The sequence below is a fragment of the Stigmatopora nigra genome, chromosome 3, assembly GCF_051989575.1.
Source record: "Stigmatopora nigra isolate UIUO_SnigA chromosome 3, RoL_Snig_1.1, whole genome shotgun sequence".
In the NCBI taxonomy this organism is placed as follows: Eukaryota; Metazoa; Chordata; class Actinopteri; order Syngnathiformes; family Syngnathidae; genus Stigmatopora; species Stigmatopora nigra.
This window is the reverse complement of record NC_135510.1, coordinates 4,202,330-4,346,508: the sequence shown is the minus strand read 5'-3', so window position 1 is coordinate 4,346,508 and position 144,179 is coordinate 4,202,330. Positions and strand designations below refer to the sequence as shown.

Sequence of the window (144,179 nt, the reverse complement as noted above, 5' to 3'; positions counted from 1 at the left end):
TTGCATAAATACATTGTTCCCAGCCAGAAACAGAGTTTGAGGTGTTTGGTTAGGTCGGAGATAATTTAAATTTTTAGGGGGGAAGTAATTATTTCTGCTGATTGAAGAAAAAAAATCCCCAAATAGGTGGGGGTTGAATTGTGGGTCATGTAGGCTAAAATAGTAACATTTTGTTGGCCTTAATGATACAAAATGTCCAAAAATGATCTAAATATAGATTCTACATTATGAATCTGAATTGTATTCCTTTTACCTTACATTTATATTTATGAATACAGGAAAAGATTAAATAAAATAAATGTTTTCACTGACTGCCATTGACAATGACAAATGTCCAATTCATTTAAATAAATGCCCTTGTATCAGTGCCAATCAGTCAAATGTATGGGTTATAAAAAATATAATTCAATGATATTCCCACAGTTGAAAGTATCCATGCCTCACAATTGTACGAGTATATTTTTTCTTGCATTTCCCTCAAACTTCTGAACTTCTTGTGCATCATTTCCACAATCTCAGTATAAAAGAGCCTCCATGTTGTTTACAGTTTTTTTTCTTAGGCTTATCTGACAAGTCTGCAAGTGTGTGACTTGATTTCTCCAAGCAAGATGTCGTCCCGGTGAGAGAGAGGTTAGTAAGCGGTCCACGCACAGGTAGAGCCAAATTGGATATGTCACCGCTCCCTACAATCCAGATGGTGAGTTGCTCCCCTTGAGAGCTTGATTTTTTTCTTTCTTCTTGCCCTCTCTGCTGTGATCTTAGCCACTGGTGGAAAATGTTCATCACCCACACACTGCTTCGCAGCATAGTCGCCATATGTCTCCAACTTTTCTCATTCTGTTCTACCCTATTCTACACACTCGCAAATTCCTCCAAGGACTAGGTTAGTTTCAGAATACCGTAGAGAAGGTTACTTTTCACATTATATTTGTATTGAGACGGGCATTGAAAAAGAAGACTTAAATTAACCAAAACAAAATCCTACATAATGCTAATATTCCATCTAATGTAGGTTTTTTTCAACTTATAATACCCTCTATAGAGTTATTTCATGGCTAAAATGGCTAATTGGCAGCTAACACTTACACATCCATCGATGACATAGTAGACAAAGCAACATGGCATTTGTTATCTTATTTATTTGCTTTTAAGTTATGGTTTCTTTCCCCATTGTCAGCCCCACCAACCTAACCCATAATCCATGTAAACAATTTTGGCATTATGGGAGTGATGCGCTCATTTACGGGACTCTCACAGCAGCCTCATGTTGCCTCCAGCCACTCACTGTTACAAAGTAAATAGACTGTGCTTTGAATGTGATTAGGGAGCCCGCTGACTTGGTTAAATCGCATGAGCAACAACAGATCCCTCGGAACTCCGAGGCTCCATGAGATAACCCTCATCCGATTAGCAAAATCCATTTTTCTATTACATGCAGACTTTTAAAAAATACATGACTTTGCCAAGAGAAAACGACCAGCTATCTGCTTTATTTCTATCCACTTTATATATTTTGGTTTGCATCATAGGTACGAATTACACTGTGCTAATCTTTATGAAAACATCACACAGGTGGTCTCTCTTTTTCTAAGATGAACAAATTCTACTCCTCCATCTTCATCCATTTAAATTACAATAGTGCATCCATTTTTCTGTAAATTTTGATGTAAACTGAACAGATTTGGTGATTTATCAATCATTTATTCTCATTTATCTTGCCAGTGTGATTGAGTTTATCCCCAATTATTAACTGTTCACAATAAAATTGATTGCAATTGACATTAACAGTGGGAGGTGTATTTATATCCCTTTAATCTACAAACAATACCATCATGAATGGGATTTAATCAGCACTTTAATAAATATATTGAAGCTCTGTGATGTGATAAACTAACTTATATTCGCTTGATTTCCTTTTTCAAGCCAAAAAAAGGTTCTAAATAATGAATCAATCAGACAACTTGATCGACAAGAGCCGTCAATAATTTTGTATGAAGGCCAGGTTGTGAGAAGCACAAGACCTTGGAGCACTCCAGGTAATGAACTGTCTGCGTGATATATGTGTGGTGGTGGTGGTGCTGATGGTGGGGGGCTCTGTAGTGCTTTAACACGGTAGTGCGACGGCAGCATTTCTGCCAGTTCACTTGAATCAAACTTACTTGTGGCTCACTTACTTTACAAGATGAAGTTTGTCGTTATAATCACTTACCACGCGATAGTGACCTGTTGACTTGCCACTCAGAAATGGGATTTGTTTATCCAGCAACCGATGATGTGTAGAATTCTTCCTCCGAGTGCGAGCTCTCTTCAATGCGTTCCTGCATTCCGAAAACAGGCACGGTAGGTTAATTGGTCACTGGAGCCTATCCAGCTGACATTGAGTGAAGGCAACCTTCATGAAGGGTTTGTCGTTAGTCAATCACAAAGCACATAATAGAGATTGACGAGAAGTAACACTAGATGGCCTGGTGGGCGAGTGGTTAACACAGTTCACTGTGTTGAGATTGCATGTTCTCTGGGTACTCTGGTTTCCTTCCGCATACCAAAAACATGCATGGTAGGCGATTCAGAATCTGAATAAATGAAAACAAGAAGTTATACTCACATTTACACTGTCACTCAATGGAAATTGAAGCCACAAAAACTTGTACAAAAGTCAGTTAAATGTGTAGTGCTACTGCACTACAACATAGAAAATGAATTTGAAATAGATTACTGTTAAAATAGATGTCAAATGAAGTATAGTAAAAATATGAAACACTATTTTTAATTACAGGTTATTCACAATATTACATCATTGAAGCACTTTTACAAGAGTTGTTTTAAAGCTATATATATATATATATATATATATATATATATATATATATATATATATATATATATATATATATATATATATATATATATATATATATATATATATATATATATATATATATATATATATATATATATATATATATATATATATATATATATATATATATATATATATATATATATATATATATATATATATATATATATATATATATATATATATATATAAATATATATATAGTATTTTTTAATATAAATATTTTTAAACACAAAACATCTTATCAAAATGCTGAATTCATCTTTATCAAACCTTGAAGACAATTAGTAGAATGAAATAGGAAATGATCAGGTTCACTTTACAATAAAATTAGTGAGTGGTCTCTAATGAAATACCCTACCAAAACTCCTTTTTGGTTAAAAAAAAAGTTATTAAAATAATGTCTTGGGCTGCATAGCGAAGACCTACACGCACGATGAAGTTGTACTTAGTTAAGAAATGCCACTAAATAGTGTGTGTGCACTACGTAGAATGGGCTCCCCAGTCTAAATTGAAGCTGGGCAGGTCTTGGAGGCTCACAATCCGAATGAGACGCCTCAAGAGCGGACACGCTGACTGCAGCGAGAGCCCCCCTCCTGGATGGACTGATAAATGATCACACATTGAAGTATATACTTGGAATCTTTTTACAAGATATTTTTGTCTTCTGTTAGTCTAGAACGCCTTCCTTTCTCACACTTTTTGGGCTGACCACTTTTTATTTTTTTATTTTTTTTATACCGATATGAACTCGATGCTGGCTCCGTACCGGGGCGCGCCGACCCGACTGCGGCTTAGCCGTCAAAAGTAGCGCTCCACTGGGGCTTCACCGGCTCACTCGTCCCGCTGAGCTCATGGTGCAAAAATGACACCAACTGTCACTATCGTCGCTTGCCTCCTCTCTTTATTCCAAGGTAAGAAAAACAAATCATTGCAATAGTTCTTTGTGTAGTGACTAATGTTACATCGCTTACAAAATAATACCTTTAGTATAATAGTAACTTGTACAAGAGTTTAACTGTGCAATGTTCTGTTTACTATCCTGATGACCAAAATGGTCTATAGAAATGAAAATCTCAATATATATGTTTTCATTCCAGTTTTCCCAACCTTTACTAAGCTGAGGCACATGTTTTACAATAATAGTAATGATAAGAGATGCCAAAAAAGTCACAAAAAGTGGATAAAGGTGAATTATTCTTTTGCCATATTATGAGTATAAACATAAAATATTTTCATATTAATTAAGTGAAAAGGCATATACTGCTAAATTGAGTCCCTGAATTAGAAATTAAGGGAAAACATTAGTGACACTTATCATCACTGTTTTTGGAACTTTTTGAGTAAAATGATGAATACGAAGCAAGAAAAAATTAGTACATTTATGTGAAAGTTGATTACTGTTAATATACATCCATAATCTTTGCTGTTAATCCCCATGAGTGTCACAAGGGTGCTGGAGCATATGGTCAGAAGGCTGGATAGAAATCTAGTTGCAAATAAATTGCAGGCCACAAATAGGAAAACAACTATTAACACTTAAAATCCCAACTATGGACAATTTAGCGTGTTTAATCAACCTACCTACCGACCTTTAGCGTGACCTTTTCATGTATACATGGGTGCAAGCCAACAAGTTATTAACACGCCTGACCACACTTTCCATCAAACCTATAAAATGTACCCCCCAAAAAATGACACAATAAATATTCACAGCGGGTAAAATTGCAAGTTTGGGAGGGTTTTGCCCATCACCTTGTTTGACAGACACCCCCTGAGGTCTTTGACAACACCATCTGCTAACCAAAGCAGCGGGGTTGGTAGTGGGAGGTGCAGAGTCATGGTGGGCGTCACAGCTAGAATCAGAAGGTTCAGATGCCGTAGCATGCATGAGGCCATTAGACAGACGGCGATGTTTGGCCCGCTAATGACTTGTCTTAACAACAAGAAAGCCATTATAAACTTTGCGAGCGGAACAACATTGGGATCGTTGGTGCGTCAAGCCATATTTTCCATCCCAAAGGGCACACTTGACAACTTCCTCAAGTTCTCCATAGTAGCAAATCTACTTGAACAGGAGCCTCCAATTAAAAAGCTTGTCAGTGAATAAATGAATAGGCAACAGGCATAATTCATATCGGGTTGAGAAAAACACTTTGGTAAACTACACAGTGCACGTATGGATGTAAAGTAAACATTCTACATACAACGGCAATACACATATGATCGATGTTAAACCATTTTAGGTTGCAGTGGTGCCGATTCAGAGGAACGCCTCATCAACTGGCTGCTTGGCAAGCATCGATACAATCCGCTGATTCGGCCGGCGATAAACAGGACTGAGAGGGTCACAGTGAAGCTTCAAGTGTCCTTGGCGCAGCTCATCAGCGTAGTACGTAGTGCTTGGATGATATTGTGTAACTTGCAAATAAGCAGAATCTGTTCATGTCTTTGTTGTGTTTCTCTGTTACCATTTCTAGAATGAAAGGGATCAGATCATGACGACAAATGTATGGCTCACTCAGGTAAACACAAGGCAAATCTATAATTAATCCATGTCCATTCATACCCTTTGAAAGGGAGCCTGCTGTTTCTACACAATATTCTTCTTATTAACTGATAATTGGCAGGATTGACTTACTCCTTATCCATTGCAGCACTGGGTGGATTACAGGTTATCGTGGAACCCCGCCACATATGAAGGAATTGACAAACTGCGTATTCCTTCCAGACACGTCTGGCTGCCTGATATCGTCCTCTATAACAAGTTAGTAGCACGCAAATTAGCCTGAGTCTTAATTTTTTTGTTTATCAACTGCCATATGTAGCTTTGTTGTCGCTGAACCTTCCAAATAATATCAGTCACAATTCTGAAATGGAATCTAGATTTGGTTATTTCTTTGTCTTCCTACAGTGCTGATGGAACCTACGAGGTCACAGTATTCACCAATGTCATTGTGCTCTCCAATGGCAGCATTAACTGGCTCCCCCCCGCCATCTACAAGAGCGCTTGCAAGATCGAGGTCAAGCATTTCCCCTTTGACCAACAAAACTGCACCCTAAAGTTTCGCTCATGGACCTACGACCATACTGAGATTGACCTGATTTTGAAAACAGAGGTGGCTAGCATGGATGACTTCACACCCAGCGGCGAGTGGGACATCCTGGCGCTCCCCGGCCGGCGGACGGTCAACCCACTGGACGCCACTTACGTAGACGTCACGTATGACTTCATCATAAAAAGAAAGCCTCTTTTCTACACTATCAACTTGATCATTCCGTGTGTACTGATTACTTCCCTGGCTATCCTGGTCTTCTACCTGCCTTCGGACTGCGGCGAGAAAATGACCCTGTGCATTTCTGTCCTGTTGGCCCTCACGGTTTTCCTGCTCCTGATCTCCAAGATTGTGCCGCCAACTTCCCTGGATGTGCCGCTGATCGGCAAGTACCTAATGTTCACCATGGTTCTGGTGACCTTCTCCATCATCACGAGTGTGTGCGTACTCAATGTCCACCACCGCTCCCCGAGCACTCACACCATGCCCTCGTGGGTCAAGATCGTTTTCTTGGTCAAACTGCCTGCCTTGTTGTTTATGAGACGCCCTAACGATAAAGGCATGCGTCAGAAAATGCAACAAGGGCGGTACTTTCGATCGGAACGGACAATTCTGGGCTGGAACTCAAAAGATGGGTGTCCCAAGATTAATTCCTTGCTGCCTTCAGACTTCTGCACTCCTGGACTAAGTACAATTCCTCCTCTGGGTTTGAAGCGCTCAAAGAGAAAAGTTGATCTGCAATCCACAGACTTCCTTCCTGGTGCGTTTACTTGCCCGCAGGACCTCCGCTCTAGAAGCAATTCGGACTTAGGTACTGAGATCCACGAGGCAGTGAATGGGGTGCGCTATGTTGCGGAGCACATGATGGCGGATGATGATGATCAAAGTGTATGTATGAGGCTTTCAGTCATTGTGTTTCTCTCATAAAATGTCCTGAATTACCTGAGCTGTCTCATATGTGTCACGGAAAATATGTGTAACATCTTAAAGCTTTCGGGTTGACAAAACATCGACTCTGGTGCGCTACACCATAAAATCGTAATGAACAAAACATTGCCATTGAGCAACAGCCAAATATAGGATAGAAGAAGGGACAACAGCGTTTATGACTGTGATGATCAGTCTGTGTGATTTTCTGTTTTTAGACAACTGGTATGAAATCCATCTCAAAATCCAACACTTACCCCTTAGATGGCTTCTTCTTTATGCTTACAGGTCATAGAAGACTGGAAGTACGTGGCCATGGTGGTAGATCGCATGTTCCTGTGGATCTTTGTCATCGTGTGCGTGGTGGGAACGTTGGGTCTATTCCTCCAACCTCTTTTCCAGACTCATGTGGTTCAGCATCACCAGAAACCCACCTCTGAGATGCCTCGCATTTGATCAGCATTTTGTTTAAACATCTCTGCTTAGAAGGCAAATCTGCAGGGCAACATATATTAAGTATTACTCTGCACTGTTCACCTAATTTGATTAATATTGTGAGGTAACATTATATCAATGTCTTTGTACAAATAAATACTTCAACTAAACTAATACCAGCCTAAGTTTTTGAGTTATGTGTTTCGGTTCAATCGTGGTGTGATGGTTTGATTCTTTTATGCAAAACAATGCTAAACAATTTCTTTTCAGTTTCTCCATTAGCAACCATTGACAGTGCTACAAGTCGGTTCCTTTATAAAAGTTTAGAGCCGTCAATGTGTTTTTAAAATACTACATAATTCATTTAACTGTGACAACACATACCTAAGCTGAAAGTGAATGAACTTTTTGATCTTAGTGTTTCAAAACTAGCTTTTTAGTGAGTACTCCATTTTAAGTCGAGAAGCCGCCAAAAATTTAACTGGGCAATAACCTCGAAAGAATGGATAAAATCAATTTATCTTTAAGCCCAATTCAAAAGTGATCTTTTAACACAGCTATAGTCTTCTTGTTCCAATACTGCATCCAAACACATTCACTGCTCATTAAACGATGCTGAGTGGGCTCATTAAGAGATTTTGCAGACTGGCATCCATTTTGCTAAAACCCCATCAGGAGATAGCCATCAGCCTCCATGTTAACTACTTCCTCCTCTAATTTTTATTTTCCTCGTTAGCTGCTATGGTGCGAAGCATTTTATTAAACACTTTAATAGACAGTGACTTTTAGATTAGCTTTTTAAAAATAAGTATACGTACAATGATCTGTATCTTCCCTATGTGCTCTCAAAGCATTTATGGGATGGAGCAATATGTTTTAAAGGGTCAGCAGCGTAAGGCAGCTCCCTGTTTTATGTCAGTGGACACCTCTAAATTTATTTAACTGACTGCTCGTTCGTCTCACTGAAGGACACGGTGGAAAATCATTCTGGCAGGAGGAAAAGTGAAGCATTAGTTCAGGAAAACAAGATGAAGAAAAGCACAATAACAGACATATTCTTTTGAAAGAACGCTCACAAAACGTTGACAGGGTACATTTAAAATCACATTGCTTTCATTGTCCTTTTCTCATCTGTTTTTATGTGCTGCTGGCTATTAGCTTTTTACTTTTTTTTTTAACGTTGGGTTTTAATATGAAGTCCTGCAAGTGTGTTTTGTGCAAAAAACACAGATGTGTCAAATTCAAGGACGGTGGGAAAGATTTAGTTTGGCCTGTGGAAGAAAACAAATTGGTTTTACTATACTGTTCAAGCCAAAATATATATTTTTTCCAGGTTGTAACCTTTGTGTACATTGCCTTTTCTTGTGACCGGACATTTGGTGACTGGTCTTTTGGTCGCCGGTCTTTTGGTCGCCGGTCTTTTGGTCGCCGGTCTTTTGGTCGCCTGTCTTTTGGTCCCTTTTGGTCGCCGGTCAAATGTACTTAGTTATTAAACATTACTTAGATATTAAACTCTCTCTCTCAGATATTAAATTCTCTCATGAATATAATTTTGAGAGCTGGTTTCAGTAGTAAACTCTCTGTCACCATTTGACCCGGCGACCAAAATACCGGCCACCAAAAGACGGGCGACCAAACGTCCAAGCACCCATTTTATTTTTAATAATAGTTTTTAATAATACGACTAGGTTGTTATCTGAAAATAATTTTAGTTCATTTTAGTTTACTTTTTTTAGGCAATTTCTTCAAATATTGACTTCAGCTCCAGTAGAACCTGTGCAATTTAAATTCATTCATTTAAAAAAAAAAAAAAAATTTAAAATATTTGTATAACGATATATAGTGGTGCTCTGTTAAAAATGCATTAACACTGAAGTCAATGGGAGAGATAAGGTTATACTGTAGTCTACAGTACAGCCCTCTCAGGCATATACCATGATCCCTACATCTGCAATTTACAAAAAAAATAGTATTCTAATTACATCATGTATCAATTAATTTTAAAAAACTATCCCAGTCGACCTTAGCCGAACGGTGTACTACATCTTAACGTGGTTACTGATCCGTACTACCAGAATCATTGAAGTGAAAGACAAATTCATTCAATTGTCCAGGTGAAATGAAAAGCTTATCATTTCTGTAAAAAAAATACACGGACGGTGACTTTGCATGTTAATAAAAGTCAATACTGACTTTTCTATCTATGATTGAATCCAATCAGCTTGCCATAGGTTGCCGTGGTGATCAAGCTCCTGACAGAGGTTGGCTCAGAAGTGCCTCCCTCTCTTGTGCTCGCTCCCCTTTCCTCTCAGCATCCTTTCACTCTTTGTCTTCTTCACTTTTTCCAAGCCCGGAGCCCCCACACTCTACGCCCAGCAGCAGACAAAATGAAAGGCAGTTTTTTCTATCCTTTTATAGCCACCTGTTCCTTCTTTTTGTTGCATCTACAAGGTGAGTTAAAGCACTTCTGTCAATTATCCTGTGACTTCACAAGTTATGAGGCACGTGAGTTAAATATGGGTGGGACGGAATTGAAAATCGGAATGTATTTGCTTGTAACTGAAGATCGCACTCTTTTTCCAATAATGTAATACTGCCTTTTTTCAATCATATTCCCAAAAATCATTAAAAAATCAATTTGAAAGTTGCCTTTCAGAACTCTACTTTAAAAAACAACCACATGAAAACTGTTTCTCTTTTTTAGAAAATTGATGATTACTATGTATTTCATTTTTCTTTCATATCATGTAATGAATATTGTTTTTTAGGTCATTTTGAGTGGCATATTACACACAACATTTCCAGATGAATTGATAGATTTATCCATTGATATTTCTGTCAGGAGGAGCATGTTCAGAGGGCGAGCACAAGCTCTTCTCCGTCATCTTCTCCAAGTACAACCAGTTTATCCGACCAGTTGAAAATGTGTCTGAGCCAGTCATTGTTCAGTTTGAGGTGTCCATGTCTCAGCTGGTCAAAGTGGTGAGTAGTTTGTCCACCTAAACTGTATGTCTGTACCCACACACAAATTTTAACCCAAAGATGAACACAGCACGAGGCAGGGAGACAATTTTGTCATCGAACTGCGTATTGATCTGAAAAAGACAGATGGTGGTGAAAAGATAGTCAGGAAAAGGGTTGGGATGTCAGTGCTGGATTACCCAAGTCATTTTTAACCAAGTGAAGTATGTCTATGAACAAACATTGGACTTTTAAAGGGTGTAGAGCAAGGGTGTCAGACTCGGGTTGGTTTGCGGGTCACTTTAACGTCAACTTGATTTTACGTGGGCCGGACTGGCCGGATTTTTTTAACTAAAAACTGAAAAAATATATGAAAAAATTACAATTATTGATTTAAAAGGGGGGAAATCAGGAACTTTAACATACATCTATAGTCTTCATTTTAATTCGATCCTAAAATAGAAAGTTGGCACTCATGATTTACTTTCCCGGGCCACACAAAATGATGTAGCGGGCCAGATTTGGCCCCCGGGCCGCCACTTTGACACATGTGGTGTATTGTTTTAAAAACTCGTGCAGTTGAGATGCGAGATGCATTACGTCAAGGTGTTTCCTTGGATTAACTATACGTACTATTTTCCTACGTAGAGGGAGCTTTGGTACCCTATTGTGACACGTAATTTAAAATTCAGTCCCCAAAATGAAATGAGTTATTTTTCAAAAAGAAATAAGGAGAGCATTTATAGAAATGTGCAAATAGGTCAAATTTGTGGAACAATGAAATGCAACTGTTTGGGAACGTCAAGGGATGTTTTTTGCAAGTTAGCCTTGTCCTTAAATACCTTCTGATCCTCTTAGGATGAAGTCAACCAAATCATGGAGACCAACTTGTGGCTGCGACATGTAAGTCATGATCATAACAGTTTAATGACTCTATTGTGAAAAGTATTTGCATCTATTTCAATTCTATTTCCATATATAATGTAACTTTTGATCAGTATAATCATTAAGAGCACATTTTCAAATGGATTAAATTTAGCGCAAAGGATAAACTGCCCTAAAACACTTTATAGACTCACTTAAATAAATAAGAACTTTAATTTTCATTTATTTAGGAAATGGAATTGAAATTTAATTGACTGGAATTTAACTGTTTTTTTTTATTGTCGTCTTAAGGCTATCACAAGAACTGCCGATAGCTAAAAGGGCCTTTAAGCAAAATTTCCTTTCTTTGGTGCAATGTGAATAACTTTTTTTCCCCCCTCATGTTCCTATAGGCAGGGGATGTGTTTAAAATCAAAGCGTGTGAATTATATGTCGTTCCGTTTCATGTTCAACGGTGCGATTTATGCCTTCTTTCCTTATTAACTTTTATCATGTGCCAGGCACTAAAATCTTAATGTTTCTATCGACCACTGAGGCAACAATTGGACGTGATTTGTCACCTGTTCAGAATGTAAATTTCCATAAAAAGTACATTTGCATGCACCATAGAATAACTCCTTATACCTTATACACTCTGATAAGTCCTGTTAGTATTATTATCCTAAATGTATGTGACTATTTGCTGTTTATTATAAGTATTGAAAGTGATGTAATTTGTAATGACGGATTGTTTCAGATCTGGAATGACTACAAACTCAAGTGGAATCCCAAAGAATTTGGAGGCGTTGAGTTTATAAGGGTCCCGTCAAATAGGATATGGAAGCCTGATATTGTACTGTACAATAAGTGAGTGTTTTTCCTCGCCTATTTGGTGAAAAAAAACAACAACTGGGAAACCGCATTTTGCATAGGTTCACTTTTTGAATAAGAACTTAAATTCTGTACCACAGCGCAGTTGGAGACTTCCAGGTGGACGACAAGACCAAGGCTCTGCTTCGATACAACGGCGAAGTCACCTGGATTCCTCCTGCTATCTTCAAGAGCTCGTGTAAGATCGACGTCACCTACTTCCCCTTTGACTACCAGAACTGCACCATGAAGTTCGGCTCGTGGACCTACGACAAGGCCAAGATTGACCTGGTCCTGATCGGCTCCACCATCAACCTCAAGGATTTCTGGGAAAGCGGCGAATGGATGATCATTGACGCCCCCGGCTACAAACACGACATCAAATACAACTGTTGCGAGGAGATCTACACCGACATCACATACTCCCTGTACATCCGCCGTCTGCCGCTCTTCTACACCGTCAACATGATCATCCCATGCTTGCTTATCTCCTTCCTCACCGTGCTGGTCTTCTACCTACCTTCCGATTGCGGCGAGAAGGTCACGTTGTGCATCTCTGTACTGCTCTCCCTGACCGTCTTCCTCCTGGTCATAACAGAGACCATTCCCTCCACGTCATTGGTCATCCCGCTGATTGGCGAGTACCTGCTTTTCACCATGATTTTCGTCACCCTGTCCATCGTCATCACCGTCTTTGTGTTGAATGTCCACTACCGCACGCCCAAGACGCACACCATGCCACGGTGGGTGCGTGGCATTTTCCTAGGCCTTCTGCCCAAAGTCATGTTCATGACCCGACCAGGGAGGTCGATGGAGAAGACGAGCGAGGCCGTTCGGATGATCCGTTCCAGACCATGCGACCTTCATGTGTCCCATCACGAGACTCGGGCTCTGGCATCCGGCCTGACCGACCGCCACCGGCTCCCCAATTCCACTGAGCTCTCCAATCTCAACAATTTGAACACGAGCGAGTTGTCGGGTTCGCTGTGCTGCGAGGGACGTTGCGACGATTGCTGGCACCGCAGAACTGGAAAACTCCCGGCGGACTCTGGAGGAGGTGCGGGCTTGGGGAACCTGAGGGCCCTGAATGCAAGTGGCGTGACCAGTCCGGGTAGCCAGTGCTCCAGTTCAGAGTCTTTGGATGTGGGGGTACTGACCATGCTGCCGTTCTCCCCTGAGATCAAGGAGGCTATCGAGAGTGTCAAATACATCGCAGAAAACATGAGAATGCAGAATGAGGCAAAGGAGGTGAGATATGATTAATGTGAGTGTTGTTTTTTTTCTGTTCTCTGCCCCGTGACCCACATTCCCATCTCGGCAGTCGGGCGTGCTGACTAACGAGCTACCGAAGACTAGTTGGAATGGAAGGTTAAGAAAGCCTCGTACATGAGAATTTATCATATCAAAGTTGTGTCAATTTTTTGCTACCACAACTTTTTCTGATATCATTCAAGTTCAGTGATTAAACTGCACGTGTCAAAACGGCGGCCCGAGTGCCAACTCTGGCCCGCTGGATCATTTTGTGTGGCCCGGGAACGTAAATGATGAGTGCCGACTTTCTGTTTTAGGATCAAATTCACATGAAGAGTATAGATGTATACTAAATTTCCCTTTTAAATTAATAATTGTAATTCTTTAATCATTCTTTTCTATGTTTTGAGTTCAAAATTCATTTTGTAACATCTAAAAATATATAAAAAAAGATAGAATTAACATTGTTTTAGATCTATAAAAAATGAATATTCAGGGCTTTTAATCCAGTTCTTTTAATCCATTTATAGATTGACATTTTTGAGCTCGGTGATTGTAAAATGGTTGAATTTTGTAGGACAAAGAATCAAAATGAGTGTTAGATATGGCTGACTGTCTGGCCATAGAATCTTTCTTTACAATGTCTACCTTGCTTTCATTCTCTGCTTTGTCCTTGTTGCTTTCCTCTCAGGTTCAGGACGATTGGAAATATGTCGCCATGGTGATCGACCGCATCTTCCTATGGGTGTTTGTCCTGGTGTGCATCCTGGGAACCGCCGGTCTTTTCCTCCAGCCACTTCTAGTTGGGGAAGACATATGAATACATGTTTTCTCTTGTTAGTATTTTTATATTAATTAAGACTGTCAGAAAATGTAGTTTTAAGACCTTAAAACAGTCATTGAAAATGTGAAACACAAAAAAGTGATAAAAGTGCGGCACCTACCGGTCATATAGGGCAACAAAAAAAGCGGCATGCTATTTTTTGTAGCCCTATATTTTATGTGGATAAGACTCTAAATTGGAAAAGTGGTTAGCACGTCGCCCTTACACTTCTGGGGTCGAGGGGTCGATCCCGGGAGGATACTTTGGTTTCCTCTATGGCTCCAGCACCCCCGTGACCTTTGTAATGATAAACAGTAGGGAAAATGAATGGACATCCCTAGTCAGATGACTTTAGAAGCACTAAACTCTACTAAAATCACTCGACGTGGAAGATATCAGACTTAAGATGCTTGCCAGTAAAAAAAATAAAAAATTGGAGTCTGCACTGTAAACAGTAGTTAAATGTGAATGCATTCAACATATGCAACTTTGAAGTGATTATTTTGCCTCATTTTAGTGTGGGAAGTGTGGATTCCATTACCACTCGGTGGTTTGTGAGTCTCAATGTGTGCAGTCCGCCTTTTGGCAAGGTCCGCTGGAATGAGCTTCAGCACCCCTGACTAGGATAAGCCATGTTGAAAATGAATGAAACCCAACATATTCTGGTTTCAGTACCAGCAAGGCCAAAATAACCAAAACACAACAAATCCTGTTGGAACCTCTGGTTCTGTGATTGGCCAAGGAGATAGCTAAGGATTTTTTTTTTTTTGGTCTAACTACATTCCTGACAGGTCTCTCCTTGGACAGGCAGGTATTCACAAGGTCTGGGGTTGCAGGAACCATGAACACGTCAGCTGCCATAAACATACATGATGAAATGGGAAGGATGGCATCCAATGGTCACGTTTCAGTGGGAAGAAATACTAAGGAGTGTGACTGCTCCTATCAAAGTCAAATAAAAAGCTCCTTAAAAAAATTGAGAAAATACACAACATGACTGCCATCATTGTGAAGAAACAAGTATTTTATTGACTCATTATTATTTTGTCTTTTGCAGTATATAGAAAGAGGTCACTCATTGTACATATTGTAACATTTGAAACAATACAACTTCTCTAGTCACGTTTCAATTTCCTCTTACAAGTTGAGCACAACAATCTGATCATCATAAAAACTGTTAACAACAAAACCGTCACGACTCCAGATAGGGAAATATATACATCCAATGAGTGGTAGACATACCAGGGCATTTTGTAGGGCTCGGTCCTGGGCTGAGGCGCACCCTTGCGCCGCACGACAGACTCAGTCCCGAATGCTGCAATGTCTAATGGAGGGATGAGTTGGTCTTTGTGACGCTCGGAGAGCCCCTGAATGTTCTTCCTGTAGGAAGGCTCGGTAAGAACTTCCTGGAGGGCCTTCAGGAAGTTATTATCTTTGTCAACTGATGACAATGTGACTATCACGCCCGCTCCTCTCTCCGTAAGACGCACCAGGTTGTCGTACTGGTCGAAAAACAACGGTATTCCAACCACCGGGACGGCGTGGTAAATTGCTTCCATGACGCCGCTCGTTCCACCGTGAGATACGAAGAGTTTCGTCTTCGGGTGGCCAAGCACATCGTTCTGTGGCATCCAGTCCACAAGGAGGGTGTTGTTGCCCAAAGTGGAAGGTTTAGACCCTCTGTAGCTCCAAATGACCTTTTGCGGGAGCTTGGCAAAAGCAGCCGCGATCTCGTCGGCGAGATCTTCTGGGAGTTGGCTCACTATCGTCCCTAGAGACATGACAATGACGCCATGTTCTCCAGAACTCTGGACAAAATCTTCCAGGTGGTCAGGTAGAGTTTCTGCTGGTTTACATTGGAGGCCTCCTATGTATATGATGTTGGGCATGGTGGGGCGACGAAACTCAAAAACAAAATCTGTTCTCATAAGCCACAGTTCCGCCTTCAGGATAAGTTCATCAAATCTTACCTCTGGGCCAAAGAACTGATCGCAGACAGCTTGATATTGCGGTATGAATGAAAACCTATACGGAATATCCCAGGTGACGAAATATATAAGGTTCTTAATCATTTGAAAGTAAGTCATCTTATCAGAAAGTCCAGAGCCAGTCATAGGAACATAAGAAAGAGGAGAAGGCGCCAGGAGCAGATGCGCCTCTTTATTCATCACCCAGCGCACATTATAGACGAAAGGCAGCTGCAGAGCATGAGCCAGCAAGATACCCGCCCCCAATTCCGGGTCAGTGAGAACCAGATCGTACCGACTCTCCCTTAGATGCGCCATTAAATTGTCGTCTTTTAAAATCTCGGTAGCCATTTTGCACATGACTTCGACAGTACGAGACATAGCCTTGAACAAATGAAAGTGCACCTCCAGAAAGGTCATCAAGGAGCTTTCCTGTCTCCCAATGGCAAAAGTCTTCTCCAGTAGGGGTTGGACAAAATCCGAGTCAAACACTTCATTCACGGATACCGTGATGGAGTTGTAGTGTGGCGTGTCGGCCTTGATATACCAGCTGTTAATGGTCCGTATTACATCGATGGTATGACCGCGTGAGTGGAGTGCTTTAATCAGAACCTCCATGTTCAACCAATGGCTGCCCTCGAAGGGTACTACGAGAAACTTATAACAGAAACAAACTCTCCAAATTGACAACCACACAAAGAGTGCCAAGGAGAAATGTTGGTATCCATGCACAGGCATCTTTAATCTGAAGGAGTAAACAACAACAAACTCAGTCAAGTGCATGGCATATAATGCACTTTATTTTTAAGAATGGGATGGCAAACATACCTCATTGTAGCAGCTGAGTTTACACACACACAAACAATTGTGTTCCTTCATTGGACAAAGACGAAAAAATCCCTTTCATAAGAGAGCTACAGCTCTTATATTCCTCCTCCTCCTCTGGAATTTTGAACTTTTGATATGTTTGAGCCAGTTTCACATCTGTTTCTGCTTATTTTTTTATGGCACTTGGAGTTGTAGTGGTATTTCAGGTTGGATTATGTATGGGTTTTTTTGTAGTTGGGACATAATGCTTGACTTTTCTACCCTTTTAAAGGGATTTCAACATTTCCTATTCTTTAATCCTTGAATGGATTGAGGTTAAGTGACTAACAGACATTTTTGTTGCTCAATGATTTTTTGATCATTCCACTATTGTGTTGTTTAGTTTTTACACGTGGTTTAAAATGCTCTCGCACTTCCGTTGTGGGTTTATCCACAGTGTTCATGTTCATACAAATCTGTCATACCACATAGCAGCAATGACATATTTTTTTTAGACATTTTCACAGCATGTTATTTTCCACATTTTCCAAAATCTTAGTTTATCTGGATATTAACCATGGATGTGCCTCACCTCCATGTCTCCAGCTAACCTTCAGAGGTAACTGCCGATATGTTTGGGGACAATTATGCTGGCCCATTTGTAGATGACAGGAATGAAGAGGAGAGCCGAACCCAGGACGGACACAAGCAGGAAAGCCCAAAGAAACATTCGGTCCAGAACTTGGGCAACAAACTTCCATTTCTGTACTACCTTGGGCCCCCAAAAAAGGACACATATCAGATTTAGTTTCATCTAGGAAACAACATTAAAATTTGTCATAAACGTGTAGCTTTTATGTCCCAAAATGTGAAGCCAGATGTCAATTATAATTCTACTTTTATTTGTTGTTATGAAACATTTGAAAAAGTATTTATTTTTTAATATTTTTTGTATTATTATTTATATATATTTTTACATTTTCATATAAAAAAGGCAATCATACATGATTAAATTAATTGTTAATAAAAACCTAATTAACATAAATATAAACAATAATACTCTAATTAAAATCCCCGATAACACGCTATTTTGAGATGTAAGTAGATTTAGAAAATATTTTATGTAAGAAATTCATATTTTAGAAATTAAAATGAATACATATTTTAAATTAATACAGAGAATTATTGCCATGTTTAGGCTATAAAAGTTATTTCAAAATTAAAATATCCACACATAAGTGTTTCTAACCAAATGTAACAAAGAAACAAAATTTCACAATGTATGAATAAATAAAATAATATTTACTCTTACATCATTCTCTACCATCGACCACGATAGACATCCAATTCACTGGGAATTGAATTAAGTAAGAGGAGTCGCAATAGTAAAGACTTTTAGCTTCATGGCAATTTCAAACGTATAAACGACAACACTCACCTCTCTGAGCTCATTTTCTTTCACCACATGCATGGTTATGTAGCGGATAGAATCCAGCGCAGCTTGAATGTTATGCCTGGCGTGCGAAAGGCCCAGCTTGGTCGGAGAAGCCTCCATCGTTCCCAACCCTAGCACCCGTCCCGTCGTGGGCGCTCCTGCCGTGCCGTAGCGGTCCACGTGGCCTCGCATGCAGAGCAGCTTGGGCAGCCGATGCAAGAAGATCTTGCGCACCCACGGCGCCATGCCGTGGTGGGTAGAGGACGAGCGGTGGTGGACGTTAATGGCGAAGACGGTGATGACAATGGAGAGAGTGACGAAGATCATGGTGAAGACCAGGTACTCGCCAATTAGCGGAATGGCCTTGGACGAGGACGGGATGATCTCTTCAATGACCAAGAGGAAGACGGTGAGCGAGACCAGCACCGACGTGCAGAGGGAGATCTTCTCGCCGCAATTGGAGGGCAGGTAGAAGACGAGGACGGTGAGGACGGATAGGCCGATGCAGGGGATGATGAGGAACAGCGTGTAGAAGAGAGGTAGCCGTCGAATGATGAAGAAGTAGGTGATGGTGGGATATGAAGCACCGCTGTCCAACCTCAGACCACGGCTACCCGTGGCCTTCACAATCTCCCACTCGCCATTGTCGAAATAATCTTGCCTGTCCACGTGGAAGTCCTCCAAAAGGACATCGACCTGCAGAATAAAGAGCGCGTAAAAATGGCAACCATTCCCAGGCTAACATTAGTTTTTGGTCATTGAGAAAGTGCAATTACCGTATTTCCCGGACTGTAGATCACACTTTTTTCAGTGTTTGGCGTGGGTGTGCGACTATATTCAAGTGTGACTTATATAGGTGGGCCGCGGGTCATACTTTGGACACCATGGTTTACAGCACTGGTGTCAAAGTGGCGGCCCCGGGGCCAAATCTGGCCCTCCGCATCATTTTGTGTGGCCCGGGAAAGTAAATCACGAGTGTCGACTTTCTGTTTTAGGATCAAATTCAAATGAAGAGTATTGATGTATATTAAATGTTCTGATTTTTCCCTTTTAAATCAATAATTGTCATTTTTTAATCAATTCTTTGTGTTTTTAGAAGATAAAGCAATGTTTTATTTTGCATTTAAACGGGGGTAATCACTTTACATTCACCTGTGAGCCGTCGTAAGTCCACGAGCCAAATTTCATGGAGCAGTTCTGCAGGTCAAATGGGAAGTAGGTGACGTCAATAGTACAAGCAGACTTATAATTAGCCGGTGGCGTCCATGTTATGGTTCCGTCATATCTGACAACCGCCTTGGTGACCGTTCCTTCAAAACGACCATCTGAACTGTAGACCAAAACGTAGGGTTACACATCTATATTTGCATGCCTCATATACACAAAAAAAATCATTCCTTTTTATTCTCCAGCTTTATGTAGTAATCGGTCTATTCTACGGTTTTATTATACCTACTTATCATACAGCACTACATCTGGAAGCCAGAGCCTGTCAGAAGGCACTCGTATGCTGGTAATGCCCAAGTAGTCCTCAGGGTTCCATCTTAGCTTCATATCAGTCCATTCCTGTCAAACAGTCAATATTACTTTGTTTGTCAGACCCATAGACGCTCTGGGCGTGGGAAAAAAAGGATTTACTCATACTTCCTTCTTTCCACTTGCCTGTTTCATCCAAACGTTGGTGGTCATCAACTGGTTCTTCTCGTCCTTGATGGTGAAAACACAACATTGATATTAAAATGAAAGACAAATGGAAAACAAAGACATTTTTAGATCGTACCACATCAACTAGCTGGGAGATGGCCAGTCCAAATTTGACGCATATAGTCTGGTTGAGATATTCCACTGGGCGGACCCATTTCTGATATGTGCCGAAGAGGTATTTGAAGAGTTTGTCTTCGGCTTTTGCACAAGACGTGAGATTAGGAACACCTGAAAATCAAGAGCATTTCATTTGTCATTAAAATCCATCTGTCTTTGTCTTAATGTTTTTCCCCTTGTTGCTACTTCAGTGAGAGGAAGTTATTGTCGTGGATCAACAAGACAGGCCTAAAGCCATCAATTTCGGTCTGAATGATGCGCTTTGTCTTTCAGATTCTATTCATGGCCTGCGGGTCTCGCATTTGTAGCATCTGCTATAGAAGGAGACAAGCGATCCCCAATTAATGAGCGTGTTATCCTCCTATTTATCATTTCTTTTTCAAGATCCACTTCTATTAACGTTATTCCGCCTAAGTGCAATTTTCAAATGGATGCACTTTATTTAAATCATATTGATCTGAATTCATGAAAAAAACAAAACAAAAACGTAAATCAACTGATTATACTGTAACACTGATTCAGCCAGTGAAATGCATGATTTGAAATATGAGAGAAAACTGTGTGGAGAAATAAATTAAATAACATTAAATAAGAAAATCTGAATTTTGTACATGTGGATCAATGTTGGGATAGGCTGGAAATGGAGACTCATATGTTCAGAAATATATTCCTAGTGCAATATGTTTAACCTTTTATAGGGCAATTGACTAGTGGTAATTAAAATAAACCACAATAGTTCAATATTGTAGGCCAGAATATTTCATTTGGTAAGCAAATGTGGCCGATATGAGCCAAAATCTCGTGTCCACATACAATCAGATAACAACTATAATAGAGGGTTTAATTTGTGGTTCTTCTTCATAGTGAAGACACTACTTTTCTATTATTAGTTGACAGATCACAGTGGGATTTGGTAAATATATTCTCAGGTGTATGTGAGTTGATCTTTGGAGCTTGATTTTTATTTATTTTCTGTCTCAAGGTTGATTAATTAATCAATTGCCGTTGTATTGTGGCTTTTATATTTGGGCGAGCTGAACTGTTGTAGTTCATTTTTATTATTCTTAGATTAATAATCCAATAATCTTAAAGCTATATTATTTTCACATGAAAAATCATAATTGTGACATATTTAATAAAGATTACTGGTGCCAACTTTGGGACCTATTTACAATGAACACAACATTTACAATCATTTTAACAATTACATGCTGTTTTTTTTATATTAACGGAGGTTTCAGTCCCTCTCAATGCAAAGATATGTAATAACATCAATATGGGGCTTCTTTTGGGTCCTGATATTGTTGGGTTATCTGACATGGGGTTTTTTATGGGGGTATTAAAAGCGTCGGCCGGCAACTTACGTAGTGAGTGGCACAGGTGGCAACAGGGCAGCAGCAGCAGCGGCAACAGTAGCAGCAATGCGAGAGAGGAGGCAGCCGCCCCCCCTGCTCTCGGCAGCATCTCAGAGGAGGCGCCCGGCCATTGTTTTCCTGGAAGCTGCATTAAGGGTTGCATTTACATCAGAAAAAAACAACAGAAAACTTCATTATGGCAAAATAAAAGCAGTATGAATGGATGTACACCTGTCACCGAGTGGCGTCAGGAAATAGAGTAGCGATGATGCTCACTGCCTCTCTCTCCTCTTCGTTCCTTCTTCGTTTTCGCATCTGGGAAGCACTACCCCTTTAAATCCCAACAGACACACACACTCATCTTTGGTTCCTTGCAGTTGTTGAGGTCACTTAATTATTGTCTTGACACAACCAAACTCCTCCCTGTAGTAACATAAAATAACAATTTCCCCAATTTGAAGCACACCTTGATCAGACGTATGTTTGAAAAGATAATACTCCATCTTAAGATGTGAAAATATTTATTATATTGACAGTGATCTAAATGGTGGCTAAGGTTATTTTTAATACATATTTTTGGAACCAGATTTGTTATATTTTTGGTTTTGTTTTTCCTATAGGGTTTAGTTTTCATGCAATTGGCATTTTTTTGTTTTATATTGTTATCATTATTTTGACCCAAAACCTACGTTTTGCATTCACTTAAAAAAAAATAATGAAAAAAAATCAAATTGATTTTTTTTGGGGTTTGTTTTGTGAATATATATTTTTAAAACTGTTTTTCTAAATAATTAGCCATTTTTTTCTGAAATATTGTATATTTTGTTTCCAACTGTGTTTTTTTTAGTTAATTAATTATGAGGGTTTGAGAGTAATTTCTTTTCAGGACTGTTTTTTTTAATAATTATTTCCAGCAAGTTGCTAAGACACTGGGATATAGCACAGTCATGGTATTGTTATTACAGTTTGTTGACCTTACGCAGGGAACTTGTGCTCATGCATTGCATTAGGACAAAAGGCCATTCAGTGTAGCAATGTTTGCCTAATAATAGTGAAACAGGTCTCGCGCGACTCTTCCAAGTATCTTGATAACTGCTGCTTGTTTTTCTTTTTAATGTATAAAATCATTAAAAGAAACAGCCGCTAAAATAAACAATTTAGAAAAACACATCTTAAGAAAATAATTCAAAAAACAACTCAAAAGTATATTAACTATAAAAACGGTCAGGTGAATGCAATACGCTTCCATTCAACAAGACTAAATAAAATGAGGGCGAGAGGGAGGGAGGAAAAGAGAGAGGGAGAATTAGAGGAAGAGGGAAAAGGAGTGAGAGAGGGCCAGGGAGAGGGAAAAGGAGTGAGAGAGGGCCAGGGAGAGGGAAAGACAAAAACAACCCATGTAGCTGACTGAATACGACTGAGAAAAACAACAAGGAGTGCACAGTAAGTGTATAACATTTCCAAACATGCAACTGCAAGCTTTGCAACTCGCCTATGTAAATCCGGTTTAACTTTGCTTGACTTTGAAAACTTTCACAATCAAAATTTGATCACCTCCGCTTCCATTGAAAGAGCTTCAGATTTGACAACACCCTTTAAAAACAAGGAAACTCAAATGAACTGCTTTTTTAACAATGGTGGCTATGGCATAGCCTATATATAAGCCTATATCGTGTGGATATGTTTATAATGCTGGTACTGCATACAAAGATTGATAAATATAGTAAGTTAGCCATCAGATTTATCATTTGAGCAATTGGTTGCAAAATTCAATGATATAAGTTCTTGGCCTCTCTCCACACCAACCCATGACAGACAGACGAAGGAGAGGTCGATCCGGCGGGGGTCCGTGCTAGCCTGAAACAAGACGAGGCAGTAGTCCAGGGGTGGCCAATCAGTCAGAGACCAAGAGCCACATTTTTTACTGTGTTACCGCAAAGAGCCACATCACACACATACCTTTGCTCAGCCAGATGTATTGTATGTCACACACCAGCATAGTAATGACATCAATTGACTCCTACAGTACTAACAGCACAGGCCAGTCATTATCAACAATGAACATTGTGTGCACTCATACAAACTCTCAGTTCAACCAAATCCACAAACAAAAATATAATAATTTACAATAGCGTTTTTCTTTTACTATGCATGTTACTTAGTGGCATAAAACTTCTGGCATAAAATCAGAGCCTATTTTTGTGCAACATTCGCTCCTTGTGAGCTGTCATTTATTATTAATGGCTTTGAACTAGCTCGCCCTCCACGTGGGTGTACACCTCGCTTTCCTATCGGCGGCTCCCGACTGAGCACTCTCGCCATTGGTCCGCCTCGCAGGGGGTGTGGCTTTTTCAGCCGACGCTCAATCTTTGGGATACTTTTTGTGTGCGCGACGCCGTTCATTGTCGCTTCTGGTTCACGGGAGCTCTCCCGCTCTGTTAAAAACGTTTACTCAAATGACCTTGCTCCTACTTGGAAACTTTGAGGTATTTTCATCCCAAGCACTTGCGCATTGGACGAAAATACTGTATTGAACTCAAGCGAAGCGCACACGCAAATAAAAATAAAACACATACAAATAAAACACAAATACAAACTTTGATATGGACGTAAGAGCCGCGTGAAGCCGGGCAAAGAGCCACATGCGCCTCGGGAGCCGCGGGTTGGCCACCCCTGGATTATTAGATTAGATTTTATTATATTATATTTTATGTATTAGATTACTTTATATTAGATTGTATTAGATTAGATTAGATTATATGTATTAGACTACCTTAGTTTAGATCAGTGCTTCTCAATTATTTTCTGTTAGGCCCCCCCTAGCAAGAAGAAAACTATTCGCACCCCCCCCCCCACTTCCCACCGTGACTATAAATAAAATCATTTTATAAAAGTGTTATAGGTATAACATGTGAAATGTTGCACTCTCACAAACATGACAGAAGTAACAATGAGAGCGCCACTGCCAGCTACTGTTGTGGATGCGCAATTACACTTTATACTAGTACGGCCAAATAAAATCCTGTTCCGATCTGTAACTAAACAGCCCTAATGGAAAAAGGGAGGCTGAATGGTCGCACAAAAATACAAATCTAATTTCTGCATTTAAAAAATGATCAGAATTGAGCCTTGACTCCTAAAACTATGTTTTAAAAAACACTATAAATTTGCATTCTCACCTTTCAATCACATCTTTGGTGACAAGTTGGCAATTTAGTATCAGACTTGACTTTTTTTCTACTGTTAAGAGACAAATATGATAATGTTCCCATGTAAAATCTAGCTAGCAGGTTGCATTTCGCTTGCAAAGCAATTTTCTGAGCAGTTGTAGTGACAGCTTGGTCAGTCAAACACGAGAAGATTTAACGAGATTATGGCTTTCAGTGAGAAAAAAAAATTGAGGTGAGAGGGCGAGCATTTAAACTTATGTGCGACATAATCATTGACTAAAGACCAGGGATAGATGTTGTAATGATTGTGAGTTCTCAGTAACGGCTGAATATTGGTAGGGACATGTTCTTCCATTTTACTCCCTTGTCTTCTGTGGATCGAGTCCTTTAAGGCCCATTCTGTAAGTTCATCTATAATACTTCCAGGGAATTAATCGTATATATTGTAATTTATTTAAGGAAATGTGACAAATGCTGCTTTTTCAAATAGGTGACTGTAGTTTTACTGAGATAAATTAAATGACGACATAGCAGGGGATGTCTTGGAGCAGGGTATATTTATATTCTGATTATGAGGCATTACATTGCTCTATTAAGCAATCAAATAGTATGATTAAGATGATTTATACCCTTCAGGTTATTGTATGTGAAAATGGTTGTTAAACGTAATTTCCGAATCTCAAAGCTTTCTTATCTGAAGTCAAAGCAAGCATGTTCAGTCCCCGATATGAATGGAAGATAGTCAAACATCCCCTTTGAACTTCGTAACAGGCACCACAGCATGACAGTGTAAATCATAACTGTCAAACATACGGCCAGTGGGCTGAACAGAGCCCACTAGTGAGTCCGTTTCGGCCATAGGCAATTTGTATTTCATTTATACAGTACAAACAGAATCAAATGCTTTTATTTTTTTCATTTTCTTTTTCTATCCCCACTTACATTATTTTTTGGTCATTGTCATTAATTAATTGAATTGAATGCCTTTATTGTCAGGGAAAAAGGGGGGGGGTGACACAAAATGAACTCATTGCCTGCCCCTGACACTGATAGATGTCCCTTTCCCTTAAACTGGCAGTGGATGGTCGTTTTTCTGTGCCATTAAGTGCATTCCAACGGTTCACTTTTTTTGATATGATTTGCCCTTCTCCCAACTGTAGAGTGAAGATGTTTTGGTCCTGGGTCGGCTTCCTGTTTTCCACTCTGTGTGCAACTTCAGCGTATGGTGGCAAAGTGCTTGTTTTTCCATTGGATGGAAGTCACTGGGTCAACATGAGAGTAATTATCGAGGGACTTCACTCCAGAGGCCACCAGGTTGACGTCGTGCGAGCCAATGACAGCTGGTACATCAAGGAGAAGTCCCCCATCTACACCTCTATTACGCTCGACATTGAGTCGGGCTTTAGCGAAGATTTTATTGTGAAGTTTGTGGATGAGATGCTGAAAATACGGCGAGCGGGAAATTCCATCTGGAGCCGTTATAAATTGGAAAAAGAACAATTGGAAAGATCTTCACTGATGTATAAAAAAATATGGGAGTTCCTGGAGTGGATGTTTGAGAATAAGACCTTAATGGAGTCTCTGCAAAGTGCCAAATATGACCTGGTTCTGACGGACCCAGTAACGCCAACTGGTGTCATTTTTGCGCATTACCTGAAGCTACCACTCGTTTATAACGTGAGATGGACGAGTCATGGCGAGGGCCATTTTACAATTGCGCCATCACCCTTGTCGTACATCCCTATGACGGGAACTGTATTTTCCGAACACATGACCTTTTTTCAAAGAGTTGTGAATATTTTTTTCTATCTTTTTATGAAATATCGGGTTTCAAAGTACATGACACCTTATTCTGAAAGCTTCATCAAAAAGTATTTGGACCCCGATGAAAACTACTACAGGCTGCTGCAATCTGCAGATCTGTGGCTGATGAGAGTGGACTTTGTCTTTGAGTTTGCCCGACCAACCATGCCCAATGTCATCTACATCGGAGGTTTCCAGTGTAAACCATCCAAGGCGCTGCCGGACCACCTGGAGGAGTTCGTCCAGAGTTCTGGAGACCATGGAGTCATCATCATGTCTCTGGGAACTCTGATTGGGGAATTTCCTAGTGACTTAACCAATGAGATCGCAGCTGCTTTCGCCAATCTCCCCCAGAAGGTCATCTGGAGGTATAAAGGTCCTAAACCATCCACTCTAGGCAATAACACTCTCCTGGTTGATTGGATGCCGCAGAATGACTTGCTGGGACATCCCAAAATAAAACTCTTTGTGACTCACTGTGGGACGAATGGTATCCTGGAAGCCATTTACCATGGCGTTCCAATCCTCGGGCTACCGCTCATTTTCGACCAGCGAGATAATATGCTCAGGATCGAAGTGAGGGGTGCAGGGAAAAACCTGGATATCTTCTCCTTAGATCAGAATGTGTTCTTTGAAGGTGTACAGGAAGTCTTGACTAATCAGTCGTATCAAAGCAACATGCAGAGACTGTCCAGGTTACACAAAGATAAGCCCATCTCACCACTTAACAACGCCATATTCTGGATTGAGTTTGTAATGAGACACAAAGGCGCAGCTCACCTTAGGACCGATTCCTATAAAATGCCCTGGTACATCTACTATTCTTTCGACGTGTATCTGTTCCTAACAGGAGCTGTGCTGGCTCTGTTTTCAGTTATTTTTTTTATGACCAGGTGTATGTGCTCTGCCTTTTGCAGGGGGAAAATAAAACGTGACTAGATGTGGTGTAGCACATCTGCGTTCTGAGTCATACAATCTGGCGTGGTATGCTTATTTTTCTTTGGATGTGTACTATCTGTTCCTGACTGGAGCTTTGGTGGTTCTATTGTTAACATTTTTTATCGCAATCAGATGCTTGTCTTCCTTTTTATGGGAAATGAAAGTCAAACGTGAATAGGCCTGCCAATTACAAACAATTTTGTTTGTACTTTGCTCCTAATTATTTCTGCAAAGTTATGATAAGAGGATTGAGCGTGGTTAGAATCAGCTTAACCAAGTAACTATTTCTGCTCATTAAAAATAACAAGAAAAAAATAACTCCTGGTGTCCACAAACGTGAACATTTTACATCATGTAATTCACAATATTTGGTATACAAACACGGTGTATAACTATGAATCATTTTAATACTAAAAAGATATATCGTATTAATGAATAAAGTTAATAAAATCGTATCATAATACAAAATAGAGAATTTTAAGATAAACAAAAACTGAAAAATTCTCATCTTTTGAAACCTTTCCCAATAACTATAGGAAAAAATATATAGTTTTTAACTCAGTTTCCAGATTCAGGGATTAAAAATTCTGATTAAATTATAAAAATATGTTAATTTACTATGATTGTTTCTATTTATGTATCAATATAGAGTATGTATCAATATAGAGTATGTATCAATATAGAGTATGTATCAATATAGAGTATGTATCAGATATGTACGATGAATGCTTTTTGACATTGATGCTTTACTTTGTACAGAATAAAAAAAATAATAAAATCCACTCACCAATGTTTACTTTTCCTTTGCTTCATTGTATTTTCATATCCATTTTCTATTTCAATATGATGAAGACGCTAGTCTCATGTCCTAGTCCTGAATCAATAAAAATATTCAAATATTATCCAATTTCAAGCAAAGAGGACAACCCTAACCAGTACGACATTTTATGAATGAATCATTACCTTTAAATTTAGCTTTGTTTAATTTGCACAAAGTGGTAACAAATGTGCTATTTGATGCAAACAGCCTAAAGTAAAGTTGTAAATGACAAAATATTTTTTTAAAAGCATTGCAGATGGAACATTTTAAAGATGCAAAGTGAATACAAGTTGGTGGTACAGAACCAAAAGACATTAAAATGCATGTGTCTTCTTAAACCCGTCTTTAAAACGAAATTGCACAGGGACTTTGTTTTACAACATCTGTCACATTCCTATCTGATAGCATTCCACATGACAACACCTTAAGGCTGTGCCAAATAATACTCAATATACATTGTTCAACTTTACCAGCATATTTTCCCCTTTGACCTACTGTTATCTCAAGCGGAGTGTTTAAGAGCATAAAACAACGACGCCAAAGTCCAGCCTGCGAAGGAACTGCAAGGACGGACAAACAGATCCATTTAGTAGGGAGGGAATCTATTGACTGAAAAACGACGCTGGATGTCAAATAAGGTAATATTGACTTCTTTTTTATATCAGCTGAAATTATGCTTGTGTGTGTGTGTTAACCCACTCAATGTTCTATTATATTGACTCAGTTGATGATGATAACATTCAAGTGTAAATAGTGTTCCAAATTCATCAGGATTTAAGTAAAATAAACAATTGTGGATGAGCTTTTATTTGGAAGTTTTTGCATGTACTTTCTTCTGCATTAAAATCAATTACCAACTACTGTAATGTTATTTATCCCTAACTTAATGCAATGTATATTTTTAAATGTAACCTACAATTAAAATGCTCCCATACGAAATGAAACAAGTTCAATTTCTACCTAAATTCTTTCCATGGTGCTATTTATATTGTTTCACATTTTAAAAATGTTATTTTGTTTCTCATTACATAAAGGAAAAACAGCTAAATTATATATATATTATATGTATGATTTAAAAAGTGGCAAAAGCAATGAAATGTTGATATTTTTGTAGGATGTGAATTACAACTGAAATATGTTAAATTGAGATTTTTTAGTATGTGATACTAAAATGAAATGACTGTGTTTGGTAGCATATAAAAACACTCCTAAAGACATGGCGTCAACATAAGACAACCATATTAACATTTGCTCTACAAGTACAAGTTTGGCTTACATGTGAAATGACACCAGTTATCAAATGTATTACTAATCAACTCTTCCTAATTTTAGAGTGAAGATGTTTTGGTTCTACCTCTTGTTTTCCACCCTGTGTGTGAGTGCAGCGTATGGCGGCAAGGTGCTTGTTTTTCCATTGGATGGAAGCCACTGGGTCAACATGAAAGTCATTATCGAGGGACTGCATTCTAGAGGTCACCACATCGATGTCGTTCGCACTGACGACAGCTGGTACATCAAGGAGAAGTCCCCCATCTACACCTCCATTACGCTCGACGTGGAGTCGGGCTTCAGCAAAGATTTCCTGGTGACGTTCGTGGAGCAGCTGCTGCAAATCCAGCGAGAGGGTAAATCCTTCTGGACTCGTTTGAAACTAGAAATGGAGCAAAGTGAAAAAGCCTCGCTGATGCATGAAAAAACCAGCAAGTTGCTAGCATGGGTTTTTGAGAACAAAACCTTGGTGGAGTCTCTCCAGAGGGCAAAGTACGATCTCTTTCTCACAGACCCTGGATTGCCGGCTGGTGTCATTCTCGCCCGTTTCTTGAAGTTGCCTCTCGTTTTCAACGTGAGATGGACCAGCCACGGAGAAGGCCATTTTGCCATCGCACCATCCCCTTTGTCCTATGTGCCCATAACGGGAACAGAACATTCGGACAAGATGAGTTTTTTTCAAAGAGTTCTCAATGTTTTTGTGTTTCTTTTTGGCAATTATCAGATAGCAAATTATATTAAGGCACCTTATGAAGGCATCCTCCACAAGTATTTAGGTCCTGAAGAAGACTACCACGCACTGTTTCAAGCTGCAGACCTGTGGCTGATGAGAGTGGACTTTGTCTTTGAGTTTCCCCGACCAACCATGCCCAATGTCATCTACATGGCAGGCTTCCAGTGTAAACCATCCCAGCCGCTGCCGGAAGACCTGGAGGTGTTTGTCCAAAGTTCTGGAGACCACGGAGTCATCATCATGTCTCTGGGGACTCTAATCGGGAAACTTCCAAGGGATTTAGCCGACGAGATAGCCGCTACTTTCGCTAAGCTCCCCCAAAAGGTCATCTGGAGGTATAAAGGTCCTAAACCATCAACCTTGGGCAACAACACTCTCTTGGTGGATTGGATGCCCCAGAATGACTTGCTGGGACATCCCAAGGTAAAACTCTTTGTGGCTCACGGTGGGACGAACGGCGTCCAAGAAGCCATTTACCATGGCGTTCCAATCCTCGGACTACCGCTCATTTTTGATCAGCGAGATAATCTTCTCAGGATCGAAATGAGGGGAGCGGGAAAAGTCTTAGATATATTTTCCATGGATCAAGATATATTCTTTCGAGGAATCCAGGAAGTCTTGACGGATTCCAACTATAAGGACAACATGCAGAAGCTTTGCATGGTCCACCGTGATCAGCCCATCCCGCCGCTCGACAACGCTCTCTTCTGGATCGAGTTTGTCATGAGGCACAAGGGCGCAGCTCACCTCAGGACTGAGTCGTATAAAATGCCGTGGTACATCTATCATTCCTTAGATGTCCTCCTTTGCCTAGCTGCTCTAGTGTTGCTGATCCTGGGCATTCTTGGTGCCTGTCTTGGCTGTCTGTGCTCCAAAGTGTGTGTTACAAAAAAATGTAAACATGAATAAAGTTATCTTAAAGTTTCTTGAGACCTGATGTAGACGTTATTGGTTCAGGAATACCAAAAGTCTTTCTGAAATTGTTTTCAACTTCAAATTCATTCATTTTTTATACCGCTTATCCTCTCAAGGATCGCGGAGGGGGTACTGGAGCCCATCCCAGCCAATTACAGGCTGTAGGGGAACGATACACTGAATTGGTTGCCAGCCCATTGCAGGGAACAATGAAACAAACAACCACTCACGCTCTCAATCATACTACCACTGACTGGGAATCAAACCCAAACTGCCCGCTCGAAAGTCAGGTGGAAGAACCACTACACCATCAGGTAGCTAATCTTCAAACATGCCGCCGCCCAGGCAAGCCTATTCTATATACCGAATGTATAGTAAACTAAATACTGAAACTAACTTACGATAAAGTATACAATCTCTGCAACTATTACAAAAATAACTTCATTTATTTTAAAAAATCGATATAAAAACACATTTAAATACTGGAACAGGCAATATCCCTATGACACTTATACTTACAAGTCACCAGGTACGGCACTACAAAATGTGGAGAAATGTACTGCTATTTCCACATAAATATTGTTCTTGTTTTTACCTGTTATTCTATTACAGGTTTGTGTCTTTGGTTTGTGCAGCATTCCGAATGCACTCAAATAACCAAGAGTTCTCTCTTCAGCTGAATGACACCAAATTATTGAGCTATAGTAGTTGAGTTCCTGGACAGGAATGTTTAATTTAGGTCTTGGGAGTAAAACAGCCTCGGGAGCTTTGCTTGGGAAAAACTGTTAACTGACATTCCACGTTTGGTCTTTAAGAAACAGCTTTTGAAGGGAGCAGTTAATCATAAAGCATCTCACGAGGTTCTGGTCCGCAGAGAGCTCATCCTGAGGACGGTGAGCTCCGCGACGTCGGCCTCTTGCAGCGCCTCCTCTTCTTGTCGGCAACTTTGTCTGACCACGTATACGACGAGGCCCACGCAGATGACAATGAGGAGGATTATGCCTAGAACCTATACACAAGAAAATATAATGGCTGGTGGGTCTCCGTATGGTTGGAACACAGGAAGCACTAAGAATCACCACAAAACCTTATTGGTTACTTTTTTTTTGCCGAATTGGTTGGAACAAAAATCAGCAACCACAGCGGCCTTTAAGGACCAGTTAACTCCCGGCCAATCGGATTGCCCGATTCTCTATGGGCCGGACTATTTTATATATCATATTTAGATTTTTTTTTTATTGGATTATAAGAACTGGATCAAAAGCCCCAAATATTCAGGTTTTGTTTATAGATATAAAACTGTTTATTTGAACTTTTTTTCTTAGTAAGGGAAAACATTTAATAACCATTTGTTTTTCATTTCAAATAGAAACATTTTTTTAAATTATATGTAATATAAAAGTGGAAAACCGAAAATATTTTTATATATTTATTTTTAGATTTTACAAAATGCTTTTAACCTAAAAACACCCAAAACTAATGGATACAAATTGCAATTATTGATTTAAAAAGGGGAAAATCAGGAAATATAATATACATCTATTATCTTCATTTAAATTTGATCCTAAAACAAAAAGTTGGCACTCATGATTTATTTACTCGGGCCGCACAAAAGTGATGCGACGGGCCAGATTTGACCCTAGGGCTGCCACTTTGACACCTGTGATCTAGACAAAAAGAGTAAAAAATGTCCACTCACCTGAGAGAAAACAAAGAGCTGCTGTGAACGCAGCATGAGTTCTTGCCGAGAGACGGCTCCATCACTTATTGGCTCGCACCACTTTTGAGGAGGCGCCCTGTCCACAAGTACAAACCTGCCCCCCCAGTCTGTCATAGCGCAAGCAAAATACTGTCCATCTAGGAAGAGCAAAATGAGCCACACTATGGCGGGGACTACGCTAGACAGCAACACCCTGCAGCGGCAACCCTGGATGATGAGCATCAAAGTGAAAGCCATGACGGCCGGGATGATGAAGAAGGCGGACGAAAACATGCCATTCCAGGTCGGAATGCAAGGACACTCAAACTCCAGCTCAACCAGCTTCTCTAGTCCCATGAGAATAAACCCAAAGGCTACATTGGAGACAAGGGGACTGTTGCTAAGTTCATTTTTAAGCCTGGTAAGCCATTGCTGTCGACTTTCCATAATAGACAGGCCCAAGAAATGACGACGGTTGCTGTGGAAAGTACAAACGGGGGTCTTTGCGTTGTGGAAAAATTGCCAACAACTAAGTGATGCGTGATTAATACGGGCAGCCCTAAATTCTCCCCCTCGGGCAACATGCCACACTTCCACTCTGATTGGCTTCGAACAAAGGAGGGGCTCACAATTCCGCAGGCAATTGGCCAGGACCAGGTTTCAGGTGGGGTTATTCTTTTAAACAAACTAAAACGGGGCTGTAGAGTCAAGCACAAAGACATGTGAGGATTACATTTCTTGAAGCATGGAGACTGTGGTCCACTCTTTACTGGCGTTAGTAGTTTTCCAAACTATTCCATGAAGTGGGGTAATAGGAGCAGGATTTTATCCCAACTGATCTTGGCGGACAGTTTGACCAATGAAACTTCTCCAGGTCCTAAATGCAAAAAACTGATCGCACTTTTGAGATACGAGATTGGTAAAAATCTTCTTTGTCGGTTGGAATAAAGATTTTAAACCATGATTTTCTTCAGTGACCAAGCAAGTAACTTTATCTACAGACAATGTAAATGAACTTTCACCAGGGAATTAAAATACCAATGGTCCATTACAGTCCAAGGGGTTAGGCCAGGGGTGGCCAACCAGTCAGAGACCAAGAGCCACATTTTTTACTTTGTTACCGCAAAGAGCCACATCACACACATACCTTTGCTCAGCCAGATTTATTGTAAATGTCACACACCAGCATAGTAATGACATAAATTGACTCCTACAGTACTAACAGCACAGGCCAGTCATTATCAAAAATGAACATTGTGTGCACTCATACAAACTCTCAGTTCAACCAAGTCCACAAACAAAAATATAATAATTTACAATAGCGTTTTTCTTTTACTATGCATGTTACTTAGTGGCATAAAACTTCTGGCATAAAATCAGAGCCTATTTTTGCGCAACATTCGCTCCTTGTGAGCCGTCATTTATTATGACTGGCTTTGAACTAGTTCGCCCTCCACGTAGGTGTACACCTCGCTCTCCTATTGGCTGCTGCCGACTGAGTACTCTCGCCATTGGTCCGCCTCGCAGGGGGTGTGGCTTTTTCAGCCGACGCTGGATCTTTGGGATACTTTTTGTGTGCGAGAAGCCGTTCATTGTCGCTTCTGGTTCACGGGAGCTCTCCCACTCTGTTAAAAACGTCTTGTGTTCATCTTCATATTTTCGTTTTGCTGTGCATTTTTTCCCTTCCATTTTGAGAGCGAGCTTGACACAAATTGTTTACTCAAATGACCGTGCTCCTACTGGGAAACTTTGAGGTATTTTCATCCCAAGCACATGCGCATTGGACGGAAATACTGTATTGAACTCAAGCGAAGCGCACACGCAAATAAAAATAAAACACAAATACAAACTTTGATATGGATGTAAGAGCCGCATGAAACCGGGCAAAGAGCCACATGCGGCTCGGGAGCCGTGGGTTGGCCACCCCTGGGTTAGGCTAATAAGTAAGACATGTTATAGGTTCTACAGTAAAGTTTTTTTTTGTTTTAAAGGTGCACTTAGCCTTGATAACCGCACGAGGGCGCCAATATAGCGGCCAAGATTTAATAAGGGCAGGGAGGGGATTAAACAGGAGGCCATGTTGATTTTTTTCCCAAGGAGATATGCTTGCACAAGCAGCTACAGAACACCTTTAGCGATTACATTCAACGAATAACCGTACAAAAATGCCAGAGTGTTTCTGCCTATCACAGTTATAACTGAGATGGACGTGAGTGCCTTGGAGATAGCCATCCTCATCATCTCTGTCGACCGGATTGCAGCATTAATATTGCACGAGAGAGAGTAGAGCCATAAGTAGAGGAAGTCACGTGGCCACTAACCCGCACGCCCTTCAAAATACAACATGAGGAAGATGATGGAGGAGGAAGAGGGACACCTGGCACCACTCTCTGTGAAATAAACAACAAGCTCGACGGTGCTTGAAAATGGAATGGTGGCTATCCATGCGCAATTACGCAGACTTTTAAAGTCCTGAGACGAGGAGCGCTAATGCGCATGGACGTGCGCATCTTTGAATCTTCTCAACTACACTCTGACACCCCCATCCCTCCCTCCCTCCCTCCCTGCGTCCCTCCCTCTCTCTATCCATCCTCCTCTGCAATCCGACGAGGCTTCTCCGCCGCCGATGGCCGCACATCGGCATCCCTGAGAGCCGCCGGCCGCTTCCACACCATTCATCGCCTTCCTTTTCCAAAGAAGGGAACCACCCATCGGCTACCCTCCTCCCTCTCCAATCCTGCAACCATAAATCAAGGAATCTGCTGCCATGCTGCGCGCATTTTTTGACCTCCTCCTCCTCCACCACCACCAACATCATTATTATTATCATCATTAGTCGGGCTGGTGATTGACATAAGATTATCCATTTCCCACCTCCTTCCCTTTACCCTCCCTTTGCATTTTTTGGGGGGGCCGAGAGAGAGACCACGACGGGATGCGTCCTGGTGCAGTGATGTTGCTCCTGGTGCTTTTGGGCAACTTGATGTCGCCTTTCGTCACGGCTCAAAAGGGTAAGAAGATAGAAAAAAATTATAATCTGATGAACAAGGCGGGGGAAAAAACAGATGTGACCTATGGCGTGACTGATGCATACACACTATAATTAATAGGAGGGGGCAAAGTGACTTTAAGAGGATTTGGGCTCTACCGCACTGCATTAGACCCGAAGACGCAGGTTAAACATCTCCAACATTTCAAAATGACTATTAACAGTTATTTCTCCAGGCTGTTCTTTAATGCATTTTCTTAGCGCTCTACCTAAGCTGTCTTCTACGTTATATCACATGACCGCGTCTATTCCACCCCCCCACCTCCCAGTGTTTGGACATACAGTTCCTAACAAGGTTTGCTATGTTTTCACACCCAAGATTGAAAGACTCGCCCCATGTGTTTGTGAAACCTACTTTAATTACCGGTACTGCAGTTCAAGTAGTTCCCAGATTAACTGGCTTCCCGATGATTCCAGATGTGGCCTTTGGGGCAATGTTGGATCAATAATTGCGTGCATCTTTTTAGAACATTTCTCACAATTTCACATTGCTAATTGGTAAACTGGATGCTCAAGTTTTCAATGAACATGTTTTTGTAGGCCTACTTGAACCTATTAAGATAAAAAAAAACAAGCTCGACGGTGCAGTCACTCTAGCTGTTAGTTCATGACGCTACCATACTTTTACAACCATGTTAACGGGTTTACTCATTCTAAATAGGTGACCTGGCAGCAGACTGAATAATCTCGTACTAAATGGAAACGCCCATGTTAACTAGTAACTGTGAAACAACTAGACATGGTTGCTATTGTGTCCCTGAATTAAAGTTTATACTTGAAATACCATAGTGTGCTTAAAAGAATAATGAAATGTACAAGTACGACTGTCATCCATTGACTTTTTAATTTTCTCATTCACTGTTATTGGATGGCAAGCAGTTCAACTACCGCTCACAGTCATTTGAGGTATGCTCGGGTACCCCCGCGAACATCCTGAGAGTAAGCAGTATGGATAATGAATTCATTTGAAAACAATATTCACAATTTCTTACAAATGATCGAAACTAGCAAACGTTTTGCCTCATTTTTTTGGTGTGAAATGGTATTGGAGCCAGTTCATTTAAAAAACTATAGAACTGTAAAACGTGGGTCTCACCACCATTGCGAATCCAAACATGATCTCTACAGCGGTGGTACCCAACCACCGGCCCGTGGACCGGTACCGGTCCGCGAGCTACCTAGTGCCGGTCCGTCGGAGTAGAAAAATATTGTTTTTAATCTCGCCCTTCTACTTGAAACCTCAACACGTTAATGGATAGGCATATGCAGGTTTGCGGATTTATTTATTTTAAAAAAATTAATAATAAATAGCAATATATTCAGGAAACAACAACAAATTTACGTATTTTCTTTTTTGTACAGGGGCAAAGCAATTCAAGGATTGTTTTGGCACCATACTGTAAACTAGTGGTTTTGTGGTTACGTTTAATCCATTGATGGCATTTTAAAATCTACATTTGAAATACTGTGTGGATGTTGAATGCACCTTGTTCATTCAAAGTAACGGTCAGTTTAGTCTTCTTGGCTTAAATAAACATTTATACTTGTACATCCGCACTAAAGTGATTTTAATTATTTAGAGTATACTACAGTGTGTTTTCAAATGCACTTTTTTAAAAACCCAAGTAGAATAGAGTGTAGTTTAGGATAGTATGCTAGATAAGGCTATGATATGCATCATGGCTATGTGGTTAAGAATATACACTAAGTATATTTACACTTTGTAACATACAAGAAGATATATCGATGAGAATATTATAGGTATGACTACTGTAAATTAATCCAAGCAAAATAGCCATTCTTCACTTTAATTGTTTTGGGTCAATCTATTACCATCAACAAGGAATTAAATTACTGTTTATTGGGAGCCACAATAATTTGCGGATATTTCCTATTTGAGGCAGGGAGCCAAATAATTAGGATGAAAATCACAAGCATACAGATTATGTAGTAGATTTGTGTAAGGGTGTCACCAGGAGATGCAGCTAGCTCGTTCAGTGTAGTGTTTTTGCTAGCCTCCAATGTCAGAATTCTCATTTAGTACAATATTAAGTCTGCACTTTCTAATAAATGTGTTTCCCTTTTCTTTACTCCAATCAGGTGGCAATTAACCACAGCTCTGAACTTGAGGTTAAACAGATCTTTAGGATAGATCTCATTTAAAAGATATATATAGGTTATTTGCCAATCACACACTTTGGCATTTAAAACAGACTTTTTCTAAGGTTATTAGTTGAGCAACCTTAAATCTCCACATCACTCATCATGGAATTAACCAGATGCCTTTTTTTGGAAAATACGTAATATGTTTTGTGGCATCTGTTAAAGTAATGGAACTAAAGTGAAGTGTGGTCGATTAATAATATCTTTAACTGGAAAAAAAGAACCCGAAAACGACCAGTTTTCTCAAAAATAAATGATCCTACCATAGAATTTTTTAAGTCTTACATGTATGCAAAACACAACAATAAAAACCCAGAGGAGGGAGTTAATGTGGATGCTTAAATGTAATGCCTAATACCCCATCTTGGGTTTTCTGTGGGATAATCAGACACCCACCATGCAATTGTTATAAAAATGGTACATTTTTAGGGTGGTGCAACAAGGGCTGACATACACCTATATTGTCCTATTTAAAAGAGGATTTAATTTGACCCACTTGAACAAACACGGCACTAAAGAAAATACCATGTTGATGTTAAGTGTATCCGAGTGGATAAACAAGAAAATCAGCGCAAAACCACAACAGAAAAAAAAAAAAAAATTCTTATCTCAGAAAAACAGTTTTTTTTTTCATCCTAGGAGAGCTTTTAGGATTGTGTGAGACATTTAACCAATCATTGATACATGAAAACTATTCTAACCCATTTGTTTATTTTGGACAGGAAACTGAAAGAGATCTGGGTAAAGGATTTTTAATTTTTTTTAATTTAAATTCAATTCACTGAATGATGCAATAATCGTATAGTCATCTCTTTATTTTGAAGTATTCATCCGAAAGGCACTAAATTATTTGACACCGTCCAAGTTTGGGGCTAATTGGGGCATTAATTTTTATTTAATGATAGGTTTCCTTCAATAACGCAGCCTGGAGGTAGACTAATAATGACTACTGCATCGGATGTAAGGGAGGAGGATGGGTGGTAGAGCGCAGGGAGAACCCGTGGCTCTTTTTCACCTCACGTTTGTCCGGATAAAGGTGGCCGCTCGAGTTCCTGCACAAGATATGAGTGCGAAAAGTGTTCCCTCTGTGCAACCCCTCCTGGCCATTCTGCCCCATTTCTATTTTTACCGCTACGACACGGCGGCGTGGGTTTAAGGTCCTTTTGTGAAAGTGAATCCATTAACGCTTAATGGATGGTCTCCTTGTGCACAGCTGCAGCCGCCTCGCCAAGATCTGTGATGTCGCTGCCAGCTACGAAGGCTATGAGACAACACTTTGGCAAAAAAAAAAAAAGAGAAAACTGACAGAAAAAGAAAAAAAAATGCGCGCTGTATAGTTAAAAATAAAACAAAAGAATAAGACAGCGTCAAAGTGCCAATAAAAGTAACAAAAAAGAAGAATGAAATTGACATAAAGCCTAAAATATTCCGAAATATTATTCTCTTTTGTAATATTTTAAAGCAGTAGATATACCATAAATTAAAAGCGTATAGTGTAGCACCAGATTGTGGGTAGAGCTAAAGCTACTGTGATGACATCCACTCGGATGCTTCCAACATGACATCCCGCTAAGACTGATAAATCTCACCTATTATAATAGCTTCATTTCTTATTTCACAAACACAGTGTGAACCAGAGTACTAATGGCACACACAACCCATTCTTGCAGCGTTTAGTACTACCGTTAAGTAATAAAGGCAACCATGGTTCTGACTATTTGTGTACGAAGAAAGGTGTAAAAAAGGATGCGCCCACGGGAACATGATAAGAAGCAATTTGTCAATAAGTAACACTTTTTGGTATTTTTTTCAGCCAAGCTTTGCAATCAAGTAAGGTGGAGTTTGCCATTTTAAGAGTAGCATAATAAAGCTGCATTCGATCCAATCAATAAGGCTATGAGACGAAGAAGCAACTTGTCCATTATCGTGTTTCTTGCATACGCTCTGGACAAAGGGTCCATTTGTGAATCTGGAAAATATGCTGTGGGCCTCGAGCCAGTCCTTCGACCAAGTCATTCTTGCTCATTGTGAAACCTGATATGGACTCACATTGAACGCAAATACACCTAACAGGCAGACACCAACACACAACTGTGTAAAGTGAGCTATGATGAAATATTATACTATATATGTGCTTTGTTGTTTTTACATCTAGATCAATATCGACTGTATATACATAGAGATAGAAATCCAAAATGTTAAAAGCAATAAAAACGCAAGTTTTAGAATAATATATGGTGGCTCAAAGAATCTAAATATGCAGATCACGCAAAGAAAGGTCAAGTCTGTCTTTGGTAGTGATGGAAATTAGTAGCTAACCAGTTGTTTAACGATGGCTGTTCATACGTACGGTTCAGACAACATTTTTGTACAATAACCACCATTGGCTACATAGCTACCGTACTTAATGATCATGACAACGACACATCCGCTAAAGCTAACTCACAAGGTTAACACGTTTGACATTCAAGGCATGTCCAGCCTCATCTTGTGCTACTACAGTGCTTGTTAGACATAATGCCAATGGTGTAAGAACAGAGACTAAATGCTACATATGTGATTACAATCTCAAGTTTAGTAACAGAATCACGTTTTTTAAAATGCTATTGGCAAAAGATACAAATTTGGGCTCAAGGAAAATCCAACAGTACTACTCCAAATTTGACCTTCCCAAAGACAATAAAGGACACGTTTAGCGGTTGTGATTACAGGGCCAGATTAGAGCGTGCCTACCCAGCAAGGGTTACTGGGATTTAAATCTCATTACACTGTTACTTCGGCTCTGTGCGATTCAAATGACAACATACGGGCAGAGTATTATTTGAATTTGTAAATAACCGTGAAACTGTCACTTGGCTCCCCCACTGTGCCATTAAATAAGGTGTGCTGTAATGCCACAAAGTGTAGAAAGGCAAAAAAAAAAAAACACTCTGGCGGTATCGGGGTGAAAAAGCCAAGTCAGTTCTGCCTTTTCAATGATACCAATGTCTTCTTTTTGACTAATATTTTAATTTTTCAATACTTATTATTATGCTTGTTGTTAGTAGAAGTGCACAAGTATTCTGTCTCCTTGTAAAGATAAAAAATGCATGTACTGTAATACCATCTACCAAATTGTGGTACCAAGTAAAGGCACTTTGGTGGATTATACCAAAAATATGACATATGTACGGTACAGGCGTCTGTCCTGGCTACTCGATACAATAAGGTTAAAAATAATCTTATCTCACATCACATAAGATCAGTGTGCATCGAAAGGATTAAATTTAAAAATGTACTTGCATTCTCCTCTGGCTTTTAATTTTTTTCCACAATGCTACCATGCTGGTTAAATTGTGATTATGACTATAAAACTGTACTAGGGATTTCCAGATCACATGTTTGGACCCAAATCCAAGTGGCCTGATTTGGAGGATTTGCCATCCAAGTCTAAGTATTAGGAAAAAAAACATGAAAATATATTTTTTAGTTGAATAAAACTATCCTTTTGTGTTAGATATATTAAGCAATAGTGGTTTTAACACACAAAGAGAGAAATCCTAACAATTTTGGTTAGCATGAAACGTATATATTTTTGTGTCTTGTTGCAAAATCGCTGTACTTTGGGATTTTTTTTTCTTTGTATCCTTTAAAATTTAAAGTAAATGAGTACATTTTTAAAACCCAATCTTTTTCACCCGATTTGGCTCCTCTGAAAATTACATGACAATTATTGGGCCCGATTTTTGGTCATGGTGCATCCTCATACTGTAGTACTAACTAGAACGTAGTTTTAACCTAATCATTGCTCCATTCTCCAATCTACATACAAGTATATAATAACTATGTTGACAATAACAGTACGAGTAAAAAAAGACTCATAAAACAGCTGATCAGTTGTGACATAGAAAAATAATCCCTGACATTTTGAAAGAGCTTTAAACTGCTCACAGTATGACATTGATGTGTGATGTCCCTTCAGTAAGCCTCTAATGTTTTGGGCAGTACCATCATAAAAGGTTGGCACAAACATTTATGATGACTATACAAATAGAAATAGTTGCTCATTCTGACAGTTTGGTATCTTAGTGATGAAAGCGACAAGCTCTCCTGAATACTCATTACAATAAGGCCAATGGACTATAATAGCACAATGAAAAAAATAATATACCAATCAATACATGAGAAAGAGTTCTGTTGATATAGATGATACATTGTCCTATACGATGTCCTAGCTGGGCAGTACATGACATCCAATATGGGTTATACATTCTAAATATTGATATTTTTCACATTTAAAACCTAAAAAATCATGTCACTAAGTAGCGACAGATTTCATATCTTAAAAGTGCTAAATCTATCACCGCACCATGCAGGTACGATACAGATGTACCCGGCTACACTATCCTGCACATGCTTACATACGCAGGCACACGCTGCTTCCTTGCATGTGACCAGTTCAGTGGTCCTTAGGGGGTTTTCCTACTCGCTGCTCTCTCTGTCTGCCTTGTGGGAGTGCAGATGGGGATCCAGGTTGTAGGCAGGCAGCTGACTCATTCTGGCTGCACGGCACTAGTGTGCTGCTTGATGCAGCCTCTCGGGGGACATCTCTTTTATATCGACATGAGTGGAGTAACGTTTTAACGCTTAACGACTCCTCTCTTTTTGCGCTTCTACTTCTTTAGCTTCGACTCGCATTGTGATCCCCTTCTTATATTCCTTGTAAGATGATAGTTTAACTCAAATACAGTATTAGCTCTAGTGGGGTCCTGAACTATACACACTCAAGATGATGAAGTCTGCGTGTACTAAAGTCTTGCAAAAAAAAAAAAAAAAAAAAATTAAGTTTGGTTCTTTCAATGTTACGTTTAACATTTTTTTTCCTTCACAAATAAAATGGTAGTTTAGTAAAAGAGTTTGTTTACAGTAGTAGTAGCTGTACACTCCAGTGATGCTTTGACATGAATGAGTACCACCTGCTCTTGGTCAGTACCTTGAAAACAGCATCAGTTGTACTCATTTGATGATTGTTGTCTGTAGTTAGTTCTGTGTGTTAATTCTCCTCTGCTGAATACCAATTATGACCGGCAATCTTTTTTCCTCGGGCCGTCACCTTGAACCACATTTAATTAACTTTTTTATTCCCTCATTTTATGATATTATGCGTTCTAAGAATTGATGGCTACCTTTCAAATCACCACTATTGCTTAGTATCTGATGTATACATGCTATTTTAGTTAAAAAAAAGGAATAATAAATGTGTCAAATTGAAATTCAGCTTTTACAAATGTAGGCTGTATTAGACTTGGTTTCACCCTAGGGAATTCGGTTGTGAGTTTGATGGAAGCAGATGTTTGCAGAGAAAAGAGACAAATGGTAATTACTATGCATAACTGGAGGCATCACACATAGAAGCTTGGATTGTAGCGGCAAATATTCTCCGACAGTTTTTTTTTTTATTCCAGCTAAATTATCTTCACAATTTCATCCTCTTTTCTATCCAATTCATTTCCATCTGGCTATGAGTCATGAGCATGTTTTAGGCAACTGAACTGTTACTATGGCTACCAAGTAAAAAGTCATGTATTGTTAACTATGTTAAAATTTTGGCTGGGCTGTTTACATTCTGTTCTAGTCAACTAACCAGATGACAGATTTCACAAGTTTGGGGGAGGGAGACTGCTTTTCCAAATCAACTGAAGCCAAATGACAAAAAAATAAAAATAGAACAAATAAAATGAAAACTATATAGCACAAGTAGAGTACCTGTGCCTTACAGATAGGACCAATCTCTGCTGGAGTTGGCATTTGCTTGGTAGAGTTTTTTCTTTGGCTGAGAGGAAGTGGCCATCAACTGAGAACTCAAGCAGTCCTTTGACAAGTAGTAGAGAGAAAGAATGGAGGGGTGGAAATCTAAGATGTAAGTAAAAATGAACAATTACCCCCATTATCTGGGGGAAGCATACTTTGGGAGGTGTACAAGGCTGAAGTGAAATGAGAGCATCAGGAGGTGTTATTGCAGCTTTTCCTTCAAGTCAGCAAAAGGGGAACCAATGAGCCCCAAAGGGGCAAGAAATCCATATTACACAAGACCTTTGACTTTGTGAAGTTATGTTGGTGAAGTTCTGTATGACATAAGTCAATAAAATGTGCAACAATGATCCCCTACCACTATAATGCTATTAGATAAATTGGTTTGGACATTGTTGACATGTCAATCATTTGTAGTGCAGTTCTAGAATCTAGAGTAGTGGGTTTGAACCTCTGATAAGCTAGTTTTAAAAAAAAATATGTGTAAGATTAGCAATTTGATCATGATTTTAGGACACATGACTATCACTGATTAACACAGCAAAGGTTTGTTGGAAAAGGAACTCGGAAACTTCTAAAAGTACTACAAATGTCTCATTAGAATTTTTTATTACTGGTTGTCTTTTATAGGAGCCATTTTTAAGGTAGAAGTCGAAATTTTGGGACTATGTAATGATTGGAAAACCATAAAAATGCTAAAAACAGCATTCAGTAAAAATCATGTTTTAGTTAAATATAGTTGACAACTTCACTTAGCTGGTTCAGCATAGCAGTGTAATTGCATCTTTGGTCCAATTTCCTTTACTGATCAAGGATAAAGTTATGGCTGTTTCTTTTTTTTAATTTAGAGTTTTCAGGCTTCAGGAGAGGCTGAGAAGAGTATCTGTGATCCATGTGATTTGTCATTAGATTAGGGTAATGAGGGCTGTCACTGTGTTGTTGGGCTGACTACTGTTGTGGAACTAGAGTGTAAAGAATATTAGCACATAGGCACATTTGAAATTTTGACAATCTCACTGGGGGTCTCTTTATTCTAAATTGCTATAGTATTTCCCATTGACCAGATAAGGAGGTGGTACTTAAGGTAAAGATGAATACCACCGACTGATTGAATTCCAAAAGGCCAGTCATTCACTGACGGTATAGATGGAGAACGTCATTGTTTTACTGTTCTTCAAATGAATTTTTGAAGGAAATATGTTCAGCTATTTCAACTGAATCATGATTGACCTCATTTTTGCTGTCACAGCAATATCAGTTTGGGATTAAAGAAGATTAACATCATGCTGTTTCCCCTTCACCAATGTGTGGCATTTTCTGTGAAATGCTGTTAGTATGTGACTGATTTTCAATTTCATTGTACAAAGAAAGTAATTCAATATATAAAAAAATATATAGACTGTTTATATCACTCCCAAAAACAACAAAATTAAGTTTTAGATGTGCCTTAGATGTTCCCTGTTATTGAGGTCAAGTGAAAGTGGTGCCAGTGATTGCCACAACAACACGTCAAAGACTCAGAATGATTGTTGACAAGTGCAGTCAACAAGGGCCTCTGACGAACAGACTTCAGGGAACCTGACAAGACTGATGAAATGAAGTTATGCTCCTTTTTTCCATTCTGGTATATATTTAGAGTAAACACTTAAAAGTCAATGTGCTCTTTTTGTATTGCAGTCTGTGTATTGAAAGTGTATCGACCACATTGTCAAGCGTGTTTAAAACGAGACTGACATTTTCTAAGATGTGCTCTAATCACCTTGAATTTATTTCTCTATCCCCTGGCCTCATCTTTTCTAACTCTTCTCAACCTTTTCTCTTCAGCTGGGTTTGTGAAGTCCCCGATGTCTGAGACCAAGCTTACGGGGGACACCTTTGAGCTCTACTGTGACGTGTTGGGTAACCCCACCCCCGAAATCCAATGGTGGTATTCCGAGATCAACCGAGCAGACTCCTTCAAGCAGCTGTGGGATGGAGCCCGCAAGCACAGAGTGTCCATCAACACGGCCTATGGTGCCAATGGTGTTAGTGTGCTAGGTATCACACGCCTCACGCTGGAGGACTCTGGAACTTACGAGTGCCGAGCGAGCAATGACCCCAAGCGAAATTCCCTGCGACAAAACCCTGCTATAACCTGGATTCGGGCCCAGGCCACTATTTCGGTGCTACAGAGTAAGTACAGCATGCTTTGAAAAATGACAATGTGATAAATTGTTGATTTTTTTGTTTTGTTTATGAGGAGGAGCATTTGGAATTAGTGACTACTGCACAGTTACAAAATGGAGTTGTGTTTTTGTTGGTGCCACTTTGAAGGTACTTAAAAGACTTTGATTCATTTTTTTATTTTATTTGGTGGCGATCCAATAAAAAGATCAGAGCCCATTGGGTGTCTGATTTTGCTTTTCCTTCGGAGATGTATTTCATTTCCATGAATCAGTCTCGCTGGATTTGTCTAAGCATAGAGAAACTGTCTCAGGCAGTAAGTGTGTGACTTTGAATCAGTAATGACATTATGGGCCTTTACACCATCTGCTCTGTGCACACATACAGTCAAACAAACTAAAAGGCGAGTGGACCTTTTTTAATCTATGCATACTTAGCTGCTCATCCCACTGGAGCACAGAGAGGCATGGAATGCTGTAGTCACCATGAGCCTCTCCCTGAGAGGCTTCAAAAGTGTTAGAACTACGTTTAGCCTTCGGACAAATAAGGGCAATTGCCATGGTACTAGTTGATATGCTACTATTACTACTACTTGTTTGGCTTGTCTCGTAAGGGGTCGTCGATACAACAAAATCATCCTTTTCCACTCAACACTCTCCTTTGCGAAGTCGTCTCGCTGGCTTTGTCTCCAAAATGCCTAACCTGGACTGTCCCCCTTTTTGTGTCATTTCTACATTTCAAACAAAAAGTCACTTAATAAAAAATGTTTAGTTGAGAGGTATTAGTTGAGGTCATTAAATAATTTTTCCTATGCACACACAAGCTAATTCCAGAAAAAATCGTAATTGTAGCACCATTGACAAAGATACAGGATGGAAAGGTGGGGCTACTGCGTGACATTACACTAAAGGCCTTTTACAACCTTTTTTCATCAAAAGTGGATGAGCGTTATATACGAGAACACGGTCTGACATTTCTTGAGTGAAGGGCCTCTTCAATTAACTTCCGTGAGGCACATTCTGTGCTTCACATCACTTTAGTGTCATATACACAAAGTAGGATCCGCTAATATGGTTTAATAATCTTGTAATGGGCCTGGATTCTAAATACTAAAAATACGAAACCACAATCCTATGAAAGGCAAGTCATTCACAGTACTGTAGCATAATGGCCTCAAACATTTTGTTGAATTGATGTAGTTGTAACCATCGCGCTGAAATCGTATTGTTTCGTCTACATGTGACCTCTGATTCCCGACTAGTCCAGGTTGTACCTTTCCTTTTGGCCAATCAACGTGAAAAGGTTCCAATGCACCAAGGGGGGACAAGCATTATGTAAAATAGATTTGTGAAGCTTTTCACTGACATAAAATCTTCAACATGCTGGCTAGTGAGATTGACAGGGCGTCCTTATAACAACCTTCTGTGTGAATTGCCTGTGGACCACTGTGCCGAGTTAGCCAAATGTTAATTTATGTACCTCATGTTGTGTCTGTGCGCATGTCTTCAACATGCTATTAATAGAACAAGCTTGGTGGGGGGAGAAGCGTGGGAGGAAGAAGAGTGCGTTCCCTATAACTGTGCACGAAGACCGTGCCATAAATGCTAATAGAAGTCACTAGCTAGTCATCTTTTGCCTACTGGCTCGTGGAATCAGTAGCATCATGACACAAAGGTCCTTACTCCTCCCCCATGGATCTTCCATGCCCTCTGAGGCTGGTCCTCTCTGAAAACAAGCAGCCCACTCAAGTCTTAGCAGAGGACACGTTGCCCTGAATGTCCTTGAAAAATGATTTGTCTCGTGATGACCAGTGATCTGTCATTTAGAGGGCCGCGCATGAGTCATGTTGAATGTCAGTCTAGTCTCAATATTATTTGCTATGTATATTTGGCGTTGTTTCTTAAAATTGTTTGAGACTGGGCATTTACACCGCAGCTAGCCTTCCATAAATATGTCATTCCAACAGTGGACTTTCTTTATTAAGCCTGGGCCATCTCTTTCTTGCAGAACCAAAGATCAATGCCTCTGATCAAATCATCCTGACATTGGACTCCCCTGTGGTACCTGTTAGTATACATTGCAACCTTACCACTGCCCATAACCCCCACACAGAGAGTTTCTGGGTGAAGAATGGACGCGAGATTGCTAATACACGAAGCGAACAGCGGAGCACAACATACAGGTAAGGATCGGTACAAAACATATCGGAAGTCTTGGCTTTCTAGCAGGAGACCTAAAGTTTTGATATGGCTTTGTAAACCCCCACAACAATTTTACTGCATACGTATGTCACATGTTGGCCGCACCCCCCAAAAATGTAACCGCCCTAAAGCAATATCTGGACTGATATTGAACTTTTCTCACAAAGTGAAAAAAAATGTGTCGTGTATTTATTCTAATTCATTGTAACTTTGGAGTAACACCAAGGTTCTCCAGTGAAGCACAAAGCCACCATTACCCCTTTAGACAAACCACAGATTCTCCCTCGCCACAAGAATAAACCAATTGGTCACTTCCTTGTCACATTGTATCACTGATACAAGGAAGATTACAGCTAATATGCCTATGGTTCCCCTCTGCGTAGAATCCTGCTGCGGCGCTACTATATCTCAGTATCATGCCAACACTCTGTTGACTACGTGCTCTTCAGTCCTATGGGCCTAACTGTTGAAGTCTGAACAAATTAGCAGTTCTGTTTGATAGTTTGAGTGACTAATAGCTTTTAAATATGGAATCGTATCCTCTCGTTTCAGAATTGTTAAACCAAGGGCTGATGATTCTGGGGAATACATGTGTGTATACACATTTGAAATGGCTCCAAATGCAAATGCTACGATTGAAGTAAAAGGTAAGATTCTTGTGGTACATCAGTGAAACTGTCAGCTAAATGACACAAATGCCTCTCAGGCCAATCAAGTATAAATATCACTGGCGTTGATATTGTGGCTATTCATTTACAGTGCACAAATACATACAAATAAACGTTAAACGATGAAGGATCCTTCTTTTCCGACAGTAGTAACATAACCCGAACGGGTAATCAAGGCAGAACACTCCAGTTGTCACGAACCTATGCTAATGTAGTAAAAAAGTTGTAACTTAAAGTTACAACTTGTGCTATTAAAAAAAAAATCCCAAAACACATCAGGACTTGTAAGGTATTATTACTGCACCCCAAGAGATAACGATGTAATACATTTATCCTTTCTTTCCTACTAGCCATTCACACTCTGTGACCTATTGAACAACAGCCAAACACCTTGGCTTCAATTGCTGCCTTTGACATGCTGCCATATGATTAAATTGTGATAAGTCATTAAACGTTACTCTAATGAAAACGATATGGCAAATGAATGGTTGAATGGATAGGTCATTGATGGTTCACTACTAAGCTTTGGTAGGATAAAAGATGTTCTAGAAAAGTTAGCAATCTGAGGCTATGTGAAGTGACTCTTTGTTGAGAAAGATGTTGGACACATCCTGTGCAACGGTTATGACATGAAAGCCTCCCAAGGCTGTTGTCACTGTTGCCTTTTCGCTCAGATGACAGTCTTCACAAATTGGACAGGAAAACTACATGGCAGTTCTAGGGCCACTACAAGAGAACCTTGTGTGATTTTACAATTGTAAAACTGCCTATTCAAAGGGCTGATTAAAACAGTATATAATTATGACAACAGTGTCTAGAAAATCAAACCACTCAAGAGAACTTGTGTTGTTTCACACAAGCTAACAGCGAAGCCGTCACCTTGAATAAGGATTCTTACTAGAGAAATGGCAAGTGAAGACCCTGTTCAAGAGAAGCTTGCCTGTGTGTGGTACATAAGCCAATTTGCTGTGGCATGGCTGGATTGCATACTGAGCATGCCCTGCCTCTTTTTTTTCTGCGGTTGTCTTAGAGCGCTGCCTGATTGTGTAATGCGGGTGATGAGCATGTGTGTGTGTGTGTGTTCCACTTTTTACTGGCTTGAGAGCTGACGGGACTCGTGTCCGTTCAAGTGAAGTCTCCTGGCCGACACCAGGGCTGCAGGCCAGTGACTATTGAAGTTCGCTATGTTTCCTTGCCCCCCAAAAAATAGTCAGCCTTTTAACTGGACACAGATTCTATGCGTTTGTCCTATGTTAGGATCACAATAGATAAAGCTAGTGCCTGAGTATTAATAGGATTTTTTCGTTTATTTTTTTTACATTTCAAAAAATGGTCTTTTTAAATATCGCAAGGTGTTTGCAATTATTTGTGACCTAGGTAGTCAGCCTGCTGTTATGCTCGGCAGCTTTGCACTATGCTTCTTGGCAGCCACTTGCTGAGATCCCTCGCCTACAGTGTCCTTGGCACACTCATCCTTGCAGGATTCAGCTCTCGAGGCAACAGATGGAGGCTTCTGTGATGTTGTAGGATTAAGGCTGTGAATCCTGTCCCAGCCATCTCTGTTGCAGCATGGGAGTATATTGTCTGCGATCCTAAGCTCACCACTACCGCACACTTGGTATCTCAAAAAACTCTACCGCTGCTGAATGCTAATGATATTTACTCTTTTATAAAGCCGATGTTGATCATAACTACGTAAGGAATTGAAAGTTCCTCTGGTTAGTTTGTAAGGCTATATGCAACCTGGGTCATAATAAATATATTCTAACTAATAACAAACATTAGAGACATGGTGGGGCTCAACAGATGAATGGTAATGTCTATTAGGATGGCATTTCTAATGCCAACATATTGCAAGCTGGAAAAATATGTGACAAAATGTACTATTTTAGTAGGCTAATAAGTGTAAGTTAAATGATCTAATACGTATGGGATTTTAAACATGCACCGATAGCATAGTGTATTTGTTCAGAAGCCACTTCCAGGTTTATAACGGAAGAGCCCTTGTAATTCATTAATGCCATTAAATTATTATTTCTGCTGGAAACAAGCTAATTGAAATAACAACACAAGTGCTGATCAGAAACATTTGGACAATCGGACAAACCTGCATATATTTACAAGCAGAACAGATTGCATGGTGCCAACAGCGGATTTAATTAAACTGTGTCTCAATCGCCCAATGCATATCTTGTTGTCTAAATACTTTATCCCGTCTACATTTTTGTCTGGCAAACCCTATTAATCGGAGGAGTGTAACATGGAAGATTTTGCTGCTCTGGCACAATTTCACACAGTTGTCTGCGTGCTATCACTTGTTGACATAATACAGGCCAGGGATAAGTCGCAAATGAGCTTGGCCACTCCCCTGCCAAGGCACCACGTGGGCTCCATAATTAGAGTGGGGGTGATGTCCACGATCCAGTTTGGTACCCCCCACCCCACCCTCAATGCATCTGAAAAAAAAGATCACTCTGGGTCTTATCCCGCTTAATTGCATGGAAGGAATTATTGTAATTTTGGCGGATTAGCACCACAGCCTTCAATGCACAGAGTCAAATGAAGTGTCTAACCTGTTCTATTGGCAGATATTTGTGACTTTGCCCTTTGTGATACTGCTGGTCTTGAATAGACATTTTTCTAGTGCTCATGAATTTTAACATTTTTTTTTCTCTTTCAATTTGCATTGTCCTTTGTGGAATTTACTATAGTTTTTCCAATTGGAACATCTGGAAGCTTTAATACCTCACTCATCCCTTACCTCTCATCATGACAGTATGGTGTTAAGAAAATGTCTGATTTGATGTAGCTAAGTAAGACTTCAATAATTTCGCGTATCCAATCCAATCCAAGTTGTGTACTGACCGCAGATTAAGATGAAAGAATGGCTACTGAACTATTCATATTGTATGCTGTGGATTATAATGTCATCTATGATGTCTTTAAACTTTGTGGAAACATAGAAACATAACGGGCGATAATATCGGTAACTCTTGATCTTGTTAATACTTCATGCTATACTTTTCCTCGCTTAGCTAACCAGACACTTTTCTTTCTTGTCACAGCAAAACCTGTTATCACTGGCCACAAACGAAGTGAAAATAAAAATGAGGTGGAAAATGCAACAATGTACTGTAAGTCAGTTGGGTATCCACATCCCACCTGGACATGGAGGAAAATGGATGGGACGTCTTCTATAGTATGACATTTGGATATATTTTTTAAATACATAATGTTGAGCAAAAAGTACTTCTGATATTAACTCAGCAATTTAAACCTTTCAGGAAATCGACAATTCCACTGGGCGCTTCTTCATCACCAATCGAGACAACTACACTGAGTTGAATGTCATCAATTTGGATTTAAATACAGATCCTGGGAAGTATGAGTGCAATGCGACCAACACCATTGGTACCACTGCCGAAATTACCATCCTACGGGTGCGAAGCCATCTTGCACCTCTTTGGCCATTCCTGGGCGTGCTTGCGGAAATTATCATTCTCGTAGTTATTATCGTTGTGTACGAGAAACGCAAGAGGCCGGATGACATTATTGATGGTAAGCGAATACAAGCCTTTACTAACTGAAAGTTTTATTTCTGACTGTAGTTTTTGCTTTTTGGTGCATATTCAATAAGAAATCACAAATTAATCTGTGGAGTTATCACAAAGGATATGAAGAGTTCATTCAAATGACTGAAAAGCAAATTTTAAACTAATAATTATATGTTTTCATTGTTCCCCAAAGGTACACAACATTGACCCAATGCAGGTTATTCATATACCGCTTTTACTGTCTTTTTTCAGGATTGGTCATTGTAAATATTGAAAACGTTAAACATTTGGATTGTTCGTCCATATGTTCACCAAACATATTGAATCGTAAAAATCACTTTAAAAACACCTCAATCGATAGACAAATTAAGTATTTGTTTCTGATGAATTACGACATAAAAAGGAGAAAATGCTCGATGTTTTACCTATTGTTGGTATGTGTCTACCCTGCTTAGTTAAACTCAAATGTGGACAGCCATTTTGCCTCAAAACGGGAACAGCGATTACTACCTCATGGAAAATGCTAATATGACATTTCGGGATTCACATTAGCTAAAAAATAGAAGAACAAACCTTTTTGAGCAGTTACTAACCTTTTTGAATGACAGCAATAGTAACAATGGTGTTGATCATTTACTGTACATGATGCAGATGTGTAACTGAATCGGTTACTATTCTTCCCTCCCTACTCCTTTCCAAATGGCGCCATTTTCTAAATGGGTGGTAAGTGAGAAATTCTGCATGGTCCTAGAAATGTTTATTTATTTTTAATTTTAAATTAGTTGTTTTAAGATGCCTACAGTCCATTGCCCCAAAAACGGTGAATATGGCCCTACCCCACTGAGTTAGAATTTCACCATTCTTCTCACAATGTAAAATTAGGTTTTTTCAAAAGCTCTGGTGGGTAAACAAAACAAAAAAAGCTTTAGATGGCTCGCCTTTGAAGCCTTTTGTATTGCTGCATCGCACAAAATGGGTTTCATCGTGGGCAGATATACTGTAAACAGGCAGGTAAACACCGCCTGCGAAAACAACTTTGTATCAACACGCTCATCCTTGCACCAAATGCTTGAGGCAACCAAGATTGCACAGTTTTATTCATCCACCACCAAATGATTCCTATTCAAACATAAAAGAACAGAACTGATTTTTACTTGCTATCGTTTCTCAATATATTACTGACCAGTTAATTTGATATTAATATTGAACTGTGGTTCTTTCTGGTGGAACACAAATCACCTGGAAGAGGTGGCCACTTGTCTCTAAACTCCAAACGCATCACCGTCTCAACAAAGGTTGCATCATACCTTATCTCATGTGACTTCATTGCCTTCAAAATTCAACATACAACTATGGCCTCATTATACTAAAACACAACCGTGACAGGCCTTGCTGTCATTATGGATCACAGCGGGGCAACCAAACACTCTAATACAGCGCAAACAAGAGCTTCTTGGTACATCTTGCATTTGTTGTTTTAAAGGAAACAAAGACTTACTCAGGCAAATGTGAAAGGAATATTAAATAGCTATGTTTTATCTCAATTTCAGAAGTTCCTCTTTTCCTAATGCACTCAATCGCAGTTAGTAAAAGAATATGCATGTGGTCGTATTGCAATGTTATGATGAATATTAACAGTAATATAAGTAGACCACATCTACAAATGTGTCATATTAATCTTTAAAATATGTGCTTGGCAGCCAACAAAAAGACAGGTTGCCAGATTATATCATGTTATACTAAAGTAGGCGGATCCCTATCCTACATTATCAATTCTGTTTTGGGATGTCGATAGTTGACAAGTGTGTTTCCTCTTTTAATTGAATGTATTCATATTATGCAATGCAAAATAATCATAAAATGCTTTAGTTGAATTTAAAAATAAATGCCGGCATAAATCCATTCGCAGCTTAAGCGCAGTATGTGGATGGCCTCCAGTTGGTTTCATCCACTGGAAAAAAAATGAAATGATTAAGGTGGATTATATTTGCCATGTTTATGCCATTCAAATCAGCAGTGAGGACTCTCAGTTCACCAGGCACAGCCTCTCTAAAATCTCTTTTTAGCATCCCTGATTCCTGCTGGTTTTGGCCCCCTATCTGTGTGCTTTATGACATGCTGTATTTGAACACTTCTCATGCACCATGGCCAAGGGCTCTGAGGCAGAGACTTGCATTTCTATCCTGTGTTACAAATCTAGATGCTTGAGATTTTTACTGTGTGATCACTTTTTTAAAATTAAAACAAAATTCTCTTGGAGATATGATTTCAAACTAAAATGCTTGTGGTCATGACTGTCACACAGTAAAAATCGGTTGTCATGTGCTTGCAGAGGCAGTATAGTAAATACAGCTTGTGTGGCGTATGCATAGGAGGTGAGAAAATGGTGGCATATGCAAAAATATGTACTACCATAATTGATTGCAGTACTGTGTTCGATGACTAACGACATCACTGCTGTTCTATGCTGCTTCATATTAACGCCATGGAATGCTGCTGTAGCACTGCCAATCTGAGACTTGGTAACTGCATGTGGCTGCCAGGTGACACATTTGCACCCGTTCGCCAAACGCCAACCACCTTTTGAATGCCACCACATGGACCGATGCCCACTTTTAAGGATCCATTTCTACCATATTCAATTCAGTTGACTAGTGTGTGCTGGGAGGTTAGGTCGCTGGTCTTTTGGTCGCCGGTCTAATGGTGACAGAGAGTTTACTGTTGAAGCCAGCTCTCAAAAGTATATTCTGAGAGAGAGTTTAATATCTAAGAGAGAGAGTTTAATATCTAAGAGAGAGAGTTTAATATCTAAGAGAGAGTTTAGTATCTAAGAGAGAGAGTTTAGTATCTAAGAGAGAGAGTTTAGTATCTAAGAGAGAGAGTTTAATATCTAAGAGAGAGAGTTTAAAGCTAAGAGAGAGTTTAATATCTAAGTGCTGTTTAATATCTAAGTATTGTTTAATATGTAAGTATTGTTTAATATCTAAGTACTGTTTAATATCTAAGTATTGTTTAATATGTAAGTATTGTTTAATATCTAAGTACTGTTTAATATCTAAGTACATTTGACCGGCGACCAAAAGACCGGCGACCAAGAGACCAGCGACCAAACATCCGGTCACGGAATTGTGTACTAGGGATTTGCTTGAATTTTGTTGGTTGTCTATGTATAAAATAAACAATTAGTTCAGCGATGTAAATTCAGGAGTGACGGAGTACATGAAGCAACAACCTCACAATCAGGCGAAATTAAATTAAATTTAGTTGCAATGCACTGATGGATGTCTTATTTTGTGTTGGCTCAATGATTGAGTCACAATCTAGCAACTTTATAATAATTGTATAGTGTCTACCACTTTTAACCCATCTGGCTTGCACTCTTGGTCTGAAAGATGAGTTATTTCCTTTAACAATCGTTAAAATACACCCTTCAATCTAAATAATGCACTGATAATTGAAAATAAAATGTATGACTACTCAGACACATGATACTATATTCTCAATCAGCAGTAAATACAGAGACTCTCTGTCAGGCAGTAGGGAAATCATAAAAGCATGATGGTGCGACAGGAAGCTAAAACAAAAATTCTTTGTTAACGTGCCAAATCGGTCACAATAGCTCATCTGTGTATTTTTGGGTGGGGGCTTTTCAAAAATTCTCTGTGATATTGCCGGTTATAATTAAAAGGCGGTTTCAAATGAAGCATCTGTAAGCCTCCTTCAAATAGACCAAGTCTGAAATTGAATCGCAAAACCCCAAGGGTTAAAATTAGATTTGTGGTAGCTTTAAGGGTCTATTGAAGTAATGTCAAATTCCACTACTTAGACAATATGTTACTGCTGGCCTTTTTAACCATGCTAATGTAGACGTGTAGCTCTACTCTAGACCTTCCAAGAAATCTCACTCTCAAATGTTTCCTTTTAATTTGACACAGTTTGTGCATAGAACGCCTCTTGACTGGTGTGATTTGAGTGCACGGCTGTGTCACACCACCATTTAAAGCAATCTGTTCTCTCAGAAAAACGTTCACGCTTGACTGATTCGGTGGCCCATATTGACCAACTTTAGAGTGTCTCTAAGTCGATTTTTCTCATCTTTTTTTATGCCTCTGTGAAATAGCTACCTGTGAAAAGTTGGTGTTCTAGATTTGGAATAATCAATATATTCATTTAGCAATTTTATCTAACGTTTGTGTCCTTTTGTTCTCTTTTCATTCCTTCATTTCAAAGATGATGAGCCAGTTGGACCAATGTAAGTCAGACTTTTTTTAAACCCTTTTTAAGGCATATTACAATTTGTCTTTGTTAATTTAAAAAGCTTAACCTCATAAAAACATAATATATTTTAAATATTGGGGGTCATTATTTGTGGAAACGCCGCAAATACAATTTCACGTGTTTTTTTGCTTTCATGTTTACTAAACCGTTCCCGCTTCTTTTCTAGGAAAACCAATTCAACGAACAACCACAAAGACAAAAATGTTCGCCAAAGGAACACAAAATAGGCAACCAACTCAAGTAAGACTGTGCAGACAGTGATGGTGGGAGCTAAATATAGAACGCTCTGCTGAGGATTATCCATGGTCATGGCTTCTCTTTTTTTTTCTCTTCACAGATGAGATGGTTAAACTGCAGTTTTTTGTTTTTTTTGGCTACGTGGCTGCATCGGAGTTGCGGTTTGTCTTGAGGGAGGAAAAATTAAGTAAAATATCTTGTGTCTTTTTCAAGAAACAATATCAGCATAACACTGGCAACAAAGAGCAAGCGGAGTGGAAAGTTTTAAAGCATGCCTTGTCGCGTGGGGATGTCAAGATGACAAATAGTGACTACAAATCATCACAGAGGTGTACATGTTTTTTTTTTCTCCTGATGTGATGTCGATGTCTCCATAATTGATTTGAATCCTGGCCCTCAGATGACGCAACCCTCCCTTTTGTATGACATCATGTAAATGCATGCAGAATAATTACGCAATAGGATACTCAGAATAGACATCTTCTGTTGTTATACCTCATGTGGGTTTTGTATTGCATCCCCCAATCAATATTTTTGCCATACATATATAAATAAATAAATAAATTATATATATATATATATATATATATATATATATATATATATATATATATATATATATATATATATATATATATATATATATATATATATATATATATATATATATATATATATATATATATATATATATATATATATATATATATATATATATATATATATATATATATATATATATATATATATATATTAGTCTTCTTCCTCTTGAACATTTGTACAGCATATCATGGTCATTTAATGTTTGATTTCGTGACGATGAGTCCACTTTTAATAGATCTTTTATGGTGAAGCACAGGCTTCAGTGACTGGCAGTATTGAAAATTTAATGAAGAGTGAATACAGAAATGTAATGTGTTAAAATGAACTAAATATCAATGGTATGTGTATTATTTGGATTTCCTTTTGAGAGTAACTTAGTGTCTTGTATATGTTGCAGTATGAGTGTTAAAATGATAGAAAATCTTCTGTGTGGAAAAAAAAAGATATTTTTTTTAAACATTTCCTAATTTAATGAATATTTTTATTTTGTATTTTTCTTTGACTATATAGCATGGCTATAATCCTATGCAAAATGTATTCTTGAATAGATTAAATGGAGGGCAGTTTGTTTTCATCTGCCAAGCTTTAATATGGTGGGATCCCTTGGAAGCTGGCATAGCGACATTAACTGCTGTAGCTGCATGACTCCTCCTCCTTTCAATACAATGTACCGACGATGTGTGTTGCGATGGGAAATGGACCTGCGTTGTTGTGTGATCAGAGGGACCAGAGTATATAGCCACGATCAAATATGAATAAGACCAATATTTTTTTTCTGAATAAAAAAATTCAAAAACAATCTTTTTGGAATGCCTTGTTGAAGTTGAGTGTTAATCCAATCAAGAATCTGATATGTTCTAAATACTAATGCACAAATACAAAGCGGGTGACATTGGCAGCGCAAAGCGAGCAAAACTCCTACGTAGGGTAACAGCGTGGGAAAAAAACAGCAAACAAACACAAAAGCGCAGCTCTAACTTGACCTCTTCTATGCCTTCAGTTGTTAATGATGACTCACTCTTCGAGTATTTTCTTTAGCTCACCCTCCACCTGATCCACAAAAGCCGGGAAGCTGGGATCCAGCAGACAAATGCGAACGAAGGCGTCCAGGTCTCGGGGTTGTGGAAGCGCGTGACGGTACAGCCCAGGCAACGTCAGTGGCGCAATTCCCAAGAGGTTCTGGTGAAATTTAAAAGCTAATGTTGGCACAACAAAATTCTCAAAGGACCGAAACATTTTGCTTTATACTATGTCCCAAGTTCCAAACTTAATTAAAATTCGGGTTTAAATTTTATTTTCCTTTCATGTTGTCTATCACTCCCACCTGTACTTGTCAGTCTGGCCCCCTTGTCTTAGCTTCCTCTAGTCATTTGTGTCTTGTCCAGATGAGCCCTTTGTGTCTCGTTAGTTTGCATGGTCAGTTTTAATGTTTTTTAATATTATGATCATTTAAAATGTTAATTCATTAACCCTTTATTGGGCAAGTTACCATTGAAATTTAATCACATCAAATTTTGGGTTATGTAGGCCACTATATTAATATTTGTGACCATAAAATGTCCCCATACTGGTGTATGTATTTTGCCAGATTCCAATTATGATTAGAATATTTTAAAATGTGTAATTATTATTTTTATATAATTATTTATACATGAAATACAAATTAACACATATTTTCATAAAAAACAATATTAAGTGTTTGATTTTTTTAAATTAAAAAATATATTATATATTAGTTATTTAAAATTTAAATTAAATGTATTAATTTTGTAAATTAACTTAATGGCTCCCATTGATGATGAAAGATGGATAAACTAGTACTTTGGTTTTGGAAATGTTTGATTTACAAATGTTACTATGTATTTATTTTAAATGAGTCATTGGTTACAAATGAGTTAATGTAATGCTTCATAAAGGGTTAAAAAAAACATGTTTACATAAGTATATTTTTGAATGTGTTTTTGTTTTTTTACCAATATCTGTAAACGATTTTATTTTTTCTGTTGTAGTAAAATATGGATTGTTTGATGTCAATTAAAATAAAGTAAATCCCCCATTGGAGAAAAAAAAACAGCATAACTTTTGAATAGTTGGTCATTTACTTTTTGATTAGTGGGAAGAACCCATTGAATTGGAATCCAGATTTTTGTGGAGGGGGTACAATTGATTTTTTTTAGGCTCAAACGCTCTTGGCCACCTTGTTTTTGAGTTATTATTGGCTAAAAATGACTTGAATCAAATACCTCAGCAAGGCGCTTGATTGACAGCGATCCTTCCACAACCTCTGGTTCAGCCCCGGCTGCCTCACCCTGCTGTGGACACGGCTTCACACACAAAATTAAATGAGAAAACTGTGACCAGAAACAGCACGACATCATAGAGTGGAGAGCCTAATCAATTGGCTTCATTACTAATTGAAAAATATCCAGCTCCCCCCTTCCCCTCTCTTTTGCTCTTTTATCTTTACTGGGAACCCCTTCAGTCTGTCTCTTTTCTAAAAAGGCCACATTCCACCCTATTGGCACGGTGACCACCTTTTTTTTTTATCTCATTCGCTTCCTCTGTCACACATGAACTAATCTCACAACCTATTATTAGATGAAAATACCCAAATAAAACATCCTCAAGGAATTAGAGTAGAGATGTTCCAAAATAGAACCACTACCACCCAATAGTCTTCTGTGTAATTGTGATTTACAGTAGCAATATTACGGTATTTATTTTTAGCACTGGGTTGTTATGCGAATTATCATCAGATTGAGAAGTTGGTTACACGTAATCAATACAGGATATTTTCAAATAGAAGCTAATGGTTATATTTTTGATATCCAGATATTAATATAAAGGTATTAAACTGACGAAATAGTCAAGAACATAGTGACTGCATCAGTGCATCATAGTCCCTCAAGCTGCTGCAGCAGCAATGTGACCTCTAAAGATGACAGTGTTGTAAACAGCCCCATCTAGTGCCCAAGTCTGTGAAGCTGACCTAGTTGAGACAATCCAAATATATCAGCTGTCATCAACAGTCTTTGTCATTATCACTGCAGCGAGATAGCAGTTCGCTTTACTATTATAGGATCACATATGAATTTTAAAACAAATGATTAAAGAAACTAATCACTTACATTATATAACCAGTAATGCAAATACAATGTGTGAAAAATCCAACCCCCCTCAAGACAGTCCATACATTATAACTGATTTCCCATTACTAGTATGTAGGATTAAGTTATCAGTAACCAAAGCTAACACAGTAATATATTTGTAATTTTAGCAATTTATTAGGATTTTTTAGTGGTATCATCTATTCAATAAAACGTGCATAAAAACAGAAATAAAACGAATTTCAACCCAATGCTTCCAACGTCCTTCCCACCTTTATTTCATATCTTACATGGGCAATCACTTCTGTGATTGCTAAGAAAAATATTACCACTCTCCCTCCCCAAATGGTGACTCTAAATAGATTCTCAACGTTCACTTATAGGGAGGGGGTAGTGTATAATTAAAGTAAAAAAAAAAATCTTATAGAATTTTAAGTCAAAATGAATTGTAAAATGGGTCACCTGCGTCACAGCCACAGGGACTTCAGCAGGGGGCTGATTATTTGGCGGCAGGGCGTCTTCTAGAGTGTTGACGGGCACATACTCCCGGAGTCTTTCTGCGGCACTCAAGCACTCTTTGATGGCTTGTGCCTTGTTACTGCCGTCAAACTGCATCCTGATCATGTAGCCCGATCCCTGAGGAAACACGTTCAATTTCGTTGCTGTCACTCCAAGTCACGACTTGAAAAATCATTTTTATTTCTTTTGTTATCTTTATGAAATCACCATCTCATTATAACATAAGCAAGATTGTGAAGAATGCTTTTTTATGGAACACAAAGCAAAAAAAAAAAGCCAATGGACAATAACTGACAGGCACCAAAAAAATAAATAGCTTACTTTTACGGAATTGCGAAGCAGCAGGTTGTCTGATTTCTGATGAGCTTTGAGAATATTTCCAGCACCAATTAATGGAATTGTCTCCTGTAAAAGCAAAAATGGAAAAGTATGTACATTTTTGTATTGTATCATTTTCATTGGAAATACATGAGACGGACAGCATTACACAAAGCCATTTGATATTCGACCCATTACTATAACTCAAATCTGTCAGCAGGGGTCTCTATTTTCTCAGTTACTTTTGAGGTCCTGCTAGGCTATGGAAAGTCCTTCATTTTGACGCAAGGATTAAAACAGAAAAGTGAGTAGTGGTGTGATGGGGAGCAACCTGGTCAAATGATTATGCAATTATGGATGCTGTTTGAAGTGCATGCTTGTAGAAGCTACTTCTGGTATTCTGGGTTTCTCCCACATTCCATAACAAACATGGAGTTCATAAAGACCCTACATTAGGGGTCAGTAACCTTTTTTGACGAAGACAGCCATAAACAATTCATATTTTCAAATATTATTTGTTGAGAGCCATACTCAGAATTTAAAAGTAAAAGTACATGAAAATGTGAGCATTAATTATTCATTTCACCATTTTGAAAGGAACAGAAAAATCTGAATTCTTTTGAGAACATTATTTCACTGTTGCTAATCAATGAGTAACAATGAGAGAATGCATGCAGAAGAGCCTAATAATGAAAAATTATGATTTAAAAAGTTGGAGAGCCATATACACCTATCAAAAGAGCCACATATGGCTTCCGAGCCATATATCTTTAATTTGTTGTTTTAAATAAAACATGTTTTCCTTTACAAAAGAGGTATTGTGATTTGCATACTCAAGTTTGAGTAACCTATAAAAAAACACCACCCAATTAATAGGTCAAATGATCTAACATTTCTTGCTATGGTGACTCAGCAGCTATGTTGAAAAGAAGCAACTTTATTTTTAAATTGACATCTGTTTGCAGTCAAACCACTGTTAAAACTGCTGAAGGTCTTAGCTAAAGTCACACTATTCTTTCAAGCAAAAAATAAATAAAAAATACAGTTCACAGCATCCACTGAGCCTTATCATGTGGCTTGTAGGCCTCCTAAGCTGACACAATTTGAAACTTCCTTGAGCGTTTACAGCTGAAATCTTTAATAGAGTCTTCTATCATTTTTGGTCAAAAGCTAGTTGCAATTTGACCTGAATTCCAGACTGACTGTTCCACACATGCTATTTGAGATTAAAGACATTCATGATTTAAAAAAAAATGTATGTTTATATATACCTATATACATTTTTTTTAAAGCATGGTCAGATACATACAGGTTGAAACTTTGCAGTCTGGAAATGGCAAGGTTAAAATATTTTCCCAAGTTAAAGCAATAATATACTAATAATAGCAATAATTAGGTAAAGGGTAAAACTATGTAATACTTCAAAAGTAACCAGCATGTATGACAACTTTAACACATGAATTATTATTCCTTTTTTATCTATAATATTGTTGTATATGATAAACCCACCTAGCATCCGACGAGCATCGTCATTTGGAAAGCGGCATCACTAATTAATTGCAATGTTATTAAATCTTGCAATCTATAATGCAGGCAATCTACAATATAATAACAAGTGTGACACACTATAAATTGCCAACACCGCGAGCATGACATTTGCAGATCCAGCCAAGCCGTAATTTATTTTGTGAATTACATAGTAGCTAGTAGAGGTATGTGGCAACCAGTTTCATGGAATGAGCATATTGACGAGTCCAATGTGTGCATGTGGAACATCAAAATTAATTGCTGCATTGCGCAAGATGTACGGGCGGCAATTTGACGATGGCAAAGTCAATGTATTCGGTAGACTGAGATTATCGTCCAACGTTGTGTGATGAGCAGCTGGAAACTTTCACCTCTGGGAGTTTCTCCCTTAAGGCACAGGAGGGATTTAAGACTCTTTTTGTCCCTCCTGACACAGCAGCAATCTTAAAACAATTAAACAAACCAAACAAAGCCGGCATGGGCTTATAACCTCGTTAGCCTTTGAGAAATGTGTTATCGATGGCATGATAAACAAGTAATCTGCAAATGCATGTTGGTGTGCGCAAAGTTTGCACAAAATGACTACAGTGGAAACAAGTCCGGAAGCCACAATGGACTGACTATAGGTCGTAAATGTGCACTTTCATTTGGAGATGGGGGCTTATACCTGGGAAGTTTCTGTATTTTTACTTTTCTGTCTATGATTTAAATTCTAGCAGTATGTTTCTAAAATAATGCATCACAACAGAAAATACTGTCAAAGAAATTCATCCTTGCATTAGTGAGTTAAACAACAACAAACATCCAAGAGTTGAATGACTCTCTTACCAGACATTCCTGTCCCTGTACAACTATCAAGTATCCTGGCTCCGAGATCGTGAAGATAATTTCAGGTCCCCCTCTTTTTGCTTCAAAAATCTGTTGGTGTTAGAAAAAAATGTTTTTTAAAAATAGGATATCATTTAAAAATGGCATTGTACACAAATAACACAGATGAACTGGCAACCATTCACACACTAAATCAGCGATAGGGAACCTATGGCTTGGGAGCCACATGTGGCTCTTTTGATGGGTGCCTATGGGTCTCCGCTAAACTCTGAGCTAAAATTTGGACACTACGTCTAGAGTCACTTTAATCTTCCAGTTTTTAATTAAACTTTTCTGCATGCATGCATCCCATTGATTAGCATCAGGGTAACACTTTTTTCAACATAATTCTGAGACTTTTTCTACTTTAAAGGCAGTGAAATGACTAAAAATGCATATGTTATCATATATTTTTACTTCTAGTAAATTCTGAGTATGGCTCTGAATGAATAACAATTGAAAATATGAATTGTTTATAGCTCTCTCGCTGTCAAAAAGGATCCCGACCCATGCACTAAATGTTTCACTCTATAAAATGAATTTATGTGTTAGCGAAAAGCCAGACTACACCATAGACTGGTCGCCAGTCAGTCATAGGGTGCACAGAGAGACAAACAACCATCTGCACCCCCAATCATACCACCACCAGCTGGGAATTGAGCCCACGCCTGCCCAGACCAAAGTTAGGCAGGTGAACCACTACACCATGAGGCGGTCTTAATATTCAAATTAAACCATATAAAACAGAACAAAACAAAAGGTAAGATTGGGTTTAGTTCCCCTTTTAAACATGTAGTGAACAGGGTTAAATGTATTTACAATAAATTGAGCCCAACATCTGTTTGTCAAGTACAAAACAAATAAATACATCCATGGAAATTTGTCTCACTGAGAATGGGAAGTGAGTCAGTGAGTAATTGTGCTAGTATACTATCCTTTTTTGGGGCTCCTGTTATTATGGTGCATTTTGGCTCACTGTCACTCTGTGATAGCTTGCCAGGTGGTTCAGTAAAAAAACACAGTCACTGTAATTGCTTCTATTGACAGATAAAACAAGGGGGAATCTTAAGGCACAAAGCAGGAAATAAACCATATTTCTTTGGACTGATTCTGTATATTTACGCACGCGATGAACAAAAAGAGAAATTATCACATTATCACACTATCACATTTGAAAATAAACATGAAGATCCAGTGGTCCAGACAACACATTTCAAAGCATATTATGATAGTTAAGTACAACTAGTATGAGTAAGTTTTGAGGACACACTTCGAGGCTAGTCAATGCAATAATTATTGTGATATGTGGACATTTACCTTCCAGGATTCCCTCTTGTCAGTCTCACCAGTGGCTAGAATGAGCCGTCCATAACGTTTTAAACACCACTTCATACAGCTAGCCATTTTAAATGATTGGTTATTATTCGAATCTGATGTATTCCTCGTGTATTCCTTTCGGGGAAATGTTTATAGGTATTTCGCTAAACAGATGTTCCCACTATCTAGTTGTCCTGGGGGGGTTTGGCGTTTACAACTTTACGCTAGGAAAATTTCGCACATTTGTTTCCGACGAAGCGTTTTATTTACAGTTTATATTGTTGCATAGTTACACTACTACAAGGAAATTATTAAGTTTCTTGACGAACTTTTATCTAACTAGAAAGATAAACAGGTAGATGACCCCGATTCATTTTTGGTCATTGAAGGTTTCTTGTTGCTAGGCAGAATATGCCAAGCATCTCTCTGCTAAAAAATATTTTTATTAATTAGATATCATTAATATTGCCCAAAACTAGCATTTTGAGGGGAGGAGATAATTACTTTTGTTTTTCAATACTCTTCTACCAACGAGAATTATTTTTCAGAGTTTAGTTGTTGTTTTTTGGTCAAGTTTGAGTTTCGGAAATGTCGGTTGGCTTTAAAAATGGCGCCTGCATAGCTAGACAACTTTCCTTGAATTCTTTCGTGAGTATATATTATTATTATTTTTGTTAAACTTGCAACGATGTTGCTATTATAAAAAATTAAATATGAAAAAATAATACTCAAAACTCTGTTCGCTGCTTTCCCCTGTGAGCAATTTGAATATTCAACTTCCTTTGGCTAAATCAAAACATCCCCATAAGGAAATATGTGACCTACATGGAATAAGCTTTATTCACAATTGGGTAGATACATGACAAACACTATAGAAAACCGAGATCGGCTGTATTGTACTGTGTTAGTTTAAATGCTTGGAAAAGTATGATACATAGTATAGATGCCTGGGTTAACATACCATTTTGAGATCACACACACGAACGCACACAAACACACACAATGTGTTTTATTTTATCATTCTTGGTTATTCTCCTGTCATGTTTTGTGTTTTGGTCTGGTTTTAATCTGGTCGATTTGTCTGTATGTATTGTCATTTTGATCATCAATTGATGTCAGCTATTGTCGCCTGTTTTCATTGAATGTGTCAAGGCATGAACTTGTATCTTGATCTTGCAAGAGGAACTCTTGATTACAGTATATATCAATAACTAGGCATTTCTATTAATATACTGGGAATCATCTGAGAGCTTCGTCTCTATTATAAAAGTAGATTATTTCCAAATGAAATTTTGAAACAGCGCCACCTGGGGTCGAATCACCCCAAACGTGACAACAAACCCCACTCTCCCTTCCGGTATAACTTACTGGCAACAAGTAGTAAGTAGTATGTGCAAAAAACGTGTTTCAATCCAACCTTGACCCAATTGTAATCATCTTAACTCGCAGATGATTGATCCATAATTACTCGCAATGATTGCAATTACTCCCAATTAGAGAAACCAGCATTTATTTCATATGTATCCCTTATGAATACGTGTATTGTTATCCTTTTTTGGAGGCCGCTCGGGGTTTGAACCTGGGTACCTGTAGCCTGCTCAGAGAGAGCATCATTTTAAGAATGGGAAGCACATTTCGCCTTTCAACAAGGTGGGCTGAGCTTGAGCCCCCTTCGCTCCTATGGCAACCCAACCCGATCATGCATATTCACACGTTCACCTAAACTCGCCTCGGCCTCTCCGGATGGATGGAATGGGGGTGATGTCAGCGCGTGAGCCCCGTGGAACGCCGCGTGCGTGTTCCCCACCATGATTGTGGTCTCGACGACGTCTCGGTGAGAAAAGCCAGCCTCGCTTCGGACCCCTCCGTACCGCCTGCCCACCTCTCCCCTCCCTCACATGTCAGGCAAAGGTGACTTTCAGGCAGTTTGTTGGAGAGGCGCAAGGATGTGCGCCGTGGCCGAGCGGACCGCCCAGGCTGTGCGTGAGGAGGACGCACGCGAGCTGCCAGGTAGCCGAATTGTCATTTAAAAAAAAGGAGCCCCCCAAATGTGCCGTTCGTTTTATTAGGAGCCACCGCCACCACCACGACCACAATCCCCACCATCCCCACTATCCTCATCCCCATCCCCAGGAGCAGCAAGGCGAGCGTGTCATGTGTTGCAGGCTTTCGGGGAGCGCTCACAAGCAGATCAGAAGCACCACCCGGGGCTGCTCTTTTTGCCCAAGCGATCTGGATTGCTTCCATTTTCGCTCCGTGGCATAATGGACAGGTTGCATTCGTCCATGCGTAAACGCCTCTATAGTTTACCCCAGCATATCGGACACAAACCGTCCATCATGGGCGAAGGAGAAGACGCGGACAAGGACACGCGAAGGAAGAGCATCCGGATGAAACCCCTGCCGTCGCCCACCTCCGGGGGCAGCTGTAGATGCTTGGGGGAAACCAGGAGCGGCGAGTCGCTCATTATGGAGACCGACATCGGGAGACCGATCAAGACCAGTTCCAATGGAGACTGTCGGAGGTTCAGGGGCAGCCTCTCGTCCATCACCAGTCGCCATGTGCACGACTCGGACTCGGCGGAGGAGAGGCGTCTCATCGCCGAGGGGGACGTCACCCCGAGCGAGGAGAGCCCCCCGAGGGTAATCGGTGAGGGCGCCACGGAGCAAGGCGGCGCGCAAGGGGCCGGCGGGGGGGACGCTTCTTCCAGCGGCGGTGGAGGTGGCGGTGGAGATGGAGGTGGCGGTGGAGGTGGTGCACCCCCGAGCGAGTCCCAAGCGGACAGCCGGCCCGGCTTCATAAAGTTGGATGGGATTGATCAGATATTGCCCGACGACGAGCGCTTGTACCAAGCCGGCTTCATGCACCGGCAATTCGGGGCCATGCTCCAGCCGGGGGTCAACAAGTTCTCCCTGAGGATGTTTGGAAGCGAGAAGGCGGTGGAGCGAGAACAGGAGCGGGTTAAATCGGCAGGATTTTGGATTATTCACCCTTACAGTGATTTCAGGTAAGTAGAACGCACTCTGTCACTTTGCAATGTGGATGTCTTTTGATCACTTCGACCCCTATTTTTGGGGGGTGATAAGAATATATTCAAGAAACATAATGGGAAAAATCAAGCTCAGGATAGTATAGAATATTATTTTTATATGTAGTTGTGGCTGTATAACTCCACTGGTTGCAGCCTTCCAGTGTAGAGTTTGTATGTTGCTTTGTTTTCTTCGAGTACACTGGTTTCCTCCTCTATTCCAAGAGATTAATTCAGGTTTAAATTGTCCTCACGTTAACTATAGAGTCAATATTTATTGCACATGCTGTGCAGGTGGTTACAACCTGTCGATTTTAAACTCCTTGCATAAACTCTTGTGAGCCGTAATAGGCCCACTCACCTTAGGTTTTCTACCTGAGCCTATTACAATGAACACTGATTCTCCCCAGTTCATTTTTCCCCATTTAATGTTAGGAAATATATTTAAAATAAGCAAAGGTCTCTCCGTCATGCGGAACCTAGGTTTGCTTAAAATGCATGTTATTCTTGAGAAATCTACATTTAATGCATTCTTTCCCAAGCAGGAAATTTAGTCAGTTCAAAACAATTGAAACCTATTGGCTAATTTCTCCCTAGACTTTACGAAGCATGCGGAATTTGTACGAGGAGTACACTTTATATTTTATATTGAAAGTTATTACACATATTTAAATTTAAAAACCTCAACTGTAAGATTAACAGCAGCAGTATTTTTGCCATTATGCAGATCCCTTAGTGCCCTTGAGATTGTTATTGGCCATATGCATCTTGATTGATAACCACATGAACAGCTTGGCCTTTTATTTTGGCTGGGTACACTTTTGTAAGGCAACCCAATACTTTTGAACACCATCTGTGTGATTTGTGCATATATATTGTCAAAAAGAAAAATATTATGAATATGAAAAAATAATAACATTTGAAAAATGTCCATATAGCTTGTTAGGAAGTAATGAAAATGCCCCACCTCCTTCTACTTGCTCATTTCCTGTAGCTCGGTAATTAAGGAGGGAAATATTTAATTACAGCCAGTGTCAGATTTAGTTCACCGGTGCAGCAATTCACTGAAGCTACAATGTGATTCTGGCAAATTTCCTTTTTTTCACATTAAATCTTGTTTCATTAGCATATGATTGGCCATGAATGAATCTCATCATAGTATTCTTACTGTATAGTACTTATTAAAGTGTTTCTAACAAGATTTGTTACTGTGAGAGATATGCATACACTTTATATAGTGAACATATGCTTGGTTTATGGAAAAAAAGGCTAAATCAGATTATCATCTTCTCCAGTAAATGAATATTTATCATAATGTCAGACATCAGTGTTGGGTTTAATTTTGATTTAAGTGCAATTTGTCTTCTCAGTGAGTGAAAAATAATAGCATGAAATTGGACTAAATGTGGGACAGGTGTATAGAGAGTGTAAGAAGTCTAGTCATCCGTTATTGCCACTGCTGATCCTTGTGTGGGGGGTCATTGGGGGGGATACGTATTGAGTTTGGTCCAGGATATATCCTGGATATGTCACCACTCCAGTCCATCCAAAAGAATGGCATGAAGATCAGCTACCATTACCTACATGGTTTGTTGTTTTCACTCAACCATTTAATGTCAGCCTTTCTGATACTGGAACTAATATTTAAGCATTTTTTATACAGCTCTTTACTTGAAAATCCATGGCAGGAAAATAATAACAAGGTATGTGAAGGTTATGTTGCTGCAAGTTTTCATTTAACTTTCAGACATGCTAGAAGTTTCCCGCACTCTTTGATTTTTGATAAAAATATTTCTAAAGTGCTAAAAAGTTTTTGAGAAAAGTGTTAGATTTTGTACGTATGTTTCTTAAAGTATCATCACAGACAGACCATTTTAGTACCGAGTAAATATTATATGAATACCAGACTTGGTCTATGGGACACTGAATAGCAGGGTGCCACTGTAGTTTGAACCAATTAAAGTTACACAGATGGCCATTTTGGTCATGCTCCTTCCTTACTGTTTGACCCTCTTGCTCTGCCGATTTCTTTTGCTCTCTTACTCACCGTGTTAAATGTCACCAGAGAGGCTCATTTGGGGCTCGGGGAGAGCGTCCTCATACCAAAAGGTCAGAGGTTTGGCTCTGGCCCTCGGTTTTGAAATGTCTTTTTGAGGGGGGATGCAGAAACAGGCTGTGGTACTGCTCTTGCTGCATGCAGATGATGCTTTATGTGTTTAAAGCTCTGTGAACAAAATCTAGAAATAAAAACATACTGATAGGCTCCTCCAAAAAGGAGGAAAAAAAACAAAGTTAACTTGGTACCCAAAGTTGGTATGTTCTTTCCGACTAGTAACAGGGAAAAGGCAAGGAACACCACTTTTAATGCACCATTTCACAAGTAAATGAAACTATAATGGATCATTACTGAGCTACCTCTCCGAGGAAATCCATGTCATTAGTCGTTTGTCATTAAAGTAAAAGAAAAGTTTTTTTTCCTGAAATAATGGGAAAGTTAGATGCAAGTAGCAATGGCGTGCCATGTCAGAGAAATGACACTTACACGTCAAGATGACTTTCAGCTTGTATTTGAGTTTTAATGCGCTGAGGGGGAAATGCTACTTTGGACACCTACATTCTCCAAAATCAGGATGAACATGAGACAAGATGAGCTTAATTAAACTACACAGGGATCTGAGTGGGACCTTTTTAATGGGGCCGGCAAAGAGAAGGGTCGCTGTGACGAAAAGTTTTATTCCCATGTCTGCATCAAAGCTTTAGTGCTATAAGCTCAAATTAGAGTGTCACAAGGAATCTCGTAGTCGTCACCGCGCCAGAATTCGGCAGAAATCTTCCCTTGTCAAGTATTGTGTAACACTAAGAAGCGGGGAGGAGCGGTATCCAGCCATGGAAAAAGACGGATTAAAAATGGCATCATAATCCAATCTACAGCTTCATTTTCCACATCCAAAGCCCAGCAGTCGCCTTCCGCGAGATGCGGTCAACGACATGGTGACACTGAGCACCCTAAAAAAGATTCTTTTAAACGAGAAAGCCTTTTAAGACCACTTGAACCAAAAATATCTGCTGATAAGAGTTGTTATTCCTGTTACTCCACATTGTGTCGCATTAATACTTATCAATGCTACTCTAAATATCCGTGGTCAATCTGTGAGGGTCCAAATTGTGATCTGGAATTTGATTTCTTAAAATTTGTACCGATTTCTACGAGCCAAGTTCTTGCTAGATACACAGCCTTCCATTTTAAAATATTTGAACAAGAAAATGGGTTTATTTGGGAAATTGTTTCAACTTTAAAATGAACATTTAGTTTTGTTGTTTTCTCCTTCATCCACTGTTGTAACCTAATTCTAGTTGAGCTCCCCAAGTGGCTTTAAAATCAGTAATGTCTCATTGACTTTTAATTACTTGAATTGCACGCCATTTATTTTAGAGTAGTACCTCCGAGCTGTCTGCCTGTATATAAATAAAAGACGGAAACAAAGTGGTTTCAAAGAACCGCTGAGAGGTTGGAGGGATTCACTTGCAGACTCCTGCAAAAGGGATTTCACTGATTGACAGAAAGTGGAGGACGACCAAGGCACATTTCCCATATTAGGGCCAGGGGGCTTAACACAATCTTGGCTGTAAATGAAGGGAGGAAAAAGTTAGAATGTGTAACACTTTCCTTTCTCTTGGGGAAAATGTGAAAGACTTTCCAACAGGTGTGTTTTGAAAACTCCAAATCATTAGATATTTAAAAAGCACTCTCTCATTGGAAGGCTACATCCTAATATTGTGCCTCGTTGTTTGTCTGGAGCCCAGCACACAGGGCTGTGGCATTGATAGAATACATCCGGATATTTCTCTGAGCAAAGAGAAAAAACAGCTGGTTTTCATCTAGAGGGCTCATTGTCTGAGCAGGGAAACATTTGTCCACTCGGCATTGAACATTGGATCTACTACTGCTGAAGATCTAAATAATAGTAATGATCATAATATTGTCATGAGATTCTTCCATAGCATTTTAGTATCTCTTTGAGGCCATCATAGTCCTTCTGGAAAATGTTCGGCTAGCTCAAGCATTTGTATAAGACAAGAAGCGAGTGCTGTGTGTCTACCTCGGGAAGGAACGACAACCTTGGATATTTCACAGCGGTTGATCATTGCTGATTTGAGTGTGTTTTGGTATTGATTTGTTTGGCTCTGAAGGATGGCAGTGAGCATGCCATTGTCGAGTGTATTGAAAAATGAGATGTGTGGACACGCACTGTCGTGATGAAGGGTGCTGTGGCTCTCTTTCGATGGTGGTTACCTTACAAAAAGGTTAAAGGTAGATTGTAAAAGCCTCTCGGTGTAGCTATATTATGCATCAACCTTCCGTGTAATGACACCTTTTGATGTTTATGAGACTTGCTAGCAAGATTTAAATGTTTTAATGAGTAACCTCATGACTCTGCCGACTAACAAAGTAGAGCGGATCCTCAGTTATTAATGACATACTGGTCCTTTGGTGGTGGCATAGCCCAAATGTGCCAATAAATTGAAAGGCATCACACATTAGTAAGACATAATCATAGTAAATATTTGTCCCTCCAAGCCCGAGTGGTGGCTCAGTGGTTTGAGCGCCCTGCTGCCGTTGTGGTGGCCTAGGTTCTTTACACACCTGTGTGGATTGTGTCAGGAAGAGCATCTGGTGTAAAACTTGTGCCAAATCTATCATGCGGATGGACAGTTTTGCTGTGGCGACCCCTGAAAGATAAAATGAAAGTCAGTCATTTGTATGACCTCTGTAATATATCAACATTTACAAGTATATAAGCAGCGGAAATTATTGGTGAGGCTCCAGGCATGAGACCACATCCTGTAGCACAAGCCTTAAAGTGGCACACATAAAAAAGTACATGTGTAGATTTAAATATTGCGTCATTTATTTACTGTATGCTTGGTATGGCTTAGTTAAGAACCAGAAAGTGGCCAACTCGCGATAAGCTTGAGCTTGCTTGCATCCTCAACGCTCCCCATATTAGTGGATGTGGAGAGAGAACAATAAGTATACTAGTCACATTAGTAATGTCACACTGTGACCAATTTTAAAACCTATCGTTTGCAGAAATAATTCTTTTCTCAAAGCGATTGCAATCAAAATATGACATACGTCACCCACTTCAACCTTTCACACACTCCGATTGCTATCTTTCCTATGCATGAAACTGTGACAAATATTGAGAAGGACTTTAGTGCCTCTTCAATAGTAGTAGGACACAAAAGAGTAAGTATATTAAAACGATATCAAAAAACCCAGGCTAATGAAAGCAGAACTAGTTCACGGTAATGAAACCCTTTGGATTTAAGACGCATGAATGAACTGAACTACATCATGTCAGCTTTTGCCTTTTAATGGAACAATCTCTCATAGTGCTAATCTGCAAAGAGGTGCAACACACTCAGGTTATACAGCTCCTGAATAGCCGGCCACCGCCCCTTCCCCCTAACCAGTTTATGTTGAATAACTCCCTCGTTTAATTTAGCAACAGTTAAACGTAGGGATTACAGAGAGTTCTGGCCCAGTCCCGAAAGTATGCTAGTCGAAATAGGCTGCCCACTCTCATCCACAAATATTGAGCCAAGAGATTATTATGGCCCAATTTATTTAATGGAGGGAGCCCATACAGAGTGTGTTTGGCTGCAGGGTGGAAGAAGGTTGCCCGTCACTATGGTGGAATGATTGAACGCTACCGTGTGACCTCCCTCACTTTGAACGAAGCAGTGCGAACGAAAGGCTGAACGACTCTAAAAAATTATTTTTTTCATTTTGCATATCAGACATTCGGATTCCCCCACCACCACCACCTTTCCATGCTGATGTCATTTAATGCTGCTTCCCGCATTAAAAGAGTTTAACCTTGTGACGGTAATCTGGAGGCGAGATTATATTGATTGATTGGACATCATATACATTTTGAAAATGGGCAAGCCAGCTGCTGTGGTTGATGTATTTGACTTGCCTAACAAATGTAATGTTGTGTGTCCTTCCCACTCCGTCATCTTCTGCACTGCCACATCAATTTATAATCTCCCCAGGTGTATACACACTCGCCTGCCAAGACCACTTTTAACACCTTCAATACCACAGTTACTTTATATCCAAAAACCCTGAGTTGGGAAAGTTGACGCTCTGAGCAGAATCTGCCATCACTTTAATTTCACTCAATGGTTTGGTTGGGGTCGATTGAGGCAACATTTCTTATGCTTCCATGACAGCAACATTCAATAAGAAATGATTACATTCCCTTTTTTTGCGAGACTTCTGAACTGACAAAAAGATCCAATTTAAACATTTTTCTTCTATCTGCAGACTCCTAAAATCAATTGTATTTTACTAGTGGGTATAACGTTTAAAGGGGGCTTATTAGAAAATGTAATACACTCTTTAAATATTTATATGGAATTGTTCCAGTCAGATCACTTGTGTTTCCAAAAACTCGAAATGTAAAGACTATTATTACCTTGCTATTCAAATCATGATTTGGTAGGCTGAGTCAAAATTCACCAATTTTCTTGTGTTAAAGCCAAAAGCAAAGTCTGAGTACAAAGGTTTATCTTCTACTTGTCGAGATCATGTTTTAGAAGCCAACCAAAGATGTAAAATTTGATGGAAGTGACCTTCAAAAGTCATAACATTTTATTTGCCAATACATAATTTTAACGTGTGTCCGTGTTGGGGTATTTTTAACATATTCAAGTTTGAGTATTACAATTTAAGCAATTGTAACTCAGAGGTTGAAAGATGGATTCTGTCTTGCATGTGGCATGGAAGTGACCTCCGTGGACCTTTTATTTTTTTTTCCTTCTGAATTTCTATTGACACGCTCTATTTCTAGCTGTATGCCATGCATTTATTTCACTGCCACACATGCCATTGATGGTGCAAGGGGAGAAAGAGTTGGGGAAAAGGCAAACCAAACTGGAATTTTTGAGGCTGCTTCCACTTAACATATGAATTGGGCAACATGTGTCGCGGCTTACTGTTATGAAACTGACACCTCACGCTGACTATGACAGCGAACCCCGCAGTATTCTGAGAAATATGACTAATTATTGGTCGTTTTTAAGCCTATTCAAATGTGTGATTATAATTGTTTCAGTAGCTTAGCGGAACACATGATTAATAAGGGAAGGAAATATTCTACATGGAAGTTTTATAACATAATGTACTTGATAGACTTAATGGAGCACCTTCATCTTTGGTAATATTTAATCTATTAAGGCAACACAATGTCCATCTACCCATTGCCTATTCTCTATCTGCTTAAAGTGTAGTTTGTCTAGCACTGTGTAAATGACATCTTTCCTTGCTGTTGACCTCTTCATGTACACGTGCACACCTCAGCCTCTGCTATATCTCGCACACACAGGTTAACCTTTTCAGCTAAGGTCTGTGTCCCAGGTGCATACTCACACCCCTTGTCTCTCTGAAATTGATTTCTTTCTCCCCCTCAACCCACCATCACATACCTCTCCCACTAGACCTGATGAGAAATGGTCGAGATGTGATATGTCGCTTGAGGGGGCTCTCTGCGTCCAAGGAACAGTGCATTAGAAAGCACTTAAAATTAAAAAAAAATATGCTCCCACTGGGAATGGAAACAGTTTGTTAAACCTTAGAAGCAATTAGCAGAATGTGTCCAAAGGCTAAGTAGGTGCTACTTATATGTCAGTAGTCTATTTATATGTCAGTAGTTTATTTATACGTTGACTGTTTACCATAATACCCATGAAAAGTTTGACTAATTTTGATATGAATTGCAAAGTGGTTTCTCTATAAAAAGGCATTTATCAGTTTTAGACAATCTCAATGACACCAGTCAAAGTAGCCTACTAAATAACTAAATACCTCACGGCTGGTATCTAGTTGGCATTCAAGGTTAAAATGGAACCTTTTTTTCTTACATTTGAGTATTTGCACATGGAATTCTACAAAAACAGACAACAATAAGTGTTTTCTGTAAAATTTGGTTCCACTCTCATTCGATGATTCTACGTCAGAATGAAACATTTCTCCCTGGCCCGAAATGATTACTTTTTTTCAATGTATTTCACCTTCCTCTTTGAACTAGCAATCATCCTTCTCATTGACAATAAAACAAAAAAAAAAAACTTGGAAATTCTTTGACTAGGCAATGTATTAATTTTCCCCAAGAAAGCTAATGGAAAAGTATGACTTGCAGAATACTAAGTAGGGGAAATTGGCATTGTAGCTAATAAAGAAATAAAAATACTACATGTTGATTCATTTTGAACCCCAATGAAAATAGATCACCTTGTTGAATGTCTGCACTCAACATGTTAAGCTTTTTTTTTTTTTTTAAAGAAGCTCTGCCAATGTCAACATTGGTACCCAAGTAAAAGAATGCTTGTATCAAATGGAACCAACAGGGTGTCCACTCATGGACCTCTAGAGTCCAATATGCTGGATAAAGAAGTTGACGTGTGTATTTGTGTGACTCATAGATATACTTCCCTGGATCAATTGTGTTTGACTCAGGCCCACCACACGCTGGCTGTCTGCTGCACTCAAACATATGGCCATATTACCGCACACACGCGGCAGTGGTAGACGGCGGCTATTTTTCGTTCTCTTCTGCTATGTGGGCGGACTGCTGATTTATCTTCAACATCATTGTCATCATTGTTTGGAACATGTCCTAGTTTTTCTTCCCCTTTTCTTTCTACACACAAGGACAGACCCAGACACACCACGCATTGGATTGGGATGTAACTGAAGGATAGTGAAGAAATAAAATAATTATCCAGCAGTAATTTAGCATAGTATTGTAATAAGTTACGGTTACATGTACAATATATTGGATGAATTTGGTTTTAATTATATTTAGGTATTTAGGTCCTTGTTGTTGTACATGAATGTGGATTTATCTTGTGGTCACTACAATGGACAGCTATTTAAATGCTGGTTCATTATATTGAAATTCAACAAAAAAAATCAATGTGCACATATATTTTGGGCAATATGAAATATTGGAGCGTCATAGTAACCCAGTTTTCTCATTGCTAGTCGTCAGTTTTAGTAACTTAAGTATCTTCCATGTGCACTTTGGCTTGCAAACACTATTTTGAAGATAGACAAAAAAAAGGCTTTCGTCATTCCCACTCTATTTGGCTGATTACGGTCGCTGGAGTGCTGAAGATAATGACACAGCCCAGAACAAGGGCACGGGGTGACATAGACAGTGTGATCAAATTCCTGCTGTTACTGAGTCTCTACATTATCTTTGCACGTCATTGGTGATCTGAAAAAGGCAGCAAAGCTTGCTGCAATGAAGTACAGTGGAGGTAGATTTTCTTACCTAAAACACATTACGGTTCAGTTCATCATTTAACAAATCATATTTTGAATTGTGTTGAACTATGACCATAAAAAGACAATATATTGAAATTTAGATGAGAAGTTTGTATGCATGGCTATTTCAAAAATGCATTCTTCTGACAAAGCCTTTTGCCTTTCTAGTGAAATTGGTCTAAGAACACCACTCTTTTAAGCCCTGGCTTGTGTTTCCTTCTCCACACTTGTCACCATCTGAACTTTGTGACTTAACCCTAAGGACCTTCTTGGAGATAACAAGGCATCGTGATAAAAGACAGGCACAATTACCAGCAGCCGTACCACAAAACCAGAGAGGTATATGTGGGATAAGTTTAACCAAAAAAAAAAAAAATAGAACTGGTGATAACCTATGATAGTTTTACCTCTGATATCAGCTATAAATCACATTTTTACAGTATTTTTGATTAATTGCCCAACTCTATTAGTGGCACAGGCACTATATGGTGAACTGCACCTCTAGTCTTGGGCAATAAACAGCAATTATCATGGAAAAATCATTACTTATATTGCAGTTACTGTAAACGACTCCTTTCAGAGAACTGCCAACACAGTTTTCTTGGTGTTCCTTGAAAAAACCCTAAACTACCCCAAGACAGTAGAAGATTGAAATTTGAGGGAACCTAATTGATATTTAAATTGAAATATTTGTAGTACCATATTGTGGGAAGCATCTGTGCTTAAGGTGTTGGCAACTACGTTATCTTTTAATGCTCCACGTGTAGGTTATGAAATTAGTTGCAAGCCAGCATTGATGTAAAATAGGTTTAAACTGATGTGTTTCAATCTTCAGTTTTTAAACGACTGGTAAACTACAATTTTAACTGTACATGAACATGTATGCGGTTCAATAACGTTTAAACGTTTTTGACAGATGTGAATGCAAGCATGGCTGCTTGTTTTTCTACTACTAACTCTACACTCTATTGAGCTCAGGAAATTTTCGAATCATCATCTGCATGTGTGAAACCCACTTAATGTTTAAACAGTCTTCCTTCGCATACTCTCTCTCTAGGCTGTATTGACTGACTTGAAGAAATAGCTTCAGACAACAGCAAAGAAAAAAAAAAAAGAAAAAGTGATGTCCTACAACGGAATGACTTATTGATGGGGTTATTTTAGCCTCTTTGGGGAAGGTTCGTTTTACTTTCCCTAGTCTCCCTGCGGCTTTTTAACAAATCCCACTCTTCCCCCACCCTTCCACCGCAGCCTCAGGTTGGGGAGATTTGCCTCAACTTCTGATGAAATCTTCTTAGCGTAGGCTTGATAAAAAACGGCACGCCTCACCTAAATATAGCCACTTGCAACCGCACAGCCCCAGTGTCAGTGATGTGCTCACATTGTGTCTGCTGGCGGTGCTTAGCAAAGAGACACTGGCGTTATGACAGTTCATTGGAGCGGGTGATAACAAAAATAGGATTAACCCTTTTAACCTGCATTCTCTTCCTTGCCCGATGCTTAAACCTTACTGTTTACTAAAAAGCCTGTTTTAAAAAGCAACTGGGTGTTCTTTTATGGGCACTATTTTTGTTGTTGTTCTTACAGATGTTCCTTTTTCAAGTGTGACAGCCTTTTGATAGATTTACTCTGCCCACGGCTAGAAGTTAGTGTGTGTAAAAATGAAGTAATTTTGATTCCCCACCCCAACCCACTTTCTCTATGCTCACGAGAGCCTGACATGCCTCATTGTTATTCATTCCTGCTAATTCATTCTTTCAAACATGGCCGCTGACTTAATGGGGCTGCTGCCCTGTCCTTTTTATTTAACCTTAACGGCAATTAACCATTGTTAAGGTTCTACGTCAGCAATATTGCAAAAAAATAAAGGCCATGGAATAAGAATTTGGCGCCTTACTCGCCTCCTCATCATTGATATTTTGAGCATTTATTCATTCATTTTTCAGCTTTCATTATATGCATTTGAAATTAAAATAAAAAAACATTAATATGAATTTAAATCACTTAGACTTTTTTATTATTACCATTTTTCTTTATTCTTGATCTGAAAAAGTGTTAACTTGAATTGTCTGCTAATCTTATGTACATAGAGGTCATTACTGCTTTGGTCAAAGACCCCAAATCATAAAACAACCCTGGAATGGTGGGCCAAAAATGGATCCTGACACAATCCAACATTAATTAATCTGTAATTATTCCTATGTCCAGTAGCAAAGCCGAACCAAATGTAACATTGCTTGGCTGCCATTAAAGGTGATGCAAAAATAATCTGACTTGCAGCCTTAGGCTACATTACTGATGAGATTTGTGTCATGCTTATGCTAACTGTGCAGGATAAACCCCTAAATGTAACCTTTAAATTGAAAGTACTATGGTGTTGCTATTTGATTGTTGCTCATGGATATTGCTAAACTCAATTAACAATGATATTATTGTGGAAAGCAAAATTTTAATCCAAATCACCCATTGGTAATTGAATTTTAATACAGGACTGGTTATTGTTTGCACGCCTTCTTTATCTAGCCCAAAAAAATAAACTGATATTGTGGATTGAATTTTCTTCCCTTTAAAGAAAAGATATCCCACTTTGCAGTTATGTTTGTCAATGTTAAACATAACAAGAAGCCTCATTTGTCTGGATATAATGTGACGCAACCAACAAAGCTCCGCTTGGGTAGAAAAATGTGGGCAAATAAGTACACATTTTGAGCAAACAAATTAATCATTCATTATGCAAAGTCAGATCAGTTTCAGTCACATTTGCAAAGCACAATAGTTTTCCAGAGAAGCTTGTGGAAGCTGACAAATTACTGCCCCATGTAAGATGCCAATAGTTAGAGTATGGTTTGGTATAAAGCTTGAGAGAATGTACACCGCCCAAATATCTGTTTATATTCTGTATATTTAGATGTTTATTCCTGGTTAAAAATAAAGGTAATGATTGACATGTACATTGGTCACTAAAAGCAATCAAACAATCAATACTAGTTTAAGGAAATATAGTGATAACAGAATGGAGACTATAGAGAAGGTATGGGCAAACTACAGCCCGCGGGCCACATCCGGGCCGCTAGGCCTTTTAATCCGGCCCGCCGACGTTGTCCAAATAGTATTTTACAGCCCCTCATCTTTTTAAAATTACATTTTAATATTTCTTAATACATTTCTTTTCAATTGACTTTGTACTTTAAGACTTTTGACTTTAATGATGGGTGATGAGTATGTTAATATTTTAGTCATTTTTTTCTTCTTATGTTTCATATGTACTCTTAACGGATACACTTTTTTATATGTATCGTATCTTGTGCTGACCCGGCCCATCTGTCAAATTTTTAAAGTCAATGTGGCCCCCAGGCCAAAAAAGTTTTCCCACCCCTGCTATAAACTATATGCCCTTGCCTTTGGAGACTGCATACTCGAATGTAGAGAGTCCGTGCAACTGTCCCTCGCGCCTCCATTTCAATATAGGCTGGCCACAAAGGAAAATTGCGTGTCCATTTTGGGCTCTTTGTGCCAGTCCTCGCAGGTAAACGTGGCCGGCAGGGTGAGGAGAAAGAGAGAGGCTTATCGTGTAGTCCGCGGCACTCTCACGGTGACAACACGTTTCCGTCGGAGAGTCTGGCCCGGCTGCTACCTCGTCTCTCCAGAGAAGGGGAAAATGTCAGTGAGCCCTTCATCACAACTTCGACCTCCCTGTACCGTAACAAGCCAGGCGGGAGGAAGTCAGACACTTCATCTTCTCAGCCCTTATTCTAAGTTAGATTGTCCCAATAATGTCGACCATATGACTAAGGATTGTTTCTTTCTCCTTAAAGGCAAAAAATTTAGGCTCAAGAACCTCCCGCAACCCTTGTGAATGAATGAATGAGTGAATGATCAAAATTACAATCAGGAATTGAAAAATTAGCAATTTTCACCTCAAAACACATGCCAGAATCTGATATTTTAACTTAAACCAGTATTTTTCCAATTTAATTCATGTGTTCATGCTTCCTTTTTCATGTGATACATTTTATACTGCAATTTTCTATATAAAAAGCCCCAAATCTTCTCATCTTTAATAGATTTTAATTATATTTTAACGACTTATATTTCATATGTCACTTACATTATAAAAATATATATTAATGAAATAAACTCACTTTTTTAAAAGGACATTTGTTCTGCCCTCACTGCTAAATTAATTCATTTTTATCACACCACTCGCAAAGGTGTTATGCCTTTTAAATGTCTGTTGTTTGTATTTATCGAACAATCTTCGATGTGAGGAGTCAACAGTGCATAAGAAAACACTGTAAACGGATCTTGGCTAAATTTAGGTGGTCTGACCTCCATTAGAAGGCAGGAACATGAGTGGCAAAAAAAAAAATCCAACAGAGCCATGAGTTTTTACGGTACACGTGGGATTTTTTTGAACACATGCACGCAGATGCTCAAGTAACACCATTGAAGGACACCTTTCTGCCTGTGATAGTTGTAGGGGACACAAAGTCTTTTAAAATGGCGCATGAGTCCTCTGGGGGAGAGGTCATTATCACCCTTGTATGGATGTACAGATGTACTGGACCTAAACTTGTAGTTTTAAGATGGAGGACTCTTAGTAAAGTTTGTGGTGTATAGTATGTAACAGCCATGGTAATATTAAATATACTATTTTTAAAATATCTACCAACATTGGAACACTTTAGTTTAACTTAATCAAGAGGGTTAAGTGAATGAAATTTTGTTAAACACAAACACTGTTCATTGTCAGGGATTTTTTTTTTTGTATATAACCAAAATTAAGTGAGGCACCATTGGCTAGATGAAGCTGATTCGTTGAGAAGTGGAGACAAAATACTAATGAGGAGACATGACAGGACTAAGGGGACACAACAACAACAGCAATTAACATGAAAGAAAACTAAATGCTTAAGACAAAGTTGTGCACGTCCAAAACATTATCATAGTTTGATTAAATATGAGCAGAGCAACCTAAAAAAAAAAAAAACGAACAACAACAACCAATCATAACCATAGTTTTAGGCCTAGCACGATTGTAGAAGTCTAATAAATATTCATGCCTTGTAGTATATGCACTACAAGTACAAATGTCATTACCTGTGTATGCATTTCCTCTTTTGAAGATTTTCTTCTTCTCCGGGGGCTTCCCGTCCCAGCGCGAGAAAATTTGGTGGTGGTGAGGTCTGTCTAAATATAACGCCACTTGACAACAAGCTGAAACACCAGATACCCTTTTTACTTTGAAGAATTCCAATTACTGTCACTGTTTTCTCTCATGTGTGTTGTGTGTACGTGTGACATAGGGGTTTATGTACATGAGGACTTGGATTCTCTTGTAAAATATCATCTATGCGCAGTGTAACTCTATTCAGCAGTCTGTGCAGCTTTGTATGCATCGTTTTTTGTTTCATAAAGACAGGAAACATAAACAAGTTATGTGTTTGGACCAGCAGAAAGTTTGCATTTCTCTGAATTTGCTTATTTTGGTTGTCACGGTGTCAAAAGCAATGGAAACTCTATTGCACCACTATTGTCCACTAAAATTGAACAGTTTGTACAGCACAAAAGCAGTAACATTATTTTAATCGTTTCTAGTTATCAATTTCAGAATGCTACCATCTTGTAATCCAGTTTAATGGTGATGATTGACGAGTGACCAATTAATTTTGGAGTACTAGTCGTATGTTACCCTGCGATTGGCTGGAAATCAATTCAGGGTATTCCCTGCCTGATCCCCGTGATTGGCTGGGGTATGTGAGGATAAGTGGTATATAAGCTGAATGAATAACTAGTACTATGTTAAGTGTTGGATTCAAAGACCTAACAATGAGACTTCAATTAGTGAATCTACTAATTACTTACACAGCATGTAGTGACTAACATTGTGCATACCAATGAAATTCCAGGAATATAAAATAAAAAATTAAATAAAATAAAAAACAATCAATGGTACCGCATGTCAGGTCAGGATACATGACCTAATCTACCTGCTTCTCATTTTGCATCCAATTATTGAAACGTAGACTGATAGACGACCTTGCAGTGATGAAATAGACCAATTTCCCTGTTGATTGCAAAGTGTGATTTCTGTTGTATTGTTATATCCGCTTTGTGAAGGGCCCTGCATTTGTACTTTCCTGTGGCTGCCCGTGACATTTATTTCAGCGTAGCATGAATCAAGCATTGAATCAATAGTCATCAGTGCAAAGTGAAAGTTCTGTAATTAATAGGTGCGGTCTTGCTAGCTCGCAGAACAATGGAGTTGTGTCCCTTCACCCTTGTTTTGTACCTACACGATATGTATGGAAGCTCCCTGTCTTGAAATTGCTTTGGCCCAATGACAGCTCCTTACAGCCCAGTTAAAGATGGGTAAATCATGCGAGGTCGTTGGTGCGGCGGACAATGCCGGAACTCCCTTCAGCCTTTCTTATTGTGCATTCTATGAAGTATCTGGGATATATCACCCTTAACACAAAAGACCCAATCTGGATTCGATTACGGAGTGGGCAGTAGACTGCAATTTATACCAAAACGCTCATGCTCGGAAAGATGGACGAGTTCATGGAGTTGTTCTATAATTAGCAGTTAACCCACGCTGACCTTCCACTTCAGATTTACTGACCAAACAGCAAATTACTTTTATGTTGAGTGACTGTACATTCTTGGCTTAAGTATTTGTGTTTACATGTGAACAATGATCCAAAGTTAATCCATACTTATCCGTTGCTGGATTAAATGTCATGTATGGAAACTAATATGGACAACAATTGGGATGTAAATGGGATGTTTCAAGATCTTTTAATCCATGTTGGTGTCAAGTATGCTTTCCAAATGTGCACCATTGTCCATATTGGGTAGTTTCATAATCTAAAATGTTCCTTTTCTAGTTTACCAATTTCATGGTTAAAGTTGTTCAGCTTTTAACCAAGAAGTGGAATGATCTCAAACTTACAAGGACAAATTCCTTATGTATATTTGTCCATTTTTCTCTCCAAACAGGTTTTACTGGGACTTGACCATGCTGCTCTTGATGGTGGGCAACCTCATCATCATCCCCGTAGGCATCACCTTCTTCAAAGATGAAAACACACCTCCCTGGATAGTCTTCAACGTGGTCTCTGACACATTCTTCCTCTTGGATCTCGTGCTCAACTTCCGAACCGGTATCGTCAAGGAGGACAACACGGAGATCATTCTGGACCCGCAACAAATAAAGATTAAGTACCTTCGCAGCTGGTTTGTGGTGGACTTTATCTCCTCCATCCCGGTGGACTACATCTTTCTCATCGTGGAGACGCGCATTGACTCCGATTTCTACAAGACGGCGCGCGCCTTGCGGATTGTCCGCTTTACCAAGATCCTTAGCTTGCTTCGCCTCCTCCGCCTCTCCAGACTCATTCGGTACATCCACCAATGGGAAGAGGTAAGAAATTAACCCGCGAGTTGTTACTGCACATTGTCTTTAAGGGAAGGTGGGATGTTGAAAGTTTATTTATGCACTTGCAATTATACACCGAGCATGAAGAAGTTCTCTTTTGGCATCTCGGTCACTGGTGAGATAATAAAACCAAAACGTTGATTGGCATTTTTCCCCATGTGCCCATCCACAGAGCAGTGGGACCACCGATCCCGTAGAGAGTTTTTCATGAAATGAGGGTGATTGTAATTGCAGCATATATTTAAAAAGTTCCCGACACTTCGACCGCATGGATTGAGTTTAGTCTCCATGGTAAAAGGTACAAAGAGAAAGCTGCATTTTGGGGTTGTGGACTTAATAGAATCATGAGAAACACGGAGGAATATGAATCCACATCAAAGTTAATTGTTTCTATTTACATCTAGGTATTAAGTACTAATTTAAACATTGAGTAAACATGTCCACTCTCATGAGCACATAAATAAACCCTAACTAACCCTAACCCTGTCAGCTCGTACATAATAACACATAATATTAAGGTTGTTTCCATACACATTGTCTTAATTGTTAAGTCTGTTAACAAAACACACAATTAGATTTTTTGTTTGTTTTTGTGGCTGTCAAATGTCAGCAGAAAGGTGCCCCTCACCCAATCTTGATCATTTTACAGATACATATTTTAAAAAGGCTTATTATTTTGCATACCATGTGCAATCACAGTTGACTTCATGCACTGCCAATCAATGCGGCTCCGCTCATATTATTTATAAACAACTTTGAGTGCAAAAGGATGCAGTGATTTTTAAGTAAGCCATGTTAAAGTGTAGTTTTCCCACCCAAAAAACGGTTCTGCCTACAAAATTAAGTCCCTATAATTAAACCCTTTTCTTCATTCACCAATTTATACAATGTAAACACCTACAGTATTTGTCAATATACAACCATTTCTATTATTAAACTGTCTCCATCCATATACTTGCGTATAATCTAAATATCCATGTTTCCCATAATTATTTTCTAAAAAAAACTTCTTATCCCTTTAGGTAAACATCTTAATCAAACGATGTTGGCCTCCATCTGTGCATTTGTGGACATTGCAAACAAAGCCAGAATGCACTGACAGCTTAACAACAATATAAACACATCAATCAATTGTCTTGTTTGCGTAATCAAAGCACTCATTTAGACACCTTCACCTGTCTGCATGACAGCAATCGGTAAAACACTGAATAGCAACTGATTGCTAATCAAAGCACCCTTTCACCAGACCTGCCCATCGTCCTTTCTCTCACAGGTTCCCTGTTATTAAACATCTGTCATGCATGCACACTGTGGATCTATTTTGTGGTGAAATCAATCTCTGTGATGCCATTTAAAAAGGATGCAAAGTTCACAAGAATAAGTCGGAGGAGAATCCCCCATCCACCCTCCGTTCATGCCCTTTGGCATCATGGGATATTCTGTCCAGCCTTTGTCTGACAGGACTTGGCTCTCATACGAAAAGAGCAATTGTGTGTTGGAAGCAACAGATTAAAGATCGAATTAGTTAACAGGCTAAATAGATGATTAAATAATACTAACAATAGGTTACCTAATGGGTGGCATAGTTGAATGACAGTTGAGAAATTAGCCTTACATATGACGATGTTATGTTTGGTTTTTGTAGAGGCTGAATTGCCTCTACTTTTTGTGACCTTAAAATCCCCAAAAAGTACTTTGAGAAAAAATATTTGCCCATTTTCAAACTCTAGTAGTCACACTTAGAAACATATTCAAACATATGTAAATATCAAAGATGAACAAGGAAAATCTGAAATGCATTTTTTTAAATTGTGAGTTTCTTTACTGGGGGAAAAAAATTCAAGGCTACCTTGCCCTGTGGAAATACACAGTTTTTTTTTCACCAGTTGTTTTCTAAGCATTTCAGCAACATTAACCACAGAAGAGAGCGTAACCTCGCATGAACAGCTGCCATTTGCATGTTTGATGTGGCCGCTTGGTAGCGTCTGAGTATGCTCACTGATGAACGCCAGTTAGGCAAAACCAGTTAGGCAAAACGATTAAAAGGCCAGCTTTGCCTCAATTCGAGCCTACTCTAGAAGCAAGCTCACAAAAATGTCATGTGTCATACAGCAGAATAACTTGTCACCACCTGACTGCCTCTTTGACTTTTCCCCATCGACGTCCTCGCCCTATTTGAATATTTTGGGGAGGAGGACACCTCACGTGGTGCTCCTGTCTGACCCCTTGAATGTCGATTTTTACCGTTAAAAGGGAAGGAGGTTATGCCGGTGCATCGCGTGAGATTCTCAGACTTCAAAATTCATTCGATTTGTCTGTTGGATTATTTCAGGCCACTGTAGTTCTATCTTGGAAACAAAACAAATTTATGAATCCAAAAACATTAAATTGGATAGATTGTAGTTTTCCGATAAATAGTCAAGGTTTTTTTTAACCCGCCTTGAAGCATGGGGGGTCAATAAAAAAGCGACATTTTTTTTCATCTATGTTTGCCCATTCACATATATTAAGTAGTCCTTGAGATACAAACTTAATGCTCGTATCTCATTGGAAATATTAGCTCAGAATTCTACTCGTATCTCAAATCTATCGTATGTCGGGGCACTCGTATGTCAAAGTATTACTGTGCACAGAAGAATATATTCTTGGCCAGGGCATATTTTCTTGATGCAGTGTTGTTGGAATGCAAAAATACTACATAGTTTGAAGAGATATTTTCTCTACATGTAAAGAAACAGTGTACCAAGATGTATGTGTGTAAGTAATAGGGCATGTTCATGGTACTTATCTCTCGTAACAAGATTGAATGCTATACAGCACTGCGCTATTAAATGACAACTACAGAAATGACACGCTCACACACTGAAAGAATAAAGTAGTACTATATGTTGCATGTTAACGCTATGAATAGCACTGTTGTAGATGTACTCGTTTTTGCTATTGTTTGAGTTTAATTTTCTCCCCACAAAGGAGTCACACAAAGGACACTTGCGGGATATGTTTGACTGCAGCAAAGATGAATACTGCACAGTGCATCATTTAATACTGCAGGGAGTACATTTTAACATTAAAATCGCTCTCTTATTTTCTGGGATTTTCTTCTGTTTAGGAATTCAAGATAAGGCGATTGAATGTGACAGTGTGTAATACACCCACAGAATTTTCCATTTATATCATGGGCAAGGACAAGTTTCTGTAACTGATATGAGGATCATATTTTAGAGTTTTGCAGGATTTAAATTAACCAGTAACTTGAAACTGATTCACTGAGGAGACACAACTCAGGACATTTTTTTGTTCTATCAGTAGATAGCAGCTAAATTGCCTTTGCTCAGACCGAAATGCAACTGAGGAGAATCAATTTTGATGATTGCCTTTTTTGACCTGAAAGACATTTGTTGCTGTGGCAAAAACTGTGATGGCATGGACAGTACAAAATCATCTGGTTACACTACTTCATACATTCAATTTTAATCTGGATAAATCTGGATAAAAATCCCATTTGGGCTAGCAGTCTGAACAAGGCATTGGTGATTTTTTTAAACATAATTTTACAGATTTTGTTGTTGCAGATTTTTTTTGTTAACTCCTGATGCTAGCATGGAAATCCAACAAATTCTACTGATGCGCACATTGTGCATGGAATTGTATTTTACATGTTCCCTCAGCTGTCCCCCGCCCTAGACGCGAGTTATAACTACATGTCCCTAGGTGGGGCGCACTGTTAGAAGCCCAAAGCACAGACATGTTGGCACATCATCACAAAAGAGTTGAAGTGTCCTTGCGCATGCTACTTGACCCCCAAACCGCTTCAGCCGGCCATGCCAGGAGATAAAGAGAGGGGGTCTTCATGGGTCAAAGCGGAGATAGACGTTTTTGGCGATACACTCTAATCAACTCGTTTGTTTTAAAGGACAAAATCTCTTAAGTTTCACATCCGATTATAACAATTGTTGTATAGATAATTAAATAAGTCAGTTTCACCATGTTTGAGAGATAAACTCGGCATAATTCAAGATAATTAAATAAGTCAGTTTCACCATGTTTGAGAGATAAACTCGGCATAATTCAAGATTATGATGTTATCAAATATGATGGAATTGTTTACAGTGATTTGTTATAAATGGACCGTTGATGCTTATAATTAATAACCATTTCGGATGCAATATTTATTACATCACTAGCATTTACAATAGCATTTGGTCACAGACGTTAATTTTAAAGATAAAATATCACCTCGTACAAAATTATCTTTTGACCACGTTCAGGTCTATGAAACCAGACTGAAAGTTTGTTAGGTTTATTGCTGTACAACCTCAGATGTACGTGAATGCTTTATAAGAATATCGAGAAAAGTTCCAGGACTAGCATCGGTGTTACTGGAGCAACCTGCCTACCCACCTCACCTGGCTCCAGGGGTTCATCTTTTACGACATGGATGATATCAATTTTTCCATTAACGATAAATGGCAAACGGGCTTTCACATGTATAGCACTTTTCCATCTTCAGGGCAATTAAGTACTCAAATGTCAACTCATCCACCGACTAATAGTGCCGCATGAGAAAGCTCTGTATGATGTGTTTAGAATTCAGACAAATTTCTTTGAATAGGATAAGTTGGAAAACTTAATTTGAAAATAAAATATAGGCTTGAACCTTTCCTAAGTAGTGCTACATAGTGAAGTATTATAAACCACCTGTTGGTTATTTGATAGATGAACCCTAGTTGTGTTTCTGTTTAATTATGTTTGCCAGGTAACAAATTATTAATTTAATCGGAATGACAACACCATGAAAATCAATGCAAAAATGCTTTCTGGATTTTATCGCTCAGCTGATTGCTATTATCTCAACCATCACAATCTCAATGATCGCGTTTTTGTGGATAAGTGTAGTCGTCATAAATTATCTCCCATTGCGTCAACTTTAGCAAGACAACGTTTTATTACAAATTAGTCACAATGTCTCACTTCTTTGTACCTTTGCCGATGTTACATGCATTTTGAGTCATTTAGTTTGGATTTAACATTCAAGGGTGACCTTTCCCTCACTACTGACCAACATTTTACCTTCCTTTTTACTGTGACACCAAATAGCTACAATTTGTTCTCAAAAAGCGAATCATGACTACACAGACATACGCGCATAATCAGCATCTTCCCTTTTTGTCAGCTGCCTATTGTCACTTGTCTCCGGGATAAAAATAAGACTGTGACCGGATATTCTACTCAGCGGAGTTGTCTCATGTTGATGAACCACTGACTTGGATATGATTAGTCATCCCGTTAAATCAGATTTCGGGCAGTACGCTAACGACTGAGCTCCGAGGACGGCCTCTCGCCACGCCTGTTGCTTTCTTCCGCACAACCGTTTCAACTGAAAAACCCTCTAATTGTTTTACTAAATGTGGTAGTGAAGACCACATGAAGTATTCAAAAAGGAAAATGATGTGATGAAGAAAAATAATTTACTATTTTTTTTCTTACCAATGTATTTTTGCACCAAGAGCAATACTTTTTTCCATATCTATCTATCTATATATATATATATATATATATATATATATATATATATATATATATATATATATATATATATATATATATATATATATATTAAATATATATATATATATATATATATATATATATATATATATATATATATATATATATATATATATATATATATATATATATATATATATATATATATATATATATATATATATATATATATATATATATATATATATATATATATATATATATATATATATATATATATATATATATATATATATATATATATATATATATATATATGTATATAGATATATATTTTTTCTTTTGTAAGTTGAACATTTAGTAAGTAGTACTTTATATTTAAATACTCAAATTAGTTCTATGGTCCCCACAAAACTTACCAACTACATAAACCCTTAAACTTCATCAAAGTATCCCAATTTTATAGGAAAAGTGCAAAAACATAAAAATGAGAAAACATGATCATAAAAGTATTTAATAAGCCATTAAAATGAATAAACATGCAAAATCTAGACATTTATTCATTTAGTCAACTGGAAGTTGTTCGAGTAAATATTTCAGAAGAGGTGTTTATTTCTTCATTTAGCCACTAATTAGGGAAATCTGTCCATTTATGCAGTAGCAATTTATTCAAGAAAAAAAACAATTTTTCCACACTCGAACGCTTTGACAGACATGGCCGGACGGCAAAATGCAGTGCTTGCCTGTCACTCATTAAATCCATGCAAAGTTATTTGAAGAAGGTAAATCAACTCATCAGCCTGCACTCGCTGACCCGTCTCCCCGGTCAAGGAGTGCTCTCTGAGAGATAAGAGAGGCCGCAAGAAAAGATTTAATGAGCCATTATAGGCCGCACAATGAGACTCGCCGCCAATACTGACAGGTCCCCAATAGCGTGAATGGGCCCCGTTGTCATACGAATACCCAGCCGAGTCGGAGTTTTTTTAAAGGACCATTGCACAAATGTGTGATCGAGAGGGGCATATAGGCAAGAGGAGTGTTTTGTTTTCCTTTTGCTTTTTTTCCCTCCCTTCCTTTTTTCATGCAGTGATAGGAGCCCTGCAGGCCTGTTTAGACAGATGATGGAAGGGTGTTCCCTGTGGTCCACTCCCAGGCCCACTTCTCATTCACCACATGTGCCTCATCCAGCATGACAGCATGCACATGCACATGACATTTTGGTGAAGGCCTTTTTTTTGGGGGGGGTTGTTGCAAGAGAGAAATCCCAGCCCTCCCGCAGGTTAGGTGTCGCGTTAGCTGATTAGAAATAAACTCCGAGGCGCGTATGTGCAGATAAATGTAATTGATATCGCTCATTACTCATCACGCTGAATTGGTGTGTCAATCAAGTACAGGTGATGATGCAGCATGGGGTAATTACTGTACGACTCGACATGTTGAACTTTGTAAAGACAGGGCGGGTAAAAATAATCAAGTACTACTTATATTATAATATATAATATTTGTATGTTTTTAAATTAGCTATATTATATAATATTAGGATGTTTCAAATTTGTATGATAATTTTCCTATTTTTTTTTTAGATTCAACTCATTTTTACTTGATTGACCATAACTTTCATAGCAAATACAGTTTAACATTTTGTGGTACTCTACAACTTCTTAATTATAGCACTACTCCTAAAAGATATCATTCTCAACTGAATTTCCCTCTATCACGCCATTGCTCAAGACATGTTCTAACATTGCGAGAACCATAAGGAGAACAACATGACAGTCATTGTTTTGTTTGTGTCATCGCCATTAGCGCTGAAAAGGCGCCGTAACACTGCATCAGCCCGACAGTGTCTGGGCAGCTTCCACCAAGGCAAATCCATTCTATCACCTGCATCACACTTTTCTCACGCCATCTGTTTTGTGAAGACTGGACAGCTGCCCCACATTGGTGCGCTACCCCCTCCATGGCTTTTTGATCACGACCTCATTCGGCCTTCAGTTCGCTTCGTCATATGTGCTGAATCTGGTTTAGTGACTTTTAGTCGCCTGCTTTATATTCTTTGTCTGTTGTGGGCCGAAAAAAAGAATATAATCGAGTATATGTAATCATTATTTTTCATTTTATACACTTTTACCCAAAAAACTGGTGATAAAGAAGTCTACCTCTGGCCCACTATTTCTGAGAAATTAGTTAATGGGAATTTTGAAAGGATAACTATTGTGTTATTATTGGACATTTAAATACAACACTCAAAGATATTCTTGGCCCAGCTTCTACAAAGAGTAGAATTTGTGGCAATGGCAGAGAGATCACATAGGTTTGTTCACATATCGACTATGACCTATGGCCATTCCAATTTTAATGGTATCACCAGCCATGGTTAGAATGTGTTTAAAAAAATATATATCTTGATTGGATAACTTTATTCATCCCATATTTGGTAAATTTCATTGTAATTAATATCACTATATATATATATATATATATATATATATATATATATATATATATATATATATATATATATATATATATATATATATATATATATATATATATATATATATATATATATATATATATATATATATATATATATATATATATATATATATATATATATATATATATATATATATATATATATATATATATATATATATATATATATATATATATATATATATATATATATATATATACATATATATATATATACATATATATATATATACATATATATATACATACATACATACATACATACATACATACATACATACATACATACATACATACATACATACATACATACATACATACATACATACATACATACATACATACATACATACATACATACATACATACATACATACATACATACATACATACATACATACATACATACATACATACATACATACATACATACATACATACATACATACATACATACATACATACATACATACATACATACATACATACATACATACATACATACATACATACATACATACATACATACATACATACATACATACATACATACATACATACATACATACATACATACATACATACATACATACATACATACATACATACATACATACATACATACATACATACATACATACATACATACATACATACATACATACATACATACATACATACATACATACATACATACATACATACATACATACATACATACATACATACATACATACATACATACATACATACATACATACATACATACATACATACATACATACATACATACATACATACATACATACATACATACATACATACATACATACATACATACATACATACATACATACATACATACATACATACATACATACATACATACATACATACATACATACATACATACATACATACATACATACATACATACATACATACATACATACATACATACATACATACATACATACATACATACATACATACATACATACATACATACATACATACATACATACATACATACATACATACATACATACATACATACATACATACATACATACATACATACATACATACATACATACATACATACATACATACATACATACATACATACATACATACATACATACATACATACATACATACATACATACATACATACATACATACATACATACATACATACATACATACATACATACATACATACATACATACATACATACATACATACATACATACATACATACATACATACATACATACATACATACATACATACATACATACATACATACATACATACATACATACATACATACATACATACATACATACATACATACATACATACATACATACATACATACATACATACATACATACATACATACATACATACATACATACATACATACATACATACATACATACATACATACATACATACATACATACATACATACATACATACATACATACATACATACATACATACATACATACATACATACATACATACATACATACATACATACATACATACATACATACATACATACATACATACATACATACATACATACATACATACATACATACATACATACATACATACATACATACATACATACATACATACATACATACATACATACATACATACATACATACATACATACATACATACATACATACATACATACATACATACATACATACATACATACATACATACATACATACATACATACATACATACATACATACATACATACATACATACATACATACATACATACATACATACATACATACATACATACATACATACATACATACATACATACATACATACATACATACATACATACATACATACATACATACATACATACATACATACATACATACATACATACATACATACATACATACATACATACATACATACATACATACATACATACATACATACATACATACATACATATATATATATATATATATACATATATATATATATATACATATATATATATATATATATATATACATATATATATATATATATATATATATATATATATATATATATATATATATATATATATATATATATATATATATATATATATATATATATATATATATATATATACATATATACATATATATATATATATATATATATACATATATACATATATATACATATATACATATATACATATATATATACATATATACTTTATCTCCAAACAAGTGATTGCTGTAACAGTACTAATATAATTTCATCAACAGTATGTTGCTTTAAAAATAACAATCTACCTTTAATCTTTTGATCGTCACTACATATTTTTTTTTGTTCTCACACTCAACTTTTATGAAGGTGTACTGACCTAATGTCACAACAAAACAATTGTTTTTAAACAAAAATGTATCAGATCCAAATTGACCTGTAGCAGGTACAAACATTCATTTGGCTGATCTTATTGTCTGAACTTGAAAAGCTTCACTGAAAGCAAAGTCTTTTTAGCAAGACTCAGAATGGAATTGTATAAAACACATTAGAGGTAGACCCCCTTATACTATAGAGAAGTAAACATTATGGATACAGTTGAGTACACTGTAGTTTCTGTATCTCACAGGCTGTTGTTTTTATCCGGACAATTCTGAGAGACGTAAGAGTGGCCTCTCATATGGCCATCTCCAAATGAATAGCACGCCTCTCATGAGAAACTGTTCCCCCTTCATCAATCATAGCTCTCCTTGTTTGTGTACTTGATGCTGCCATCCTCACTTGGCATCCCTATCAATTAATACAAAGTGCTCAGCGATCCATCATCCCTTGTGCTGCCTGGCATTTTTTTATGAATGAGTGCATGCACATTCCGGTACATGGTAGGGTTTTAAATCGTGCAGATTGTATTTTTCCCCCTTTTATAAGCAATGGCATAAGGTTGAACCAAGAGTGGAACAAATCTTATCCTTTTGTGTTACAGTAACGATCTTTAACAAGAACCAATCTCGGCAACAAGAATGAGAGACTTAAATACTGTTCCTTTGCCCGCACGGCTGGATTTGAATTGATTACAAACGAGAGGAAAAGTTGGCCCATCACCTTGCAGAGGTGCTACGAGAAGTTTGGGGTTACAAACTGGAGAGATTTGTATGGGATTACCCCCTGACAGCTGCCGTTGCTTTATACTTGAGTGACGCAGGGTTTGGTACAAAGAGAATATAGCGAAGATTTTGTTGGATTGTAACGACTCAAACAGGCTGTCATAGCAAATACTAAAGAAGGAAGGGGTTGGCCTGTTTTGGAATGGCACAGTTAATGGGCAAAAAGGTTTAAGGTGTATTAAAGGGCGCATGTTATGGAGCCATTATCAACACTTATCCTGTTCAGGGTATAATCCTGGTGAAAGGTAGACTCCATTCTGATCTGCAAAGGAATATTTGTTCTCAGATTGTTATTGGGTTGATATAGGGTCTTCATCCATTCTGTGCTAAAAGTAATTAAATTATGTTGATGAGTAAAGTAAATCTAAGCGGAATGAATGAAAACGGAAACCATTGCTCAACGAAGATGTCTTTTAGAAATGCCAATGTGTTAAAACAGATAATTGTTATTCATGGGTTTTCTACAGTGTACAGCTATTCAGATGTTGACAGACCTTTAACCTTTTGTAGGCAAGGATACTATTTTGGGGAATATTTTCTATTTTTTTAGGCTTACCTGTGGCGAGTTTGAATATTTCAAGTTGTCATACTTCCTCCAAAATTTTGATAATATACATCTCCGTGTTTTGGTTAACCGAAGATTACAAATGGTATAACAGGTGTGAATGTACCATGCTGGAAATCGGCCTAGGCTTTAATGCTCTAATGTGACATAAATTGCATTTTGCTTAAATTTGCTACCATTTTCCGTAAAAGCAGTCATTTCCTATCTGGAAATATGATTTCTCAGATGAAAAATATATCAGGACCAGACAGAAAAATGGGGGCTACTTCATGATTTATTCAAGTACCACAGAGTGAATTCAACACTTTTAAGGTTGTAGAATGCCATTACGGCAGCGACAGGAAATTGGACATCGTGCAACATTGTGCAGCTGCATACCCCCCCGAAACCCCCTCCCCATTCCCTTTAAAGGAAGATTGCTCCCTTAATAAGAAGAAAACAAACAATCGTGCCAAGGGCTAAACAGGGAGGAAAGACGTGCTGTTTGTGTGTATGTGTCATCTGCTCGTGAGAAAAGCTGCCCGGCGCCTGATTCGCATCCTGGCACACTTTCTCAGGCGCTCCTCCATGTTGGAGTTAAAATGATGTGATTTGAAGGTACCGCATCGGCTCCTCTCGCGTCGTCCCGACAGAATCACAACACTGGCAGCCTCGTTTCTAACACGCGAGGAAATAAATACGCACAGTCAACAAGCAAGGAAGTAAGTAGCAGTGTGTTATTTAATAAGTTACTATAGTTTATTCTACCCCCAAGTTCCTCTGACTTTCATTTAAATCCAATAAAATGAAAATCAAACTATAGCAGATTTTATTAAAAAGATATATAGATATATCATAACGTTACTTTAGGACATTTTCAACATCACAACTGATGTAATATTCCATATCATCTCATGACATGATCATTTATTTTAATTTATTTTACAATATTTTAAATAGATAAACTAGGAATGTATCTAATATAAGAAGCATTTGTGTTTTTGGTCCTCTTTTTTAATTTTGTTAAAGAAAATTTATTAAAAAAGATATCAGCTTCACAAAGTTATTTTAGGACATTTTCCACATCACAACTGATGTAATACTCAATATCCTCATGTCATGATCATTTATTTTAATTTATTTTACAATATTTTAAATAAATAAACTAGAAATATATCTAATATAAGAAGCATTAGTGTTTTTGGTCCTCTTTCTTTATTTTATTTTAGTTAAAGAACATTTATTAAAAAGATATCAGCTTCATAAAGTTACTTTAAGCATTAGTGTTTTTGGTCCTCTTTATTTTATTTTAGTAAAAGAAAAAATGTTTGGGAGTTTTGTATTTGTATATATTTTCTGCATTATAACATTTAGGATTGAGGACATTTGAAAGATCATAACCAAGCAGTTTCAACAGACTGACTAATCTTGGGGCATACATGAAGGGGTTGACATCATCGTTCCTTGCTCACAACAAAGAGTGACTATGTGGTCTCAGTCGCAAGCCCTTAAAAGGCCCTGAGTGGATTTTAATCATGTGTGGAGTAGTTAACTGTGCTCTTCTCTGGGATTAAGAGGCTTTCCAATGGCCACGGCCATTAAAATCTACACCGGCCCGCAAGACCTGCAGCGCCTTGCGAGTATATTTATCATTAGGATTAACAAACCCTAGCCGTGAAACGCTCTCGGCCCAGGAGCGCCGTTACCTCCGTCTCGGTTCGCCATTATCGTGTTTGGCTGAGTGGCTGATGATAGGAGTGATTCAGCAAAGTCCCAGTCGGGGCAGCAGGGGAGTTTCCCCCCCTCCCCGAGGACGCTTCACAGTGTATCTGCATGCACCTGCTCCTCCATGTTTTCTTTGCAACACATTCTAATGTAGAATCTTGGCAAAAATTTGAATTTTCCACTAATGTTGGAATGGCTTTCTATTTTTGTTGCTGTGTGTAAGGTTAAAAGTATTGCAGATGCTTTTCAATTAATGCATTCCAATCAGGGACAGGGGCCCAGAAATGCGGTTATTTTTTGTCCTGTTACTTTTAATCAAAAGACTAAAGAATGTTGCGTCCTTATGTCTTGTGATGAAACATGTTTTAACACTTTTAAAGGGCAAGCGACTATTCTTAGCTAACATATGTGGCATCATGTAGTTTACAATATTTACATTTGGAATAGTACCCATGTGTTATTAGAATTAATAATGATACTTTTAAACAGTAAATACAATGAATACTTTTTTGGATATGTTGAAATGAATGAAAACAAAAAAAATACTCAGGCTTTTCCTCAAATCCACACTATGTAGTTGATTAATAAATAAAAAAGTAGCAATAATAATAACAGCAACAAAAATCTTGTTTGTATTTTAGTTCAAAAAATTTAAATAACATAAAAAGACAATAAAAAAGTACATTTTTTCATTATTAAAAAAACCTGAACGGGTTTAAAAATGTTAAGAGTTCATAAAATATTTCCTTTGGCAACAATATACATCGAATTCATTTGAGCTGTGAGTTGTGCAAGTAACTGTTCATATTTAAATACCAGTGATGGCTGCTGATGTCCAATCCATTCTGACTGGGAGAATGTGGTCAGGTTTCCCAGTCAAAACAGTTTAGACAAGGCCCTTTTAGAAAAATCAGCCTCACATCAATGTGTGATTTTCCCTAGGACTTAACATTCATTCATTTCTTCCTGGTAGATCTTTCACATGACCTACGACTTGGCCAGTGCTATGGTGAGAATCGTCAACCTTATCGGCATGATGCTGCTCCTTTGCCATTGGGATGGCTGCCTGCAGTTCCTGGTGCCGATGCTGCAGGACTTCCCTGCCGATTGCTGGGTTTCCAAAAATAAGATGGTGGTAAGTGTCTTTGCTGCTTTGGATGTGGGAGGTCCCTCCCCACTGTCCCTTACCCGATCCAATCAGATAATGCTCTGACTTATCTTGTCCGCCCACCTCTGTAATTACTTCGCTAAAGCCCTTTTGCATCCTGGGAGACATTGTCTGGTATATCTGTCATCCTAACGCTTAAATTTAATATATTTGTCAGCCAAATGTGGGTACTTTTGATCAGTTCATTGATTATCGTGACAACGATGCATTCTCGCTTGTATTGCTTCATTAATAATTAATCCTTATTTTCTACTCGTCCCATCATGTGCAAGTTATACGGATATTGCATGTATGTTTTTACACAATTAAAAGACTATTAAAATAAGTGAATTTAAAATTAGGTGAAAATTTATGCTGCATAATTTCCAATTAACTTTGTTTTTGTTTTCATAATAATACAAGGCAATTTAGATAGCTAATGTCAAGTGCATACAGACTGTGATGAAAGACATTTTTCAATAATATTCCTTGATTTATGTTTGTGACCCCTTAACAAATCAAATTTTAGGGTGGAATAATTAACAGGTTTTTTGTTGTTGTATTTTTATTGATTCATGTATATGTTTTCTCTCAAAGTCGGGGTAATTGAGGATTTGGCCATATGACTAGACTTGAGTGCTCCTACTCTTCTGCGTCTGTCTTTACAATTTCAACACAGTGAAACCTTTTTCTGTGCTGTCAGACAATTTCTGAGAATATTTAATTCCCTGTTCATTAATATTATCTTTAGTATTATAAGAGCGTGTGTGCATGTCCTTTAGTAAACGTTAGAAGAGATGAGACGACACATCTAATATACCTCGACATGTACTTTTTTCCGTATTGTCACAATAGGCTCTGTCCAACATATCTCCCCTTATAGAGATGGTCACAAGCCATGTGCGACCAAATCAGCTGTGTCCCACAGCCTCACCTTACCTTTGCGTGTGACACGTGTGTTGTATAATTTATGGCCTGTTTACCAGTAGCCTAGACACTGATCAGCTAGCTACCCTTCCTTCCTTTCCGTGGTACATCCCAATCAATCAAATGTACATTTAACCTCTACAGAATGAAGCTGAGAAGATTCCTTTCCTAACTGATGGCTTATCAATATACTAGCGGAGGTTGGCGTCAATAGGGCACCACCGCCAATGCGATTGTTTGCCGTGTGTTATTCATCACTGGGCAATCTACGGTAAAAAAAAAATAACCCCAAAAAACTGACCGTGTGTGCTGGAATCCAGGCGACACAGATTGAATAGGTTTATTGGTTCCGACCCTGTGGGAGTCCCCCTTTAAATGATTGCATGCTGCAAATAGTTTTGTTTCCTGGTGGTAACTCCCCAAGAAATGCTTTGTTTACTGTTACCATCATTCGTTTTTAAAGAGAAATTCTTCCTCTGAGCAGACTTGTTTGCTTAGTGGCTTGATTTACTGCAGTCGAAATGCTCGGTGTTATTGAAAACACGCTCCTAGTGGATCAGATTCGATCTTGTGACAAAATCCGATACTCCAAAAATATCATATCGGAAGGCGATAATGATGTTGAGTTTCAGATTGGGGCCTCACTTGTAGGATACCCAAAGAAAACCAATGCAAGGACTGGGAAAGTATGGAAACTACTCTCAAATCAAGCGTAAAACCAAGAACCCCTAGAACCACGAGGCATGAGTCTCGGATCGGGACTTCACTTGAAGGTTACTCCAAGAAAACTTGTGCAAGGACTGTAAGACTATGGAAACTCATATCAAGCTTAAAACCAAGAACCCTAGAACCATGAGGCATGAGTCCATGCCACTGGACAGCTACACTCAACCCTATCAAGTTTATGGGGCTATGGAGCATAGAAAATGTTGGCAATTACTCGATCATTGTCAACATTAACTGATTTGGCTGTGAATGTCCAAGGGAGTCCAAAGGAATGGCACTGTACAAACATTACAACGAGAGCCCACACTAAGAGGAATATACGGCTCGCAGTCAGCTGTGCGTGCCAGAACAGATGTCACATGAGTAGTTACATCGCTCAAGGTATGATGTATTTGGTTCATCATGCCTCGGTGCCTCGCTGACATGCCGAGCGCTCGCTTGCTCCGTACGCCTCGCCTTCCATCACCAGAAACGACAGATGTTGTAAACCGCTGTCCTTTGAGATGTTTCACAGTTTAGATAATTTTAGACTGCAAATATACATACCCGGGGATTTTTGTTTTATTTGCGGGGTTGCACACTGGGACTCGTTCGATGAATCAACAGTAATCAGACCGCTGACCTCTTTTTTGTATTCGCACTGCTGGTCCAGGTGCTTAATTCTTTTTAAGGCTTATATCCAATGATCCCTTGGCTTAGACATTTAATTAGAAGCTCATTTTAAATTTATATTGAATCAAATTTAATTGTATATCAAACCAACATTCCCCTTGGAACGCATTAAGATCTCACATACATTCCATCCCGCTAAAATGTTTTTGTCACATTTTGTTTTAGCTGAACAACGTGTATAAAAAGTTATTATTTCTTTAAAAGCATTTGGGTTTGTTCATTCGTTTGTCGAGTTTTGTTTTTAATTATGCCACTTCAGGGGGTAAAATGTGATTTTGTTACTTCAAGTGTGAAGCCAGCCATTGACCCTGAGATGTTCTCCTTGCGCTATTTGTTTTGGAATAGATTAGGAAAATCTCTTTCAATGAACTCGGCTGTGACCAACAATGCTTCAACAACAGGTAAATTGTGTCAGCAATTCAATGCATTCCAGGACTACTGAATGTTATCTTAGCGTTCAACTGTCAGCTAGCATCTTGGGATTTGTGACTCATCATTAAGGTGTCCAATGCATGAATTGCAATCGGCTGATTTAGGTTGTAATATAGTCGCCGAGGGTGCCATGCATTGACTTTTACTTGTTCAACTACAGATAAGGAGCTGCATCTGTTAGGGTAAAAGTCTTTTTTTATTCCGTTATTTATTTAAATTGATCTTTACTGAGCATGTAAAAGGTTGTCTATATGTGCGACCATTCAATGCTATGCACTGCCTCTCAGCCAGAGTCACTTGGATATGCTCTTACCAACCCGTGGTTTTATCAAGGACACACGGAATCCGAAGTGGATCCATGGATTCACATGCTATCACCTATTTATTATGTTTGTTAAATTGGCACTGTGTTGTATGAAAAGTCTCTAGGTCTTGGGTTTCTTCTTTTTTTTTTTGAACCCCCCATTCAGCAATACAAGAGAGACAAAATGTTAGACATCCTCTTTCATTCCGATGTCCCTGAGCTGAGCGACAAAAAAGATGCACTCTAAATCCTAAAAGATGGAAACGCGAAGCCTCTCATCCGGCTTCTCTTTGTCTCGTTTCATACACTAAATGTTTTCTAATAAATTGTTTTAGCTAGAAGACTGCCAAGGAATAATCACCAGTTTTTTTGCAATCCCTGGCTGTAGCATTCCTCCTGATTACCTTGAGACTTGCATCAACTGATAGCTATTTCAATCCTGATAGCATCTTTAAACTTAACTCGTTTATGCTTGGGCTTTAATAAAAACGATTTCCAGACGTAGTTATAATCTTTTGATGGTGTGCTATGCAGTGCCTCTCTACTCCATGTGCTTTGTTTCCCCTTAAAAAAAAACTGTAGCCACCCAACATTTAACCACATCCTTCTGCTTTTTTTTAAAATGTTTTGAGGACTGCAATGGTTACCTCTGTGGTGGCAGCCATTTTTATTTAATCCTTTACTGATCCTAGACTTATCCGCAGAGATGTTAGCATGCGATAGAGATTTCTGTAAGTCTTAAACTGGATTTTTCTTCACCTCATTGAGAATTCGGCACCATGCTCTTGCAGGCGTGTTTATGAGATGTCCACTTCTGGTGAGAAGAGCAACAGTGTTGGCAATCTTTCCTTTTGTCGACAATCTGTGTTCACATGTACTGATAGACACATATCAGACACTTTGTTGGTCATTTCTAATTTGAGAGAAATCCCAAAGGGTTTACATACTTTTCCTTGTAACTGTATAATTTATTTTAAAATGTACCGCTTACCTGTAGCAAAACTACCCCGTTCATTATCTGTTTGCATTTGTGTGAATGGTTTTATTTTGTTTACATGCTGAATACAAAAAAACCCAACCTGTGCTAAAATCTAATAGGTGACCTTGTATAGTGTTTGGTGACCTTAATCTGTACTTCCAACTTTATTTCAGCTCTTCTTGCGACTTGAGTCTGATTGTTACTAAGGGCCAATCAGGATTGGGGTTGTATTTCTGTCATTTCACACTTTAAATATGGGAAGGTTCTTCAAATACTCCATTGTGTAGAAACAGACAATTACAAACCCACAATGCGATTGTATGTACTCAATACATTTTTTCTGGGAACCGTAGTAGCTGCCGCCATTGGCAGCAAGTCAACCTTTTCCTACCTTTCCAAGATTGGCCCAAATAAAATCTCAGCTAAAAATCTGCTTTTCCACTGTAGAAATGAGTTTGAAAGCAATTTAAACATTTGAACCCCAGGAGAGACTTATTGATTGGTCATGAACTACCACAAGGATCTAAAGAGGGTAGAAGAAAAAAAAAAGAAAGGACGGGCGAGCGGGAGCCATTTATCTACAAATGAGAAAACCCGGCAAGAAATCGCATCTTTTCTAAATAGCTGACCTACTTTCTTTCCATGCACTTCAGCCTCTTCTGTGTGTGTCACACTCCATCCGTTTGTACTCAAGCCTCGGCAATACGAGTTGGGGCCCAAAATGTCTGCCCAGTGAGTTTGCACACTGCAAAGTCACACTCCGCCAGCTGCGTCAAGTGGACATCTGCCAAAATTTTACGTCTTTAAGGAGACGCCAAGGGCCCCACTGTCATTTTAACGTGCTATTGACTGGATTAGCAAGATGGCGGAACTCATCTTCTGTTTGTTTTCCCCCTCCAGAATGACACGTGGGGACAGCAGTACTCCTACGCGCTGTTTAAAGCCATGAGCCACATGCTATGCATCGGCTATGGCATGTACCCGCCGGTGGGCATGACCGACGTATGGCTGACCATCCTCAGTATGATTGTGGGCGCCACTTGCTACGCCATGTTCGTGGGCCATGCCACCGCTCTCATACAGTCATTGGATTCGTCGCGGCGCCAGTATCAGGAAAAGGTGAGTCATTTATTTATGATGCAAAAAGTGTATTACATTACCCCTGTATTTATGAAATATTATATGCAATTGGTATGAAGCTGTATTTTAACTGGACTACCCGGAGAAAAGCCATGCAAGCCTGATCGGAACATGCAAATCTCACATTATCCTATATCATTACATATATGCATATATTTGAATCAGCTACCTATTTCTTTTAAATCAATCAGTTAAAGCATTTTGCGAAAAAATATTTTCAATTCATTTTAAGCCTTTATAGGGAAGGAATGTTCTTGATGGCACATCCAGTATTTTTCTGTCCTTTTTAAATGAAGGATTTTGTTTTATTAACGTTATAATTTATAATGTTTACATACAAAATATACCATTTCTAATAAGTACTGTGATTATTTCAGTCATTGTTTTGTGCCTTTGTCCTCACATGGGTTGCGGTGGTGCTGGAGCTCATCCTATCTGAAAAAGAGCAGTAGGCAGAGTAGACCCTGAGTTGGTTGTGAGCCAATTGCATGACAGAATAAGACAAACAAGTGTTAACGCATACACTACAATGGCGAATTTTAATGTTGCTTTGAAACCTTGAATTCACCTGAACTATTCAAAAAACATTGTCATTTTACCTTTCACATCCGTTGTGATGGAAACGTGTTTAATAAGACACAGTAAAAATGATGTTGAACATTTTGACGTCTATTCCAACCCGTTATGTCACGTCACTAGAAAGGTGCTCTGCTAAGCAGCCACCATCTTCCATGGTAGCGGGCTCATACAGCGAGGAACCCCAGCAATCCCACTTCAAGGGGGCAGGGGGGGAGGAAAGCCCCGACAGCTGGCTTATTAAGGGCCGCTTTCCACAGGCGCCCGGCGTGGGCGATAATGAGCCGAGCTGCCGACCTGCCACATTTCTAGCCGTCTGTGCCGCACGGGGACAAGAGAAGGGAGGGTGACCTCCGTCGGAGGTCGCGCTCGAGAAGCAGGGATTGTATTCAAAGTGGCTAGATGAGAGGGAGTGAAAGATCAGAGGTGATGTAATCGGACGTTTAGGGGTGCTCAATGTGGATGTGCTGAGTAACTCCACTTATGCAAGCAAACTGAGATACATCATGAAGATGGATAACCTTGGCACATTGTTTTATTATAAGAAGAGATATTTTAGAATTGTTTGCAGAATTACTCCACGCTTCTCCACGCTTAGTCATCATTCTATTCCATTAGCAAAAAAGCAGATAAATATGTCTGAGCAGAGATGGATTTTCAGTGAATAGCAGAAATTAGGGCCTGTATAAGAAATTCTATCTTTCTACTCAAGGTAATTTTAGCTGGTATCAAGATCCGGAGGCCATATTTTTTCATTTTCTGGGTTCAGCTTCTACCTAAAAATCCTCCAGAATCCTCCTTACTCGTTACTTGAAAAGACCCCAGCATTCTCCTCGCCTGCAGAGAGGTAATTTCTTGCACCAAGCAATTAAATTTTAAGATAGCCGGTCCTCCCGTTTATCTTTTTCGTGTGCCTCAGTCCCTCACTGCGGTGCTCACATTGAATGAAATAAACATTTTTTTCTGAGGAATATGTTGACTACATATACATATTTTATAGATTAATGGGAAAGTTGTTGGATGTATTGATTGTACACCAATATAAATATGAAAAAAAATACAGATGGGCCACACAAAGTAATTCAAAATACACTGAAGTATAATACATAGACCTTAAAAAATAAAAATGATGTCTCATAATATTTTTAGATAGATAGCTAAAAAGTTGTACGGATGTCCCACTAAGGGCGCTTTTCCCTCATTCAATGAAGACACTGCTTTGAAATAACTGCAGAATGAGGTCACATGATGAATTCTGTTTAAAAAAAAACAATCATTTACGATGTATAAGACGCACTCTGACACTTTATTTCATCAGTTGTGCGCCGGGAAAAGATCAAACTGATGGCTACGAGCATTTAGACAAATTAGCTGTTGGATTTTTGAAGTCATAGTGTGCATAATGTTCTTAAAATTGAGTTTAAGTCAATTTGTTGATATTTTTTTCGGATTGCTTTAAGACATATTCCGAAACACGGCCAAGAGACAAACGAAAACAAATAATCCAATAATACAAGTTCATCGTGGCAAGAAAACACTTGATTAACTCTGATCAATTCCAAGCATCATCAGTCCAAACTGGTCACTTATGCGAATACAAATAGACTCATTGTGTGGTAAATCCATTAATTGAATAAAGTCTGAATTAAGAAATAACCAGCGTTTAGGTACACAATGATTATGTACGTTTAGCAAAAATAACATCAAGAAAATCACTACAGCCAGATCATCTCTGATTTGTTCACTCAGGAATTTTTCATATTATGTAGTGGATCATCCCCTATAATAGACTATGAATCTATTAAATGTATTGGTCTTTGAATACATGTTAATGAACTCGCAAAGTCAAACTCAAAGGTATTAATTAATCCCACCACCGGTAAATTAATATTAAAAGCAAATACAGCGAGAGGTAGGCGTATTAAGGCTGGAAAAAGTGAAGATTTTATTGGTGCTGTCATAGTATACCCAACTGTACAAATGTGATGCTTTTTATATATTTGCGATGCTAATACTATAAATTTGCACAGATTTTTTTTAATGATCTCAACACTTTGTGACGAAATTTTAGACATTTGTTTTTAAAGCTGTGAAGACCAAGCGTCAAAATTGTAAAAATACTGATATTTTGTTAACTCATTACAACCCATTGACAGCAATGGATGACCAATCCCTTTTAACTGGGAGGGTTAAACTGAATGATGTGAAAAACTCATTTCAATTCACAACAGAAGGATAAAAAAGCCACTTGATTAGACGTCTTTCATTGTCAGTGGCGCTGAAAGGGTTAAATGAAAAGCATTTTGTGTGTTTTGTGTGGCACAGTGGTTGAGAGTTCCCAGTGGCTGGTAATTGGAAGATTTCAGGGTCGATACTGTAGCCTCTAGTCGGTCCTGATGCTGCGTCATCAGTGTGCATTTCCCTACTAGGGGAATGGGAAGGGATTATCTTTTTATTTGAATTGCTTGCTGACTCAAAGCATTTTTACTTCAGATAATCAAGTTCATTTATTTTTCCTGCACTTTTGTTTGCCTCAAGGGTGGCATAAGTACAAAAAAATTCAAATGTTACTTGACAGATACCCATCTAGCTTGTTGTTTTTCATATTATTATAATTACGATAAACTATAGTGTTTGTTTTTGGTTTCAGATAAATACACCATTTTTAGCTAATTTATTGATTATAATTTCCCAGATTTTTCCACATAAAAGTACACCATATAGTTGCAATCACCTAACCAATGTTAAACTTTGGTCCTTACATCCTCCTAGTACAGAGGTGGGCAACCTTTTCGGCCCAGGGGCCACATTGACTTTAAAAATTTGACAGTTGGGCCGGGTCAGCACAAGATACGATACATATAAAAAAGTGCATCCGTTAACAGTGCAAATGAAACATAAACAGAAAAAAAGGACTAAAGTATTAACATACTCATCACCCATCATTAAAGTATAAAGTACAAAGTCAAGTGAAAAGGAATGTATTAAGAAATATTAAAATGTAATTTAAAAAAAGATAGAGGGGCTGTAAAACACAAAAAAACAAATTAGAGTGGACAGAGCTACTGCCACGGGCCAAATTAAAAAGCCTAACAGGCCATATGTGGCCCGCGGGCCGTAGTTTGCCCATAGCTGTCCTAGTAAGTACTTTTAAACCACCAACTCAGGCAAATATGCAAGAAAAATTATTTCGATTGAATTTGCCTTGCTGCCAAACGATATAAAACTTGGGCATTCTTATGTCTGCGACATGCGAAGCACATAAGAAAAAGTCATTTATGATTGGATGTCATCGCTTTTCACATGAGAAAAAGCAGAAGACGGGGGGTAGATGCTTTGCTCTCAAAGATGGTGGAAAATTATCATCAGAAAGCGATGGTATAATCTATCCTGAATAGAATTTTATTACAATATGGCACTGGGAGATAAATGCCCGCGCTGTCAGAAGCGAGCAAGCCGGCTTAAATGGGTTCTTAAATAGGAATCAGGAAGCCTGTTAACTGTTATACAAAGTAAGAGAGCCCAGCAATCTTACGGAATACTGAAAGGAGGACTGGAGGGGGGTTGAAGTGTGTCCCCCGCGGTGATGAAAAAAAATGGCTTTATTAGGTTCATTTTCACTCAGTTAAAAATACATATTTTAGCGTGTGTAAATAGATGTGAAAGATAGCAAAATACACAAACCAGGATGTACAATGAAATCAAACTATTCATTCTTTGACAAAGAATAATAATAAAAATATAAAAAAGGTGAGTGGAAGGTGATACTGTCATCTAGTGCCATATTATAGGTACTGAGTTCTAATTTAGAAAATGCCCAAATTTGTGTATCGCTGACGAAAAGATAACGTTTTTTTTCCAACTTTATTCAACTATCTGGCAACCTGGAAACTATTGATATTGGAAGAAGTCCAAATTAACCAGAAAAATCATGTCAGATTTTAAATAAAATAAATATTGCGTCAGTTTTCTACTCCGTTTTTTGGAGTGTTGGTTTGGCAAAATTACAGTTTTAGTACAAATTATGGCTACCTCATCCCATGAAAATAACTCCATCCTTGCAGAGCAGATATCCAAAATGGCCGCGCATTTGACGGCTCATACATGGCGTGCCTGCCATTCCAGCTAACCTTTAAGCAGCCGCTTATCTTCATCTACGAGAATGGAAATGTATGATGGGATTGCGAAAGGGAGGGAGGTGCTGTTTGGGGGACTGCAGAGAGAGAGATGATCATCTACCTCATTTGCGTCTTATTGGTCATGATTTACGTGAACTTTGTACGTCTGAACTTTCATGCTTGATATCGTGATCTAGTGTTGGATGGAGTGGTGGTTAACTCGTTGCCCAAGTGGGACTCCATCCAATGAGTGGCTTGTTGAGGCATGTTGGTCCCAAGCCCCCTTTGTCAGAAATTGGACATGCTGCCACTCCCAGTCATATCTATAATTAACACTTGGCAATTAAACATGCTTCCTTGGGGTATAGTTAATAAGAAAGCTCAAGCTAAGCATTTGTTGCTCAACATGTTTGCCAACATGGGGGATTGCGGGAAATCATTTCTCTCAAAAAATCAGATTTGTGTTAAATTAAAATGCATGTTGATAATTTATGTCAGGAATATGGTATGGATGTGGTTTGTATCTTGTATTTTATTCAAACACTCAACTTAGTAACCAGATAGTCACCGTTGCTTCTATGGAATTTTGTACTTTAGCTACGAGAGTTTAAAAGTTCATGATGCATAAAGTCGGCAAATTTTGCACTGAAATCATATAAAACAGGAAAAAAGTATCAAGCAAAATAGGCACACTATCTTTGTTGTTAGTATACCTGCACCATCTGTCACGGCTTTCTCCATTCGCCGTATGACAGCGACACAAAGCTCCTTAATAGGCACATGCGGCACAAAGGGCAGCCAATGTGTGATGAGTAGATACTCCAGTCTGATTGCCTAAAATAGTACTGCAATTTCAACAAAGGCTGTTTTGCGTAATTCTCACAACTGAAGGCTTTTATTTAAAAAATGTCTTCATTCATACACATCAGTAAAATACAATTCTGTTAGATTCTTTCTGCCATGACAGTGTTGATGTCTATTTCTTTAAGAAGTAAGGGTTACAAAATGTGGTTAAAAATGATCCTTTTTATGACAAACATGTCTGTCTTTAGTTAAAACAAGTGTCTGCAATTCACAGAGGATACAATGAACCCAAGGACACAGCTGTCAACAAGTTGAAGAGCTTAAGTCTCATTCAGCCTTCCAGTAAAAGCCGCTCGCTTCTCGTTAGTCCAGACCTGACTGATGGCAGTAATTTAACACGTTTTCATTCTTTGGTCTGCCAAGCGGTGTTAGAGCACAGTGCCAGGCCCGTTAATGTGTCTGCAGGGTCCGTAAATTCAATCCCAACTTTTGAAAACTGTAAATCTACTTCACTCTTAAGCACTCTATTACTAATGCGACATGACATACAAAAATAATGGTATTTTTCAATACATGGCATGCAAACATTTGTGTCAATAATAACCGTTTAAACAACGTAGTGTGTAACAATAGTGTCAAGAAAGGAACACATAATGGAGTACTACAGGTCTGGTTTGTATGTACACACCAATCCCCCCAAAAACAAAGCCACATGACAGTATTTTAATGAAGCCTTTGTTCTCGCTTCTGACTTTTGACCGAGCCGTGCGAGGTTTGTAAGAAGGTGACAGGGCGGTGTGGGGGGAGTAATTGTTTAGAAAGTATAATCAAGTGGCTGACATCTTTCTTCGGGGAATGAATTATTCACATCTCATTTGGGCCAAAAAAACAACAACAATATTAGCATGTGCATGGAGTGTTATATGAGACAATGCAATTGGGGGAATAAAAAGGGAAAATGCCATCATATAATAATAAGAAAATAAGGGGAACAAATAGCAAACTAAATAATTGTCAAATCATTCCTGGTGAAGGTTAATATTAGAGTATTTACTATTTCTTATATCCCATACAATACTGAAATACTTTACTCTCCCATGCCATACTATACTGTAAAGAATGTTTATACAATGCTCTATTTTATTTTATAGCCCATTTCTTCAGTTAATTATATATTTACGATACAATTAAGAATGACAATACTCCAAAACAAATGTTACATTGAATTTGATACATTATACTCAACTACTACTGTATTTAATATCAGACCTTATGAGCAGTCGAGACTGAAAATCAGCGCGGTAAATATAAAATGTGGGTCAAACTTTATAATTTGAGTTAAAAATACTGCATTTTCTCTATTAAAAAAAGTTTTAGCATTACTTTGTGTGCGTATGATATTTTTACGATGCCTATCATAGCAGACCATGTAAAATAACATCCGTAGCTTTTTCCAATTCAGAGCTATGCAGCAATAAGCTCATTTCCTGTCAGGCAGGAAATCATCTACTCAGCTCATAGGTCACTTTCTTTACATCTGTCAGACTTGGCACAGCACTGATTAACATAAAGGGCCGGTGCCATACACTCGAAAGGATTTGAATGGGAAAAGCATGGGGACATTGTGTAGCATTGTAAGATGAAAGCTGAGGGTAAATGGATTTATTAGAAGCTGACAGTATATTTTCATGAATGTGAATGAAAATATAATAACCTACGCCTTTGAAGCTTCACATCGTCGCAAAGAGCCTGCCATACTCCGCCAGCCAATCAGACGTCTGCAATTGTTTTCTTCCAGCTCCTCACAATTTCCCTTTCATCGTCAGATCAGTTAAGCAAATTACCCCCGTGACACAAGCCATTCACCCATCATGAAGTATTTCATTTATCTGGTCTTCTGTCTGTTTTATATGCCCAAGTGGGGCAACAAGCTGGTGTTTTTGGTTTCATTCCTGGTCTGATATTGATCCTCATGAGCATAAGCAATACAAATAGGAAATAAGGAACATTCGTGAGGGTGCTGGAGAATATCCCAGCCAACGTTGGGTAGCAGGCGAGGTAAACTTTGAATTGGTTGCCATCCAATCGCAGGGCACAATGAGACAAACAAACTTTCACCCTTAATCTCATACCTAAATACAATCTAGACTAGAGTGTTCAACCAGCCTACACGCATGTGTTTGGGATATGGGAAAAACACCTGACTACCCAGAGAAAAGCCACACAAGCATAGGGAAAAGATGCACATTTCTTACTGGAAGGTTGGAACCGACCAGGGACTGAACCCTCACTCTCGGAACAGTAAGGCAGACGCACTAACCGCGCTAACCGGCCTCCACCGTATCGCAATTAGAAAAAAATGCTAATTCAATGGGGTATAATAGCAGTGTGACTTCCTCCATCATTCCGATGGCGCCTGAGATAACATTGTGTAGGGGTTAGAGCCACTTGAGGTCATCTGAACAATCCAGTAGAGAGATTGTCTGTGATCAAAACGTACCACTAACATCAGTTTATGCATGCCTAATTTCTTTCTTTTTTTTTTGTATTTTTCTGTAACTGAGGGTCAAGGATGCTACCTGTTATTATTCCCCGAGGGGCTCCATGGCACACTTTGATATGCATCTCGGCTTTTTGCACACTGTAATGCTTTTGTTCTGAACAAACATCGTAAGGACAAACAGCACCTTTGACACTGATTTGTCTTTTAGTGTGCACACTGAAATTTTATGTGTCGCCTTGTTAGCGCTGTATTAAAAATAGTTTTGTGTCTTTTTTTGCAAGATTTACTGGGTTATAGTTTCAATATGTTTTTTCAGGCCCTTTAATCCAGTTCATTTAATCCATTTATGAAAAAAATGTCTAAATGGTTCGGCCCACATGAAATCAAGTTGACGTTAAAGCAGCCCGCGAACCAACCCGAGTCTGATACCTTTGGTCTAGATAATCACTCACTAAAGGTGATAAACTGCTTTTACCTTTCATTTAACTCATTGCCTGCCATTGATGGTGCAAGACTAAGTTGAATTAAAACTATATGAGTGTCCATGAGTCTTTCCATAGCTTCACTGTTGTCAATTTTTACATCTTTACAGTACAAACAAGTGGAGCAGTACATGTCCTTCCATAAGCTGCCGGCGGACATGAGGCAAAGGATCCACGACTATTACGAACACCGCTACCAGGGCAAGATGTTCGACGAGGAGAGCATCCTAGGGGAGCTGAACGAACCGCTCCGAGAGGTATGGGAAGCGACGTTTTACGGGTGCACAAATAATGGAGTGCACCCGGCATACGGAAAATAAGGTGGCTTTCTGCTCAGCATTCCCCACGGTTCACTTCACATTTGCTGACATTTTACCTTCCCACCAGCTGTGGTTGAGAATCTCTGCAAGGGGGGGAAACAAATGCTTTTGTGTTCTCTAATATATTTTCCGACGTGGAGTTGTGTCAGGTCATTGCATTTTTGTTCTCTCTGTCTCGCAGGAAATCATCAACTTTAACTGTCGGAAATTGGTGGCCTCCATGCCACTGTTCGCCAATGCTGACCCCAATTTTGTCACCTCCATGCTCACCAAGCTCAAATTTGAGGTGTTCCAACCTGGGGATTACATCATCAGGGAAGGCACCATCGGCAAAAAGATGTACTTCATCCAACATGGTGTGGTCAGTGTTCTTACGAAAGGCAGTAAGGAAACCAAGCTCTCAGATGGCTCCTACTTTGGCGGTAAGCACTCTTCTCTTTGAATAATCATCATTATTTCACCATTATTAATTCCCTTTAAGCTTATGGTGGCGCGATTCGTGCAGGCGCTCATCACCTCCCTTCAAAATTCGACCTCATGGTTTATGCAAGACAGTTTCCTATTCAATTCACATCACAAACTGCTTCTTCATTGTGGGACAAATCAGTCTGAATGAAATGTATCTTTCCATGGCTCAAATGAAGAAGTACACATTTGAAGTTCTGCTAGGAGACGATATGATCAGTTGTGGTGGTGTGTATTCCGCTTTAGTTAGCTATACAACTTTGAGTTTGTCCATTTTTTATTTTGGTGGATTGGATTGGATTTGATAACTTTATTCATCCCGTATTCGGGAAATTTCGTTGTCACAGTAGCAAGAAGGTGACGATGCAGAAATAGTAAAAGCATTTTAGACATAAATAGATAGGTAATAAGTAAATTAATAAATAAATAAAAGCACATATATACATACATACATAGACATACATGTATATAAGCACATATATACATACATACATATATATTAGCACATATATACATACATACACATATAAGCACATATATACATACATACACATACAAATATAAGCACATATATACAAACATACACATACAAATATAAGCACATATATACATACATACACATACATATATAGAAGCACATATATAAACATACATACACATACATATATAGAAGCACATATATAAACATACATACACATACATATATAGAAGCACATATATAAACATACATACACATACATATATATAAGCACATATATACAACATATATAAGCACATATATACATACATACACATAAATATATAAGCACGTATATACATACATACATATATATAAGCAAATATATACATACATATATATAAGCAAATATATACATACATATATATAAGCATATAGAGACATAGATGTACATGCATGCATAGGTAGGTCTTAACAAGCCATTTGTTTTGTTAAAGAACTCCAATGCCACTTTCTCCTGGAATTGTATGGACCTCATATTGAATCCCTTGTCCGATAACACACTCAAAGTTTGCCAAGGTTGTTTTCAACTTAAACCGAAGAGTTTTCCTAATCGGGTCCGATTATGTGTACTGTGTGACACGCGTGGGGTGACACCGTCCCCATCTTGCCCTCACCAAATACCGATTAATTTGCCCAGTGATGGCATATCATTTAGACGCCGGCGAGCTGTTTTTAACGATGTGCATGACCCAACTTGCGGAAGTTTAATTACGCCTTGGCTGCCCGAGTACTTCTGCATGCCCTCTCACTGGGGGGTTCCAGAGAAATAATGAAAAGATGGCAGGCAATCTCGCTCTCTTTCTTTCTCTGCGCATGCTAAGAAGAAAAAAAAACATAAAAACATTCTCACTAAACAGAGCCATGACTCTTTGCGTGGATAACAATGTTTCTCTCCGTTCGCTTCCTCCTTGGTAGAACAATAGTTCAAAGTCAAGGCAATGTTGTGCCTTTATAGTTTCTGTAAACATTAATCTCGGTAATGCATCCATTTGTATTACAGCGTGGACACTGACACAAGGATGAATGTCTAAAGCTGGGTACGCATGCAATGATTTTTAACACTTTATTGGTTTTTAGACACCATTAATACATGACATTAAAAGAAAAATATGCCCAAGTGTGTGCTTTCTTATAGTTTTACCCAAAATGAGAAGTCTACCATAGTAACAAAACTGATCTTTGAATGGAAATGATAGTATACATTAGGATAAAATGTAGTAGAAGAAATTGAAAAAGCGTAATTCCGCTTAATTTCGTCAATGGTCATGTTCCTGGGTGCTCGGACGTTTGGTCGCCGGGCTTTTGGTCGCAAAATGGTGACAGAGAGTTTACTGTTGAAGCCAGCTCTCAAAATTATAATCATGGGAGAGTTTAATATCTAAGAGAGAGAGTTTAGTATGTAAGAGCGAGTGTTTAATATCTAAGTACTGTTTAATATCTAAGTACTGTTTAATATCTAAGTACTGTTTAATATCCAAGTAGTGTTTAATATCTAAGTACTGTTTAATATCTAAGTAGTGTTTAATATCTAAGTACTGTTTAATATCTAAGTAGTGTTTAATATCTAAGTACTGTTTAATATCTAAGTACATTTGACCGGCGACCAAATGTTAACCAAAATATTTTGAACACGTCTAAATTCAGTGAACAATTAAAGGTATAATCCAAGGACTGTCCCTGATGCTTATTAAATATTATTTATGCAATCTTCCTATTAATTAACATGACAGCATGTTGCTAAAACTAGCCTGAAATTGAGCGGTATCCTGAGCAAAACTCTTTCTATTTGCACCATAGTTTTAGTAATCATTTGGACTTTTTGCATTGTGTATGTTTGTGTATTGTTACAAAGTGATACGCCTTTCTTGACCACTTTATCTAGTGAGGCTATTCTGTACTAAGAAAGGCTGGATTGATTGAGTGTTTTAGACTTGCTTAAACGTATAGTATTCTATCTTTGGAAGACAAACTATCTTGCACTCATGCAAAGTGTTGAATCGGCAATCATTTCTCCCCCTACACTTTTATGCTTTTGACTCCCACATTGTGTCTATTTCTGGATATACCGCTCCTGCAGGGGGTTAAGAAGGGTGGGGAAGCTACTGAGGTAAGCCCTAAGCCACTGGGAGTTTGTTACCAAACACGGGTTAGTCATTCATGAAATTAATTGGCGGGATCAGCGTGGGGACTATGTGGCACACGCAGATTTTGCTGTGACTGTCACTATCTGAACGAGTGTGAATTAAAAGTTATTTCAAATGCGTTAGCGTTATTTAAATTAGGATCTCAACTACATTATAGACCATCTTATCGTTTTCCTTAAACAAAGTGGTTCTCTTTTGTGTTTTCCTAATAAACGGAAGGTCAAGATTTTTTGTTTTTTAACGAAGGCGGTGAGATATTCTTTGCTACATGTTTAGGTCGTGTACTTTTCTAGTGCTGAAGTATTTTTCGAAGATTAGGAATGATATTTTTTCATGTTGTTGTGCCATCCTGCTTAGACATGACCATTAACGTAGTGATGATTTTGTCTAAGCAAAAGTCTAGACCAAAGTCAAACAGCTTTTTGCTTCTTAAATCGTGGGAAATATGTTTGACGGCATTCCTTTACACGGATTGCATTTGTCATAAAAACTGGCCGAGGTTAACTGTCAATATGACCCAACAGTAGGACATGAGTAAAACAACATATGATAAATATAGTAAACCCTACCATGCATCGTTCTGGCACCTTAAACAACATGCTGCCTCAGGAAAAACAACTGATTAGAAACAGATGATGCGACTGACAACATGTCCATCAATTCTTGGTCATGTAGCACAGTGGAGTCAGACACCGGGAAATATAAAACAGAATAAACCTTTTAAATTAAAGCTGAGACTTTTTCCACGAACACGAACAACCAAAAAATGGCTTTAGTTATTAAGTTCCCATAACTTGATTGACTAAGAGATCAACAGTTCTCTTTGCACTGGACACTGTGGCGCATATTATATTTGGCAAAGCCAAATAAATTCTAGCGGACAGTTTGGTTTACCCAATGCCGTGCGCACATCAGTACGTCGGCAGAACCGTGTTAGTGTAACTCATTCATTCGTCGAGACTCTGAATTATTTACGCCATTATGTACTCAGCAGTCTGCTCCACTTTGTCCTCTGCCGGATAAACTTGAGCCAGAGAGCCTTAAAGTCTAAAGTGGACGCGACGTGTCCTGGACGGGAGCGTCGGCTTGGGCACCCAGCGATCCTACCGAAAGGGGGAAATGTAATGTGACTGCAGTGCTAATGCCGAGGGACACATGAAAAGCTGCCAAGCCTGTTCTCTGGATGCTGCTCTGCGCCCAGGAAGACAAAATGTGCTCCCTCTTCACCGCCTCTGTGCGCCCTCTACACTCATACTCGTTTCTGCTCTGAGTATTGGAACACTTATCCTAACAGCATCTCTACGCCAGCCTGGGAACCTTATTGTGTGACGTTATATTTCATCCTTTGTTGCTTGCTGAAATTGTGTGTTTGCGTATGGTGGTGGGGGTTCATGACCTTGTATTGGGCCTGACAGAAGGACGTTTGAAATCTTAGGATGCCCCTTTTTTTATTAGTCAGATATGATATGTCTACATTTGGAATGGTCACAGTGGAAAATTATTTACAAGAAATCTGGTCTTTAGTCCAAGTTGAAGACATAAATGGACTCAAAGCACATCCCTGAGGAAATCCATACCTCCAAATTGTCAGATATTTTGGAGGGAGGAAGCGTTGTTGTTGGTGGTTTCCAATGAAATCAGATTTAAAAATGAGATGTGATGAATGTATAGACTAAAGAAATTGTTTCAAACTTGCAACCCAACAAACTAAGTTTGCAATATAGCATTTTGCAAAATGTGCGTTTTTTGCAGGCCTCTTGATGGTGTAGTGATTCACTGGCCTGACTTCCCGCTCGGTGGCTGTATTATTGTGAGTGTGAATGGTCGTCTCTTTCGGTGCAGTCTGCGTTTCACCCAAAGTCATCTGGGATAGGCTGCAGCAACTCCCCCAACCCTCACGAGGCTTCGCAGTGTGTATTCTGAATGAATGCATTTTTTTAATTACTTACTTATTTGGTTGATTTCCAAAGGTAAAATTACATTAATGTTGTCATTTTCATTTTTTGACACAGTCACACTTTTATATCCAGGGGTAACTATTTAATTCAGACTTCTTAAAGGATTTTTGAAATGAAGGCTAATGGAAAATGGAGTCATACCAGAGAAAGGGGTGATGGAGAGTGAACTGTCATTTTTTGGGGGATTTACTCTTTCTGACAAGTTCTCTGTGATGTAATCTCTCCTGAAGTGCAGAGTAGGGACTTAATAGGCCTTCCATCCCAGTGTGCAGTGACATTCTAGAACTGACAAATGGCCACCTTCGTTCAGTGAAATCAGGTGAAATCCTTCATCAGCTTAGACTTTTTTTTCCATTCTTTATCGGCTTTACTTTAACAGTTGGTTGACCTGTGCAGTACTCCATCTCATTTCATCTCATTTTCTGAACCGCTTAAGGTTGCAGGGGGGTGCTGGAGCCTATCCAAGGAGACAAACAACCATTCACGCTCACACTAATACTTAGGGGCAATTTACAGTGTCCAATCAGACTGCCATGCATGTCTTTGAAATGTGGACTGACCTGGATTTGAACCCAGGCCTCCCCACTGTGAAGCCAATTCGCTAACCACTCATCCACTGTGTAGTAAAATAAAATAAATAAATAAGATTTCACACCATTTTTTACTTTCTGGATGAAGTCTTGATCTTGCTGGGAGATATTGTGTTTCTAATTGTAGTAGGTGGTGTGGGGAGTTAATTTCACCTTTAGAACTCAGCAATTATTGAAAATTGAATAACTATACTTCATTAAATTGATGGACGCTGTGCCAGTGGGGAATGCCTGTATGTAAGCCACTCAGGAAAAAAATTAATGTTCCTCTGAAATATACTTGTTCTCAAAACGAAGGGAAAAATATGTGGTAACATTTCAGAGTATATAATATCAATATGACTTTAAGTAGATGAGCTGACTACTGTGATCACGCCACTACTATGTAGTTTTTTTTTATAAAAAAATTGTATTAACCGAAAATCTGCACTAAAAGCATTAGCACTTCTCAAAAAAAAAAAACAATACCAATGCCCATTAAAAATATATGAAAAGAATATGGAAAATTATCGTAAATCAAGTGTTCAACAATCCCAAATTGTATGAAAATTGCAGGCTCACAAATTAGTCATTTTCTGTGCGGTATATATAAATATGTAAAAATAAATACAAAATAAAGAAGCAATGGCCCTTTTAGGTATAATAAAAACACAGTTTACCTATACATGTACTCTCAGTGTAGTAATCAGTTTAGAAACATCAACATGGAGCTCCTTTTTAGCTTGGAACACCATTCATTACAAGTGGCCTGATTTTTCAGTTTTTCCACTCTGCTGATTTTGTGCATTGACTGAAATACTGTAGTGACTGCTAAATTATATTCTCCCTTGCCTGGTACTTCATCTATCTCCTGTGAAATTTAAGAATGCCTAAATAATGTTGGGCCAATTGTCCTTGGTGGCCAAAACTTCTGCCACTCTGTCTGACTCCATCTTTGTTTGGCCCACAAACTTAATTGATCTAACACTACCCCAATGCTAGCGCTGCCCAAGCTCCTTTTTTTTCTTTATTTGGACCAAAGCAGCCTGCCAAGAACGTCCACTAGAATCGGCCGTTGCCTCTTATTTGTTGCGCTCCAGTCCTCCGGCGAGCAAAGTGCCGTCTACTCGTGCCAGATATTTCAAATTTTGACTCATTGGTTCAAGAGTGCCTGCTGTTATTCCTTAGTGCCCGAGGTCCTGTGTTTTCCTGCATGCTGGTTTTGCTTTATTTTCACGGGAAAGAAGTAAACATATACTACGTCATATTTATTTTACAAATCCGAAGCCCCTTCTTAATAAATTAAGGCAATATAGTGACTTTAATTAAGAATATAATAGCCAATACACAAACAATAGAAGTACATTTAACATTTTGTTACCGGCAGGAACTCACAATTATTTTGATATGGATTAATTTCTTAGTATTATTCATTTTGAAAATATCATATGACAAGAGATGAGGTATTAAAATATTATTTAATATGAATTTGTCCGTTTTCAAAAGATTTTTTTTTCTTCTAAATGCCCAGAAATTCTTTTAATAATTAAAATGTACATCTCATTTCCTCCCTTGAAATTTATATAGGTTCATTTTTCGATGCATGATTGACTTGAATTCCATCCCAAAAAATCCTTATTCATTTTCCAGAAGTAACTCCATTATTTTTTACTTGCATTTTGTGATGAGCAAATTTACACTCATTAAAGCTCTATGCTATGATGATCTTCTCATCCTGAATTACTCTGAAGAGCCAATGACTGAACCGACAGAATAAACAAGCGGCACAAGTCGAATGAAATGCAAATCCTAAACCTACTGAGATGCACCCTATAAATAGTGGAAATCAGAAAGACTTTTTGTTTTGAGAGTGTGTCCTATGCTCTGTCTTGGGGGTGAGTTATACTGTCACCGAATTTGGGAGGCCAGTTGAGCGCTGACAAACGAGAGCCCAGGTGAGCGTTGCCAGAGCAGAGCAGAACAGACCTACTGGAAGCGGACACTCTATCACAGTCCAAACAAGCCCACGCACACGCACTCACTCATTAATTCACATCCATGCATGCTGGTGAGCACAGAAGATGGCTGCGGCCCACAAGACAATCAAATGCAAGACCATGTGCAGTGCAAAAAATAGCTCGTGCGATGGCCAGTGTTTATTTTTTACCCCAATTGTGAGGTCAGTGTAGTGGATTTTTTAAAAAAAATCAACTAAACACTATGAAAACGAGAAAAAAAATGTTATTTTCCATCAAAAAGGAAACATATTGTCCAATTATATAAAATATTTATTTTATCTTCACAAATCCATATATATTACATATGTAAAGTCGAACATTTTTTAGATTTTGATCTTTGGTTAATGCCAAAACATGCATTTTGTGGGCTTTTATGAGCACTTTTATTAGATAATTCTAAAATAAATTGTAAAAAATCAAGATGATTCTAAATTATTATATTTTAAATCAATGCAGCCAAAGGGAAAATAATTCCATCAAAACGGAAACACATTTTACAAATATATAAAATATATATTTTACCCTCAGAAATCCATACATATTACATTTATAAAGGCCAACAATTTTTAGATTTTGGTCTTTGGTTAACACCAAAACATGCATTTTTTTTGCTCCTTTACGATCATTTTCATCAGACGATTCTAAAATAAACTTAAAAAAAATCCATGCAGCATACGGGAAAATAATTCCATAAAAAAGTAAGAACATTTTATAATAATATACAACATTTATTCCACCCTCACAAATCCATACATATTCAGATGTAGAGGCTTACTTTTTTTTATATAGATTTTATTGTATTTTGCACTCTTTTACGATCATTTTTATCAGACAATTCTAAAATAAATGTAAAACAAATATCAATGCAGCCTATGGGAAAAGAATTACAATCCTTCAGGTGTTACAGGTGTCCTAAATCTATTCAGCCAGTGTGGCGACTGCATTACCTCACGAAGAGACAGCTTTATTGACAGACTTTTGCACGCTGCCCCCCGCCTCTAGAAAGGATGCAGTCAAGAGAAAGTCGATAAACAATGACGGAGAGAGCGTTTCTTGTCGGCGGAGCATGTAGACCTGTCACCAATGACACAGTGAGTCTTGTTGTATGTTGCCTGCGACTGAGGCGAAAAAGAAAATGAAGATCTTACTCGTTGACAAAAACATGCAAACGCAAAGGGCAAATCAGTTGAATTGGGAATAAGGATTACAACCTTTTTCGCATACAGACAGATGGTGCAGTGTTCTTCTTTTTCGGTTGCCATGTGGCATTTTTGGTCATTTGAACTTTGTGGCTTGGAGGTTTGCATGCTGAGTTTGAATTGAAAGCCAAGATTGTTGACCTGGTTTTAAGTTTTAGTTACTTTTTAATGTCTTTGGCTTTTGGGTAGCCGCAAGTGGATTTGTTGTTAATGTGTCAGCCTCACAGCCTTCTAAGTCAAGGGTTTCAAACTATTCTTTATCATGGCTCATATCATAGTTATGATCTCGTTAAGAAGGCTATTATCTCTGCAACTACCCATGCCACGATTAATCGACTAATTAACTATCAAATGAATCGAAAACGTTTTGGATAGTCACATTACTAATAGTTCAAATTCATTTCTTTTAGGGAAAATAAGTTTTTATATATTTTTTATTTAGAATTGATTTGACAGATTTTAATTAAAAACGGTCAATGTGTTTTTATTTTTATTTTGTTTTTTAATAGGGGAATAAAACTATATTTTCTATTTTAATTGTATAATTCAAAAAAAGTGTTTGTATATATTTATTTCACATTTTAATTGGCTTTATTGCAAAAGAAATTCCTAAAAAATGCAAATATAGTCTTTATTTAATGTATTTGTTTCATTTTTCCTTCAATTAAAAATGGTATTGTATTGTTAAGAAAAAACTTCTTCCAATTCCAATTTAATGTGTTTTTTATATTATATATTTTTTTAATTAAAAAAATACCCTCTAATATATATTCATTAATTTTTGAACAATCAATATTTCCTGATTTTCAGCCTACAAAATCAGTCTTGAGCACATAATCCACTTTGGTGGTCCACTAATAAATAAATTTGACATCTTAGGTCTATTTTCCTTTTTGGAAACCTTTATTATATAACCTGTTGTTATTCCTTTCACTTTATTTGCGATTCATTTGATTCATTCTAAGTATTAGCCTTTCTTTCACCTTCTTCCTGGAATGAAGTAAATGAACACAGCAACCATTACTAGCAGATATACACGTATATATAATATGAGTCCATTCTGACTCTGTATAAAACCCCACCTGTACATAATGCTCTAGGGACTAATGGGTAGCATTGACCTTGATGTGCTCTCACCAAGGTTAGAGAACATTCTGTCTTAGCTCCTCTCCTTTTTTTTCCCCTTCATCGAGCAAGATCCAATTTTCTTCGGTGTCATTCAATTTTGATGAATGTTTTGTCTCGCAAGTGCGGAAGAAAAAGATTGGCCTCTCGCCAAACACGTTGGCGAGCGAATATCTCTGCCAGTCCAGATACACCAGCAGACAGGATGGAGAAATTCATTGCGTCTCCACATTCATTTTTCCCCCTCATCTGAGAAGAATTCTCCTTCTTTTTTTCCCCCACTCTATAAATGCCGCTTCCCATCGGACGATATCATGTGTAATGAGATGTTTAATCTGCAGCCGTGACTGGCGTGCTGTTCAATGGAGCTGTCGCAGCCCCAAATGTCGGTCGACTGATTACGTATCTCATTGTACAGAAATGGCTTGCTTTTGATGAGAGAGGGAAAAGAAGTCCATTACTTAACTTTTATAGGATGACAAGCAAAATGCAGGCAGGAAACACAGAAACGGGACAGTGTCCCTATTTTGGGAATGATGCCATGAGTCACAAATAAGCCAGACTTAGCAGTGGGAGTTGCTTCATTCACAAGATTGACTGATTGTAACTCCTGAAAACAAGAAATAAGGAATCAGGGTTTATAAACAGCGTTGTTTCTTGTTAGTTTTTTTCTAACAGAGTAAAAATAAGACATGTTTTGTCCAACCACCCTATGGTACATGTTTTTGGAATGTGGGAGGAAACTGGAGTACCCAGAGAAAACCCACACAAGCCCGGAAAGGACATGCAAACTCCACACAAGTGGACCTGGATTTGTACCCAGAACCCCAGAGATGTGAAGCCGACACGCTAACCACTCGCTCCACTGCTCCATTTTGAGCATTATTTCAAAATAATTCTCTACATTTTATTTCTTAACGATCAGATCATTTTTTCGAGGTTTAACTCGAGTAATTATATTCAACTCAAATGAGTTTTTGCACATAGTTTCCTCAAACCATTTGAGTTAAACCAACTCGGCAGGTTTTACCATGTACATTATAACCACTCAACCTTAGCGCCCACTAAACCAAAGTAAAATTAACAAGTGTTTTATGCAATCACAGTCTGCAGTGGGTAGCCATTTTGTATCTATTCCATGTGAAACATTCCCCTACTTTGCAGACCTTCTTTCAAAACCACGTCCTCCTTCGAGACCTCTTACTGGTTCGCCTTGAGTGGGTTCGCTACATCTCCAAACCCAAGCGCGGTTATTTCTTTCGCCCCCCACCCTGCTTTCCTAGACCCTTCTTAGTCCATGAGCTTGACTCTTGTGCAAAGACACGTCCACGAAGCCAGAGGGCTGACAGCCTGCAGACCCAGCAGCTCAACTTGGTCATGCCGGCTTCATCCAGAAAGCCACAGGACAAGAGAATTTAATACATCGCTGCAGCGCTCCTCTCTAGAGGGGATTACCGCAACCCTTCTCTCATCGGCGCAGCTCCAGCCAGGGCTCCCCCGCTGGCGACCACTTACAGTCTATGCATCGCGCAAATATACACACCCATTCGAGAAGGGCATGTTTATACTGTACAATTCACAGCTGCCTTCTCCACTTGGCCGTGCTCTACTCGAACCATTGTCCCTTTTCATATGCACTTGATGTTCCTTGGTCACATTTGGCCAATCGTCCGTCACGCATTCTCAGTCCATCCCAATTTGCACTCTATTAGAATGTAGGATCCCCCTGTGTACTCAAACTTTGATCAAAACATGTTGTCGGTTGTTTCTTTTGTTGTTTCTTGGCTAGATTTATATCCCATTCCAGCTATGCATTTTCTCTTGCACTTTTGGGAAGTGAACTTGAATCTGTTCCAAAATGGACAATAATTATAATAATCCGACATAGGCTTGTATGACGAAATTGGTAGTGCTTGTCCATAAGGTGCGTTTTCTCGACAAAAGACCCAAATAAGTGATCATTTCGGGCTCGTAATTTGGCATTCTGCCATTATGGATACATCGCATCACCCACCCCGACCGGATAACTTACCTCTCACTGTCTTTCACTTATCTTCAGTCAGCTAGTAGGAGTAACAACCCAATTTCAGAAAACGAAAGTTTTGTAAATCATTAGCTCACTACTTACTACTTCAATTACTAGGATAAACAATGCATCGTAACACAGTCCGTTACATTTAAACATATGTGAGCGCAGGGAGAGCAAATGTCCAACAGAAAAGTCTGAAAACTAAGATTTTAAATCTCGAAATAGAAATTTTTGAAGCAAACATGCTAACTAGTACAAATAATATATCAAAATCTGAGAACCTGACAGCTCTTTATTTTCTCATCAAACTAGGTACTGGCCATGATGAACGTTGATGCCATGGGCCGTGACCGTCACCAACCTAGTCATTGTTCTCCATCTCATCTCCGCGTTCTTACTCTACGCCGTCATACACTTACACCCAAATGTAAACAACAGCCGGCACTACAAATGTTTTCACTGATTAAAGGAGACACGGGCTTGCTCGCGACGGGAGACGCTTGTTAGCATGTGTGTGTTTGCCAACATGCGCAACATGAAGGGGATAAACGAGAAATGGGTTTCTGAGAAAGAAAAGCACACTAAAAAGCTATTGAATGAAATGAACTCACACACGCACATATATAAACGCACATTGAATACAAAGAGGTAAACCAAAAGTTCGAGTCCACGGCAACCTCGTAACCACATTCATATTCGCATATGCATATATATAGAATATATAGCCTTTTTTATCACCAGCACTTACAATGAAAAACTCTCATGAATAAAACAACAAGAGGGGCGCGATCATGCATGCGCGCATATTCCTTCTCTGCACACATATAAGTACACACGTGACTACACAATGTACAGGTGAGACGGATGCGCGTACACAATGCAAACCTGTTAAATGGGCCATTAGTTTCTTGACTGGGTAAGGCAGATGTCAGATCTTGAGGAGGAGTTAGTGTTTTAATGCTCAAAATGGGTTGGAACAATGTTTTCATTGAGTTCTGCATATGAACAAAAAAAGCATTTTTTAAGAGTTTTGGGCTTCAAAATGTCTTATTTGGAAATGTTTAATTTCATGATCTTTTTGGGTGGAAAAGCTATACTAATAAAAGTGGTTGGGAAATTTAGAAAAGGGGCTTTTATGATGTTACTCTAGATCAGGGGTCGGGAACCTTTTTGATGGAAATAGCCTTAAACAATTCATATTTTTTAAATGTTAATCCTTGAGAGCCATGCTCTGAATTTAAAAGTCAATGTGCATGAAAATGTGTGCATTTTTTAGTCAATTTACCACTTTTAAAGTACAAAAGGTCTCTGAATTTTTCTGAAAACATTGTTACGTTGTTGCTAATCAATGAGTATCAATGAGACAATCCATGCAAAAGAGTGTGATGAAAAAAAAGATTTTACGGCGCTGGGGGTAGTGTCATTTTTACTTTTTCATATTTGGTCTCAGGGAAACAACATAACCTAGAAACTCAATCTTTTAGTAATTTTCATGTTGCTCATTTAAAGAATGAGAAGTAAAATGTACACCCGTCATCATTATTTTAGCCAAAGAGTGCTAGTATTGGCATATAAAACCCACCATATTACATCCCAGCACATGGATAATGCAAATTACAACCTCTAAAATATTGCTTTATCTTAAGGGGGTCTTACGGGGGCTGCACGGTGGGCTTTTGCTTAGCCCACAAGCATCACTGTTTTGCGTTACAGCGTTTGAATCTTGGATTATGAAATGGTCCTGTTTTAGAAAAGGTGTGAAAAGTGACAGTCTTCCTTGCTTTTCATCTGAGTATTAGTCTAGCTGGGTAGATTAAACCGCTCTACTTTGATCTGATGGATTTGGAGCGATTAACGTCCCTGGGAAGCGTCCAGCCAACCACTCGCTGGACCCAAGGTGACTGAACTGTCACGTAGAGTGTGCTGTTCTGTAACTAGTTTTAATGAGTGGCCAACCCTCATGTATTTTGAAATCTCAATTGCAAAAGAATTTAACAGATGTTATGGTTCATCAAAGGCCATAAGGTATCAGAACGTATCAAACTTGGGCTATGTCCGGAGTACCCAGAGAAAAGCCATGTAAGCCCGGGGAAAATATGCAAACTCCACACTGGAAGGTCCGAACCTGTGCACATTGTTTGAAATTTCTTAAAAAATAAATACATGAAAATAAAAAGTAAAACGGTCATTCAATGCATTTTATCTCAGTAATAAAATGGTTTTATTTTCTACTTTGTACTGTCGTTTATTTCAGTCTTTGGGCCTGTCTTGATGTCTTGTTTTTGTTTTCTTTTTACCTTTAGAAATTTGTTTGCTGACTCGTGGCAGACGGACTGCCAGCGTGCGAGCCGACACATACTGTCGTTTGTACTCCCTGTCTGTGGACAACTTTAACGAAGTGCTAGAGGAGTATCCAATGATGCGACGAGCCTTTGAGACAGTTGCCTTGGACAGACTGGACAGAATTGGTAAGACTGCACAGTATCTTACACTTATATACAATTTGCTTTCTTACTGGTAAACTTTTACCCGGCCTGTGTTTTCAATGTGAAGATAACGATTGTCGATCCAGTTATGTTAAACCAGTTGCTCTCAAACTTATTTGTTTTGTGTTTTACTGGAAAATATGCCTTGTAGCGAAATACTGAATTTGTGAACGATAAGTTATTGCATTTACATTCGGCATTAGCGCATCGAAGCTACTATTACTCATCACAATTAACTTGTTAATTTAAGAGAAATGTGTTGAATCAGTCAGGAGGAAAAATTACATTTCGACCTATGAATAAAGAAATACGTTTACGCTGGCCTTGAGGATGTGTCCGCTCATGAGAATTTAATGTGACTTTCCTCCGCAACTTTCTCACCCTTTAGGGATAATGGGAATGATATCACCGCATTTCAGTTCTTGGACGAGTCGTCAAAGTGTTCAGTCGAAGCTGCTAAATAGATGCAGATCGCCAATTCCCTGTTTTGCTTCCCTTTGGAGACAATTGATATTCTCTGCATATCCATCAGTCTGCTCAAATGCTCTCAAAGCCCTGTGCAAATAAAATATTCACAATGAGAGGCACGTCTGTATCATCGTGCAGCCATTGCTGGCTGGCCAGCTCCGAGTTTTATCCGCAGCTATGTTTAGCATCTTGAATAGTGGGCGGGGTGGGCTATTTTTAGCAATGCTGCTTTAAAAATATACATTGGGCTGAATGTGATCTATTACTATATACGACATTTCCTGCTTGAAAATTTCGCTGTCCCTTAATAAAGTCACCTGCAAACTGTATAGGACTCGCGGACAAATTAATAACTCCGTTGATGGACTTTCACAATCTGATTAGAGGTCTTGCAAGCAATTAGCGAGCAGGTGGATGGTGGGTTGTTCTCAGAGGAAGCACCTCAGCCCTGTATAACCACCAGTCATAGCAGCGCAGTCAGATTGATTGCACCTAATTGCATTTGGAATATCTCAGGGTTACACAGGCTGGAATTGAGAATGGCAGGCCTGTGAATTGACCCTGTCACTGCTCCACTACGGCTAATGGACTTAGAGGTCAGAGTTTTGTGCAGTTTCCGAAAGAGGTGCAATCAGATTGTCTCTTTCACCCAGTTAACCCTTGACTTTGAAAGAAAAGTCTTGGAATTAAAAACAATTATAAAAGGGGGGAAATCACAAATGTTGGGTAATTGTTTAGCAAGAGCGATACAATAGCATCTGATTTCTAACATATAATGTAACATGACATAATTTAGTAGCCAAATGTGTTGGATTTTATGTAATATTTTGGAGATGTTCTATAATTTTTTTAAGAAAGTTCAAATGAAAATCGCTTCATTGTTAACGTTGAAAAAGAAAACAATAATATAAAGGAAATGACTATTTGTTGAACTTAATAAATATTCAAATTCGGTCTAAAAGCAGTACAAAATACATCAACTGATAAAAGAGTTTGTCACTAAGTTACTATGGGATTGCACACAAAGAGCTACTGAGACATGCAACGCCTACACCTTAACGCTGTCATGCTTTCAGAGGCCGTGTCTCTGGGTAGTTGTCTCCCACCTGTCTTTTATTGTTGTTTCTCTTTGCCTCCACTCTATTTGTCTACCCCCCACTGTGGCTTGCTTCTGCAATCTCATAGTTACATCTTTGTGTGTGTGATTTCCCTGCACGTGTTGCCTTTTCTGAGATACCTTCCACAGTCGAGGCTTGCTCTTAAATAAGGTTGTCGCTCAAGTACACCAAAAAAAAAAGTCAGCTAAGCCCTATCTACTGACAAGATACTCATTCTTTATTTTCCTTCCTTTTTTTCTCTCCTTGTTCTTCAATATGCTTTCATAGGAAAGAAAAACTCCATCCTGCAGCATAAGGTGCAGCATGACCTCAGCTCGGGTGTCCTCAACTACCAGGAAAATGAAATCATCCAACAAATTGTACAGCACGACAGAGACATGGCCCACTGTGCCCACCTCCTGCAGAATGCTCCTCCCCAGACGCCACCTTCGCCGACACCTGTCATCTGGGCCCCACTAATCCAGGCGCCACTCCAGGCGGCAGCAGCCACCACCTCGGTTGCCATCGCTCTCACACACCATCCTCACCTCCCGCCGACTCTCTTCAGGCCTCCAGTTTCAGTGTTGGGGTCCCTGAAGGACTCAGCCGGTCGGCAAAAGAGGTTTCACACGTTCGGTCCATCGTCACCGGTTCCTGGGTCTGCTGGGGATTCTCCCGCCAGCACTCCTTCGAAACGACGCGCAGGAGTGGACATGTCCTTACTGGCCTCTTTTCAGGCCCAGCACGTAACAGCAGGTTCAGGGGCAACTACCTCTGGTCAACAGGGTTCGAGTAGCGAAGGTCTTGGTGCACCAAATGAGAAGAAATCAGGGTATAGCGCAAGCAGGTCGTCGGCACTTCCTCGCAGACCGTATTCATCGTCTGGTTCCCCCTCATCAAGTCTGGCCCAGCTACACTCACAGCCACGACATCAGCCAACTTTTCGCTCTATCACCCCTCCTTTGTCCAATTTATTTCACCAAACAACGACCACCGGTAGCACCGGCTCGGGCTTGAGCGGTAGTGCAGTCGGTGCCTGTGGCGGTGTAACAGACTGGCCCCCAGCTGGAGCAGTAGGCGGGTCTTTGGAAGGGGTAAGTACAGGTGATTGCGGGTGGGCCAGCGAGGATTTTACGACAGTAGGTACAGAAGCCAGTTTGCTAAAACATTTTAGATTAGGAGTAGCTCCCAGTGGATCAGTGGGCGGTATCTCAGGGGAATCACTGGGCGGGGTTTCTGAAGGATCCACTAGAGGTGATAGTGGAAGATCTGTAGCGGGAGTCACGGGTAGGTTTAGTTGCGTGCCAGTAGCAGATTCAGCCAAAAGGCCATTGGGAGAGGTCTTGTTCTCATCAACCGGAAAGAGTTCAGGAGACTTACTAATGAGTACGACCACCGGTGGGTCATCAGGGAGGGCTTCTGGTGCTTCATGGGAAGCGACTCCTGGAAATTCAACGGTATCAACCACAGCCGCGAGATCATTAGGGAGGGCATCTGCCGGATCAGTGGGAGAGACTCCTGGAGATTCACTGGTCTCGACAACAGATTTATTAGGAAGGACTTCTCATGGGTCAATGGCTGGAACAGCTGAAAAATTACTTCTAGCAGTGAACACTAGTGGATCTCTAGGGCGGCCTGCTGTTGTGACCAAGGTTTCTGGAGGGTTAGCCGTTGGTTCTCCTACCGGAATTTTTTGTGACCCTCTGATATCAAATACTGAAGGAGGATCTCTGGCAAAGGCTTTCAGTGCAGATGTAGCGAGCTATACTGGGGTAAGTTCAAGTGCGCCAGGTGGAGGGGGGGTTACAGCACAAAAAGGTAGGTCAACAGACAGCACACTGGGGGGACATGCTCTCTTTGGTCCTTCAGAGGTAGCCTCTGGTGGCGCCATAGAAGGACTTAGTTCTTCTTCACGTTGTCAGAGCCCAATATCTACTGGCTCGTCCAGCCCCATGCCAGGACAACTTCTCTACTGTGTGCCCTCCCCTAAAACTCCTCAAGTGACTCCCTTGCAACAATTTTCTTTAGGAGGAAGGACTACAAGTGGCGTGAATCTTTTTCAATCCCCTCCACATGGCTCCCCATCGTCAAGCAAAGGGCAGAACGGCCAACAGCCCACGGAGGGTTGTCCATCATCACTTGGGCACTTTAGCCTGGCTGGCCTCCAGTCTGGATTCCTTCCTCACCAGATGTCATTAGAGAGGTCTGCCTTGGCTTCTCTGGCCCAGTACGGCTCAGCAAACGCCTCTCCATGCCTTACTCCGGTGGCACCAAGCCCAACTATTCAAAGTCCTGTGACGAATAGGACTTTCCACTTTAGCGACCCATCTAGTGCCACTGGATCCCATAGTTCTCTGTTCATGCCTCAGTCCTCTCTTCCTGCGCATGCTTCAGTACAGACACACTCGTTGGGGAGAGATCACCAGCCAGGTCGCTTCTCTGAGGATCTAAAGTTGCTATCCGGCTCACACCCATCTCTTCCCCAGGAGGTGGCCCAGGCTTTAGGCCACCAAACTGCTTACTCCTCTTTTGAAACTGGTTATTACCCCTCACCCTTTTCCTCGCCCACTTTAAAACCCAAACCCTGCAGCTCTGTCCTTGGACATATGACTCCCCCAATCCAGCTTTCACCAAGCCACTCCCATCAGATACATTCCTCCGGAGCCTCGCAGTCCCCATCGTTGCGGAGGGGCTCTTCTACCTACTCATCGGATTTAGAAACGCAAGCTGTACGTTCAAAGCTTCCTTCCAATTTGTGAGAATTGATCACACCCTCCTTTGCTCCTCCAGACTGAAATGCACACAAACATTGTTACGTGTGTGATTCGTTTAACTTTCCTTTACCAGATGTCACTGTGTTCCCCCTTTCATTTGACCTACAATTTGCTGTGATTTGACAGACACGTTACCAGGTAACACTGTTTTATGCTTTGTCTTATTATTAATTATCATCATATCTACATATAGAGAGATATATTTAATTAATACGGTAATCAAGGAGGGTGTGAAAATCTCTATTTAATGGATCATTTTTTTTTCTCTGAGTGAGGACAGTTCACTCCACAAATACTCATTTTGTCCGCACCTATGCACTAATACCTGCATCCAAGGCTTTTTCATGTATCTCAACAAAAGTGATCTACATTTTGCTAAAATGATACGTCATATGAGATCGCATATTGTTGATTCTCAAATGTATAGACTGTGGTTATTTATCATGTGTATGTGTGTTACCTGATGACAAAAACATTTTAGAAGACCAAAAAGAAGACTTCCAGTAAGGTAAATCCGTCACGTTGATCCCTTATTTTATATAACTTCGTTGTGATAATAACAAGGAAGTCCTTTCATTTTGTTTTTGTTTTTTTGTTTTTTTGAAAGCATGGCTAGAAAGGGACTCAAGTAAGCCAGCCTCCATCTCAATGTGGAGATTACAGCAGCGTGTGTCCAAACAAACTCACTTTGTCTTCCAAACTCATGCCGCAAAAACTTGTGTCAGATGCCGGTCTCGTTTTGTTCTTCCCGAATGTGTGCGATTGTTCATGTAGCACGAGTGTGTGGCACAGCAAAACAGTAAGGTAAGATATTGCCTTTTTTTCAAATTGTTTTCCTGTTTAAAAAAAAAAACTACAACTTTTTTGAACCACAGGTTGTGTCATCTGATTCTCACTCATACAGTTAATTAGGGGAGACCCAATCTGTGATTCATCCACTTCATATTTTATTGAAGGCAACTAAAATATTCAGTTGAAATTCCATTTGTCTCTGATTCAATTTTAATTGCTTAACTGCATATTGTGTTGTGAAGTTAGTAGTTCTCAACCAGGCCTAAACTTCAGGGACACATGAAATTGACTTGAAAAATATATATTCGCATTTCATCTAGTCAGATTACTTGGTTCATTGTAATGCATAGCCACTCATCCTGAAGACGGAATATCCTGACCAATTTACAAGAGTTTACAAAAGTTATGTAATTCCTAAAAAAGGTAGGTGATATGTCTTAGAAAAAAATCACCACTAGGGAGGGGGGCAGCCTGAATTGGTGGCCAGTCAATCCCCCTGCACAAGAAGACAATTTATAGTGTCAAGTTCAGCCTGCATGCATGTTTTTGGGATGCGGGAAGAAACTGGAGTACCCAGAGGAAACCCACACAAAGGAGAACATGCAAAAACAGTTGCTTTGATCATCAAGTGGCATGAGCAGAAAAAAAAACAAGAGTAAGTGGCTAGACAAGAAGAGGGATGTGCTTCTACTAGTTTGTCCACAGCTCATCACCGATACGCACAAGTCGTTTCCATTCCCGCAGCTGAGTCCCCACCAACTCAGTCACAGCAGCCTAATTTAACAAGACATGTTTGTAATCCCTTGACCCTCACAGGCTAACATGGAGTCACACATACCATACAGATACAGGCACTTGGTGACCATCTCCCTCATTAACGCTTCCCCGCAAATCCCTTTAATGAGGTGCAGCAAAGACGCAGGATGTGACACTGCCACATACAACAGTACAAATCTAATAACTAGCATCCATCCTAAATACCTTAAAATTGTATAATATCTTAAATAGAGTGGATTGGAGATGAACAAGGCATCATTTCACAAGTCAAACGTCTTCAAATCTTGAGTTATAACTCTAAAGAAAATGGTTAATACACAATCTTTTAGCTGTATTGTATATTGAAATGTACCTTGAATTACAGCTTGTAGTGTTTGACATTTAGTTTCAATGCAAGACCAACATACCTATTCATCTACTTTTCAAAGACGGTATATAATTATGGAATTACGTACATCTTACATTTCTAGTTTTTCCTCTTCTCGGGCCTCAATTTCTAAACCAAATACACATTCACCCTGCCACATTGCTAGTGTGACTCATAACTGTACATGGAATGTCGTGTCGAGAGTCTACTTAGCCACAATTCGGAAGACCAAAAGTTGCAAGGACTGAGCCCCGTGGATGCTACGAAGAAAGATGGAGCAAAAGCTAAAAATAGTTCCAACTTGGGTTGAATCAATTACGATTTCCGCGAGAAGAGTCGGGGGGCGAGAATTACTTCTCTTCTCACAGTGTGACCTTGGAGGCGTTTTGAAGGTGTTGACGTGGAGGCGTAAAGGCTAGACAAAAGAGTCCGGCGGGCCGCTGGGTACTCGGGTTGATCGCGGAATCGTCACTGGAGGACATCTTGTAATCGCACTAACGTGGAGGCATGCGAAGGAAAGTGAGCCGTTAGATAGCGTGGAGAGTATTTGTTTTTCAAGAAGGCTAGCAAGCGCCCGAAGGCATCGCTCCCATCTTTTAGAGAGATCAACACAAGCTTGGGATTGATTCGTTTTATCCTCCTCTGTTGTAACTTCTTACAAGCTATGACCCCATTGTTGTAAAATCTCACTGGAAGGCATGGAATTCATTGGCGCTGATAAGCTTTTTTTCCCTGTTGATTCCCAATTGGCTTTGCATATATGTAATGATTTTTTTTGTGGGGTTTCATAATCTTTCAGGTCAAGAAGATTTCTCAACTAGAGCAAACCATTAAAATAAAGCTAAAGTGGAGTTACAAGATTTTTCACCTGACAGCAAAGTCTCGACCTGAAGGTGGGATTTGCTATTTCCATCCGCCAACTATTTGCGTAACATACTAGTGTGGCTGCATCAGCTGGGAATTACACAGGAAGGCTTTTGAGAGAAGCGAAAGAAAAACAACCAGGCTGAGCCACTTTTTCAAGCGGCAAACAGTTTTCATGATGTCTCCCTGTCACCCGTCAGAAGAACATAGCAGTTCAAGGTCAGCATGGGAACCAAAAAAAGAAAGGGAAGGAAAAAAGGCCAGTGGAAGGATCAAGAAAGCTGACAGTGTTGTGACCGAATTCTCCCAGCCATCTTGTTTGGAGGACTGTCATATGTGGACAGTAGTGTTTATTTGTCTTATTTTGGACTCCTTGTTAGCTATTTAGGGAAAGGGAAACACAACTGCAGATAATGATGATGTCGGGACTACTTAAGTTATGTTCCTAATGGAGGAATAGAAATTAGCAACATCACGAAGATCGTTTGAATGGAAAAATGTTGCATTTTTCCACTATCTCGTGATTTTTTAATGACAGAGACATTGGTGTTTTGGGGGGTAAATTGTAAATTGTGGTTCTAAGGAGATCTGTGAGCTGCGTCTTGCGTTCCCGCGAAATAATTGGCAACAACATCTGTGGTGTTTAATATTTTTAAAAGCCGTCCATAGAAAACCATTGGCGCCATTACACTTTTCAGAACTGACACTATATATATTTTAGTTTTAAGAGAATTAACATCCTGTATAATAAAATGCATTGTTATGAGAAATCAACCGGTTTAAGCATGACTTCTTTAAGTCGCAAAACTCGTCACAGCAGAAAAATATCGGATCCAATCTTCGTAAAGGTTCGAGAAGTCTTCTTCTAGATCGTCCATTTGAAAGCTTATTAGTCAATCATGCCATTCGATTACCTAGAGACCAGTCCACCACAGTGTAGTCAACTGGAATAAGGCTCCATTTTATAGCAAACTAGCCGCCATGCTACCAAACCCTCCATCCAACTGCTCTGCTAAATGTCAAACTTAATGACTTCCAACAACTTCCTCGGAAACCCTTAACTTTTTACAACCAGTGCTGCGTAAAATTATTTTTAGAAAGTTCAGCCAATTTTATTGGCTTCAATTTTGGCCGATAAAACCTTCAACTATTCAGCCTAGAGTTTATATATAAAATGGGTTTTCTCTACTTTGTCAATTTATGCCACTAAAGTTCGGTTAATATTTATTAAGTGTCACTGTGAATTTAAAGCAAATCTAATATTCCCTGGTTGCCACTTGCTTGGTTCAGAAGTGACCAGTAAAAAAATCGCCTGTGCTCCCTTTTTTTTTACTTGGCGGACGTTGTTATAGCTGCACCTCCAATTTCACCACCCAATCTTTACCCCTCACTTTCCTTTTGTGCTGCCCAGCTGGCCTGTGACTACTGGTTGATGAATCGGTGATGCACAATACTGGAAACGTTTGCTGTGATTGAGGATTAGAGAAGCGAAATTGAACCTGCATTTTGATTCACAAGAAATGAGGCAATTCACTATAAGACAGGAGTCTTGGAATACACCTTTTAATTGACTGCTAGGTTAAGTTAGACCAATGTATTCCTCCCGATTTTTGTCCGTTTTAATGCAGCTCAGCATTTATTTATACCAATTTTAAGACCATCTCCACGAGTATTTTAACTAGTTTATGGGTTAAGACAGGGGTCGGGAACCTTTGTGACGAAGAGAGCCACAAACAATTCATATTTTCTAGCCATATTCTAAATTTAAAAGTCAAAATACATGTAAATGGTTAGCTTTTTTTTATCATTTCACCACATTTAAAGTGGAAAAACACTCGGAATACTTTTGACAACATTCTAATGCAGTTGCTCATCAATGAGTATGCATTCTAGAAGTCTAATCCCAAAAAAGGAAGATTAAAGCAGCTCTATACGTAGTATCTCAGCCCTGTCACCAGCTGTTTCCGTATTTTAGCTCACAGGTTAGCAGAGAGCCAGATGCAACCATCAAAATAGCCACATGTGGCTCCCGAGCCATAGGTTCCCTACCCCTGGGTTAAGATATACAGGTTTTGATATCCAATTGTACCACTCAGTTGTTGTTTTTTTCTTGGGTGAGCAAGTTAACTCACAAATAGCTGAACTGACACCTTAAATTGCTGGCCAGCCAATCACAGGGCACGAGGAGATGGACAACTATTCATGCCCACACTCATACCTAGGGGCAATTTAGAGTGTTTAACTAGCTTACATGCATGTGGGAGGAAACCAAAGTACCTGGAGAAAACCCACGCAAGTCCGGGCGAACATGCAAACTCCACACACCTGGGATCGAACCCTCGACCCCAGAACTGCGAAGCCTATGCGCTATCCACTCGAACACCGGGCCACCTTTCGTTTAATTTATTATAATTTTCAACAGGAAAATGAAAACAAAAAGAACTAACAATACAGAGATTAGTAATAGCGTCACATGATTGGAATTGTGAAGCGGAATCAGGTTGCTCGTATGACTGCGTTGCTCAATGCGGTTGACACGGCACATTTTTGTTTAGCTTCCTCCTTTGCCGCTCTAGTGAGTTGGAATGACACGATGATAATGTCGGTCTGACCGCAAAGTGTACACCGCATATATTTGCGTGTGTATTTGTGCACGTGTATGTGATGTCGGGCAGTTTAACCTGCATATGACCCAGTTTAAGAATAGCATGCAGCAATTGATTGTGAGACGATGGCTGGATCCTCCTCGGGGGTAGTAATGATATTCCGCTGTCAGGATCGTGGCTCACCTGTCAAAAAAAAATGACACTGCGTTACTTGTCGCCGCAGTCTGTTCAAAATGCATATAGTATATGAAAGAAAATATAAATGCACATTTAAATTTGTCAGCTTGGAAGAATACTAATCCACATTTTGGTGAGGTCGAGTCCTTTTACTTTGAACGAATGATGTACAGTAATGAGAGCACATGGTTGGCGGCTTTCCTTCAAATGTATTTATCAAAATATGTATTTCCATAGGACCTACTTACTGTATAATTCTGTACTTGTTTTAGACTGTAATAACTGATGTCATCACTTGTACAGTTCTTGACATGTCCATTTTTTTGGTTATTTTATGCATATATGACTTTCTACTGGGAAGGCACAGCCTGCGTGTGTGTGTGTGTGTGTGTGTGTGTGTGTGTGTGTGTGTGTGTGTTTTCAAGGGCACATGAGGCAGAGCGATATTTTGAACGCTTTTGTTCACGATCAAAGGGATTATTGAAATTATTTATTTTCTGCTTTTAACACGGAATAAAGCAATAAGGGGCTCATAGGGGAATGTAAGTGTGTGTGTTGTGTTGTGTGTGTGTGTGTGTGTGTATGTTGGTGTGAGAAGTGGGATCCTCAGATGCATTGTCGATAAGCAAGCACACCTGCTGGATGAAATCATAAGGTATAGAATAAAATGAAAAAAAGGAATATTTACTTGGAGTGTTTTTGCTCGTTTTTCATTGCATTGAATTGGGAAGTTTCTGGATGGCATTAATTCATTAGATGACAATGACAATGTTTAATTCTTTTGAATTTGGATGCTAATGTTGAATGATCATGTATTTAGCTCCATCGACATCCTATCCATTTTGATTGAGAGGGCTTTAGGGAAATTTATGTTAGGGTTGGGGGATGTCCCAATTCGGATTCAAGGGTTTTCAATGTTATAATTCAGAATATTACAGAAAAAAGTGAGGTCTATGTAAAACTTTCATGTGTAGAGTTTGTCAGTCAACATCAATGGCAGCAAATGATGGTGGAAAAAAAACAATTGTGATTATTCATTTATATTTTTAAACCGAAAAGAGGGTATACTATGCACTTTTTGATGTTGAGCTATAGGCAAACAGTCAAGAGGAAGGTGAGGCTCCTCAGAATTCAGCTAATGTTGTCAGACTGTAGGAAAAAATGGAAGAAGAAAAAAGCAGGACAGTGCATGTGTGCCCCTGTGAGCACTCAGCCATCTGCTTCATTTGAATTCCCCTTTGAGGTAACCTTCTGTCAGGTTCATTAATAATTACCTTCGTCCGTAATTATCAATAACTGCAGGAAGACATCTTATTCAATTATTGACATTTAATTAAATAGAAATGGATACAACAATGGGTAAAAGCCTCCGAAGGGGAGAGTCAGCAAGTGTCACCTTACAACTTCCGAACGTCTCCTCGAATAGACGTTTTCGTCCCATTCTTATGGTCACAAGTTACAGAGTTGTTGATCATTCCATCACGTATGAGTAAAAACAACATCTGGGACTACAATAACAATCAAAGTATTTTACTAATAACAAAAACAGGGACTAGACCTAACAACATTTAGATTAGAGTAATTATACAACCTCCTTGACCTAAGAATCATATAATATAATCATAATCATATAATCGTTACATACAGAAAAACCCGAAGTGTACGGTTACATAACGATAACAATATTCTTGTTATTGTCCGAATAGCCCTGTCCTCGTCACCAAGGGCCCACCAAATCTCAAGGACCCAGATTGGGTGGATTGTTTGTGTAACCATCCTGGAACAGGCTGTCTAGGTTAAAGATGACTTGGTGTGACCTCAAGACTTTTGAAAAACAGAAAGAGAATGATTTAACAAAGTAATGAATTAATACAAAGAAAAGAAAGAGATTGATTTAATAAAGAAATGAATTAATATAACTATTATAATAATAAAACAGAATAAACCCAACATTCCCCCGTTTTTATAATATGTATGTTATTAGTCATTTCTTAGTAATCACTAAATGGAAATGTCGGTGACTGCGATTTTATCCGCCTACTCCTTACTCCCATGGCTGGTCTGAAAGAGAAAAAACATAATTATATTCGTCCAATTGGTCCTCGGATTTACCGTACTCCTGGACCTCACTGCTTTCCCCAAACCGTCCCATAAGATACAACTCATGTACTTTAGAATTTGTAGGGGCAATTTCAGTAGTTATAAGTCGGCTTAGCAAGGAGCGCAAACAGGGGATACTACATCACCCACACAATGTTAGAATAGCGGTAATTGTGCCTATAGTCCAAATCTTTAGATTTTCCAAAGGTCTTATCCCACCAATCTGACAATGCGGACGTATCTACTCCAGAGTGCTCTTGCATATTGCGGTTCAGTGTTTGCAGGCCAGTAATGGCCCTGGTGAGAGATCCACTGGGTGACGCGTTGTTCGGTATGAAGGTGCAACATTGTTTTCCAAACATTGCACACACGCCCCCTGTTTCAAGGATCATATCCACCGCTATGCGATTCTGGAACGCCATCAGACTGGTAGCTGCCAGTTGTTCCTTCATGGCCACAAATCCCTGTTCAGTATAATTTCCAAGTTTTGAACATTGTAATGTAAGTAATTTATTCTATCCACATTTTTGTTTGGGGTGATTAGAAGGAAGATAGACTCCCAACCTGCTGCGATCTGATTAGCCAGCTTATACTCATCTGGTACGCCCCGGGGGATGCCAATCGCATCAATGTATGTTGGATCTCCTTCCCTCCATGCCTCTCGACGATGTCGGGAGGGTCGACCCTTCACCTCCGAATTATGAGCCGCCAATTGTATCTCCTCCACTGTGGATGGAAAAACAGACACCGGTAAGAGCAGTGAGACCAAAGTACCTAGTCCTGCCGCGTTTCGGCAGGAGTCGTATAATTTATCTACCACCCCGCCACCATAGGCCAGAACGTGGTATCAGGGGTGTAGTTTATTTTAGAACGCCGGTACACCACGTCTCATTTATCGCCCCCAGCTTCAGACCATGCCCTGTAAGGTTTAAGCAGGTAAAATGATTAAACAGTGGAAAAATTGACTTCCTATTTACTGCGTAACAAGATAAACACTGTTTCAATATTTTTTTTTTTCTTTCTTGCCAAGTAGGACACGTTTTTTCATTTGTAAAAACACTTTTCCCCAAAAGAATGGTGATTGAGGGAGTTGTTAGATCCCATCGTATTTTCCCTTGTCTGGTAGGTTATCCTAATCCTTTGTAAGATGGTTTAGTCTCAATTGAAACCATATGGAGACGTCAAACCCAATATAAAAGAGTTCCCTATAGTTTTATGGTATTGCTTGCTGAGCAATAATCTTTTCAATTAATATTGGTGTTTCCCGTATCTTATTAAGTCAGAAAGTTTATCTTACCCGTCCCCTCAATGTTTCAATTGAGACCACCCTTTTACCAAAGTAGCTCCACATAGTGCTTGCCTTCTTTACACTCCATTAACAGCGCCCAATTATCCCCCGTTTGGGAAATCCCTGTTTCAGAAATAAATTTCACAGGTTAATATGTCAGTCCAAGCTTTCCAATCTTGACCAATTTCTGCAACAAGGCTTTTCCCAATCTTTAATTTTTTGCTGTTAATGTACCACACATATTTCCCACCATCTCTTTTTGTATGGCAACCGGGACGTCGCCGAGTCCAAATATATTTTTTCAATGTGGAAATTTGATTTAGTAGGTAATGTTAATTAAATGTAAATGTGTATGTTTCTCGGTTTACCCTCCCGTAAGAAGGTGTATCCTCAATTGAAACGCCTCCGCCTTTTTCTCCAACTGGAGAAAACAACCCTACTGTGGAAAGGAATAGAATCACAATCATCATTAATCTCATTGCCCCAAAAGCAATAATTGTTTTCAACATGACTTTTTGTCTTTGTTTAGGGAGTTTTCCTCTTGAAACGTTTCAATTTAGACAACCTTCTTACTGTGGGAAAGGTGCATCCGTGTCCCCTTTCAGTAACAAGGACCCTCCCACTTTGCGTTGCTCCGATGTTTCTTCTTTTATGCTGCTTATCAGCATCCAGTCTTCAAGAATCACCGTCGCTTCGTCCGTTTCCTGTTGAGAAGCAAAATCTCCCTCTGATAGTCTAAATTTGGTGTGTGCGTTTTTTTTTTTTTTCTGATAGATTCGCCTCATCATCCAATTGTCATTGTGTAGTGAATAATAACAATTTGTAAGGTCTACCAAACAGGACTTCATATAAGGTCCGCCAATTGTGGATGGTAGACAACTATTATATTAACAAAATGGGAGCCATTATCACTATAAATAGTTTCTGGAATTCCATATCGTGGAATGATATCCATATGATCTAATAAAAATAAAATAAAATCTATATGTATTTTTTGAAATGGATATGTGGGTATGCATATAGATTTAAACCCTAAGCCTTGTAGTGCCGTTGTAGCAAGGCCACCTCCCCCTTGTCGAGACATAGGTCTTCCCTTGACTCAAGCCCAAATTATTTTCTTTTATTGATAGATTATGTCTCGGTGGTCTGCCAATCAAAAAACACAAAAAGACAAACTATCATTCACGCTCACACTCATAAACAGAAGAATTTAGTGTGTTCAACCAGTCTAGCATCCATAATTTCATTTTGTGGGAGTAAACTGGAGTACCCGGAGAAAATCCACAAATTCTCGAGGACGCCATGAATACCCCACATTCCGGAAAGTCTGGATCCACCCCGCATTCATTAGTAGATCCTTTAATATACACACCCCCACTCTAGCATTTTAACCGTTTGTAAAAAATTACCTTCAAGTTTCACACAAAGTTATATCCTTTTTAATGCTATCAGTTTAGCTGTTTGTTCCCCGAATTGAGGTCGGAATAGTTTCACATCTAAAGTTTTTATTTTTTACAGCCGCCATGACCTAATGGCCCCCTATCATGTTTTTGGAAAATCCCAATTCCCTCTAATAGCATGCCAATCACCTTTTAATGCGGCCATCCAATTTTGTTTCTACTTGTTTCAGGTGATAAGATAATCTCCCCCATTTGTAAAACAAATTCATCCACACCTCTTTTATACAACATGACGCCTATGGCCTTTATTACGTCGCCTTGACTCCAAATTCTATGAACCAAGATAACACGCCTAATTTGTAAGCGAATTTCGCCCATCCCATTTTGTTCATAGACAACCCATCTACCTAAAGCGTCACTTGTTTCAAAACATGAAAGGCCCCACTAGAATTTGTGCATCCAGCGCCAAATAGAGCCTATTTACACATTTGTCTCAAACTTGTTTTAGATATGGGGTCCCCAATTTCCCAAAATTTCCCAGAATTTATGTACTACCACATCCTGTCAAAAACCCAAAACGACTAACATAACCTGTTTCTAAGCCAGATTCTGGAATTTGGAGAATTTCTCCTTTTCCTCCCTTATCTAAGCTTGTTATTGTCACTCGTTATCACTGTAACATTCAGGCGTATTAACCCCATCGTTGCTAAAGTTCTCACCAATTTGCATGCCCTTAAAGCCGTAAAAGCAACGTTATTTGGTTGTATCAATTGACCAATGCTTATCCAATCCGTAATATCCTTAAAGTCATCAATATGACCTGTGACAAAGCATATTTCCTCCTGCCAGGACAACAGACAATGTTCTTTCAAGTGCACTTTGAAAAACATTCCATGTTACTCCATTCTTAGGGAAAATATGCTCATCCTAAACCAATTATTTTATTTACAATTCACCTAATTATTTGGATGAATGCCATGAATTTTATCATGCCACTATTGCATTGTAAATTTCCCATCTGATGTCGTTAACAGCCAAATAATTCAATACCTACTATACTTTGTAAATCACCTCATATGATGTTTACTTAAGACACGAGTCATTTCCCATAGCCTGTTACCAAAACAAAAATCTACAACAATTAAATGAGAGAAATCAACCTTTTGTTAGACAATTCCTAATTACAAACTTTAATGTTTTAAAAACCTTATCGTCACCAATATACCATAATTTTGTAAATTTTGTCATCCTGGCCTTTTCTTTAACCAGCCAACCCCCTGGATTAAAGTATTTTGAACAATCAAAAAATTCTGAAATAGTATTAATATTATTTTATCCTCCAAAAGCTAGTTTCCTTTAACTAAGAGCCCTTTGAAATCCACAATTGCTCAAAAATGAC

General features: G+C 38.8%; 8 protein-coding genes and 1 pseudogene across 14 annotated transcripts; 6 read left to right on the top strand and 3 right to left on the bottom strand.

The window, feature by feature from the left end:
• Window positions 1–3,710: 3,710 nt before the first annotated feature.
• On the top strand, window positions 3,711–7,396 carry chrnb4 (cholinergic receptor, nicotinic, beta 4 (neuronal)). Its single transcript, XM_077712846.1, has 6 exons — window positions 3,711–3,774; window positions 5,107–5,252; window positions 5,341–5,385; window positions 5,518–5,627; window positions 5,775–6,804; window positions 7,132–7,396. Exons 1-6 carry the CDS (start codon window positions 3,726–3,728, stop codon window positions 7,297–7,299), a joined length of 1,548 nt encoding a protein of 515 aa, XP_077568972.1. The 5' UTR covers window positions 3,711–3,725; the 3' UTR covers window positions 7,300–7,396.
• A 2,213-nt stretch (window positions 7,397–9,609) lies between these two features.
• Window positions 9,610–14,882, top strand: chrna3 (cholinergic receptor, nicotinic, alpha 3). The gene is made up of 6 exons (XM_077712865.1): window positions 9,610–9,729; window positions 10,121–10,260; window positions 11,098–11,142; window positions 11,861–11,970; window positions 12,075–13,221; window positions 13,916–14,882. Exons 1-6 carry the CDS (start codon window positions 9,666–9,668, stop codon window positions 14,042–14,044), a joined length of 1,635 nt encoding a protein of 544 aa, XP_077568991.1. The 5' UTR covers window positions 9,610–9,665; the 3' UTR covers window positions 14,045–14,882.
• Window positions 14,883–15,050: 168 nt separating this feature from the next.
• LOC144194025 (UDP-glucuronosyltransferase 2A2-like) lies at window positions 15,051–16,946 on the bottom strand. Its single transcript, XM_077712779.1, has 2 exons — window positions 16,843–16,946; window positions 15,051–16,759 (listed from the first exon to the last, which is right to left on the bottom strand). The coding sequence occupies exons 1-2, from the start codon at window positions 16,845–16,847 to the stop codon at window positions 15,163–15,165; spliced, it is 1,602 nt and encodes a 533-aa protein (XP_077568905.1). The 5' UTR covers window positions 16,848–16,946; the 3' UTR covers window positions 15,051–15,162.
• Window positions 16,947–17,431: 485 nt separating this feature from the next.
• chrna5 (cholinergic receptor, nicotinic, alpha 5) lies at window positions 17,432–21,755 on the bottom strand. The gene is made up of 8 exons (XM_077712780.1): window positions 21,664–21,755; window positions 21,442–21,577; window positions 20,037–20,188; window positions 19,919–19,963; window positions 19,713–19,822; window positions 19,409–19,586; window positions 18,260–18,952; window positions 17,432–17,593 (listed from the first exon to the last, which is right to left on the bottom strand). The coding sequence occupies exons 2-8, from the start codon at window positions 21,539–21,541 to the stop codon at window positions 17,435–17,437; spliced, it is 1,437 nt and encodes a 478-aa protein (XP_077568906.1). The 5' UTR covers window positions 21,542–21,577; window positions 21,664–21,755; the 3' UTR covers window positions 17,432–17,434.
• A 3,129-nt stretch (window positions 21,756–24,884) lies between these two features.
• LOC144194026 (UDP-glucuronosyltransferase 2C1 pseudogene) lies at window positions 24,885–28,140 on the top strand (annotated as a pseudogene). Its single transcript, XR_013325808.1, has 2 exons — window positions 24,885–25,003; window positions 25,763–28,140. The product of XR_013325808.1 is annotated as a UDP-glucuronosyltransferase 2C1 pseudogene (transcript).
• Window positions 28,141–28,715: 575 nt separating this feature from the next.
• LOC144194081 (UDP-glucuronosyltransferase 2B31-like) lies at window positions 28,716–31,075 on the top strand. Its single transcript, XM_077712866.1, has 2 exons — window positions 28,716–28,802; window positions 29,497–31,075. Exon 2 carries the CDS (start codon window positions 29,504–29,506, stop codon window positions 31,073–31,075), a length of 1,572 nt encoding a protein of 523 aa, XP_077568992.1. The 5' UTR covers window positions 28,716–28,802; window positions 29,497–29,503.
• A 4,043-nt stretch (window positions 31,076–35,118) lies between these two features.
• nptnb (neuroplastin b) lies at window positions 35,119–57,456 on the top strand. 2 transcript variants are annotated; one of them, XM_077712869.1, is made up of 9 exons: window positions 35,119–35,791; window positions 45,607–45,954; window positions 47,953–48,127; window positions 48,699–48,793; window positions 51,880–52,013; window positions 52,099–52,372; window positions 56,611–56,620; window positions 56,813–56,886; window positions 56,984–57,456. In XM_077712869.1, the coding sequence occupies exons 1-8, from the start codon at window positions 35,716–35,718 to the stop codon at window positions 56,871–56,873; spliced, it is 1,173 nt and encodes a 390-aa protein (XP_077568995.1). In that variant the 5' UTR covers window positions 35,119–35,715; the 3' UTR covers window positions 56,874–56,886; window positions 56,984–57,456. The 2 variants fall into 2 exon arrangements, with proteins under 2 accessions (XP_077568995.1, XP_077568994.1); XM_077712868.1 differs by having other exon boundaries at window positions 35,120–35,791; window positions 56,599–56,620.
• Window positions 57,457–57,945: 489 nt separating this feature from the next.
• On the bottom strand, window positions 57,946–67,001 carry rec114 (REC114 meiotic recombination protein). Of its 3 annotated transcripts, none has more exons than XM_077712615.1 (6): window positions 66,871–67,001; window positions 63,786–63,875; window positions 61,434–61,517; window positions 61,056–61,229; window positions 59,730–59,810; window positions 57,946–58,665 (listed from the first exon to the last, which is right to left on the bottom strand). In XM_077712615.1, the coding sequence occupies exons 1-6, from the start codon at window positions 66,949–66,951 to the stop codon at window positions 58,501–58,503; spliced, it is 675 nt and encodes a 224-aa protein (XP_077568741.1). In that variant the 5' UTR covers window positions 66,952–67,001; the 3' UTR covers window positions 57,946–58,500. The 3 variants fall into 3 exon arrangements, with proteins under 3 accessions (XP_077568741.1, XP_077568742.1, XP_077568740.1); XM_077712616.1 differs by lacking the exon at window positions 66,871–67,001 and adding an exon at window positions 65,142–65,584 and having other exon boundaries at window positions 59,730–59,798; XM_077712614.1 differs by lacking the exon at window positions 66,871–67,001 and adding an exon at window positions 65,142–65,579.
• Window positions 65,546–138,656, top strand: hcn4 (hyperpolarization activated cyclic nucleotide-gated potassium channel 4). Of its 3 annotated transcripts, XR_013325796.1 has the most exons (9): window positions 67,297–68,148; window positions 84,512–84,935; window positions 99,401–99,562; window positions 104,515–104,733; window positions 113,348–113,494; window positions 113,739–113,979; window positions 127,888–128,052; window positions 129,924–132,917; window positions 133,017–138,656. XR_013325796.1 is itself a non-coding variant. In XM_077712613.1 (8 exons), exons 2-8 carry the CDS (start codon window positions 84,531–84,533, stop codon window positions 132,392–132,394), a joined length of 3,810 nt encoding a protein of 1,269 aa, XP_077568739.1. In that variant the 5' UTR covers window positions 65,546–65,789; window positions 84,512–84,530; the 3' UTR covers window positions 132,395–138,655. The 3 variants fall into 3 exon arrangements, 2 of the variants coding, with proteins under 2 accessions (XP_077568739.1, XP_077568737.1); XM_077712613.1 differs by lacking the exon at window positions 67,297–68,148 and adding an exon at window positions 65,546–65,789 and having other exon boundaries at window positions 129,924–138,655; XM_077712611.1 differs by having other exon boundaries at window positions 129,924–138,656.
• The last annotated feature ends 5,523 nt before the right edge of the window (window positions 138,657–144,179 follow it).

What these genes read in the sequence shown, in the direction of transcription:
- chrnb4 (XM_077712846.1), top strand. Translation starts at nt 3,726, where the DNA reads ATGACACCAACTGTCACTATCGTCGCTTGCCTCCTCTCTTTATTCCAA. An exon ending in GATATCGTCCTCTATAACAA is followed by an intron (nt 5,628 to 5,774) that starts GTTAGTAGCACG and finishes GTCTTCCTACAG; the next exon opens with TGCTGATGGAACCTACGAGG. An exon ending in CGGATGATGATGATCAAAGT is followed by an intron (nt 6,805 to 7,131) that starts GTATGTATGAGG and finishes TTATGCTTACAG; the next exon opens with GTCATAGAAGACTGGAAGTA.
- chrna3 (XM_077712865.1), top strand. Translation starts at nt 9,666, where the DNA reads ATGAAAGGCAGTTTTTTCTATCCTTTTATAGCCACCTGTTCCTTCTTT. An exon ending in CCAACTTGTGGCTGCGACAT is followed by an intron (nt 11,143 to 11,860) that starts GTAAGTCATGAT and finishes GGATTGTTTCAG; the next exon opens with ATCTGGAATGACTACAAACT. An exon ending in GATATTGTACTGTACAATAA is followed by an intron (nt 11,971 to 12,074) that starts GTGAGTGTTTTT and finishes TCTGTACCACAG; the next exon opens with CGCAGTTGGAGACTTCCAGG.
- chrna5 (XM_077712780.1), bottom strand. Translation starts at nt 21,541, where the DNA reads ATGCTGCCGAGAGCAGGGGGGGCGGCTGCCTCCTCTCTCGCATTGCTG. An exon ending in CCACCTGTGCCACTCACTAC is followed by an intron (nt 20,189 to 21,441) that starts GTAAGTTGCCGG and finishes CTTGATTTTCAG; the next exon opens with GTGTTCCTAATCTCACGTCT. An exon ending in CCAACGTTTGGATGAAACAG is followed by an intron (nt 19,823 to 19,918) that starts GCAAGTGGAAAG and finishes ACTGTTTGACAG; the next exon opens with GAATGGACTGATATGAAGCT.
- LOC144194081 (XM_077712866.1), top strand. Translation starts at nt 29,504, where the DNA reads ATGTTTTGGTTCTACCTCTTGTTTTCCACCCTGTGTGTGAGTGCAGCG.
- nptnb (XM_077712868.1), top strand. Translation starts at nt 35,716, where the DNA reads ATGCGTCCTGGTGCAGTGATGTTGCTCCTGGTGCTTTTGGGCAACTTG. An exon ending in CACTATTTCGGTGCTACAGA is followed by an intron (nt 45,955 to 47,952) that starts GTAAGTACAGCA and finishes TCTTTCTTGCAG; the next exon opens with AACCAAAGATCAATGCCTCT. An exon ending in GATGAGCCAGTTGGACCAAT is followed by an intron (nt 56,621 to 56,812) that starts GTAAGTCAGACT and finishes CTTCTTTTCTAG; the next exon opens with GAAAACCAATTCAACGAACA.
- rec114 (XM_077712614.1), bottom strand. Translation starts at nt 65,228, where the DNA reads ATGGCTAGCTGTATGAAGTGGTGTTTAAAACGTTATGGACGGCTCATT. An exon ending in ACAAGAGGGAATCCTGGAAG is followed by an intron (nt 63,876 to 65,141) that starts GTAAATGTCCAC and finishes TAACACCAACAG; the next exon opens with ATTTTTGAAGCAAAAAGAGG. An exon ending in TCCCTGTGGCTGTGACGCAG is followed by an intron (nt 59,811 to 61,055) that starts GTGACCCATTTT and finishes TTGTGTGTGAAG; the next exon opens with CCGTGTCCACAGCAGGGTGA.
- hcn4 (XM_077712611.1), top strand. Translation starts at nt 67,406, where the DNA reads ATGGACAGGTTGCATTCGTCCATGCGTAAACGCCTCTATAGTTTACCC. An exon ending in GGCGCCAGTATCAGGAAAAG is followed by an intron (nt 104,734 to 113,347) that starts GTGAGTCATTTA and finishes ACATCTTTACAG; the next exon opens with TACAAACAAGTGGAGCAGTA. An exon ending in AGATGGCTCCTACTTTGGCG is followed by an intron (nt 113,980 to 127,887) that starts GTAAGCACTCTT and finishes TTTTACCTTTAG; the next exon opens with AAATTTGTTTGCTGACTCGT.